This window comes from Salvia splendens, chromosome 4, assembly GCF_004379255.2.
Source record: "Salvia splendens isolate huo1 chromosome 4, SspV2, whole genome shotgun sequence".
In the NCBI taxonomy this organism is placed as follows: domain Eukaryota; kingdom Viridiplantae; phylum Streptophyta; class Magnoliopsida; order Lamiales; family Lamiaceae; genus Salvia; species Salvia splendens.
The window spans coordinates 34,731,513-34,849,545 of NC_056035.1; the positions used below are offsets into that span (position 1 = coordinate 34,731,513).

The window sequence follows — 118,033 nt, forward strand, 5'->3', positions numbered from 1 at the left end:
GTGGTGGTCATGATTTCATGGTTGTGGGTTGACGTGGAAATGCATACACCTTTAATTTTTTTTCGGTTGATGCTTTATTTTTGGCAAAGCATCTGGAAATGCGGTGCAACTACCCCAGTTAGAGCTCATCATTAGGATTTAAGTAGGACGGATGCACGCCAGTGTGCCTCTTTCATCTTTATATCAACCTAGGCTTTTTTGGTATATTTGTTATATGAATTTAAGCTAATTCTTTTGTAGACGAAAGATGTGAATTCTGCAATGGAAGCTGGCAAGAAATCGCAGGATGCGTTTGCAGCTGCCCATGTTGAACTCAAAAAGTCTCAGAACAGAGACGCGATTGATTCGATCAAGAGAGTTATTGACTTTAGTTTTCAAGATGTAGAGGAACTCGTACGTTTGGTATGGCTCGCGTTTAACTCCATCAACCACCAAGGTCTTCGTGGCGATAGAGACTAGTCGAGAATCACACACTCTTCTATCCCTGGAGCTACAGAGTTATCGGGTACTAAAAGAAAACATAACGGCTAATTGTATTTCTGTACAAAGTGGGATCCATTCTTGTAAAAGCATTTTTGACTGCTTCTTCTTCTTTTCTTCACGAGATTAGGGCTCGAAACCCCAATGTAATGTCGGCCGGGAACGGGTTTTGTGAACGTTAAAGCCACGAGATTCGGAGCCCGAATGAGAGTACAGTTTAGATATTGTAGGTTATATAGATCATAGGTTAGTATAGAGTGGTAGTATAGATGAATATAACAATAGTGAAATTACAAGTCAATATAGCTAATTATCAGTCCTTTCCATTGACAAACTATTTATCAACATTTCATCACCGTTCAAATATTTTGCTGTATAATTTTGTATGAGTCACGTTCATACAAAATCTATAAAGATTCAGAAAAATTGTGAATCGTGTCTCAAATTTATAAACATTTTGAAGGTAGAATATTATGGAGTAGCAACTCTAGTAAGGGGGATGTATAATTTTACAAACACTAAACCAATAATACATACAAGAAGAAAAACTAGAAACATTTCGAGCCTAATAGATGTATAACATTATGGAGTATAGCTTAACTTTAAAAAAGGGAAAAACAGATGTGGGATACTCTTGATATTGCTAGGTGGTGGAATGTTTTGTTAAAGGAGATAATAAAAGCGTGTAGAAGAAGACTTATATAAAAAAAAAGGAATTGACAAAAATAGATTTAGGAATATTTTGCTTGTACGAATGGAAAATACGAGTGATTGTGTCGCCACGCGTGGTGAGGGGGATTGAGAGGGAGTTGGGTCTCAAATACTCCCTCCGTCCCAAGCTACTCGCACTTATTTCCTTTTTAGACGTCCCAAGTTACTTGCACTCTTTTCATTTTTAGTAAAAATTTTCACCTACAGCCGTCATTTTTGACTTTCCTATACACTCATTCCTTAATCTCCGTGCCGAAATGGAAATGAGCGAGTAGCCCGGGACGGAGGGAGTAGAAGGGAAGGGTTAGTCAATTTGCAAAGAATAATTGGGTGATAGTGATACATGTAAGGACACCAAACTGAGCCAACTTGTATTTGTCACATATAATAGACGTGCCGTGTCATATCTATCACCTCTTCTCAACTCATATTCTTAATCTCTACTCTCCTCTATTCTATGATTTATAAGTTGAATTTCAATTTATTTTGACTATAAATAGTAACAGTGTCTTAGGCTTTTTAATTAACTCATTTCACTCACATTTCATTTAAAACTAATAGCATTATATATAATTGAGACTCATATTCCACTAACTCTTTTCAATCCATTTTTCTTAATATTTCTTCAAATCCGTGCCGCCAAATAAATAAAACTCCTAATAGCGAAAGGAGGGAGTATTCATTTCCAGCATGTTTTACTTTCATCTTCAATGTTACTACTAGCATTTTAGATACTTAAACTAGATACTAATAGTAATAAAAAAATTGCCTAGATATCTTTGTATTTTAATTTTTGTAATCATTTTATTACTTTTTTTATTTTTCCATTTTTTCTTTATTTGTGTTTTGTTGAGTTAAAACAAAACTTTCGTTCTTCCGGCAAGTCTATTATGAAATTTGGATCAATTTATATTAGACATACTAAACATATGTGCAATGTTGGGACTAGACAAATGCACATAAATAGCTTAATCATATTAGGCATATCAAACCCATGTACATAATACCTTTTGGTAAACCTAATAAGGGTGTCCATGGTAGGAAGACCATGCCCAAGCTCAAGCCATAAAAACTTGGCCAAGGCCAAGAAAATTTGTCAAGGCCACAAAAAAACTTGTCCACCTTAATAGTGGACAAGCTCAGGCCACAAATCTAATTATTTTTTTCATTCTTGGTATATTTTAATTTAACTAGAATAAAAATTATCAGAATTTAATAAAAAAAAATGCATCCTTTAATATAAAAAATTAAAACCAAATATTCGTTGTATTATAGAAAGGGGGAAATTATACAACGAAAATTTTGAGACTACAAAAATATAGAGTGTGATGTGAAATTAGGGTGTAAAATGTGTGTGATGTGAAAATTAGGGTGTAAAATGTGTGTGATGTGAAAATGTGTAGAATGAAGTATTTATAGAAAATTTTTGAAAATATTAAAATAATAATAATAATAATAATAATAAATAATAAAAATAAAACTTGGGTGTGCGCCGCGGCTCTCGGTCACTGCAATAGGGCGTCGCGACCGACGCCCAAGCGTCGAGACCGCGCCAACTCCGCGCCGCGCCCAGAAAAATACTCCCAACGGTCCCCGACCCCACGGTCTCTGGAATTCTCCTCTTTTTTACCAAACAATCTCTATTTACCACTCATTTTCGTTTTATGTAGATTAAATTACGTCAAAAAGGGAAATATGAGAAATTTCTCACACTTGTAGATCAAGATTTGACACCACCCCTCAGGTTTGGAAGATGTTACATTGTTATGTGCCATCACATTTTTAAATAATCAAAAGAAAAGTTGAATCTAGGTACTATTAGGATGCCAACAAAGAAGCAACAAAAATACCACGCAACAAATCAATCAATACAACATGACACCACACCCCCGGCAATACAACAACCTCGCCTCAATCTCAATCTCAATCTCAACAACACCTCCTTCCACAGCCAAAAGGCAAAAAACACAAGCACACGGTAAAGCAAACACAACAGAGCAAAACACTAAGCAAAAAAGAACAAAACTGTTAAGGATGAACTCCTTAACCTCGATTAGATTCCCCCGTGAGGTCGCGGGAACGCTTGCCCGTCGATCGCACACGACAAGAACTAGGGTTTGTATGTTGAAGAAGAAGAGAAAGCAACGTAAATTATCTAATATAATCTTAACCAATTAAGCAAAATATACTGTAAAGATATTAATTACTAATATATGAGAGATATGGAAGATATATCTCGTATCAAAAACACATACCAAAGTGCTGAATCAAATCTCAGGTCATCCATAACGGGTGCTCTGGGTGCTCTAGGTGACGTGACAAGCCTCACACCTACACGCGAAGGTTAATGTGACGGCTCGCAATTTTTTTCCATTTTTCTTTTATTTTATAGTTTGTGTAAAATAATTGTGGTACTCCTAGTGTATACACCACGTTGTTTTAGTTCAAGATCACTTTTGAATTTAACACATCAATTTAATTTTTAACTAAGGTATAAGTAGAAAATACAATGATATGACACTCGTCCCACTAAAAAATTTCAAAGATCATGCCCATAATACAACAACCACTAGTACCAAAGATCACTAATTTTTGCCAAATTTTTGTTGTTTAGAATTATTGAAAAAGTATTACTAGTACAAGTTACTACAATGCATACCCCATCTATAAATAGAGGCTTGATCTCCTCATCAACCACCTTCAAAATAACATCAACATTTAACTTATAAACACACAGCAATGGCTCCAGCTCCACTCTCAGCCATCAATCTTGGCCACATAGATGATGTTCAAGAGCTCAGAAATTGCAAATCCTCACACATCCCTCCAAGATTCATCCGCGACACGACCGAGAGGCCAGCCTTGGACAAGCCCACCTTCTGCTCTGACACCATCCCTCTCATTGATCTCTCCAAACTTGCCAAAGGAACCACTGCTGAACTACACAAGCTCATGAAAGCTTGCCAAGAATGGGGCTTTTTTCAGGTTCATGTCTAAATTTTTTTGCATCCTTGAAAAATAAGTGTATTGTTTTTCTAATTACTATGTTTTTTTTATTGCAGATTGTGAATCATGGGATTGATGGGAGTTAGGTGAGAGGATAGAGAAAGTGGCTATGGATTTCTTCATGCTGCCTTTGGAGGAGAAGCAGAAGTACCCCATGTCCCATGACTCCTGGAACTGTACAAGGCTATGGTCAGGCCTTCATCTTCTCTGAAGATCAGAAATTGGATTGGTGCAACATGTTTGCACTTGGTGTCATACCAAACTACATTAGGAATCCCAAACTCTGGCCATCTAATCCTTCAGATTTCAGGTGAAGTTTCTTCACCACTATCTTGATTGTTGAGTTTCATTCATATTTCATAGTCAGTGCTTATTTAAACTTTTTTCAACAGTGAGACTGTGGAAACATACTCAGCACAAGTAAGGCAACTATGCAAGAATCTGCTGAAACACATAGCCACAACACTTGCACTAAAAGAGGATGTTTTTGAGGAGATGTTTGGTGTGGCTGTGCAAGCAGTGAGGATGAACTCCTACCCGGCTTGTCCGAGGCCTGACCTCGTCTTAGGGTTAAGCCCGCATTCCGATGGAAGTGCCCTCACAGTTCTGCAACAGGGGAAGGGAAGCTCAGTTGGCCTCCAAATACTAAAAGATGGTAAATGGATATCAGTTCAGCCCATTCCCAATGCACTAGTCATCAACATTGGAGACACAATTGAGGTACTTTTCTTATTAGTATAAAAACCTAATCACTTTACTTATTTGTGGTTTATGATTTTTTTTTTGTGAAGGTTTTGACTAATGGGAGATACAAGAGTGTGGAGCACAAAGCAGTGACACACAAGGAGAAGGATAGGCTGTCTATAGTGACATTTTATGCTCCGAGCTACGATATCGAGCTCGGTCCAATGCAGGAGTTTGTAGATGAGAATAACCCTTGCAAGTATAGGACATACAATCATGGAGAGTATAGCAAGCACTATGTTACCAACAAGCTGCAGGGGAAGAAGAGGTTGGAATTTGCAAAGATTGTGAACTAACTTCTCTTTTAGGTGTTGAAGTTGTCAAGACTGTTTTAGGACTTGTGAATAGAAGGTTGTTGATGTAACAGATATCTCCAGTTCTATTATGTTCTCATATTCAAATCAAGTGTTTATCTTTTTTGGAATTTGCCTAAGCATGTGGGCTGATATAATAACTAGTTTTTCTTTGGGTTATTTACTATTCAGTACTCAACTTTTGAGGTCTTTTACAATTTAGACCCACTTTGACCTATTAGAGCTCTCAAATTTGTTGCATGAGACTGACGTAGAATGTTAAAATTGGGGCACTAATTATTTCTAAATTTTAAAGGTGGCTTAAATTGCCAATGGCCTAAAAATTTGTGAGTGCTTTATTGCAATGAAGGGCTAATATGCAAGATTCCAACAGAAGAGAATCACTTTTCACTGTTTGTCCTAACAAGATTCCATTGTTTGAAAAAGTTGAACGTAATAATGAGATCAAATCTTGGTGCATCACCATTCACAAACACCATGTTTTATTTTTCACTAGAAAAAAAAAAGAAAAAGAAAATAAATGTTTTCAGAGTTCCATTGATTGATTGGAGAGCTTTTGCGAGTGGAGGAGGAAGAAGAGGAGAGCCCACAATCATGTTTGTCTGCATCAAGTTGGTGGTGTAATTGGCACTAACTTCAATCTGAGCAACTTGGCTTGGATTTTTCTTGTTATGCTTGGATCTCGTGATTTGTTACATTTGTACATGAGTACATCGTCAATTGCTAGACCATATCATATCATGCAAATTAGTAGTACAAAACATACTTGAATTCACTATAACATTTAAAATACATAAATAAAAATTCAGCTCATAATTTTATACGAGCAACAAATATTTAAGAGAAACTCTTCAAATATATATTGAAATTGAAAATAAATTTGAGAAGAAAAGAATTTAGGTGTAAATGAAGTGGAATATTTATAGGGGAAAATTAAAATTATTTAGAAAATAGTAGGAGTAGTAGTATATCATTAGTATTCGTTGGGAAATATGGTTTAAAAACCATTTTTTAGATTAAACAAATGAAAATACCACATGCATGGTCTACTAATTGGACCATACAACTCGTGCTCAAGCACGAGCAGGCATTCAAATGCCGGGTGTGCTTCGCGTTGCAACGCCGTGCACTAATATGTACGGGTGTAGTGACATGTGTGTGTGTCCATGTGAATTATTGAGACAAAATACTTCTTTTTAACTACGGAGTGAAAGTAGTGGGTTTGAAGAGTTGGAAGTTTCCACCATCATCACTAGAAGGGCTACAGTCCTTAAATAATTTCTAGTCATGCTGACTATATTCCAATTCCTCCTCTTACAATAAAATATAAAAAGGGACCATCAAACAATCATCACACATCAAAAATATATTACTCCATTTCAAATATTATACTCTCGCAGTTTCATAAAATAGACATTTTTTCAATTTTGGTTATCTTATAAAAATAATTCACTTTTAATTTTTGAAAACTTTTTTCTCTTTTATGAAATGAACTCATTCTCTCCTAACAATACTTCAATCACTTGTTCCTTCCATCTCTCCTACTTTGCTTAACGTGCATCAGAACTCGTGTCATCCTGAAAGATGAAAGTGTCTATATTTATAGAACAGTTATAGTAGTAGATTTACTAAGATTTTATTCTATTCTAACACATAAAATGTACTCATATAATGGAGTACTACTTATTTAGTAGTAGTATAAAAAAAGTACTACTAAGTGATATACCAAATTAATATACTTTTATGTTTTCAAGCTAAACTTAAAGTTTTAAATATAGTCTAGCTCATGAATAATTCGACACAATTACAATCCTAATCATATTCATATATGAAACCAAGGTTTCTTAAGCAAGTTTAGAAAGGAATCAAATGTTAGAATATGGAAAGGGAATAATTTGTAATTAGGGAACAAATCATGGGATTGATATGTGTAATTGATAGGATCATAATTAGGGGATCTCCTACCATATGTAAATTAGGGCAACTCTCTATATTAAGAGAGTTGCTCCTGTCGATCAATAACACACAGAAATTCATCCCATCCATGGCTATTGCTTCTTCCCTCTCGGTTATCAAATTCAATATGGTATCAGAGCGGGTCGTCGACTGTGGGTCATATTTAACTGACCCAGCAGTATATCTGGGCTGAAACCGAAAAAAAATGTCTGACCCAGCAGTATAACTGGGCTAAAAATTTGGGCCAGTGGTCCAACCGATCGAAAAAAAATTGGGCCGATTGTCCAATCGATCATAAAAAAAGTCCAACCCCTCCAAGATTCACCTTGAAGGGTTTGGGAGAGGGTGTTGGCAATTGAAACATAAAAATGAATATAATAATATCCCACATCGGTGTACACAAATAGCTTAATCCACTATATAAGTCTCATGGGTCTCTCCTCTTATCACCAATTGGTTTTAAGATGGAACCCAATTGATTTGACGGGCTCTACTGGAGTGTCAGAGACGTGCTCGGCGGTAATGCTAACCTCCTCTGTTGGGTCCTCTTCCCGATCAGGACTTGGCTCATGACTAGGATTTGGACTCAGGCTATGGTTTATAATAGGAATGGGAATGGGAAGTGTTAGAAGATACCGAAGATTTGGGCAGAAGATTGGGAGAATAATTTGCTATGATTTGATTGTAATTTGTTACCTAAGGTAGATGGGATCCCTATAATCAAGGATTACCATATAGGAATATATTCTATGCCTACAAATATTGTATGAAACGTTGTAATTATCATTCAATAAATAAACCAAAAATCTTCTCCCTATTATTTCTGCATGGCATCAGAGCAGAGTAAAATCTGGCTCAGAAAAGCTTCATCATAGCCAAAAACATACCAATCTCGCCAGAAAGGCTGAATTCGATCCATAGCCAACCAAAAGCAATACCAATCCATAGCAATTCCCTACACACAAAAATGTCAGATTCGGACTCAGAGGGAGACAACAAACCCAAAGTCAAGACATCACGGATGAAAACAAGCAAACATGTTACTGTTCCATTCAAATTGAATGGAAAGAACTATCCTTTGTGGGCTCGACTAATGAAAGTCGCGATAGGAAGCCGAGGAGGATATTCTCATATCAGAGATCTGCCCCCAGGACCGGAGGATCCCGGGTATGCCGAGTGGGAGGAAACGGATCTTGTCGTGTTCTCGTGGATCATCGACAACGTCGAAACCGACATAATAGCCGACTTCGCTCACCACCAAACAGCGAAGGCGATATGGGACAATCTCGCCGTGACGTTCGAAGGCAAGAAGGACCCGTATCTCATATACGATCTGGAGGACAAAGCTGTTGCGCTCCGCCAAGGAAATCTGGATCTCGAGACCTACTACCGACGAATCCACGGATTGTGGATCAATGTGGATCGATGTCGAAAACAGCCGGTCGATTGCTGCGACAAGAGGGTCAAGCAATTCCGGGAATTCTCGAACACCACCAGATTATTCAAATTCCTCACCGGGCTCAATCCGGAATATGACACGATTCGCAGGGACATCCTAAAAGAGGAGCCCTATCCCTCAGTCGAAGAGGCCTACGGGAGAGTCCAGAGGGAGGCGGCTCGATTGAAAATCATGCCACCGGCGTCCTCCAAAGCCTCTGAAGACCACGGCGTTGGTAGCGCTGATGCATCATCGGGAGAAATCGGGTGTTGGTTCGGAGCACAGAAAGACCGTCCAACCAACCGAGGCCCACCGAGACCGCCACCTACCGGTTCCAGTCACCAAGCCAGAGGAAGGATCGACAAATCCAAACTTTGGTGTTCTCATTGCGGGAAGAACAAGCACACAAGGGATACGTGCTTTCTCAGGGTGGGATTCCCAGAGTGGTGGGACGAGAAGCAGAAAGCCCGAGCCCAGATGAAGCTCGCCGCCTTCGGAGTTAGTGAGATGGGGCTGAGATAGGGGAACCCGCAAAATCAGCCCAGAGAAGGACCGACAGAAGGCCCAAATCAAGGAACCCAGCGAGAATACGCCGGCGACAATGGCGGTGGCGGCGGAAACAGCGGGGTTCGGGTCCGAAACTTTGTAGAGAGGACGGGAGCACAAAAATGGAATGGGGGCGCCGCTTCAGGAGGTATCGGGTTTGGTCTTAGACCAAACCCTAGATTTTCTGATTTATTGCAATTGAGTTCCCCAGAAATAGATAACATACAATTAAGTCCTACCCATATTCATAATCCCAAATGCGAACCCCCAGATTTAGAGAATTGCAGAATAACCCCCAGAAGTCTTAAAAATCCGAATTTTACTCCTCTAGCATGCATATTCCCACGCATAATAAGTTTTCACCATTAATGCATATTTCCGCTGCTCTCTCTGTACGAAATGCCAATAATGTTGATAGGAAGGGATGGATTTTTTATTGTGGTGCCACAGACACTATGACTCCAGAGAGATCTGATTTTAGCAATTTTGAGGAGGTTACTAAAACCTACATTAGGACAGCCAATGGGGAATTAATTACAGTAGCGGGGCGGGAACCATAAAAATTTCCCCTACTCTTCGATTGTCAAATTGTTTATTTGTTCCTAGCCTGTCTCAACGACTCATGTCAGTAAGCCATGTAACAAGGGAACTGAATTGTACCTTACTAATGCATCCAAATTTCTGCATTCTACAGGATATTCGGACGAGGAGGATCATTGGGCGTGGCACTGAGAATCAAGGACTCTACTACGTGGATGGGGTAGCTCAACATGGCAGTGCGATGCTGGCTCACGGATCCACGAGAAATGATGCTTGGCTATGGCACAGAAGACTAGGACATCCGTCTCATGGTTACTTTAAACTTTTGTTCCCACATTTTTCTTTACCTAAGGATTTTTCTTGTGAAACTTGCGTTTTGGCCAAGAGCCACAGACAGTCTTTTAAACCTACAGATACTCGTATGAAATTTATGTTTGATTTAGTGCATGCTGATGTGTGGGGACCTGCACCTGTGATTGGGGGTAGTGGATTTAGGTATTTTGTGACTTTCATTGATGACTGCACGAGAATGACCTGGATCTATTTTTTAAAACATAAATCCGAAGTGGTTGACAAATTCATCCTATTTTTCCATGTGATACACACCCAATTCCACACAACCATTAAAATCCTTCGTTCAGATAATGGGAGGGAGTTCGTTAATAACAATATGTCTGAATTCTTAACAAAAAGGGGTCTCCTTCACCAAACCTCCTATGCCTATACACCCGAACAAAATGGGGTCGCTGAAAGAAAAAACCGAACCATCCTTGAAATGACCCGTGCCCTTATGATCGAATCCCATATCCCAAAAAATGGCTCGAAGCTGTTGCAACCTCCGTCTACCTAATGAACAGACTACCCACTAAGATCCTAAACACCAAAACACCCCTCGATGTCCTTTCCCAACAAGCCCAAATACCATAATCTCTCAGCATGCCACCAAAGGTCTTTGGATGTACTGTTTACGTTCACATTCCCAAACATGAGAGAACGAAATTTTCCCCATGCGCAACTAAATGTATCTTCGTGGGGTACGGGGTTAATCAAAAAGGGTACCGATGCTATGATCCAAACACTAGGAAGATCATCACTACCATCAATTGTGACTTCCTAGAAACCGAATTCTTTTACGCACACCACCTTAGCAGTCAGGGGGAGAGAACTGACAGTGACCCTAAAAGTACTCATGAGGACTGTCTAAGATGGTCTGTACCACTTCCAAGCCTCTCAATTGAGGATCCACCCGAGACAGTTGTCACTTCCGCCGAGCAGGCCTCTCCAGAGTCTCCTCAACCGCGCTCATCCGATCTTCCTCAACCGATATCCGAGGTATGTCCGGAACCAATCTCAGAGGAAAATACTGCAGTTGATACTAACAATGCAGACACAGAGGAGAATGCCATAGACGGTGATACGGGTAGATATATTCTTCCTCCACGGAGTAATCGAGGTGTTCCTCCAAAGAGATACTCTCCGGAGAAGATCGGCAAGAAAAGCAAATATGGAGTGGCAAACTTTGTTCAAGGCAACTTAAGTAAGATGGCCCGAGCATTTGAGGCAACTTTGTATGAAGACGAAGAGATCCCACAAAGTGCCGAAGAAGCAATGAAAAGCAAACATTGGAGAGAAGCTATGCACACTGAAATGAGAGCATTGATGAGAAATGAGACTTGGGTGAAAGGAAAGCTACCCGAAGGAGTAAAGGTTGTGGGGTGTAGATGGGTGTTCACGATCAAACGAAGGCCAGATGGATCGATCGATCGATATAAAGCTCGACTAGTGGCTAAGGGATATACCCAAACCTATGGAGTCGATTATGCCGAGAATTTCTCCCCAGTAGCAAAAATTAATACCGTACGAGTGTTATTCTCAATTGCGGCCAACAGAGACTGGCCCCTCCACCAGTTTGATGTCACAAATGCTTTCCTACACGGTGAGCTGCCAAAACCAGTGTTTATGGTCCCTCTTCCAGGGTTCACTGAAGAGTTTCGAAATGGAGAAGTATGCCAGTTGAAAAGAACGTTGTATGGACTAAAGAAGTCCCCGAGGGCGTGGTTCGGCAGATTTACAGAGGTGATGAAAAAATATGGGTACAAGCAGAGCAACTCGGATCATACACTGTTTCTCAAGAAGAAGGATGGAAGAATTACGTGTCTCATCATTTATGTCGACGACATGATTATTACAGGGGATGAGGAGGAGGAGATAGGCGAATTGAGGAAGAACTTGTTCACAGAGTTCGAGATGAAGGACCTAGGTCTCCTCAAGTACTTCTTGGGCATTGAAGTCCTAAGGTCGAACCGGGGAATCTTCATAAACCAGAAAAAGTACGTGCTCGATTTACTTGCGGAAGTTGGAATGATAGACTGCAAGCCATTCGACACCCCAATGGTGCAGAATCATGGATTGCAAATCCGTGAGGGAGGGAAACTCACCGACAGGGGGAGATATCAGCGTTTGGTAGGTAAACTGATCTATCTTTCACACACTCGTCCAGACATAGCATATGCTGTGGGTGTGGTCAGCCAGTTTATGCACTCACCGCATGAGGATCATTGGGAAGCAGCCATAAGAATTGTCAGGTACTTGAAAGGAACGACAGACCATGGAGTGCTATTAGAGAAGCACGGTCACTTGGAGGTACATGGGTTTACTGATGCAGATTGGGCAGGGAACCCGAATGATAGAAAATCAACTGCCGGGTACTTCATCTTTGTAGGGGGGAATCTTGTCAGTTGGCGAAGCAAGAAACAGAAGGTGGTCGCTTTATCAAGTGCAGAAGTGGAGTTTCGTGGCATAAAAAGTCGTCTCACTGAAGTATTGTGGTTAAAGAGACTCATGACAGAACTTGGTCTCTACTCATCACAGCCTTGCAGGTTGTTTTGTGACAACAAAGCTGCAATCAGTATTTCAGAAAACCCAGTTCAGCATGATAGAACTAAGCATGTGGAAGTAGACCGACACTTTATAAAAGATAGCATCGAAGCCAAAATTGTCGAACTGCCATTTGTCAAGTCCGAGGACCAGTTGGCTGACATATTGACAAAGGCCGTGAATGCAAAGATATTCAGAGAAGTATTAGGCAAGTTAAGTGTTGGAAATCCCCTCACTTAACTTGAGGGGGAGTGTTAGAAGATACCGAAGATTTGGGCAGAAGATTGGGAGAATAATTTGCTATGATTTGATTGTAATTTGTTACCTAAGGTAGATGGGATCCCTATAATCAAGGATTACCATATAGGAATATATTCTATGCCTACAAATATTATATGAAACGTTGTAATTATCATTCAGTAAATAAACCAAAAAACCTATCCCTATTATTTCTTCAGGAAGCAAACTTAGTGGGTCAATTTCTGGTTCTGGTTCTCTCTCCCCCTAACCGCTAAGTTGGTGGTAAAAGTATTCATTTTCAACGAAGTCACAGTTCATCGTGACAAACATTCGTTTGGATTTTGGCAACGGTACCCCTTTTGGTGCATTCCGTATCCCACAAACACTCCTTTTATCGCACATGGGGAGAACTTGATTCGTTCAATTTTGGGAATGTGGATGAAGACAGAGCATCCAAAAAATTTTGGTTCAAGTGTGAGTGGTAGGGGCAGTTCTGTATGGGCTGATAAGACTTGAATGGGTGTTTTTCTGTCAAGGCCTTTTGTTGGAAGACGATTCAAAGTGTAGACTGAGGTGGCTAGGGCTTCCGGCCAAAAGGATTTTGGGACCTTGGAATCAATTAGGAGAGCTCTAGTCATTTCGAGTAGTTTCCTATTTTTTCTTTCGGCTACCCCGTTTTGTTCAGGTGTGTGAGGACATGTGGTTTGGTGTATAAGACCCTTTTTGGCAAAGAACTGTTGCATCTGGCTATTGACATATCCCCCCTCCCCCGTTATCGGACCTAAGTATTTGGATATTTTTCTTGTATTGAGTTTGGACAAAGGGGTAAAACAAGACAAATTTTTCAAAGACTTCAGATTTGGACTTTAAAAAATAGACCCGTATCATACGCGAGCAATCATCAATAAAGAGCAAAAAATACTTAAAACCTCCTCCATGGCTATTGCTTCTTCCCTCTCTATTATCAAATTCAATATCAAAATCCTCATAGCGTTTATAAGGTTTGAATTTTTGTAAAGTAGCACATGTAAACAGTGAAAAAATTGACAGGCGCTAAGAACAATCTCACTCACAATATCACATAGTATCAACACCATTGACGTTTGCAACTCAATTTATTAAAGTACTTTATGTTTAGATTTCCATCAAATCATAAAGCACCCATCTCACAACATATACGTATTAATTAATTGTCTCTTTTATTTATATTCCAATTCATCTCTCTATAGATTCTTTCACACTATTTGCCCCCTGCATTTTAAAAAAAATTACTTGCCACTCCTCTAAGAAGCATGCCACCTTACACTTATTATACTCCATATTTTTATATTTATTTATTTGTATGTTAGTAATATTTTTGGCCCTCTGTCTATAATTTTCTATATAGCTCTGTCTTGGCAATAAGAGCTCAGCAGGCATCGGCATCACTACCGTTAGGAGCAATAAAGAGAATGAAGAAATGATCGGGCTACAAAGAGTGAAAAGGCGATAGAATTGATTATCTTATGGATTAAGAAGTGAAATTGATGAAGGCGAGATCATGAAGGTGAAATTGATTATATTATTCCTCATGTTTCTTAGGACTATTTACATATCCAGTCTTCATCAAGTAGCAAACATGTTCCATGGAAAATGTTACTACATGATAAAAAAAAAGACATTTATAGATACCAAAAAACATACTCCACTACTGAAAAGCACATGAAGCGTATATTGGGCACACAATGTGGTAATATTAGAATTCAATGATAATAGCAAATAATTGCATCCACATCAAAGTCACCAACACAAATTGCAAAAAAGATTAACATCCAAGGTTAAGCTTGTTTTGAAACCATGAACATAACGGTCTACTGTTGTCGGGCCTCGACTTTCTTCTTCTGCCAGAGGCGATCCAAAGCACTGTCAGCGTCACCCTGAAGTGAGAGATCAGGAACAGGTTAAGTTCCAAAAGCATTGAAATTTTGATGTGGGGGCAGCATAACAAAACTAATCAATAGAGTGAGTGCATCAGGTACTTTGTTAGCTGAATGCATAGTAGAAAAATAGTTGTTGAAACTGAGTTCATGATCCAATTGGCAATATTAGTATAAAAGCAGTTCAGTCTACATATTGAACTCTCGATAAAAGGAGTAGGTTGATGCAAACAAACCAAGTCCACAGACCATTAAACGAGCAAATGTATACAGTCTACTACTAAATAAAACAGGAACTATACGATAACCGTTGAAAGGGGGCTTAAATAAGATTTAAACACATTTTATTCAAATTGTAGAAGCAATGGACATGTTAGTCTACAAATAAATGCATTTAACATCACATGATTCAGCTAACAAAGTACCTGAGCACGGATGAAACCACAGAGGGCAAAAGTAGAGAATTGGCCAGTGTAAATGCCCCTCTCGTCGACATGTCCGATGTTAAGCTGCACGGAAGCATGATCCTTGGAGGTGATCAGACGGTTGGTGGCGGAGCTACAAACATAATACACAAATATTAGTTTCACGTCTTAATACAAACAATATTGGCACTCCAAAATTGTTGTGACACTCCAAAATGAAGAATTCAGAATGTAACATAAAAACTTCAATGTCCTTCGTGAAAACATGTATAATACCATTTCCGCGGGATGTAAAGATCCATGTTTTGTCCTTCTTCATTCTGCATTTTGACAGGTCTCTTCGAACACTACTTCGACTGTACAAATGAGAATATATTCGAATATAAATACATGTTGATAATTGGAAATATTGCAGACTATGAGAGATTCCAAACAAAGTCGTTCCAATTTATGAAGATATCTATCATAATTTATTGCAGGAGAATTCAACTTAAATTATACGCAATAAAATCGACATAAAATCAATTGGCTTATTTTTTAAATCCATTTGAACACGATACAAGGCCAGTAAAAATTGGGGAAAAAATTTGGGGGAAAAATTTCCATGAAAAACTTCATCAACAATACATTCAATAATGATTGCATCTAGCTTGCTAAAATTCGAGGTCGTAAGCTTACCTGATTAATGACTCAGCTGGCGAAGAAGAGCAGTCAATACGCAGCAGAAGATGAACGACGAGTAAAACCCTAATCTATTGATTCCAGCAATTTATAAGCCCGAATATGCGCACTTGTATTGGGCCGAGAGTAGGCCCGGATCTATACATTTTAAAATTCAGCCCATAATGTATACTAGTATAGTAGTAACAATTTTAAAAATTATAAATCTAGTCCATCTTTCACTTTAGAATTAGATTTTGGGTCCGTTAATTTTCCAACAATGTTTTTAACTTTTCATTTTTTCAATTAGACTATCTTCAACCATACACTAAATCTAAAATTTTTCCAATCATTTATACGGAATACCATTTTTTAGTATATGTCTCACAAAATTTTTGTAGTATACTCATATTTGGGTTGTTCCCAAAAATAAATCAATTACATGCAATGGGACTGAGAGAGTATGTTGAATTCAAACCATAATCTTTCGGCTAGGAGAAACTCCAATCCATTTTTAAACCTTGCTAGTGAAGTGTAAAAAACTCACAAAATAAAGTACTATTATAATAAGACAAATGATATTTATTGAATTAAGTAGGAGAGATGATAAAGACATAGTAAAGTATGAGATAAAGTAAAATAATAGAGATTAGATCTTCTGCTAAAAATGGAATTAAAAACTTGTAGTGAGATAACAAGAAAAAAGGAAAATCAATCACTTACTATTTTCACGAGCAGCCATTGCACGAAACTGAAATGATGGAATTTCTTGCAAACATGTCATGGCATAATTTTACGTAAATGATTACGTTTACATAATTTTTTCTGCAAGTAACAATACTATAATTTTGGTAAGCATCATTTTTACTAAACGAAAGCTCATTTTAATGAACTTTAAATGAAGCACAAAGCTGACCAAATTTGCATAATTGCAAACAATCTCCGATTAGAAAACACAGTTGAATATCAATCACAAGATTGTGCTCCTAGTGATTCTTGTATAGTGCCTCCTCAAAGATAGCACTATGCAACACTCAAAAATATGTTTAACTATCTCCTCAAGATTTTGGTTCTTCTTTAATCTTCGCTGCAGCTGAAGGCGATGGAGAGCCTTCCTGACCCATCTCAGTTCTAAGATCGTTGATGCTCTGCTCCAACTCATCAATCCGGTTACCCATTTCGTCAAGTGCAGCTTTGTTAAGGAACTCAGTCCAAAAGTACCAATTGAACATGAATGGAAAGACAAAGATGCAGTGTTCAATTACCAATTTGAGGGCTCGTCACTGATGCCATGTGTACCAAACGAGTAGCATTGTTCAATGTAGTGAATGTTTGTCAAACATGCTTGAGATATCACGAGTACTACAGATTCCATGATTACCCATTTCCAAGCTCAATCAATTATTTACTCTTATGTTCATAAATAAAAAAAGGTAGCATTCACAGAAATGAAGAAGCAACTATGTATATTGTATAGTACAGAAGGATATTTTTAGAGATGATAGATTCTGACATTGTGTGAAATCTTGATTGCTGCACAAGAAGAAGGTAAATAAAATAGGAAGCATCAGAAAGCCAAAATACATAAATTGAAACTTAGCTTTATAATTATAGTCACTGACCATTTGCTGAAGAAGATTTTGCACCTAAAAAATCAAAAGTAGGAATATTAGCACAAGTACTTTTGGCAAGTGGACAATATTCTAATCACAAACATGTGAGGTGGAATGAACAAATACTCAATCTTCTACAGCATAAAAGAAAGGGCAAAAAAAGAAAATATTCAAAGAACACAATGAGACATTGAGACTCATCATACAGGCAATAAAACAGAAACTACTAACGGAATACTAAACTAGATTAATTAATATCTTGAATGAATGAAAATTACAAACATATTAATCACAAATTTTAGCATGTGTGATAGAGCTTACAAATGCAGTCATGTCAGTGGTGCTTTGTTTAGCATCATCTTGACCGTCCTGCAATTTAAGTATATTATTATAAGGAATACCACAATGTCTAGTAAGTAAAGTAAAAGTTAATGTGGCAGAACAGTTAAAAACAAGCATTTATTGTGAAGACAAATGTTTTGAAAAATAAACTATCAACTGGATATTGAATATCAAAAATCCACTAGAGTGCCCTGTGAGTAAAAAGATCTTATAAAACTGTAAAAATGAAATACTGTATATAAAAGACACGAGCACTGTATCTAAGTAAGTTAGTATTCATATCATTAATAAGAGAAAGAAACATTGTAACCCTTTATCAGAACACGAGAAGTTAAGTATGAAACAATTCCATCAACATCACATAATATGAGTTATGGCTTTCATAATTCCTAACTCACTGAAGAAGAGGAAATTCAGACGTGATATCGCAGAGATGCGTTGTATGGTACGCAACAAAAAAATTCTAATCATACAAATTATTATACGAACCATTAGATGTAAAATAATAATATCAACAAATTTTGTGATGCACCCTTATTCTCCAACAACATTAGTTACTTCTGCATTACACCAATCATCTGCAGTATAGGTAGATCCACAATCACAAAAAAAGTCATAAACAATCGATTATTCAATTTACAGTTAGCACAATTATATTGCCTCCATGCAACCTCGACATTTTCAATATGAAATGAAAACAAATGGCACATTATCAAATCTAAGAACCAAATTCGGAAAAGTTTAATGACATGACAATTTGATCATTTATGCAATCGAGCAATTCCAAATAAATCACATCCAAAACAACCGGTGTAATCCAAAATGTATAAGCTAAACCGGTAAAAAAGCAAACGAAACGAGAATCCAGATGCATGATCAACGACTATAGATGAAAATCCAAAAGAGAATGCTTGGATTTGGGGGAGTAATTTACCATTATTGGGAACAAAAGCTTTGCTGGAAATGCCCTAGAGAGAGAAATTGAGATAAACGTTTGTTAGATTTTGAATTGTGAGATTTCAATTTGTGACTGAGCTTTAATTTAAAAGATGATGGAGCTACATGTTTTGGGCCGGCTTTCCAGTAATTAGGCCTTCATATTCGTGAGGGGCTCATATTTTTAAGTAATTAGGCCTTCATTTTTTTGTATGCTTATGTTAGTGAGATGGATCTAATAAACATTGCGTAGACTATGTTTCTAGCTATCTCTCTTCTATTTAATTTTGCAGTAAATTAATGTCAGCCCCTACCAAAAACCAAAACTATCAATATTGATAGTAATAATGGGGTAATTGTTTAAGATATGATCTATTACTGCCCAAACTTGTCATCTCAATTACTGCTTTGGATCATATCACTCTACCAATCATTCTGTATATTGAACACTTTCTTCATAAATTATCGCATAAATATGAAACAAACTACTATAAGGGCATCCACAATGCGTGCCTTTACGGTGCCGCGTTCCGTGTCTGCAGAACGAAATCGCGGAGACAGGTGTTGTGGATGCCCGTGTCGTCCCCATCCCTTGCCCATGCCGTGCCGTGAGTCGTCGCAGCGAGACGCGGCACGACACGCCTCGCCACGCGCTAAGGCAACGTGGCGAGCTCCCAGCGCATGCGTGACGCCCACTCGCTGCTCCCGCGAGTGGGTTTCGTCACGGTGACGCAATAATTCATTTTTTTAAAATCGAATTTAATTTAAAAAATAAATTTTTGCAACGGTAATGTTACCGTTTTTTTATCCGTTTTTTAAAAAAAAAATTATTTTTTTAAATTTCTTTACTCTATAAATACTCATATTTCATACTCATTTCACTCACAAACACACATCTATTCCTCTCAAATCCTCTCTATTTCCACCTCAATTTTCATCTCAAATCAACTCTGTTTTTCTTCTTCCAAATTTAATCAAATTAATGGATCCTTTTGAACAAATGCGTCAAATAATGGAACAATCACTTGAAGAAGATCGACGACGGGAGGCGGAAGAAGCCGCGCCGCCCCAACGACGCTCCCGTACGTACATCCATCGTAACCGGTAGGAAGCCGCCGCAAGGTTAGTAAGCGACTACTTCTGCGATAACCCGATTTGGGAGATACCTACTTTCGTCGTCGTTTCTGCATGGGGAAACCGCTATTTCTCCACATCGCGAATACTTTGGCAGCCCGAGAAGAGTTCTTCCAGGAATGGTTCGACGCGATCGGTCGTCCCAGCCACACGACGCTGCAGAAATGTACTGCAGCAATCCGTCAGCTTGCGACTGGACAAACGACCAACATGTTCGACGAATACCTCCACATCGGAGACACCACTGGGTGAATGTGCTTGCTCAAATTCTGCAAAGGCGTCCTGGCAGCCTTCACCGATTAATTTCTCCGGAGGCCAAGCACGACCGATTGTCAGTTCCTGCTCAACCCTCACGAAACAGTGCACGGATTCCCCGGGATGCTCGGCAACGTCGATTGCATGCACTGGCAATGGAAGAATTGCCCGGTGGCGTGGAGGGGGTCCTACACGAGCGGCCACAAAGGCACCCACCCAACCGTTATACTCGAGGCCGTTGCCGACTACCGGCTTTGGATCTGGCACGCGTACTTCGGGGTCCTCGGGTCGAACAACGACGTAAACGTGCTCCACCAATCCGACCTCTTAACTGAAGTTTTGGATGGTAAAGCGCCGGCCATCAACTTCGTCGCCAACAACCGGCTTTATAAAATGGGGTACTATCTCGCCGACGGCATCTACCCGAAGTGGCCTACCTTCGTGAAGACGTGCAGCAGGCCTGCGAACCCAAAGCAGACTCTTTTTGCGCAGAAGCAGGAGGCTGCTCGCAAGGATGTGGAGAGGACGTTCGGGGTTCTCCAAGCGCGCTTCAACATCATCAAAGCCCTGGCTCGTACGTGGTTCATGGAGAGCATGGTCGACATCATGTATACGTGCATAATCTTGCACAACATGATTGTCCAAGACGAAGGACCCGAGGCGGGAAATTGGTTCGACCCTGAATCCCCCGGAAGCTCAACCGCAAGTAGTCCGCCTCGAAGTGGAGCGCATCCGTCTCTACAAGAACGGTTATCTATTCGTGCAAGGACATGCGACTCTAGCGCCCACACCCAACTCCAAGAGGATCTAATTGAGCACATTTGGGCAAACTTTGGAGGATGAAAGTATTAAATTGTGTACTTTTATTTTTTAGGAAATTATTAAATTATGTTTTTTTTACGAATTTTATGTTGTAAGTTTATTTTATGTAATGAAGTGTGTTTGTTTTAATTGAATTGGGTTGGAAATAAAAAAAAAATTAAATTGAATGAATAGTAATTTAAGGAACGGATAAGAAACGGAGGGTTGCAGGTTCCGTTCCTTATTTAAGGAATGAAGTAAAAAAGTACAGGGATGCCCACAAATAGTAATTTAAGGAATGATTAAGGAACGGTATAGGAACAACGTTGTGGATTACCTAAATATTAGTGTTCAGCTATAAAATAAAGAGTGAAAACAAATATTACTGTTAGCTACCAAATCATCAGCTGTAAAGAGTGAAAACAATAGAGTACTAGTATTTCGTTTTATTTTTAAAATAAAATTATTTACATCACAAAATCTTTTGTAAATGTCGAGGGTGTGCTTTCATAGTCAACCAAACGAGGTGCAACCAATCAATAACCAACACGTCACCGATTGCATTGCGGCCTGCAGCAGCGGATCACGGGACCCCTGATCATCGGCACCTCAAACAAAAACCAGTGCAGCAAAAAGCCATTGCGCACTAAAACCTCCTCTCCTACTCTCTTAGTGAAAACCCTAACTGTTTCTCTTTTTGGACGCGGATACATTCCTTGCTTCCTTTTTCTGATTTTAATTCTTTTTTTAGGCAGAATCAGCTGAATTATTCTTGCTCAAATGGACAACAATAAGCTTGGGGAACAGGACTTTTTGGTGGCCTCAATCTCGCAGCTCTCGATTTCCGGAAGCGCCTCGCCGCCGGTGGTGGCGCGGTTCCGTTCCGACTCGCTTGTATTCACCTACGAGTCCGATTCCGACGACGTGGTTCAGTTCGATCGCAGCAACTGCCAGGTTCGAAGGTGTTCGTTTTTTTCTGTATTGAATTTTGTAGGCGGATACTAAGCCTGCTGACACGAAGAATGTAGTGAGTGTGTAGTTATGTTATGTTATGTTAAGTTATCTGAATTGCATTGTGTGTTTCATCCAGGATTATGGTGAATATTTTTTCGTTTTCTTTTTTAACCTCCATTTGGACGATTTTTATTGACATGTTAGAATTTCGATATTTTTTAAGTCTGTATAACGTAGGAAAAAAAGAACTTTTTGTTGTTTTCCTTGTCTACGTTGTGTTTAGTGCATAAGCTCGTGGAAGATAAATGATACTAGTACTTACTATTTAACCAAAAAAGTACTGTGTTAAGTATGCGAATGGAACGGAATCATGAACTTGTTTGGTATTTACTTATTTGATAAATATAGCATGGAATTGACTTGTACAGTTCTTGAAAATGTTGGCAATATAAAAAGGTGAGTGGACTTAACTATTGACCCTTTCCTTTTGTGTTTTTATATAGTGGAAAACTTTTCTTTGATAACATATGAAAAGTATTGCGGACTCCGTACGTATTGAATTCACAATTAGTTCAGCTTATATGAAGTTATCGAGCTATGCCTATTTCTTCATTTTTATGTGTTGTGACTTTTAATTTATTATGTTTTGATTTTTATTCCAGCTTTACAAGCTTGGTCCGGCGCAGTCATTATGTATGACTGAAGCTTCCGATACAAGTAAAGAGGTATGAGATACATCGTTGCCTGTGTATCATGTATAGTAATAGTCTCTAGCTCATACAGAAATGGAGGCGGGACTAGTTCTTTTCTCTCGAGGGTCAAAACAAATGCATGATTTGAACATACAGTTTTTTTTTATCAATGTAAAGAATTATGAAGTATGTTCCCAGATGATGAGTGAGGGCATGGAGCTTGCTCTAATATTATTTGCCTCAAAGTGAATAGCCATATAGTATGTGATATATCGCTGTATATTTGCTTGTACTCGCTAAACTATGAGAACTTTTTCTCCCCATTTCTGCATCATGTATAAATGAGGTATTTTTCTGTTGCCTTTTGTCTTGTGAATCAGAAAAGCTATTCCAGGGGCATCACCATAGAGTTTAGAAATGAGGAGGAAAGCAGGGCCTTCCATTGTGCATTTGAGCAATGGAAGAAGGAAGTGGCTATTCAAGGTTGGTATACAATATCTTTGTTGGTTTGCCTTGGTAGATGTGACCTCATCATTTATTTTCTAAGTATTTGTTAGCTTGTTTGCTCGGTACGTACTGGTTTAGTGATTTATTTTATTCATGTAAAGATGTGATCGATGCTATTTCCTTGTAAGATTTCAAACATGGGTCATCTCATCTTGCGTGTCTTTAGTATAATCAGCGTTGTTAAAAGCGTGCCCCAGGTGCTTTTGGGGCGCGGGGCGCCAACTGAATTGCCCCAAGGTGGCTTGGACAAGCCATATTCTCGGAGCGAGGCAGCTTGGCGCGGCTGGGGCGACTAAATTATTAAATTAAAAAACTCTAAAGTCTTCAAATCTTGTCAAATAACTCAATCATAATTAATGTTAAAATCGCTTCATTTAAATCTGAGCCTGATCCCTTCAAATCACCAAAAATAATAAATTTTCCATTTCTCTAAAAGAAACCGTTCCAGCTCTCCTCTTCTAAAGACATTAACTATTCCTTATTATCCTCTTCTCAATTATTTCTTCCTTCTACTCAAATTCTTTTTAGTATAGCAAGAAAAGAAGAATTCTAATATGTTAGTGCGCCCCAATTCATAGGGTGCGCGCCCCGGATTTTTACATAATCGCCCCATTACGCCCTGCACCCCTAACAACACTGAGTATAATATAGTAAGACTTTCTATGATAACTTGCGCTGTACATAAAATTGTTGTAAGCCCCAAGTATGGTTAAATGACAGGAAGTTCAGTCAAATAACTTGATTTCCTAGATAATTCTAAATTCTAAATGTACGATAAAAATGGAGTAAATATTTGGGCAGATGAAGTAGGAAGACTCTCTGACTCATGTATCAATTCCTCTGTTCCAGGGTCATGTTTGCCAAATGAAATGGCATCATCATCTGCAAGCAAGTTTGATGACAAAATAGAGGAATCTTCTGCCAAAATGTACTTCCATTACTATGGACAGCTTCTTCATCAACAAAATATGATGCAAGACTATGTGAGGACAGGTTACTCTCTCCTTCGAGCTGTTCTGCAATAACTTTTTGGTTTGTCATTTACATCCAAGATTTGAAACCTGTGGCCTTTTCATTTCTTTTCAAGAAATTTTGCATATAAGTGCTTGTTTGCATTTTCTTGTAGTTGTAGTATTGTTGGAATGACATGGTTGAAATTTCTATTCCAGGAACTTATTATGCTGCAGTTCTTGAAAACCGCACTGATTTCACTGATCGTGTAGTAGTTGATGTTGGGGCTGGTAGTGGCATCTTGTCTTTATTTGCTGCTCAGGTTCAGTGATAAACCTGATGCTTTTGAATACCTTGCATCATGAATATCAGAACTTTATGATTTATAATTCTAATATGCTTTTCTCAGGCTGGTGCAAAGCATGTTTATGCTGTAGAAGCATCAGATATGGCAGATTATGCTCGCAAACTCATATCTGGAAATCCTTCACTCAGTGAAAGAATAACAGTAAGTGTTGCCCTGTCATACTTTTACCTGCTTGTTAGATTAACCATTTTCCTCTCATCTTATCAATTTTTTGTTTCATATTTTTGCTTATAGGTAATTAAGGGCAAAGTTGAAGAGGTTGAACTACCCGAGAAAGCAGATATTTTGATATCTGAACCCATGGGTATGCTTAATTATTGTTCTTCTGTCATCCATCTTATGATTAGGCCCTTGATGATTGGAGATGTAGCTAACTAGCTAAGATAAAGAAGAAACACTAGTGGAACGTTTTCTTTATTCATAATGTGCACGTTTACTGATAACTGACTTTGTTCTGCAGGCACGTTGCTAATAAATGAGAGGATGCTAGAATCATACATAATTGCAAGAGATAGGTTCCTTGTTCCAAAAGGGAAAATGTTTCCAACAATTGGAAGGTAGGGGTTGCGCAAGATCCCTCCTTGTGTTAATTGCTACTGTTACGGGTTTTGTCAATTGGAGGATGTTAGAGTCATACATAACTGCCATTGCTACCGTTTCCTCGTAAGAACGAGATTTTGTACTGCAAAAGTTTCCCATCTCCTTCCTCATAGATGGTCCTCCAAGCCTGCATTTTCATCTTTTATGCAACTTAGTCAAGTGTTTGCAATACTAAAAGATCAATTTTGATTTTAAATATGAAACCTCCATATATCTGCATAGATAATCTATAATCCCTGAATATATTTTCCTTACCCTCTTGTGCTGATATTTGTTATTATTTGCTATTGTAGAATACATATGGCACCATTTAGTGATGAGTACTTATACATAGAAATTGCAAATAAGGTAAAGCATCTCTTACTGCCATGGTTGTCTATAATTCTCTGCCAATGATCAACAAGAGATATCTTGAATAAATTTATTATATGTGAATGAATATGTTATAGAAGCTAAATTATTTATTATTTCTGTATCTCTATTGTTTTTACTATTTGGATAAGATACAAATATATTGTTTCTTTTCTCAATCCAGGCGTTGTTCTGGCAACAACAAAATTATTATAGTGTTAATTTGACGCCTTTACATGGAACTGCCTTTCAAGGATACTTCTCACAGGTTTATTCTCATTCCATTTGTCTGCTTCTTTTCTGTGCATCTACTTTAGTGATGTAGGCTTCTAATGTCTGTTCAACCAGTCTTTTTAGTTTTTTACACATACGGAAACTATCGCTCATTTGCTCGGCATCACCAAGATCCATTTACTGTGATGAAGAGCTTGCTGGTCATTTTGTGCTCTCTATAGACTCTGATGTTTCAAGTATGAACTATAGATGCACTTTTTATTAGTACTAATACTATACTGCAAGTGGAAAGTGTAATTATAGTATAGTTAATGTTTAGCATGGATATCATATCCACAGAGACTACAATGTACACTCTAAGTACCGTACTACTGCAATTAAACTTTATATTACTCCCTCCGTCCCACCATAAGTGACTCATATTCCTTTTTAGGATGTCCCACCTAAAGTGAGCCATTTCCTTTTTTGGCAAAATATAACACAATTATTCTCTCACTCTCACTTTATTCTCTCTCCGCTTAACTATTTTAAACAGCATTTTCTTAAATCCTGTGCCCAAAAGATATATGCCTCGCTTATGGCGAGATAGAGGGAGTGCTATTTAGATTACAAGAAATAGTTTCGTCTTGATCTTCCTTGAATTCCTTGATCCTTCTTGCTTGATTGATCTCAGAGCTCCAAGGTGAATTATGGATGTGTTTTGAGTGTTGTATTAACTTATGGGATGCTCCCTGATATGTAAAAACCGAGCTTTGGGTCTTCTTTTAATGTTGGGAAGAGATTTGACTTGAAAAGGCAACAATTTAGGTCAAAGTATATTATTTATTATAATTACGTTGCTGTTCTTCTCTACCATTCATCCTACACTCTTTCACCTATTTGGATTCGGAATAGTTAGGGATAATCTGTCCGTATAATATATCTGATCATATTCCACTTTGACTCCTCTGAGAATTGCAGCCAGTTGTGGACGCTTTTGATCCTAGGTTATTGGTGGCTCCTGCAATCTCACATGTGATAGATTTCACCTCTGCTAAGGTAAATGCCACTGGCTCCTCTACCTGCTTGTATATATCATATTTGCATACATGATCCTACATTTCCAAGATCTTCTATAGATACAACTCCGCAAACAAAAGAAAAAGTACTTCTGTGGCCAAGCAAAATTCTAAGCTGATGGTTGAAATGTCACAATGACAGGAGGAAGATTTGTATGAATTTGACATTCCATTGAGGTTTGTATCTTCAACCGGCACCAGAGTGCATGGATTGGCCTGTTGGTTTGACGTATTATTTGGCGGGAGGTAATATAGTTCACTGCAACATTATCAGTACGTTGAGTCTGGCTCGTATTCTTACTTCGTCACTTTACCGCATTGGCAGCACTGTACAAAGGTGGCTAACCACTGCTCCAGGCGCCCCTGTAACGCACTGGTACCAGCTTCGTTGTGTTCTGGCCCAACCTATATATGTGATGCCTGGCCAAGAGATAACAGGCCGACTCCATATGGTAGCCCATAAAGCTCAGAGCTATACCCTTAACCTAACATTGTCTGGTGGGGTTCTAAAACTTCATTCTCAGCATTACCACATTTTCTTTTACTTGTTTAGTTTCCTTCACTAACTATCTATTTTTTTTTTGTTTCAATAGCTAAAATGTGGGGGCCTGGTGCTGAACAAGGAGGAATACTCCAGACATCATCCGGAAAACTTGATCTTAAAGAGCCTTATTATCGGATGTCTCAACCTCAGGCGTACCCAATGTCCCAAGACCAACAACCAAATCAATTACTACAAACGCAGGTACTTATGATATATGGCGTTTTACTTACTGAATATACTTTTTACTCACATGCTGAATAAAATTTGTCGATTCATTTGTACTTTTTGAGATTAGCTTGCATATGCTATCAAAATCTATTTCAGTTGTTTAATAACTGACATGAATGTGTCAGGTACGAAAGAAATGCAACACCCAGAGTTTTTATCTCTAATAAACAACGGGTTTTTTCTTTTTTTGTTCTAGAATAGAACTTAGATTTCGTGTTTGTACTGAACTTTTTTTTGTTCCGGGTTTGGGAGAGACGCATGACCCTCATGCGTCTCCTTTTAATGAAACGCATGACGGAGATGCGTCTTTTATAGAGACGCATGAGGGACATGCGTCGTTAAATTTTTATTTTTTTTCTTTATTTTTTTTGAAAGACGCATAAGCGTCATGCGTCACAGGCAAAGACGCATAAGCGTCATGTGTCTTTCATTTTTTTATTTATTTTATTTTTTTATTTATTTATGAAAAAATGAAAGACGCATGACGCTTATGCGTCTTTGCCTCCTGTGACGCATGACGCTTATGCGTCTTTCAAAAAAAAATAAAGAAAAAAAAAATTTTAACGATGCATGTCCCTCATGTGTCTCTATAAAAGACGCATCTCCGTCATGCGTTTCATTAAAAGGAGACGCATGAGGGTCATGCGTCTCTCCCAAAGGCGGAATAAAAAAAAAGTCTAGTACACTCGAGGAATGTTATTTGTGATCTAGAACAAAAAAAGAAAAAACCCAATAAACAACATGATGTCAAATCTATAACTCCACAAATGCTTTTCTTACCAGATTTGCATACATAACATCAACTGTAACCTAGTTTGAGGAAAGCATGTTTTCCTCACAGTTTCACATTCCACCGTATATTGCACTAATCTTATTGTGGCCAAAACTTGCCTCTGCTAACCAACTCGTAGTATTTAAAGTATGGCAACTCTTCTTTGCTTATTGCAGGATTTACAAATACAATCGCATGATGAAGAGGGCTCGGATCTATTGCAACAACCTGTGTGATCTTACGTATTATTGTAAACCCGTATAGCCTTAGCATGTATGAGATCCCAATAACTTATCTTGTAATTGTTCGAGCTTGCTTTCTCTATCAGTAGTTCACATGGATTTACTAATTTGTATCCCATCCCATCGCCTTTAGAAATAATGGCTTGTATCAAGTTGGCAAATTTTGAGCATCTATAATTTTTGTAGCACTTGGTATGTTTATCGGATTTAACGTGCGTTCGTTAGAAATTATAAGATTTTTCTTTTTAATTGGCGAGGTGTATACATTATTAAACCCGTCAAGATGAATAACATTCTGCAAATAGATAATTTATGTGCTGTATTTCCTGTGAATATCATGTTTTCACTTCTCAAATGAGAAAAATTCAAAACGTAGAGCATCGAGAGAGGCAAAATTAAGCTTCAAATATGTGCAGATGGATGAATCTGTTTCAGAAAAAAAATGTGTACTGTTCCACGGACTTATTATACCTCCACCACCTTCCCCTGAAACTCTCAGCCACAACCCGAAGGCCTGCCACGACATTGGAAAATGTCTAATTAGCTGCAGCAAGAGCAGGAATTGGGTGGCTGACAACACTGTGACACCGGCTACACAGCGATGGGTGGTCGTCATAACTACCAACTTGAGGTGAGAAATTCCAACATCTCTCACATTTTGACCCATCTGCACGAGACACACCGATCCACACCTTGCTTGTGTCATCAATAAGGTACTCTCCGGTGCAAGCTATATCATCCTCTTTCACATCGTCTAAGGTGCGAAGAATCTCAACCTGCATATTCAGCAAATTGAAAATTTCTTATCAGAGTAGGACAGAATACAGATAATTACAGAGGATGCAGTTATAGTCTTGCTCATTCAACTACGGCAACATATTGTGTACCTGAGACGTCAAGAAGATCCGATGCAACGTGTCAGCCTCATTATCGGACGAGCACAAGCTAACCAGTCTGGAAACCAGATCGTCATCAGATGCATAGAGGTAGGCCTTTGCCTCTAAACTAGAGCCGATCAATTTCTGTGTACGAGCTACCTCGAGCACTTTGTTGACCTCATTTCTCAGCTGGGAAAGTCAGCTTGAATTAGATTATGTGACATATAAGTTTCTTGTCAAAATATATGCTAAAAATCCACCTCAAGAATCTTCCCCCAAAAGATGACGTCGTCTTCAGGGAACGCAAGATGTCTTTCGTTCGACACGGGCCATCCTGCCTCGAAGACAAAATTTGCAACATGGCCTTCAGCTGTAGTGAATGGGAAAGGAAGATTCTGCCATACGTCCTCAGCTAAATGTGGTAAGATAGGAGAAAGCACCCTTGACACGGAAAGCAGCTGTGCAGCAAGGACTGTTTGACAACTCCTCCTTGTAGAGCTCGTGGTTCCCCTGAAAGTGTAGACAAAATGAGGATTGGAAAGAAATTACTATTAAGTGATGAATTTCTTCCTAGGAAACAACGGTGGTGGGGAGTAAAATGAAATAAATGCTCACCCGACATAAAGTCGATCTTTGGCGACATCCAAGTAGAAACTTGAGAGATCAACAACAACAAACCGCTGAATGATCTGTTATGGTTGAAAATAAAATCTGAGGATTACATAATTCAAATTTGAATATCTGTAATATATATTTTCTAGAGAAGTACTTTTACAACATTGGCTTGAACAGAATTAATAGCAGTGACAGATTATACCTGAAAAATCTTGAAGAACTGGTAATTGTCATAGCTCTCTTTGATGTTCTTCACGACATTTTCAAGTTGAAACAGCGCGTATTGATCTATCATCGGGAGCTCACTATACGGAACAGCATAATCAGCCTGCAGAAACCAAATAAAATTAACAAGGGCAATCATAAAGGGTCGATGAAAAACTACATATCTATTGCAAAATCTACAACCTAAGACGACAGTAGCTAGGCGTTTAAAATAAAAAAATACATAAGCTTAAAGAGATGGCATACTTTCCAATCATGCAAGTTGCCCAGGAGAAATCGCAAGGTTCCTCTTAGTTTCCTGTATATGTCCGACATTTGACGAAGGACTGTATTTCCAATCATGACATCACCAGAATAATCTACACTGGAGACCCATAACCTAAGTACATCTGCACCGAAGCTCTCCTATTGAAGGCAATCAAGGTAAAATTCAGCGGTTCGTAAAATATTAATTCTTGAGCAGCATATGGTCATTCCTACCTTCTGGCCTTTTCCTCCTTCAATCACAGTTCTTGGGTCGACAACATTGCCTACAGATTTACTCATCTTGAAACCCCTCTCGTCAAGTACAAATCCATGGGTTATGACACCGCGATATGGAGCCTTTCCTGCAATTTTAGAAGTAACATTTCTTAGGAATATAAGCCTCTAACAAAAGAAAGACTAAATAAGACATGCCATGGACAACAAACAAAATCCAGTATCATTGCCACAAAAATCACTTCAATCAACAGCTTAACCTTAAGTACATGCCTTCTTACTGCGGGTCGTGATTGTTCATAAAACAGTCAACTTACATAATCAGAACTTCATAAGACTAAACAAAACACGGCATACTAAGGATTGTATCCAGTGGCGATAGTCAACTAGAAATGTACTAAATTGTCAGACTAGATACATTGTTGAAGATAAATGTACACTTCTTACCGTTTGCAGCAATACTTGTCAGCAATGAACTTTGGAACCAGCCACGGTGCTGATCTGTACCCTCGAGGTACAAATCTGCAGGGTAACTAAGACCACTTCTCTTACCCAGTACTGCAGCCCATGAAGAACCTACAATAAACCAATGTAGTTAGTATTCAATCTTCAAAGAATGGTGAGCACTCTTTACTCTGATCAAAAATCATGTGCAAAAGGGAAAACCTCTACATTTTTAGCTGATTTAATAATATTGTGTGCACAAATATCCATAATTGGACGCACTCAATAAATAAAATATAGCAAGAAAAAATATATGGGAATATGTCTAGTGGGCAGTATGCACATCAGAAATGTAATAGGCATTACTTAATAGTCAAAGCCTTGTAAATATATAAATAAAAATATACTAATCACAAGAATGGTTGTATACCCGAGTCAAACCAAACATCCATTGTATCTGTTCCTTTTACATAGCTTGATGCTTGGTCGTGATACTTTTCTGGAAGCAATTCCTCTACCTTCATGTACCACCATGCATCACTCCCCTTTTGAGATATTATAGCTGCCAAATAAATGAGTGTTAGATAAGTATGCAACCAACAAAGTATGTTTTACAGTGTATTGATGAAGAGAGCAGAGCCAGGAATATTTTATACATTGCATGTATAGGTAAAATTCCAAGAAAAATACATCATGGTCAATAACCAAGTTAAACACATAAATGAGAAAAACTGAACAGCTGATAGCCCTTACATTTGATATGATCTATAGTTTCTTCGTTCATCAATGGTTCCTTCGATTCCACGTGATAAAACACTGGAATTGGAACACCCCAAGTTCTTTGCCGCGAGATGCACCAATCAGAACGGCTTGAAGTCATGGCCGAAATTCGATTTTCTGCCTACCAATTCAATATGAGCTAAGTGACAGGGAAGCCCGATAAGATTAAAAAATTTATCCAACCCAGACTTATCATCGCACCTAGTCTTTACAAGGTAGAGACAAATAGAAAGTAACACATGCGAAGGCTGGCTAATTACCTGCGAAGGAATCCAGGTTACTTGGCTAATCGAATCCATTGCAGTCTTACGGAATCCTTCTACTGAAGCAAACCATTGTTCAGTTGCCCTGAAAATCGTAGGCTTCTTTGTTCGCCAATCATATGGGTACTTGTGATCTGCATTTGTTGTTTAGTGTCAGGAGAAGAAGATCATACAACTACAACTTTAATTATTGTGATACGAGCAGAGAAGAAAAGAATGAATAGGCAGATCACGAAGGCAAGAATGAACTTACTATATGGCTCAACCATAATCATTGATAAGTTTTCGTCCAAGCACTCAATAACAGCAATATTGCCGTTTCCAAGTACGTCAAGACCATTAAATTGTCCAGCTTCTTCAGTAAATTTCCCTTCATCATCTACTGGGGAGACAACCGGCAAACCATATTTAAGGCCAGTCGCATAATCTTCCTGTCCATGGCCAGGAGCAGTATGAACTAGCCCTGTTCCTGACTCAGTCGTGATGTAATCCCCACCAATGATGACTGGGCATTCTCTACTCTCTACGGGGTGAACATACCTGCAATTCTCTAGCTCTGCACCTGTAACTGTTTCCTTCACAGTAAGCTTCACACCCCATTTTGCTTCTAGAGTTGGCACAAGGTCTAATCCAACAATTAAGTGCAGGTTTTCATTTTCCTTCAAGATTCTTCCGATTTGTTTCTCTTTATTGGCTGAAGATCCAACAGTTTCCACAGAATTGGAATGAACTTCAACAACAGCGTATTGAAGCTTTGAATTCACAGCAACAGCTGAAGGACGAAAAAACATCATTTATATAGCAGCTTTTGAAATGTACACAAAGAGAAACAAGTAAGAAGAATATATCATAAACAAGCTTTGTATGTATTGCAAAATGATACATGGACTTTTCATTTTGATGATGATGCTAACAAATAACAGCAGCAGGAATGAATTTCTTACCAGCATTGGCAGGAATAGTCCATGGAGTTGTAGTCCATATGGCCAAGCCCAAATTGGGCAAGAAATCCTCTAACAGTTTACACGAAGTTGTGCCAGAGACTAATTTGAAAACGGCATACATGCTCTTCGAAACATGCCCCTCAGGATACTGAAGATCATAAATAGTCAAGATTCTGCTTAAAAGCAAAAGTTTTGCACAATTCTAAACTTTTTCTCTGACTCCTTAGTCAGTGTTAGATACCAAAATGATGAAGATGAGTGAAGAGAAGATTTAGTACCTCCAATTCAGCCTCTGCAAGAGCAGTTCGAGACGAAGGACTCCAGTGTACTGGTTTCCTTCCTCTATAGATATACCCTTGCAACGCCATTTTCCCAAACACTTCAATCTAGCATAGTTTGTGTAGACCAAAAGGAAAAGATGATAAGAACACTCTGGAAACAATAGGAATATGAATTAAAGATTACAGAGAAGCTTAAACTATATTGTTAAGATATAGATACATTCATACTAGTCATAACTCATCAAAATCCATGAATGAGACACTTCATATAGGGACATAAAATACCTGAGCAGCTTCATACTCTGGATCCAGAGTGAGATATGGATTCTCCCAGTCTGCCCATATGCCATACCGCTGTAACCAATGTAATAACATTTGTTATCCCACTGAAGATAAATCCATACGGGGGAGGGGGAGGGGGTTCACATTTTTTTCCAAAATTACCCAACACATAACAAAAGTACATTTAGTGATTTAGACCAAAACATTTTGACTTAGATGGAAACCAATAGCTTAGCAGCCATGGTTAGCCATGTAATTCTATCTAAGAACTCTATATATCGAGATGCATGAATGAAATTCAACCAACTGTATATAGTGAAGCTTTGATGGACAAATACTCAAATAGTATGATTTCCTGCTAAGAAGCACAGTATTGAAGCAGAAACTTTTCTTTTCATTCTGTTGATTTAGCATAACCTTAAATGCTGCCAGCTGATTCTTGACAGTTGATTTAGCAAATTTTGCTGCCTTTGCTCTCAATTTTAGTGGTGTGAGCTCCTTTCTAGCATCCTGATCCAGAGACTGCAAAACTGAAACAAATCAACAAGCTTTGTCATCCCACCACACTACCTATTGTTAGCAAACAAACCTAAAACAGACCGCATGAACAAACCATGTTGGTAATTAGAGAATAGATTCAGCTCCCATATGCATCTACCTAATGCCGTCAGTTTCATGCATATCAAAAATTACCAAAATTCCTACTAAGCCTTGCAATCTTAGATCAGCCCCTAAACTTTGTCTAGATATAAACACAAAGAATTTATGCTTACAGTTCTACACTCTAAGTTTAAAAAGCGAGCTATTTTGGCTATATTTCTACAAACCTGCGGATTAGAGAGTTTCCAAGTTACACAAGTTTAGTAGAATCACCCAGGAAAATTTTCCAAAGGTTTCACAAAGTAAGACTGGTGACACTTGCCTTTCAGTTCAATTGGCAACCCATGGCAATCCCAACCAGGCACATAACTGACTTGGAAATTCTGAAGAAGCTGGGAAAAACATACATTTGTCAGGCACATAAAATTTTCAAGAACAAGCGACGGTACACACTACACAGTCACATAAATTCCTACAAGCATTCACGAAAGGAAAATACACAAAGTTCAATAATATCCCAAAAATTCTGTCTTGTTCATGTGTATCAACATTAAAACAAAAATAGCAGTCCAAATATACCTTATAGCGGTTGATAATATCCTTCAAAATCTTGTTCAAGGCATGTCCCATATGTAAATCCCCATTTGCATAAGGAGGCCCATCATGGAGCACAAAGCTTCCCTGTTGAGTTAATCAGTATCAACCGGTGTATACTTACTACAGATGCAGATCATCCATTACAGAAGAGTTAGATGCGAAAAGAAAGATGAAGAGGAAGTTACCCCAGTATTCCTGCTGGTAACCCTCTCAAACACCTGATTTTCATCCCATAATTTTTGTATTTCAGGCTCCCTTACAACAGAATTTGCTCTTAAGCCAAATGCAGTTTTAGGAAGGTCGACTGTGTGCTTGTATTTGCCATCTCCCTGTTTTTCCCCTGGAGAGAAACAACTATGATTTCAATACAATACGTTAGCCCAAAAATCATAATATATACATATACTCGTGACAACCTTCAGATTTTTTTGCTGCCATGACAGGTCCACGTGATCTTCTCTTTGATGACGAGCCATATTCTTGACCAGAGCAAGTAGAATAGCGGGTCACATTTAAGAGGGATAAGACTCTCGATGAAGAGCTTCCTCGTAAATGCAATAGGCTGGTAGCATTTGTATTCCTAAAATATGAGTAATTTTGTAGCAACGGAGCCTAACCAAATTAGAGAATCCATATTAGATGCTCCAATTATAGAGACAACGTTGACAGTAAATATTTGATACAGTATTTCACAGTGAACGACAAGCTGTTTCTGTACATGTAAAATCAACACTGCATTCAGACTAAAACTTATAACAAGCATTTGATCAATCGTTAGACATGCGATAAACTCCGAAGAGAATGAACTAATGAGTTAATAGATATCCACTTAAAACTATATTCACCTGCAAAGGAAATTCAGCATCAACTAGCTAATAGATATCCACTTAAAACTATAACCACTCCTCCATTCCCATTACAGTCCCATAAACTACACTATGAAATTAATCCCTTTTTTCTGCACAGTCCATTTCTACAATCCAAACTACACCAAGAATAGAGAGATAGCAAATGGGATTAAAGAGCACATATATTTATGATTGGAATATCCAAATATTCCTACCCTGTAAGAAAATTTCTGCGCAGCCATATTGGAGAGGGAATAAAAAGTTGTGGGTTTAGTGAACAGGGTGGAATCCATTTCTACTCGCCCTCATTTCTGCAGTTACATCCATTACTCTTCCATTCAGCAAAAAACACAGACGAACCCGAATATATAGATTAGACTGAATTGGTTTCTTGTAAAGTTGGGTTTTTTAAAACCTTGAGAGGATAAAATGCAGTATTAGTGATTGACGTTCCAATTTGGACCCTCAGTTGGATTGGGCGCACAGCAGTGCACAAAACGGCGCCGTCCAATTCCAATTATCCCTTCCATTTTCCCCCACTTTCCATCACATTTCTTTCCTTTATTTTTCTGAGCAAATATTTCCAGTAAATTGATATTTGCTCAATACAATGTACAACTGTATTGTATTTTTAATAAATTATACTCTAATTTCAATACTTCTTCGTGTGGAAAATATAAAATTTAAAATGAATATCTAAAGTGATTAGTGATTAGTTAGGCTTAGCAATTTTCTTCATAATTATACACTTTATAATTTTATTTTCCAACATAAAGAAGTTCCTATAGTATTTTCTTTTACAAGCAAATAAAAACATAGTAATAAAATGGATTTTAATCAACCTTGCCAAACATAGAGAGGGTATTAAAAATTGAATAGTGTCAAAAGAATCTCCTACAATAATTGTGTGAAATCTAATTTAAATAATAAACTTTATTTAAATCATAAATTATCATAACCATGTAGAGTATAGGGGAGTGTTATATTGCTAACTCAATATTTAATTACTAATTACAATTAAATAATAGCCCTTAGATATTCAAATCAATGGCCTAGATCGTCAGCCCCGAAATGTCAATACGATCAACAAAAAACGTCAATTATCTTCAGTTGTGTTGAAATTTTTAAAACACTATATTGACATTTTCATCCAAAACCCTAATTTGGTAGTTTTTTTTATCAATTTCAATTTAATTAATAAAAACAAAAATTACACGTGGCAAATTTTAGACCACTAGATTTCTAAAATCCTATGGTCTTAAATTAGTTGTAGTTAGCAACTAGAGAGTGAGTTAGCAATTGATCGCTCCCCGTAGAGTATATATGACAAATAAATTTAGGATATATTATGTGGAAATATAACTAACGGAAGAAATGTTAAAAGAAAAAGAAAATATAAGAAAGGTAATGGAATCGGTGGGTTTTAATTAAGGAAGATGGACTTTTATTGAACTAATAAGGGAAAATTGGAATTGGACGGCGCCGTTTTATGCACCTTTTCATAAACTGTTGTAGTATCTAATTTAATTTCATCTGAAATAAGTATATGATTCAACAAAATTAATAGACGTTGACCGTTATGGTTTTTTTCTACTATAGTCTATAAATATATGCATTTGGTGGCTATAAATCCATCCATTCACCATATTATTTTAGATTGCATTCTGCACTAAATTTTAGAGTTGATTAGATCCTGAAAGAAAGGGAATTGTTAATGGATAAGAAGTGTGACTAGAGCTGGTTTTATCTTGAACTATCTTTTGATTAAAATTTTAAATATATTATTTGTTCTGTTATATAAGTATTTATTTTTTTAAATTTAGACATATACTACAAAAATAAATTAAGGGTCTGCATGAGCTTAAAAAGTTGTGGATATTGATTAGGGGAGCATTATTCTCCTATTCATGCCTAAGATCCTTTTTTTCTTCTTAATATTAGGCGTTAGATCTTATGCATCAACGGACCAGATTGATGCTACAACTCTAGTTACGCGTTGCATTATATAGCATGTCCTTATGCATTATAGGGGTAATATAGTCAATCGGATAAAATTGAACTGCCATATTTTTGGAAAGATCGAATTTCAAGCGATTTGAAACCATCCGTCTCTTCAACCTCTCTCATTCATTTCTCTCTCATCCGAATCCACTATCTCCACTCTCTAAAACCCTAATACTCTCCGCCATTCTGCGAGATTGAAGAATTGACAGCAGTCGTCCAAGAGTTCAGCGATAACACCCCACCGGTGTTAACATCTACCCCAAATCGACGACCCGGTTCGTGTTATATTCAACCATTCGACTAGGTATGTTTGAAAAGGGATTTCGGTACTTATTTGTCCTGATTTTGTAGACCCGAAAAGTAAAAATTGGAACTTTGAATATGCCGCGGCTGATAAAATTCAGAAATAACTAGTTGTTTGTTTAGGGTTTTCTCTGTATCTGAAGGGTAGAAATTGTGTTGGGTTAAAAAGGCATGGATTCCGGTATCTTATATTTTTGTTTTCTGCCAGATCCAAAATACCGAAGAGAGGTCGTCCGCGCTCTCAAGCATCACAGGCTGCAGGTATATTTGCGTCGCTACTTGTGCAATTCAATATCGTATTTGTTGATTGTGTGGAATGGTATTTACATGTCTGTTTATTGCTCATTATCCATTTTAAAAAGGGAATAACTGTACCATGTTCTTTAATTTTGTTGATAAAAAGAGCTTCGTTAAAAATCTGTATGTGTTTATATTTTTTGTGGAAGGATAATTGCATGTGTGATTAATGCATTATGTATATATGTAAGTGTCATTGTATGCAGTAAATGATGCATTATGTAGGGTGTTGTGTTTTTTACTAACTAGACTCTGGCAAAATTATATTTGTGCATTATTTATGTTGGACTATGCATTATGTAACATGATTTTTGCATTATGTTGGCTATATTATGCATTAATACGGGTATTGACTACGGGGGTTAAGCAACTCCGGCAAAGTATTAATATGATTATTGTTTGGTGTGGGAAGTGCATTATGAATCTGTAATTATGCATTTGTTGGAGTTTATGGTTCGGCCTGAGTTGTATTCTTGATATTGGTTACTAGTCTTTGGGTGTAATACATGTGCGTTTTTGTGTTTAGACAATGCATTATGTCCTATTTTTTACTTAATAAACTCAGGCATAATTGTATATTTGCATTATTTATTTTGGACTGTGCATTATGTATCATGTATTTTGCATTATGCTATCTATATTAGGCATAAATACGGGTATTGTCTATGATGTTTAAGCAACTCAGTCTAGATTGAATATGGTTAATACTTGGTTTGGGAATTGGAGTATGAATCTGTAATTATGCATATGTTGTAGTTTATGGTTCATTATGAGTTGTATTCTTGATATTGGTTAATAGTCTTTGGGTGTAATACATGTGCATTTTTGGGTTTTATGTCCTATGAAATTTACATTATGTGAAGTATATTATGCATTATAACAGGGTATTATTAGTATCTGTCATGCCATTGTGCAGCCGGTTTAGGTAACTATTAGGAGTATAGTAAGCACATCAGAGGTGTTGATTGTATTTGTTAATTGCCTCAGATTAGAAACTAAGTTTCAGGTTGTTGATTAAATTGACAAATATGTTATTTGATGGTAATAAGTGCATTATTTTCTTTGTCAAAAGCATTATGGGTACTGTTTTATGCATTATGTGTTCTAACTAAAGCAATATTTGTTGTGATTAATACATGTGCATTATTTGCTTTGTCTACCGCATTATTTGCTTTGTCAAACGCATGATTGATTATGTTTTATGCATTAAGTTTCAGGTTGTTGATTAACTTAATGCACTTCCCACAACAAACTTACACAGCTCATATCATGCTGTCTTTTGAGTTGGTGATAATTTTCTGATGTGTTGTGTTGTTTGGTAATATCAGAGAAGCAACTTAGAGACGAGAAAGACAACGCAGTGGACGACATTATACCAGTTGCATTGGCAAAAAAATTCAGAGAGAGATTGGCTGATGTAGGAGCAAGTACGTCTAGAAGTGAGGGTGAGCCGAATCAACCTAGAGGTCGAAAAGGTGATCGACTTTACTGTCGGCGAACGTCGTCGGAATTCCTTAACTGATCGACTCTATTGGAGAGAGAGACCTCCCAAGTTCAACTTTGAACAGTGGGTCGAGAATTATGGTCTGGCATGAGTCTTGGTTCGGCTATAGGGTGAACTTGGTTAATGGGTTAACTGATATTCAAACAGATGTTTCAATTTAACACTGTACTTTTTCACAACTTAATAAGTGCGTTCGGATATTAGCTACTGATTTTGAGACTATGCATAAATTGTCGTTATTCAGCATTAAAGATTATGCATTGTGGTTTACAATCTGTGCATTAATCCTTTATCGACTGTCATTATTCGCAATATAGTGTTCATTAGGATAATAATTGTGTATATGCAAAGTCTGAGCATTATGTGTAATTATATTGTTATTATGTACAATTAATTATGCATTATAAGAAGTATTCATGTTATATTTAAAGTGTATATAAATTCAGCAGTACACAAATAATTGCATTATTTGATTAAGACGTTGCATTATGTACCGAGACATTATCATTATTTAAAATGGTGTATTGTAGACCACCTTTCAATGTGTTGTATTATTTACTCAAATAAGTGCATTATTTCTTTTAAACGTTACGCCAGAATTCAGGGGTGCATGGTATATTAAAACTGGATATACATTCAGCAATAGATAAATTAGTGCATTATTTGATTAAAACGTTGCATTTTTTACCAAGATATTATCATTATTTAAAATTTTGTATTGAATACGAACTATCAATGGGCTGCACTATTTACTCCAATAAGTGAATTATTTAAGTTAAACGTTTCGCCAGAATTCAGGGGTCCATGGAATAATAAAATCGGAAATAAATTCTGCTGTAGACATTTTAGTGCATTATTTAATTAAAACGTTGCATTATGACTTAGGAAAACAAAAAAAAATTGGAACAAACAAAATAATTCATCCGAACACAACTGATACATAGTTGACTTCATTAAATAAAAACCAAACGTTGCATTATGAGAGATATAGAGGCTTCAACTCCGACGGACATTCAAGTACAACCACCACTGTAAAAAAAAGCAAATAGTTCAGCGAATGCATACAAGTACAAACAAACGCTTTTTAAAAACATTGTTATTAACGTGTAGGTACTATACCCTAGCCCATAGTCTTATTAAACCCTTGGGGAATCAAGAAACATGTGCCAAACATCGTATCACGGTACATCTTATTCGTATGCATTGCAGTTCACATGTTTTGAATTATATAGTCAATAATATCCATTACTCGTTACAATTTGGTGCATTATTCAAATCGGTTTATAATTTGTTATTAATGTGTACGTACTATACCCTAGCCCCTAATCTTATTAAACCCTTGAGGGAAACAAGAAACGTGTGCCAACAGCGTAGCACGGTACATCTTGTTCCTAAACGAATCGATATGAATTTGAACAGTAATTGTGCAATTGCAAGTTCAAAGAAATGCAATTCATAATACATTACCAAACATATGAGATTCATAAAACTTGGTACACCAAAAATAAATCAAGTAGACAAATAAGAATAAATAATACTCATGAATCAAATTCAGATTAACAAAGCTAATTAAAAAAATATGAAATTTACACATTATCAAACAATTATGAATCAAACAAACGATGAATTTGCAGATTATCAAATAATCACTAATAAAAAAACACATGAAGTTTACAGATTATCGAAGGAGGAACAATGACTTGCAGCAAGGAATTCATGAATTTCAATTAGAGAATACATTACGACGGCTTGATGATTTTCTTACCCTCGGGGAATTGACTCATCTCCATGACAGGGGATCGTCAAACTCCATGAAATTCAGAGTTGATTAAGAAAGAATTGCAGTTCTAAATTCACCAATTGCAGAGGAGCAGAATCGTCAATCTCCGCACCAATTGAAGTTCGATCACGTCGTTGCAGCGATTGAAGGATCCTTCTAGAATTTATTCGAATTGCGGTTTTGGATTCGATTTGATCGTCGGACTTGAGAGAACGAATCATTCTATGGATTTCGAGAACAAATCACAGTAATTGAAGGATAGAATTCACTGGTGTTGACAACGATTTTGATGAATGAATTGATTGACACAACGATTTCGTGAATATCTTCCTTCCAGATTGAAGACGATTTTGAGATATTGAAAATAAGGAAACACGTGAATTAATGGTGGAGAGAAACTGATCCAAATTTGATTTCCATTTTTGCCCTTTTCGGGTTTTTTAATCATTAAACTCAATGTTTATACAAACAAATTTAGGCCATAAGATTTCGAAAATCAAGGGCTAAGAAATAAGAGGAAATATGAGAAAAGGAAATGAATACATCCCTATTGATTATACTTAGATATCAATCTTAAAAAATTATGCATACTGATTAGTGATAAGTACTACTACTAGTATCAATCAAAATGTGAGCTGGGCTACTTCTAGTAGATGCCAAAAGTCCAGGGTTAAATCAATAATAAAACAAGAAATATGGGCCAATTCACCGCAAAATCCAAAAAAATTCAATTGCTTTCTTCCACACTATGAAATGCCCCACTTCATAAAATCTGGAACCAATTCTGTGTCGCATGCATCCTCATTTTCCAAAATTATCCACTGAATTTGCATCAGCGCATTCAATTCGTCGTATGCATATGTTATGGAGCCTCCGCCACCTCAATTATTGCCTCGTATGCATATGTTATGGAGCCTCCGCCACCTCAATTATTGCCATCGCAGCCGCAGAATTTCTCCGTCAGGCGATACAACCACCCCGGCGAGGGCGGCGGGCCGGTGGAGATGACGAAGGAGCACTCCCACCCGGATAATAGCGAAAGCAGCAACGCGGCGGAGGCGAGATGCGCCGCCTCGCTTTGGATTGCAACCTGGCCTCGCTCTGCGATCACATCCAGTTGGAAGGGTTTAACAACGGCGTTTTCTCCGACGTCATTTTAAATGCCATGGGATCCACCTACCACCTCCATCGCCTCATACTCTCCCGGAGTTCCTACTTTCGGTACGTCTTCATTCCAGAATAGCGTAATCTGTTCAAACACGTCTTCGTTCTGCAGCTGCAATAACTATTTAATTGAGGTTGGAAATGAAGTTTCAATTACTCTATGTCTATTGTTTCCTGTTCTTTTGGAGTGAATTATGCCTCCTGCACTTGATCGCATACGGCATCTACCTAAACTGTTGTGTGCAGGAACATGCTCCAGGGACCTTGGAAAGAAGCCAACGCTCCACTTTTAACCCTGAATGTGGATGATAGCAATGTCAATGGTGAAGCGATGGATATAGCTTTGGCCTACCTCTATGGTCATTATCCCAAGCTTAAGCCTTAATGACAATAACACCTTTCGTGTTCTAGCAGCTGCTTCTTTTCTTGACCTTCAGGTAACTAATGGCAACCAAATGTGTAAATCTCATATTTGAATGATACCAAATGATCTTGTAGAATTTAGTCTGATAAAAATCTATAGTTGCCCCTGTGGATATCTAATTCGATTATTGAACTGAATATGCATAACCAAAAAGTGTTCTGGTCTTTAAGTAGGAGGGTAAAATTTGTGCTTAGTTCTCCAAGAATTGCATTTCATTCCTTTTGTTTAGAAGTGTGGTAGTTCCATTAGCTGTCAGAACTTTATCCATTAAGCATCATACCTTTAGATCAGGCAGATAGGAATGCACAGCATCTACTTGCTCACTGAAAGTCTTGAGCACACCATATTTTTTTTAACACCATACTTTTTTCAACCAAGTTTTTTTTTAGATTTACACACACCCTAGATTACTCGGACCCCTGACTTATTGGTTGGAGGGGAGCGTCTCACCAACTGTGTTGCACTTCATCGTCAACCAACTTTCTTTTTGATTGTGTGACTAAATTTTGTGGGTGTCAATATATTCGTAATTTATGTGGTGAGGCTGATGTGGGTCCAATAGCTGAACTTGAAGCTGTTTTCATTGCCAATAGCTCTGTGATTGATCTTCCTTCTCATTGCTGGAAAATGCTGGTTATCTTTGAACTATCTGCTCTGCAAGCATCGTTTAAGCTTGTTTCTTAGACCTGTATTGACAATTGATTGTAGTCTTTGTGCACTGCCTTTACCTACACTATTTATGTGCTATTGCACAGACTTCATTATTGCTGAATTGTGGTCTACCAACTTCTTAACTTATCAGGTCTTCATCCTTTTGGATATAATAGCAATTACAGCATTTAGTCACTTGGATCTAAGCATTTATAATTTAATCTTTGATATGCAGGTCTTTGCGGAGAGCGAAGATTATGGCTCACATGGGGAACGTGTTAGAAATGCTTGTTGGGGCTACCTTTGTCAAAGTGGGGCCCAGGAATTGAAAGAGGTAAATGTGCCAATCTCCTGATTCTGTAAATTTGCAATGCTGTTAGCTTTAGAAATTTATTTTCATTTACCTTCTGAATGGTGGCAGAATATAGTGGTTTACCTTCACTTTTCTTAGACTCTCCTATCTGTGTCAGGTCCTCCCAAAACTTTCCTCTCAAACATTGCTTGCTTGACTCACCTCAGACGAGTTATGGGTGCCCAATGAAGAGAAACGGTGAGGAGAACTGCAGCAGTTATTTAAAAGTTATTAGGAGGCTGAATATCTTCTAATTTTCAATTTCTTTCTTTTTTTTGTTTCCCCCCCAAAATTCTGGAAGATTTGAACTGGCACTATACACTCTTCTTGCAAAAGGTACACTTAGCAAAGAACATCATGAGCAGGACAGTGTAGGTTGCAAGGTCATAGACGGTGCTGATTCTTCAAGAGTAAGCACAAAATATGTTGGTGATGAAAGCACTATTGGTTTGCTGGAAACTGAAAAAGAGCACAGAAAATCAAAAGATGAAGCTGAAGGTCAGTACGCTCCTCGTAAAATTTTGGTGGAGCTTGCTGACTCCATAGTGGATTCCCATTCTAATGTTGACAACTTTGGTGAAGCCCAAACATTATATGGTGAATCTAATTTGGAGTCAACTTATGATTGTAGCCGTCAACGCCCCTCATCAAGCAATACACTTTATGCACATGACATTAGTGCTTCATGTTCTTATTCAACTGTTGGACAGAGTGAATTGGCAAGCAGTGGTTTGGCGTTAGAAAGGCCTCCAGATGGAGATCCATGCTGCCAATTGAACAGGAGCTGGGCACCAGGAAATCAAATACACTGCATGTCAATGAACTCTTCCTGTAATATGCTGATTCCTAATGAATGGGAAAGATGTAATATGTCATCTTTGACATGGGGTGGTAGGACTGTGGGCAGAAGAGAGGTAAAACGTTGTCTAGAACCGCACTGTGGGATGAGCAGAGAAGACTATGATTCTTTTGTCAACATTTTTTTAAGGTGGCTCTCTTTTATACTGTAATATGTCCTTTGAGGCCCTTATAAATGCCAGAAAACATCTTGAAGAAATGGGATTCCCTTGCAAAGCAGTGAATGATGGTTTATGGCTGCAGGTATATCACTGGTTTCTTGTATATACTCTCGTCTGATAAAGTCAATACTCGGTTGACAATGTGAACTGTCCATACATATGGCGCACTTGCTTCTCTTACTATCTAAGCTGACTTCAGCTCATTGTGTTTAGTTATTTAAGCCATTTAACGTTCAGTCCATTTATTTCACTTTTTGCATCCTTGGAACTTGTATTTGCTAAGACACCCACTTTTGATAATTTATTTATATTTCCTATGTGCTGATCTTTTTAAATTATTCTTAGACAAGGTTTCATTTATTCGGAAACTTCTCATCATTGTCTGCATTTCATAGATGCTCTTAAGCCAAAGAGTGCAAGAAGTTGGTGCTGACACATGTAGAAATTGCTGCCGCGTTAGTATTGCATGTATGTGCAGACAGTCATTTGGATACTCAACTGGAGTTACTGCACCTGGGTACTACATGCAAGATCATGAGCACAATAATCTATCCCCAAATGAAATTGGACATGTCTATATCAATAGTTCTTCTCAAGGGGAAAGAAACGGCCTCTTTAGGCCAGTTCGTGTACATGACAGAGGCCCTATTGATGGACTGGCAGGCATTGGCCATGGAAATACATTTGTACCGGTAGCTACGTGGCCGCCAACTCATAATGTCTTCTCTCGTGTTCCATTTGGTATTGGCAACCGAAACGGTCAGCAAGCTCCTGCCAATGATGGACCGGATAATAGACTGACAGCAATGCGGACCTTGCTGGGGATGGGTTAACTGTTTTGGTATTGGCAACCGAAACGGTCAGCAAGCTCCTGCCAATGATGGACCGGATAATAGACTGACAGCAATGCGGACCTTGCTGGGGATGGGTTAACTGTTTTGGTTGGTCTCAGTATGGGATCAAATGATGCCACTAATGTGCATGAGGTGCATCTAGGAAGAGAATTTGAGACAGGTCAGCAGAGCAGGCAGGTGGGATCTTTAACCCCTGGATCAACTGGGTTAACTACCAGTGGCATTCCCATGCAACTGATAGACTCACCAGAGCATGCTATGGAGGTTGAGTGGGAGAATGCAAATAATTCTATACCATTGGACCTGAAAACACCTTTGAATCACTTCCCACCACTTCGTTTTGCGTAAGTTGTACCTTGTTCTGGCATATCCATTCTATATTTCTCTTCGGTTTTATTCTGGAGTGTAGATGAACCTATGCATTACAGTAGAATAAATTTATTCTATGTTTGATTTATTTTATATATATATATATATAGGGGAGCGTTATTCTCCTTTTCACATCTTAGATCATTTTTCCTTCTTAATATTACGCGTTAGATCTAAGGCATCAACGGATCAGATTGATTCTATAAAACTGGTTCCGTGTTGCATTATAGAAGGTGGTTGTATGCATTACAGGGTTATTATTGACATTTGACGGAAAAGTAACTGCCACATTTTTGTATCTGCGAATAATGCACCACATGGTCACGAGTAATGCATATAATTGACTATATAATGCACAATATGTGAACTGCAATGCATACGAATAAGATGTACCATGTTATGATGTTTGGACACACGTTTCTTGTTTCCCCTAAGGGTTTAATAAGCTTAGGGGCTAGGGTATAGTACGTAGACACGTATGTAATCTTCACATGGTAACGAGTAATGGATATAATTGACTATATAATGCACAATTTGTGAACTGCAATGCATACGAACAAGATGTGCTGTGTTATGATGTTTGACACACGTTTCTTGTTTCCCCTAAGGGTTTAATAAGCTTAGGGGCTAGGGTATAGTACGTACGCATTAATAACAAATTATAAAACGATACGAATAATTCACCAAATTGTCACGAGTAATGTATGTTATTAACTATATAATGCACAATATGTGAACTGCAATGCATACGAATAAGATGTACCATGTTATGATGTTTGACACACATTTCTTGTTTCCCCTAAGGGTTTAATAAGCTTAGGGGCTAGGGTATAGTACGTAGACATTACTAACAAATTGTTGTTATTGGAATATACGTATGTGCATTATTTGGTTTAGGTAGTGCATTATGTAGCTGTTAATTGTCATTATCTCAGTATATTATGCATTATTAGAGGTATTGTGTATATGGGTTAATCAACGGATTGAAGATTACATACGTGCATTTAGTAATGTCTACGTACTATACCCTAGCCCCTAAGCTTATTAAACCCTTAGGGGAAACAAGAAACGTGTGTCAAACATCATAACATATTAGATCTTATTCGTATGCATTACAGTTCACATATTGTGCATTATATAGTTAATAACATCCATTACTCGTGACAATTTGGTGAATTATTCGTATCGTTTTATAATTTGTTATTAATGCGTACGTACTATACCCTAGCCCCTAAGCTTATTAAAGCCTTAGGGGAAACAAGAAACGTGTGTCAAACATCATAACACAACACATCTTATTCGTATACATTGCAGTTCACAAATTGTGCATTATATAGTTAATTATATCCATTACTCGTTACCATGTGAAGATTACATACATGTCTACGTACTATACCCTAGCCCCTAAGCTTATTAAACCCTTAGGGGAAACAAGAAACGTGTGTCAAACATCATAACACAGCACATCTTGTTCGTATGCATTGCAGTTCACATATTGTGCATTATATAGACAATTATATGCATTACTCGTGACCATGTGGTGCATTATTCGTAGCGGTTTCCAGCCATTATTAGATTACTATTGTACCCTCATAATGCACAAAATAGGACAAATAATGCAACACGGGATTAATTACTCAATGTTGATCTTGACTGTCCATTTCTCTAATCTAATGGCTGATATTAAGAAGGAAAAAGGAGGAAATATAGGAAAAGGAAATGAATACATCCCTATATATATATATATAACTTTTGAAATATCTAAATGTATGATATTTCGTAGTTGATCAGATAAGAGTAATTGTATGCTTTCTGATCATCGGCTGCTGCCTTTTCAGGGTCGAATTCCAGGATGTGCATAGACTCTGTGATGGCCAAGTCAAGCACTCACCTGAAGCATTTTATGCAGGTTACCTGTGGAAGGTTTGACAAATACGTTTTCTCATTCAAATCTATAAAAATTGCCATGTAATTATTCATCAATCAGTAATGTTTGCTTTTGTATAAAGTACTTTATTTAATTTTTTTTATCATTTTTTATATCAAAGGTAAGTGTCCAGGCTTTTAGTGATGAAGATCCACAGGGACGCCGTACACTTGGTATTATGTTTGAACCTTTTGTAATAAACAAAGTTATACCTTTCAAGAAATGCCTTGTTCCAATGCTGATCTCTCCTTATTGTATGTTACTCAGGCTTGTTTCTTCACCGGCGCAAGGCAGAAATCAATGATCCAGTGAGAAAGGTACTCAAAAGTCATGTTTGTATGATACATTTTGGGTTGCAGACACAATCCTAAAACACATTTGGTGCTCTGTTACCGGGAACTGATCATTTTATTGGCTGAAATGTGACTTTAACATTCTTGGAGAACCTTGGTCTGTAAGATCTTAGACAGCATGATCTCTAAAACGAAACCCCCTTAAATTTTCTGATACTGCTGATAACAAACATTACCAATGATGCTTGTGGATAGTGGCGTCTTATTGTTTAGAGCTTTTCACACCCTCCCTTATGTGCTGTTTAGAAAGATTGAATAAACACCATATCTTACTTATTTCATGAATAAGTAAATTTATTGTCACTGCGATCACAATAATGATTGACAGAATCTTATGATAAGGTCAAACACAGGATAATTTATTGTGTGAAAATTGTTGGATAATGTTGAGACTTGAGCCCTTAGGGCATCCGCAGTGGTGTGGATGTCCCGGCAGAATTCTCCGCGGAATTCTCAAAACACCTCCTCCACGTCATAAGTACTTCCTACTGCACTGCCACGTCATACGGACTTTCCACTGCACAGTGGTGGAATTCTCCTGCGGAATACCCGACGGAATTCCCATATTAAAAAAAATTACAAATTCACAAATTAAACAATTTCCGGAAGTAAACAATTTACGTAATTAAAATTTTGACGAAAATAAGGAAAAAATTCCATTAAAATAAGAAAAGTACATTTCACCAAATAAAAAAAAATACATTTCAATAATTAAAAACTACATCAACGACGACCTCTACGCTGCCACACTTCTTCAATAATATCGTTGTGGAGTCGAACGTGGGCTTGTTTTTGGCGCATGTCGGCAAATGCACGGACTCGATCGACGTGGTCATGGGGAATCCCCATGCGTACATTGCTAGTGGTCACGCCGTGGCTTGGACCCGCAGCATCAGCATCATCATCATCATTGGCCCAATCGGTCAGTGCTGGACCTTCATCTTCGACGATCATGTTGTGCATGATAATACATGCGTACATGATGTCGGCGACGCTGTCAACGTACCACAGCCGTGATGGACCCTTCACTGCCGCCCATCGAGCCTGGAGCACACCAAATGCCCGCTCCACATCCTTGCGCGCTGCCTACTGACGTTGCGCAAAGTATACCTTCTTCGCATCCGTTGGGCATCTGATCGTCTTCACAAAGACGGGCCACATCGGGTATATCCCATCCGCCAAATAATTGTCCATGTTGTGCTGGTTGCCGTTGGCGACGAAGTTGACGGCCGGACCGACGCCCATGCACCGGTCGTTGAAAAGGGGCGACGCCCATTCAACGAGCGGTATATATAGACATTACAAAAAAAAAACGAAATAAAGCTGAATTCCGCGGGAGTCGACGCAACGGCGGACGTCCGCGCGGAGTTCCGCTTAACGCCGCGGGCCTGCGACGTCCTCAGCCCAATTCCGTATCCGTGGCGGGCACGCCTAGTGGTGGACGTCCGCGACGGAATTCCGGGACGTCCGTGGGAATTCCGCGCGGAAGTCCGCCATTGCGGATGCTCTTATATCATTGGTCTTGCATATTTGTATTTTATTTCCTTTCTCTTCTCTAAGTAATGTAAAATGATCATATGTAATTAAAACGTAATCCATACTATATCTTCTGTCTTGTGATCTCAGGTCCATATGTATGTTGATTCTAGGGAAAAGGTTACTGCTAGATATCAGGTGAAGTAACAAGCCTGTTTCAAGGATATTGTACCATCAATTAACTGGCTCGTGTTGTTCACTAGTTGCTTCTTCTTCTTCTTTTTTTTTTAATCTTTTGAGCTTTCAGTTGATATGCCCGTCGAAGAGAGAGGTTATGGTTTTTGGGAGCTATAAACAAACGGGCACACTTCTGCCAAAAGCTCCAAAAGGATGGGGCTGGCGTACAGCATTGTTATTCGATGAGCTCAGCGATCTACTCCAAAATGGAACCCTGCGAGTTGCGGCTGTAGTGCAGATTATCTGATTCTTTTAAAGGTTATTACTAGCTGCTCAAGTCATGGTATTCGTTGAACTTTTTTCATTCACCACATTAAGGATGTCTCTAGTTTTAGGTGGAGTAGTAGAGTGAGTTCAGTTTTGTTTTTGTCCAGAGTCGCCATCAATAGCTGAGCAGTGAGCACATACAATACATACTCTTATTTTTCTTACCGTTTGTGCAGTTACATTGTGTATATATGATCATTCAATGAAAAAATAAGGCTGTTGCCTTGGTGCATCAAAACAGGAACACATCGTTCAAAATCCGCGGCGCGCTCTTCATTTCCTCAGCAATAGGGAGCCGCGGCCCAGCCAACCCCGTGCCGGGAGCTGCGGCTTCCCTATTGTGGACGCTCTTACTAACAAAATGTATTTTGCACCCACCAAAGTTTTGTGGATGCGTGCGCGACTGACAGTCTCTCCAAAATGTCAAAATTTCAAGACTTACAATGAAGTGCCTTAAAGATGCGATTGACACGGTATAATGATTAATGGCCTCTAATAAATGTCAAAAATTCAAGACTACAATAACAAGATTAGAAGAATTTGAGAGAGAATGAGAGTGAGAAACAGTGGGAGATCAACAGCGACCACAGCTCGGCACGTCATGAAATGGAAGAAGAGTTGTCGTCGCCCCTGTCGGAAGAGAAAGAGTAGAGACAAGAGAGGGAAACCACGAAATAAAAATGGGTAAGCCCTAATTGCTGTTTGAACTTAGTTGAATTTGACTTGGTCAAAATCGGATAATAGTTGATACCCGATCAATTTACAGAAATCTCACTATTTTAACATGAACCCATTATCTGATTTTTTGGGTATCAGGTGCCCAATACCCGATAATTTTTGGGTCGGATGGGGTGTACCCGAGACTAGATAACCGAACGGACAGTCCTAATTGGTGAGACAATGTATCATGATACATTGCAACGATTATTTGGATCATTCGACATATACATAGAATGTTTTATATTTCGATGGATGAGGGCAACTTGAGCCAAGATTTAGATCATCCCATGCATTTAATTAAAGATGATGCAAATTATTTATTTTCCTATTTCACAGATACGGATAATGAGAGATAAGTTAATACGGAGTAGTATTTTGCTAGGAAGTGATATTGAGAGACAAGTTAATGTTTTGCTAGGAAGTGATATTTAGTTACTTAGAATGTTAGTGGAACAAAAGCCAACTATGGAAATGTATGTGGAAATCAATATGCCTTCGAACTCAAAGTAAATTTGAGAGGCGGACGCTCAAGACTAGAGCACGATGTGATGTGGATATTGAATAATTATGAAGACGAGGAGAATAGGATATGCATAGATATACTTCCTCTGTCTACAAAATAATGTCTCAATTTACTATTTTGGGACGTCTACAATTTAAATTCTCATCTGGTTCCATTTTAGGTAGTGAACTTCAGACTCCACATTCTACTTATAAAATCAAACTAACACTATATAAAAATGGGACCTCATTCTATGAACTTTTTCATCACCTTCATTTACATTTTTTAAAACTCGTGCATGCATGTCAAAATGAGACTATAAAATCGTGGACGGAGGGAGTAATTTGATATCATGCCTTAAGAGTTATGTGGTTTCATTAGAGAGGTGCCATAAAAGGTTGGGTTGTTGGGGGTGTGAGCAGATCGGGAATCATCGTTCAAGAATCATGATACGGGTAGCACTAGCCTACCCCCTATCGATGAAGAGTCTGATACTACGGAGACGGACATGGTGATGGGAAGAACATGCGCAGATGAAGAAGAGGGAATAAAGGAGTTCGAGACAGTGGAGCTAGAGGAGCTTGCACCGATGGTGGTGACGACCAATTCACGCCCACGGTCGTCCGGAGAAATATGGAGATTGTGTCTCACATTAGAATTGGTTATTAGTTATTATTATGATTTTTCTTTTTTGAATTGCTTCCTTTTTAATTTATTTTGTTAAAATATTATGTCGAGCATATTTATAAGCTCTTTTCTCAATTTCCTTTGTTGATTTTTTTCTCGGAGAGCATAAGAGACTTGAATTGATGGGACCCGACTTGGGGTCCCATCATTGAGAATTGAGCACATGTTTTGTGAATGTGGAACTATTAAAGATAAACCTAGTGGCAAGCTAGGGTGAAGAAAGCTAGGGTTTACGAGAAAATAATTATAGTTTTTATTCCTCGACTATTTTTTACTCTCTAATGAACTCTTTATATAGTGTTCGGACCCTGGTTGATTCAACTCTACGATTCGAGTAAGAATCAAGAAGAAAATCTAAAAAGATTTAATAAATCTAAACTAAGTAATTATTCGAGAAGTAATGAGATATATGAAATTCTTGAACTTGGCATGCCTGGATGCGTTCCTCTTCGATCGTTCATTCCTTGTCTGCGATGGGGTCATCCGCTTTCTATCTCGTCCTCTTTTTGGTTCGTCTTCCTTGCATGGCGTGGGTTCTGCCTTGTGCGTCTGCATGGCTGTCTCGATTGGATCCCTATCATGAACTAATCAACCCTAGGGTTCTTAGACTATAAATGGACTTCTTGTTATTGCTTAATTAACCCTAAAGAAATAATAGAATTTCTATAATGAAGTTTAAGTATTCAGGAATTGCGGGTAATACTTAATTTCTTACTACATTAGTATTCATTTTTAAATATTAGTACGAAGTAATTTATTCTCGATTTTAATTGTGATTTTAATCTGCCTGCCAAACAAATAAACTCTATCAACTGAAAAGGCGATGAATTTACTTCATCTGTATGCAATATCAATATTTATGTTTTACAATTCATTCTCAGAGAAATTAACACTCACGTTTGTAATTGGGAAAATCGGGTTTATGGGGCACTTTACACTAAAGATTACGTAAATGTACCCATTTTGTTATCTATTCCAAAAATGGGAAAAACGCCAACCACATTGGCGTTTCTATTAGTAAAAATGCCAACCTCATTGGCGTTTATCTTCGCGTCGTATTGGAGGTGTATTTTCGCCAAATACAGCGGCGGGAAAAAACGCCAATGAAGTTGGCGTGTTTTAAGGTAAAACGCCAATGTAGTTGGCGTGTTTAATTAATAAAAACGCCACTGAGGTTGGCGTGTTATGCTTAAAAACGCCAATTTGAGCGGCGTGTTTCTGTTGAACCATATCCTTATCAGATCTCCCCCAACATCGCGACCCTAAACACTTTCCCTCCCCAAAACGCGAAAACCCTTCCCAAACGCATAAAAACCTTTCGCTCGGGTCGACCCGGTGGTGGATTTAAGCGTGGATATTTTGAATTTGGCTAATTCTTTCAACCATTAGTCCTTCTAATCGGTTAGTATATCAAATTTTAGACTCATTCTTCTAAACATTAGTCTTCCAATATTTGATTGATTGTTGTGATAATATATATTGTAGTGTAATTAATATAATAGTTTGACCAATTATTATGGGTACACTAATATTTTGATGGATTATTATGATAGTATATATTTTAATGGAAATATTTTGACCAATTGTTATGCTATTATATGTTATAGTATATTTTATGGATTGTTATGATAATACATATTGTAGTGTATTTAATAGAATTATTTTGTCAATTTTTTGGCTGACTCTACATAATGATGAATGTAAAAATAATACATATTTATTTGTGTTTTACATTATTGCAGATAGTATGACGTGGTGTGTCAATTTATATTGGGGTGGAAAGATAATTCCCGGAGCAGTTATTTCGTATGATCCTCCTTTTGCTAAAGGATTCATTATGTTGGATGAAACAATTTCGTACGATGACCTTGTGGAAAAAATTTGTGAAAGGATGGGGATAAGCATATATGAAAACAATATTCAAATAATATGGAAACGTACTATATGCTTTGGATCCGGAGTCACGTTTATAGGTGTTCAACTAGAAGAAGTATGCATGCAACTAATGTTTAGTGAGAGTATGGTTATTGGAGGTGTAATTGAATTATATGTTGAGTATTCGGCAATTACTCAACATCATAGTCATCATGTCATAAGTTATGATGCTGGTACGTCAACGAGAGCCCAAGAACCATATTTTGCTGCAACACAAGATTTTGATGTTGGTACGTCTACGAGAGCCGAAGAACCATATTTAGCTGCAACACAAGATTTTGAAGCTGGAGGCGTGCATTTAGGGGATCGTGACAATTGTGATGTGGTGGAGGACATAATAGGTCCTGATAAAGCCGACTTTCTTGATCCACAATCACCTTATAATTCTGAAGATTCCGACACGGTTAGTACAGACTCAGATGGTGATCCGTCGGATGATGAACAATTTGTTGCTTCAAGACCATCCATTCCACTTGGAGAAACAGCAGTTGGAGAAACATCAGTTGGTGGAAGGGCAGTTGGAGGAAGAGTAGTTCCACAGTTCCCACAGCCTGGAATCAACTACTTTCGCACCTTACCAGGTCCATATGATAGTTTTGATCCCAAAAACTTTGAGCGTGATGATCCCAGTGTGCATTATTGGAGTGAAAAGGATCCTACCAATGTCGGTTTGCATACTAAATTTAGAACGAAGTTGGAATTGAAGGCAGCTGTGACTCATTGGCATTTGGAAAAAATCCGACAATATACAGTTGTTGAAAGTAAAGGAAAGAGATGGCATGCAGTTTGTAAGTGGCCACAGGGAAATCCGAAAGATAAGTCCTTACCGCCATGTTTGTGGGAGTGCCGAGCAACACTGAGGAAGCATGATGAACACTGGCAAATTAGAGTGTTCAGCACTGCTCATACTTGCATGGGGGATCGTAACTATAATGGCCACGCTAATCTTTCGTCGGGTATGATAGCGTTGAGTGTTCGCCATCAGATAGAAAACGATCCTTGCTACAAGGTAAAAGCAATTGTGGCGGATATTGAAAATAGATTTCATGTCAAAGTTAGTTACAAGAAAGCATGGTATGCTCGGAGGACAGCGATTGAGCTTGTATACGGTGGATGGGAGTGGTCGTTCAAAGTTTTACCAGCTTATTTGAATGAAGTGCAAAGACAAAATCCTGGCACAATTGTGGAATGGATGCACGATGACATATTAAGCAATGGTATGAACAAGGTATTCAAGTACGTATTCTGGGCTTTTGGACCAGCTGTGGAGGCTTTTCAACTATGCAAACCAGTTTTAACGGTTGATGGAACTCATCTACGTGGACGATGTCGAGGTAAAATTCTTATTGCCGTTGGATTTGATGCTAATAAGAAATGTTTGCCTGTTGCATATGCCATTGTTGATGAGGAAACCAAAGAAAGTTGGAATTGGTTTATGGAACGCATTAGACTTCATGTAGCAAAGCATGAAATATGTGTCATATCTGATAGGCATGTGGGAATCATAGATGCAATGAATTCTCCCATATGGAAAGAAGAACCCAATGTGGGTCATCACAGATTTTGCTTGGTACATGTTAGAAAGAATGTTTTGCAGAATCACAAAGGTATCATGGTCAAAAGACTTGTTTGGAAAATTGGTATTGCTACCAAGAAGCGCAAGTTTAAGATCAGACGTCGTTTACTTCGAAACGTCAACAACGAGGCTTTGCAGTACCTTGATGCCGTGGAGTTAGAAAAATGGAATCTGGCGTATGACAAACACAAAAGATGGGGTGAGGTTTCCACTAATATGGTGGAATCTTACAACAATGTGTTGAGAGGCGCAAGACAACTCCCAATTAAAGCTTGCATTGATATGATATTCTGGAGGACAATAGAATGGTTCAATGACCGGTCAATTGCATCAACACAGTGTGCCACACCACTTACCCCGTGGGCGCATGAAAAGGTGTGCAAAAATGATGCAAAAGGTCAATTGCATAATGTGAGAGCACCCAACACAATTGCAGGGCATTATGTGGTTCGAACAAAGCGTCGAATTGGTGGAAAGGGCGCTAATAAGTGGAAGGTAAAGTACTTGGACTCGCACTGCAAATGTCAAAAGTGGCAGATGTAATGCCCCAAAACCCACCTTAGACGGAAAAGTGAATTTCCGGTGCTGTAAATCGCCGAAATTAGGGTTTTCGGCGAATAAATTGAAATAAATAACAAAATAAATTCTGATAATTCAATAAATCATGGGATACCGAAATATAAGTCATAATAAGTGTTAGAAAGGATACGTGAGCAAAGAATTGAGTTTTAATGAGTTTTAGTACGTTTTTTTAGAAAAGTCACCGATTAGGGTTTTTCGGCGAATTTGCCGAGAAATATTAGGAATTTCCATTGGAAGATAATTTATATGGAATCTAGAGATCAAAATAAGTATAATGTGAGTAAGATTGAGCAAGAAATTAGAATTAAATCGGTGCTCGTATAGAAAACGCGACAGGAGGGCAAAATGGTCATATCATATAAAAAATACACCAAATCTTGTAAAAAGTAAAATGATTAATTATTTCAGATATGTAATTGGTATTACACGTCCATCAAGTGGAGGAAATATGAAGAAAATTCTAGACTTGGTTAATTAATTAGAATGGTGCCACTTGTACACCTTATCTTCCATAAAATTTAATAATGAATTTTAGACTTATATAAACTACAAATAATATTATTCATCTTCCTTCTACTTGAAAACTCTCGGCTCTCTCCCTCTTTGAAATACAAGAAAATTTTCTCTTCCATTCTTGATCATGTCTTGAAAAGAATTAAAGGAAAATCAAGTGTAAATGATAAAGTTAAGGTAAACCTTGTATTTTATGCTATTTCTACAACTTAAAGATGCAAGAAATATTGAGTTTAAATATTATATGATTTACGAAAATTTTGGGAATAACCATGCATGAAATTAATGTTTGTCATATTGATTTATATGTGATATTAGGATGATAGATATGCATGTTTTAAGGGGGTTTTAATTATATCTTGAGATGACCGAAAATTATTTATTATTGAATCTTGAGCATTTGATGTTATATAGAGTAAATGATTGTTGATTTATGGTTAATGGGATGATTAAACATAAATGGAAATAGAATTTGATACAAAAGTATGAGTCAGATTAACTCCTCTGTTTTTCAGCCCCATATTCTGAATTGTTTTGAATATTTAGGACTGTGAAAAGTTTGATTTATCAATTTTGAAAATAACTATAATGAGTCTAGAGGTTCTCTGAATTGTTTTGTAAATTTCGGAGTTCACTTACTATAAGTATAAATTTTTATAACAATACAGCTACAAACTGTCAAAATTCTGGTACACTGGCATATTTTGGTATGTGTTATCCGAAATATTCAGGGAATTTAAGGTGGATGGAAACTTGATTGCATAATTTCTAAATTAACTATAAGGTGTTTAGTTATTCTCTGAATTTTGTGATTAATTAGAAAATACAAATACTATTTATAAAAATTGTGTAGAAACTATTGCCATAAACTGCTCGATTTTGGTAGTCTGTGGTGAAAGGAGAATATCTCTCGACCCATTAGGAATCTTATTGCTTTGTAAACTAGACTTCCAAGGGTATTTGGAAATACTAAGTTACGCCTCTAAAGCCTTTTAAATGATTACATAACATTAACGAGAAAACAGTCTAATGTAGTGGATATATTAAAAGTAAATTGCTAGATCATGGAATTACTTTCATCTAGGATATTAGATGAGGATAAAAGGGGAGAGTTTAGCTTATAGTAATATTATTTCTCGATAAATTAATTTGTGTTATAATTCTATGAGGTAGCTACACCCAAATGTTAGCAAATGAAAGGAAAAAGGATCGGCGAAAGAAGAAATGTCGAATGGAAAGGTTTGGAAACAACGTCATCCAGGTAGCATGCTCAACACTTAAATGGCCTAATTCTCTTGCGTATTTTTCCGTGATTAGTACGTGACTTATTGTCTACATAATTTATGATTAATTATGTGATTAAATATTCATGAAGTAAAATATAAGAATATGATGGATTGTTGATTGATTTGATAATGAAATATGTGAAAAGAGTATACGTTGAGGAGAAGGAAATAAATGTGATTAAATGTGATGATGTCTGATCTATCTATCTGTGATGAGGTCTGATTTGTCGGTTTGTGTTGATGTATTATTATTTTAGTAGATTATGAGTAATTATGTGATAAAAGACTTATGAAGTAAAACATGAGAATATGGTGAATTATTGAATGATTTGATAATGAAGTATGAAAATGGAAGAATATGATTGTGACTGTAAAGATGGTGAGATGTATACAAATAAGATTTACATTTGAAATATGTCTGATCGATCTGTGATGACGTCTGATCTGTCTGTATGGATTTGTTATGTTGGAAATCGTTGATGATAAAGTATACTTGTAAGTGCTTATGCCATGTGCTTGAGTGTGTTCTGTGGGTACAATTGGCATGCCATAGGACAGCAGCGCTGCATTATCCGTGATCTCTCGTCTTCTGGATAACCGAAGCGAGGATCGTCTGTTATCTGATCTGTCTGATCTACACCCTATGGGTGGTCTGTTCCCGGGATTATCTGTCTGCATCCGAAATGAATGGTCTGATTATCTGTCTGCACCCTAATTGGGTGGTCAGTGCGGAGTCCTCTCGAGGACAAAATCCTCGTCTGTATCTGATTCTGATTCTGATTCTGATCTGGTCCGCGTACCCTAGTATGTCACTAAGCACATTAAGGGGCCATGTGTGAAATTATGTGATAATGTCGATCGAAATATTCGTGATGATATATGTGACAATGTGTATGGCAACATATGAGTTATAATATGAGATTATGTGAAACATCTGTTAAAATTTGATATGATAATATCTTATATGTGAAAATGGATTCTGTTACATGGTTCTGTTGAGTTTTGTCATAAATATTGAAAATCTGACTTGCAGATGTAGTTTATGACATATGTGAAGTTTTGTATTATTATACCCCTCTGATGACATAGTTTGGAAATTTGAAGTCGTGGACGGAGATTTGACTACTGGTACGGGTATGTTGATACGTATGATGACGTCTGTGATTTGTCTATGTTAATGTATGGATATCATTTGGAATATTAGATGCTTCATATGAATGCTGATGACTGTTGATAAATTCTGGGTTTGATATTGCCTATTGTTGGGTTCTGGGTATGTGTTGGTCATAGAGGAGATGCTGCCCAATATATGTTAGAAATTAATAAGACAATAATAATATGATATAAGCGGTAATGGTTGATAAATAAAATAATAAGAATTTAAAAAATTTAAGTTGTATGATTATTGTTGTTAGAGTATTGTGGCTAAAGTGTTGAGTGTGCTACAGGTTAATTGGATCAGGGATTTCTTTGGATATTTCTTTCGTTTCTTTGCCAGCACTGCATCCACGGTGGGTCACTAATCACTGCTTGCGGCGTTTGTGTCCATTTATGTTAGATGTGGCATGTATAGTATTTGAACATTTGCAATAGCTTCCGCTGTGTTTGTAAATAGTGTTGGAACTTTTGCTGATAGGTTAATGAATTAAGTTTGGTTTTTAATTGACCATAATTTATGGCACCGTAATTGTGACATTTCCTATTCGACCGTTCGCCGATCGGGTAGGGGGTGTTACAAGTTGGTATCAGAGCCTAGGTTTAGGTGTTCCTAGGCTCTTGGTGGGTTTGAAGTGTGTTTAGTAACATGCCACATAGGGTGTCGAGTCGTATTCGATATCAGTGACCTGATGCAGTGGCTACAGTATGCCAATATAGAAGTTTGTCAAACGATTATTTGATAAAGTATAAAGTCTAAAGTTTATCAAAGTACGGGACAAGAATTCCCGTGTGACCGAGAAATTTGGTTATATGGGACTGGCCACCCCACATAACTCGAATCTCGATAGTGTCATTGTCGGACAAAAAAACAAACTAAAAATAAATAAATAAATATGATGTCAGCTAAAAGAGTGTAAAGTATAAAATGATTAGTAAGTAAATTATTTGCTAATTATGATTTGAGATCTGATTTTGATATATGTGAACATGACAGTGATGTGGATAATAAATTAATATGGTCATATAAGTGTTGTGCCCTTGTTTATGCGTTAACATCGGGTATAGAAATTATTTATGATATATGATACATAGTGTCATTCTCTACAATATATGGTGTGATGGGAGGAAATAATATGATGTGACGATTGGTGTGATGGGAGGATTTGATTGACCCCATGCGGGTGCATTTTTTCTTTGTACGTATACCCGTGTTTATCGTTAAGCACACTTAGGCAAATAAGTGAAAATATGTGATAATGTGTATTAGCCTACGGATAACATATGTGTTCTGTGATCTGTAAATGTGTTGGTTATGGATAAGAATGGGATATATCCTTCGTATTTGATTTTAATAAATCGTATGGATATATGATGTTAAGTTTTATACGACGAAAGCGGGCTATCTGAATGTGAACATGTGAATTGATCGATACCTGATATGGATAAATATGTGTGCTCTAAATGAGCTATGCGTACGTGAAAATGAAGTGTATGAATATGTGACGTGAATGGAAGTATGAAATCTATATGGATTATATGAGTACTCGGAATCGGGCAATATGAAATATGATGTGATGTGATAGAGATATAAGCTAAGTAACTGTACATGATATAAGATATGTGATACAAAATGTGGTAAGATTAGAATGTTAACTCCGTAAGAACTGTGTGCACTCGAAGACGAGCTAAGTGATTATGGAAATTTAAATGAAGATTTAGATATGAAATGGAAAATTAAAATGGGTGCTCTAAGTGAGCTATAATATATATGAAATGATATGTCTAAAAATGTGAGTTGTAAATGAAATAAATATATGAGTTTGAAATTGAACTATATGAGGAAAAATGGTACTATGCTTGAAATTATGGAATCCAGGGAATCATATGCGTGTTTAAAAGAATGTGAAATGTATTGATGACCAATATATGATGGAATTCGAAAATGAATGTGATATTTGACATTATTGCGAATTGTGTTGATTATTTGGGAGATATTACAATGTTGCTGTGGATGATTAATTTATTTGGATGCTTTGCCTTTGAATTTGAATATTGTTGGTTTTTGGGCATGCTCCATTTTTAGGGGAAAGGTTGCCCAATTTTTGTTAGAAACTAATGGAATAAATTAACTACGGAATTATAATAACAAGAGATGATGACTGTAATAGAAACAATATCCAATATGTGATGAATCAAGGTGGAAGTATGTAGTATGATAAAAGGGTATGTAAATTGATATGATATAAGAGGACAACATGAATAAGTTAAAAATGAACTAGAATGGTGTAGGGGATAAATGAGTAATAAAAATGGTAGCATTGTCACGTGAATGCGAATGGGGAATCTGAATGTGAAAATGTTGATTATGTGATTTTATATGCTATTTGATGAATGATTATTGAAATATGAGCTATGGATTTCACATTGGAACTTATGCTGAAATCTGTCAGATAATAAAATGTAAAGAAGTATGCGATATAATTTGATAAGTATGCTTATGTATATTTTTGAATCTGTGACATGATGGAACTAATAATCTTAATATGATATATTAGGGTGAAATATGAACTTATGTGACATTATATGTGAAAGGTGGATTATGTGATTTGAAGTATGATTTTGTGGCTTGATGCGGAAAATGAGGATACGCTACAAATAGGAAATGACGTAATGCCATGAAATGACATAAGAGAAACCATGGCGCTTCAGGAGTAAGAAAATCTGATGGAATTTCGAGGACGAAATTCTATTTAGGGGGGATGAGTTGTAATGCCCCAAAACCCACCTTAGACGGAAAAGTGAATTTCCGGTGCTGTAAATCGCCGAAATTAGGGTTTTCGGCGAATAAATTGAAATAAATAACAAAATAAATTCTGATAATTCAATAAATCATGGGATACCGAAATATAAGTCATAATAAGTGTTAGAAAGGATACGTGAGCAAAGAATTGAGTTTTAATGAGTTTTAGTACGTTTTTTTTAGAAAAGTCACCGATTAGGGTTTTTCGGCGAATTTGCCGAGAAATATTAGGAATTTCCATTGGAAGATAATTTATATGGAATCTAGAGATCAAAATAAGTATAATGTGAGTAAGATTGAGCAAGAAATTAGAATTAAATCGGTGCTCGTATAGAAAACGCGACAGGAGGGCAAAATGGTCATATCATATAAAAAATACACCAAATCTTGTAAAAAGTAAAATGATTAATTATTTCAGATATGTAATTGGTATTACACGTCCATCAAGTGGAGGAAATATGAAGAAAATTCTAGACTTGGTTAATTAATTAGAATGGTGCCACTTGTACACCTTATCTTCCATAAAATTTAATAATGAATTTTAGACTTATATAAACTACAAATAATATTATTCATCTTCCTTCTACTTGAAAACTCTCGGCTCTCTCCCTCTTTGAAATACAAGAAAATTTTCTCTTCCATTCTTGATCATGTCTTGAAAAGAATTAAAGGAAAATCAAGTGTAAATGATAAAGTTAAGGTAAACCTTGTATTTTATGCTATTTCTACAACTTAAAGATGCAAGAAATATTGAGTTTAAATATTATATGATTTACGAAAATTTTGGGAATAACCATGCATGAAATTAATGTTTGTCATATTGATTTATATGTGATATTAGGATGATAGATATGCATGTTTTAAGGGGGTTTTAATTATATCTTGAGATGACCGAAAATTATTTATTATTGAATCTTGAGCATTTGATGTTATATAGAGTAAATGATTGTTGATTTATGGTTAATGGGATGATTAAACATAAATGGAAATAGAATTTGATACAAAAGTATGAGTCAGATTAACTCCTCTGTTTTTCAGCCCCATATTCTGAATTGTTTTGAATATTTAGGACTGTGAAAAGTTTGATTTATCAATTTTGAAAATAACTATAATGAGTCTAGAGGTTCTCTGAATTGTTTTGTAAATTTCGGAGTTCACTTACTATAAGTATAAATTTTTATAACAATACAGCTACAAACTGTCAAAATTCTGGTACACTGGCATATTTTGGTATGTGTTATCCGAAATATTCAGGGAATTTAAGGTGGATGGAAACTTGATTGCATAATTTCTAAATTAACTATAAGGTGTTTAGTTATTCTCTGAATTTTGTGATTAATTAGAAAATACAAATACTATTTATAAAAATTGTGTAGAAACTATTGCCATAAACTGCTCGATTTTGGTAGTCTGTGGTGAAAGGAGAATATCTCTCGACCCATTAGGAATCTTATTGCTTTGTAAACTAGACTTCCAAGGGTATTTGGAAATACTAAGTTACGCCTCTAAAGCCTTTTAAATGATTACATAACATTAACGAGAAAACAGTCTAATGTAGTGGATATATTAAAAGTAAATTGCTAGATCATGGAATTACTTTCATCTAGGATATTAGATGAGGATAAAAGGGGAGAGTTTAGCTTATAGTAATATTATTTCTCGATAAATTAATTTGTGTTATAATTCTATGAGGTAGCTACACCCAAATGTTAGCAAATGAAAGGAAAAAGGATCGGCGAAAGAAGAAATGTCGAATGGAAAGGTTTGGAAACAACGTCATCCAGGTAGCATGCTCAACACTTAAATGGCCTAATTCTCTTGCGTATTTTTCCGTGATTAGTACGTGACTTATTGTCTAAATAATTTATGATTAATTATGTGATAAAATATTCAAGAAGTGAAATATAAGAATATGATGGATTGTTGATTGATTTGATAATGAAATATGTGAAAAGAGTATACGTTGAGGAGAAGGAAATAAATGTGATTAAATGTGATGATGTCTGATCTATCTATCTGTGATGAGGTCTGATTTGTCGGTTTGTGTTGATGTATTATTATTTTAGTAGATTATGAGTAATTATGTGATAAAAGACTTATGAAGTAAAACATGAGAATATGGTGAATTATTGAATGATTTGATAATGAAGTATGAAAATGGAAGAATATGATTGTGACTGTAAAGATGGTGAGATGTATACAAATAAGATTTACATTTGAAATATGTCTGATCGATCTGTGATGACGTCTGATCTGTCTGTATGGATTTGTTATGTTGGAAATCGTTGATGATAAAGTATACTTGTAAGTGCTTATGCCATGTGCTTGAGTGTGTTCTGTGGGTACAATTGGCATGCCATAGGACAGCAGCGCTGCATTATCCGTGATCTCTCGTCTTCTGGATAACCGAAGCGAGGATCGTCTGTTATCTGATCTGTCTGATCTACACCCTATGGGTGGTCTGTTCCCGGGATTATCTGTCTGCATCCGAAATGAATGGTCTGATTATCTGTCTGCACCCTAATTGGGTGGTCAGTGCGGAGTCCTCTCGAGGACAAAATCCTCGTCTGTATCTGATTCTGATTCTGATTCTGATCTGGTCCGCGTACCCTAGTATGTCACTAAGCACATTAAGGGGCCATGTGTGAAATTATGTGATAATGTCGATCGAAATATTCGTGATGATATATGTGACAATGTGTATGGCAACATATGAGTTATAATATGAGATTATGTGAAACATCTGTTAAAATTTGATATGATAATATCTTATATGTGAAAATGGATTCTGTTACATGGTTCTGTTGAGTTTTGTCATAAATATTGAAAATCTGACTTGCAGATGTAGTTTATGACATATGTGAAGTTTTGTATTATTATACCCCTCTGATGACATAGTTTGGAAATTTGAAGTCGTGGACGGAGATTTGACTACTGGTACGGGTTAGATCTAAGGCATCAACGGATCAGATTGATTCTATAAAACTGGTTCCGTGTTGCATTATAGAAGGTGGTTGTATGCATTACAGGGTTATTATTGACATTTGACGGAAAAGTAACTGCCACATTTTTGTATCTGCGAATAATGCACCACATGGTCACGAGTAATGCATATAATTGACTATATAATGCACAATATGTGAACTGCAATGCATACGAATAAGATGTACCATGTTATGATGTTTGGACACACGTTTCTTGTTTCCCCTAAGGGTTTAATAAGCTTAGGGGCTAGGGTATAGTACGTAGACACGTATGTAATCTTCACATGGTAACGAGTAATGGATATAATTGACTATATAATGCACAATTTGTGAACTGCAATGCATACGAACAAGATGTGCTGTGTTATGATGTTTGACACACGTTTCTTGTTTCCCCTAAGGGTTTAATAAGCTTAGGGGCTAGGGTATAGTACGTACGCATTAATAACAAATTATAAAACGATACGAATAATTCACCAAATTGTCACGAGTAATGTATGTTATTAACTATATAATGCACAATATGTGAACTGCAATGCATACGAATAAGATGTACCATGTTATGATGTTTGACACACATTTCTTGTTTCCCCTAAGGGTTTAATAAGCTTAGGGGCTAGGGTATAGTACGTAGACATTACTAACAAATTGTTGTTATTGGAATATACGTATGTGCATTATTTGGTTTAGGTAGTGCATTATGTAGCTGTTAATTGTCATTATCTCAGTATATTATGCATTATTAGAGGTATTGTGTATATGGGTTAATCAACGGATTGAAGATTACATACGTGCATTTAGTAATGTCTACGTACTATACCCTAGCCCCTAAGCTTATTAAACCCTTAGGGGAAACAAGAAACGTGTGTCAAACATCATAACATATTAGATCTTATTCGTATGCATTACAGTTCACATATTGTGCATTATATAGTTAATAACATCCATTACTCGTGACAATTTGGTGAATTATTCGTATCGTTTTATAATTTGTTATTAATGCGTACGTACTATACCCTAGCCCCTAAGCTTATTAAAGCCTTAGGGGAAACAAGAAACGTGTGTCAAACATCATAACACAACACATCTTATTCGTATACATTGCAGTTCACAAATTGTGCATTATATAGTTAATTATATCCATTACTCGTTACCATGTGAAGATTACATACATGTCTACGTACTATACCCTAGCCCCTAAGCTTATTAAACCCTTAGGGGAAACAAGAAACGTGTGTCAAACATCATAACACAGCACATCTTGTTCGTATGCATTGCAGTTCACATATTGTGCATTATATAGACAATTATATGCATTACTCGTGACCATGTGGTGCATTATTCGTAGCGGTTTCCAGCCATTATTAGATTACTATTGTACCCTCATAATGCACAAAATAGGACAAATAATGCAACACGGGATTAATTACTCAATGTTGATCTTGACTGTCCATTTCTCTAATCTAATGGCTGATATTAAGAAGGAAAAAGGAGGAAATATAGGAAAAGGAAATGAATACATCCCTATATATATATATATAACTTTTGAAATATCTAAATGTATGATATTTCGTAGTTGATCAGATAAGAGTAATTGTATGCTTTCTGATCATCGGCTGCTGCCTTTTCAGGGTCGAATTCCAGGATGTGCATAGACTCTGTGATGGCCAAGTCAAGCACTCACCTGAAGCATTTTATGCAGGTTACCTGTGGAAGGTTTGACAAATACGTTTTCTCATTCAAATCTATAAAAATTGCCATGTAATTATTCATCAATCAGTAATGTTTGCTTTTGTATAAAGTACTTTATTTAATTTTTTTTATCATTTTTTATATCAAAGGTAAGTGTCCAGGCTTTTAGTGATGAAGATCCACAGGGACGCCGTACACTTGGTATTATGTTTGAACCTTTTGTAATAAACAAAGTTATACCTTTCAAGAAATGCCTTGTTCCAATGCTGATCTCTCCTTATTGTATGTTACTCAGGCTTGTTTCTTCACCGGCGCAAGGCAGAAATCAATGATCCAGTGAGAAAGGTACTCAAAAGTCATGTTTGTATGATACATTTTGGGTTGCAGACACAATCCTAAAACACATTTGGTGCTCTGTTACCGGGAACTGATCATTTTATTGGCTGAAATGTGACTTTAACATTCTTGGAGAACCTTGGTCTGTAAGATCTTAGACAGCATGATCTCTAAAACGAAACCCCCTTAAATTTTCTGATACTGCTGATAACAAACATTACCAATGATGCTTGTGGATAGTGGCGTCTTATTGTTTAGAGCTTTTCACACCCTCCCTTATGTGCTGTTTAGAAAGATTGAATAAACACCATATCTTACTTATTTCATGAATAAGTAAATTTATTGTCACTGCGATCACAATAATGATTGACAGAATCTTATGATAAGGTCAAACACAGGATAATTTATTGTGTGAAAATTGTTGGATAATGTTGAGACTTGAGCCCTTAGGGCATCCGCAGTGGTGTGGATGTCCCGGCAGAATTCTCCGCGGAATTCTCAAAACACCTCCTCCACGTCATAAGTACTTCCTACTGCACTGCCACGTCATACGGACTTTCCACTGCACAGTGGTGGAATTCTCCTGCGGAATACCCGACGGAATTCCCATATTAAAAAAAATTACAAATTCACAAATTAAACAATTTCCGGAAGTAAACAATTTACGTAATTAAAATTTTGACGAAAATAAGGAAAAAATTCCATTAAAATAAGAAAAGTACATTTCACCAAATAAAAAAAAATACATTTCAATAATTAAAAACTACATCAACGACGACCTCTACGCTGCCACACTTCTTCAATAATATCGTTGTGGAGTCGAACGTGGGCTTGTTTTTGGCGCATGTCGGCAAATGCACGGACTCGATCGACGTGGTCATGGGGAATCCCCATGCGTACATTGCTAGTGGTCACGCCGTGGCTTGGACCCGCAGCATCAGCATCATCATCATCATTGGCCCAATCGGTCAGTGCTGGACCTTCATCTTCGACGATCATGTTGTGCATGATAATACATGCGTACATGATGTCGGCGACGCTGTCAACGTACCACAGCCGTGATGGACCCTTCACTGCCGCCCATCGAGCCTGGAGCACACCAAATGCCCGCTCCACATCCTTGCGCGCTGCCTACTGACGTTGCGCAAAGTATACCTTCTTCGCATCCGTTGGGCATCTGATCGTCTTCACAAAGACGGGCCACATCGGGTATATCCCATCCGCCAAATAATTGTCCATGTTGTGCTGGTTGCCGTTGGCGACGAAGTTGACGGCCGGACCGACGCCCATGCACCGGTCGTTGAAAAGGGGCGACGCCCATTCAACGAGCGGTATATATAGACATTACAAAAAAAAACGAAATAAAGCTGAATTCCGCGGGAGTCGACGCAACGGCGGACGTCCGCGCGGAGTTCCGCTTAACGCCGCGGGCCTGCGACGTCCTCAGCCCAATTCCGTATCCGTGGCGGGCACGCCTAGTGGTGGACGTCCGCGACGGAATTCCGGGACGTCCGTGGGAATTCCGCGCGGAAGTCCGCCATTGCGGATGCTCTTATATCATTGGTCTTGCATATTTGTATTTTATTTCCTTTCTCTTCTCTAAGTAATGTAAAATGATCATATGTAATTAAAACGTAATCCATACTATATCTTCTGTCTTGTGATCTCAGGTCCATATGTATGTTGATTCTAGGGAAAAGGTTACTGCTAGATATCAGGTGAAGTAACAAGCCTGTTTCAAGGATATTGTACCATCAATTAACTGGCTCGTGTTGTTCACTAGTTGCTTCTTCTTCTTCTTTTTTTTTTAATCTTTTGAGCTTTCAGTTGATATGCCCGTCGAAGAGAGAGGTTATGGTTTTTGGGAGCTATAAACAAACGGGCACACTTCTGCCAAAAGCTCCAAAAGGATGGGGCTGGCGTACAGCATTGTTATTCGATGAGCTCAGCGATCTACTCCAAAATGGAACCCTGCGAGTTGCGGCTGTAGTGCAGATTATCTGATTCTTTTAAAGGTTATTACTAGCTGCTCAAGTCATGGTATTCGTTGAACTTTTTTCATTCACCACATTAAGGATGTCTCTAGTTTTAGGTGGAGTAGTAGAGTGAGTTCAGTTTTGTTTTTGTCCAGAGTCGCCATCAATAGCTGAGCAGTGAGCACATACAATACATACTCTTATTTTTCTTACCGTTTGTGCAGTTACATTGTGTATATATGATCATTCAATGAAAAAATAAGGCTGTTGCCTTGGTGCATCAAAACAGGAACACATCGTTCAAAATCCGCGGCGCGCTCTTCATTTCCTCAGCAATAGGGAGCCGCGGCCCAGCCAACCCCGTGCCGGGAGCTGCGGCTTCCCTATTGTGGACGCTCTTACTAACAAAATGTATTTTGCACCCACCAAAGTTTTGTGGATGCGTGCGCGACTGACAGTCTCTCCAAAATGTCAAAATTTCAAGACTTACAATGAAGTGCCTTAAAGATGCGATTGACACGGTATAATGATTAATGGCCTCTAATAAATGTCAAAAATTCAAGACTACAATAACAAGATTAGAAGAATTTGAGAGAGAATGAGAGTGAGAAACAGTGGGAGATCAACAGCGACCACAGCTCGGCACGTCATGAAATGGAAGAAGAGTTGTCGTCGCCCCTGTCGGAAGAGAAAGAGTAGAGACAAGAGAGGGAAACCACGAAATAAAAATGGGTAAGCCCTAATTGCTGTTTGAACTTAGTTGAATTTGACTTGGTCAAAATCGGATAATAGTTGATACCCGATCAATTTACAGAAATCTCACTATTTTAACATGAACCCATTATCTGATTTTTTGGGTATCAGGTGCCCAATACCCGATAATTTTTGGGTCGGATGGGGTGTACCCGAGACTAGATAACCGAACGGACAGTCCTAATTGGTGAGACAATGTATCATGATACATTGCAACGATTATTTGGATCATTCGACATATACATAGAATGTTTTATATTTCGATGGATGAGGGCAACTTGAGCCAAGATTTAGATCATCCCATGCATTAATTAAAGATGATGCAAATTATTTATTTTCCTATTTCACAGATACGGATAATGAGAGATAAGTTAATACGGAGTAGTATTTTGCTAGGAAGTGATATTGAGAGACAAGTTAATGTTTTGCTAGGAAGTGATATTTAGTTACTTAGAATGTTAGTGGAACAAAAGCCAACTATGGAAATGTATGTGGAAATCAATATGCCTTCGAACTCAAAGTAAATTTGAGAGGCGGACGCTCAAGACTAGAGCACGATGTGATGTGGGATATTGAATAATTATGAAGACGAGGAGAATAGGATATGCATAGATATACTTCCTCTGTCTACAAAATAATGTCTCAATTTACTATTTTGGGACGTCTACAATTTAAATTCTCATCTGGTTCCATTTTAGGTAGTGAACTTCAGACTCCACATTCTACTTATAAAATCAAACTAACACTATATAAAAATGGGACCTCATTCTATGAACTTTTTCATCACCTTCATTTACATTTTTTAAAACTCGTGCATGCATGTCAAAATGAGACTATAAAATCGTGGACGGAGGGAGTAATTTGATATCATGCCTTAAGAGTTATGTGGTTTCATTAGAGAGGTGCCATAAAAGGTTGGGTTGTTGGGGGTGTGAGCAGATCGGGAATCATCGTTCAAGAATCATGATACGGGTAGCACTAGCCTACCCCCTATCGATGAAGAGTCTGATACTACGGAGACGGACATGGTGATGGGAAGAACATGCGCAGATGAAGAAGAGGGAATAAAGGAGTTCGAGACAGTGGAGCTAGAGGAGCTTGCACCGATGGTGGTGACGACCAATTCACGCCCACGGTCGTCCGGAGAAATATGGAGATTGTGTCTCACATTAGAATTGGTTATTAGTTTATTATTATGATTTTTCTTTTTTGAATTGCTTCCTTTTAATTTATTTTGTTAAAATATTATGTCGAGCATATTTATAAGCTCTTTTCTCAATTTCCTTTGTTGATTTTTTCTCGGAGAGCATAAGAGACTTGAATTGATGGGACCCGACTTGGGGTCCCATCATTGAGAATTGAGCACATGTTTTGTGAATGTGGAACTATTAAAGATAAACCTAGTGGCAAGCTAGGGTGAAGAAAGCTAGGGTTTACGAGAAAATAATTATAGTTTTTATTCCTCGACTATTTTTTACTCTCTAATGAACTCTTTATATAGTGTTCGGACCCTGGTTGATTCAACTCTACGATTCGAGTAAGAATCAAGAAGAAAATCTAAAAAGATTTAATAAATCTAAACTAAGTAATTATTCGAGAAGTAATGAGATATATGAAATTCTTGAACTTGGCATGCCTGGATGCGTTCCTCTTCGATCGTTCATTCCTTGTCTGCGATGGGGTCATCCGCTTTCTATCTCGTCCTCTTTTTGGTTCGTCTTCCTTGCATGGCGTGGGTTCTGCCTTGTGCGTCTGCATGGCTGTCTCGATTGGATCCCTATCATGAACTAATCAACCCTAGGGTTCTTAGACTATAAATGGACTTCTTGTTATTGCTTAATTAACCCTAAAGAAATAATAGAATTTCTATAATGAAGTTTAAGTATTCAGGAATTGCGGGTAATACTTAATTTCTTACTACATTAGTATTCATTTTTAAATATTAGTACGAAGTAATTTATTCTCGATTTTAATTGTGATTTTAATCTGCCTGCCAAACAAATAAACTCTATCAACTGAAAAGGCGATGAATTTACTTCATCTGTATGCAATATCAATATTTATGTTTTACAATTCATTCTCAGAGAAATTAACACTCACGTTTGTAATTGGGAAAATCGGGTTTATGGGGCACTTTACACTAAAGATTACGTAAATGTACCCATTTTGTTATCTATTCCAAAAATGGGAAAAACGCCAACCACATTGGCGTTTCTATTAGTAAAAATGCCAACCTCATTGGCGTTTATCTTCGCGTCGTATTGGAGGTGTATTTTCGCCAAATACAGCGGCGGGAAAAAACGCCAATGAAGTTGGCGTGTTTTAAGGTAAAACGCCAATGTAGTTGGCGTGTTTAATTAATAAAAACGCCACTGAGGTTGGCGTGTTATGCTTAAAAACGCCAATTTGAGCGGCGTGTTTCTGTTGAACCATATCCTTATCAGATCTCCCCCAACATCGCGACCCTAAACACTTTCCCTCCCCAAAACGCGAAAACCCTTCCCAAACGCATAAAAACCTTTCGCTCGGGTCGACCCGGTGGTGGATTTAAGCGTGGATATTTTGAATTTGGCTAATTCTTTCAACCATTAGTCCTTCTAATCGGTTAGTATATCAAATTTTAGACTCATTCTTCTAAACATTAGTCTTCCAATATTTGATTGATTGTTGTGATAATATATATTGTAGTGTAATTAATATAATAGTTTGACCAATTATTATGGGTACACTAATATTTTGATGGATTATTATGATAGTATATATTTTAATGGAAATATTTTGACCAATTGTTATGCTATTATATGTTATAGTATATTTTATGGATTGTTATGATAATACATATTGTAGTGTATTTAATAGAATTATTTTGTCAATTTTTTGGCTGACTCTACATAATGATGAATGTAAAAATAATACATATTTATTTGTGTTTTACATTATTGCAGATAGTATGACGTGGTGTGTCAATTTATATTGGGGTGGAAAGATAATTCCCGGAGCAGTTATTTCGTATGATCCTCCTTTTGCTAAAGGATTCATTATGTTGGATGAAACAATTTCGTACGATGACCTTGTGGAAAAAATTTGTGAAAGGATGGGGATAAGCATATATGAAAACAATATTCAAATAATATGGAAACGTACTATATGCTTTGGATCCGGAGTCACGTTTATAGGTGTTCAACTAGAAGAAGTATGCATGCAACTAATGTTTAGTGAGAGTATGGTTATTGGAGGTGTAATTGATTATATGTTGAGTATTCGGCAATTACTCAACATCATAGTCATCATGTCATAAGTTATGATGCTGGTACGTCAACGAGAGCCCAAGAACCATATTTTGCTGCAACACAAGATTTTGATGTTGGTACGTCTACGAGAGCCGAAGAACCATATTTAGCTGCAACACAAGATTTTGAAGCTGGAGGCGTGCATTTAGGGGATCGTGACAATTGTGATGTGGTGGAGGACATAATAGGTCCTGATAAAGCCGACTTTCTTGATCCACAATCACCTTATAATTCTGAAGATTCCGACACGGTTAGTACAGACTCAGATGGTGATCCGTCGGATGATGAACAATTTGTTGCTTCAAGACCATCCATTCCACTTGGAGAAACAGCAGTTGGAGAAACATCAGTTGGTGGAAGGGCAGTTGGAGGAAGAGTAGTTCCACAGTTCCCACAGCCTGGAATCAACTACTTTCGCACCTTACCAGGTCCATATGATAGTTTTGATCCCAAAAACTTTGAGCGTGATGATCCCAGTGTGCATTATTGGAGTGAAAAGGATCCTACCAATGTCGGTTTGCATACTAAATTTAGAACGAAGTTGGAATTGAAGGCAGCTGTGACTCATTGGCATTTGGAAAAAATCCGACAATATACAGTTGTTGAAAGTAAAGGAAAGAGATGGCATGCAGTTTGTAAGTGGCCACAGGGAAATCCGAAAGATAAGTCCTTACCGCCATGTTTGTGGGAGTGCCGAGCAACACTGAGGAAGCATGATGAACACTGGCAAATTAGAGTGTTCAGCACTGCTCATACTTGCATGGGGGATCGTAACTATAATGGCCACGCTAATCTTTCGTCGGGTATGATAGCGTTGAGTGTTCGCCATCAGATAGAAAACGATCCTTGCTACAAGGTAAAAGCAATTGTGGCGGATATTGAAAATAGATTTCATGTCAAAGTTAGTTACAAGAAAGCATGGTATGCTCGGAGGACAGCGATTGAGCTTGTATACGGTGGATGGGAGTGGTCGTTCAAAGTTTTACCAGCTTATTTGAATGAAGTGCAAAGACAAAATCCTGGCACAATTGTGGAATGGATGCACGATGACATATTAAGCAATGGTATGAACAAGGTATTCAAGTACGTATTCTGGGCTTTTGGACCAGCTGTGGAGGCTTTTCAACTATGCAAACCAGTTTTAACGGTTGATGGAACTCATCTACGTGGACGATGTCGAGGTAAAATTCTTATTGCCGTTGGATTTGATGCTAATAAGAAATGTTTGCCTGTTGCATATGCCATTGTTGATGAGGAAACCAAAGAAAGTTGGAATTGGTTTATGGAACGCATTAGACTTCATGTAGCAAAGCATGAAATATGTGTCATATCTGATAGGCATGTGGGAATCATAGATGCAATGAATTCTCCCATATGGAAAGAAGAACCCAATGTGGGTCATCACAGATTTTGCTTGGTACATGTTAGAAAGAATGTTTTGCAGAATCACAAAGGTATCATGGTCAAAAGACTTGTTTGGAAAATTGGTATTGCTACCAAGAAGCGCAAGTTTAAGATCAGACGTCGTTTACTTCGAAACGTCAACAACGAGGCTTTGCAGTACCTTGATGCCGTGGAGTTAGAAAAATGGAATCTGGCGTATGACAAACACAAAAGATGGGGTGAGGTTTCCACTAATATGGTGGAATCTTACAACAATGTGTTGAGAGGCGCAAGACAACTCCCAATTAAAGCTTGCATTGATATGATATTCTGGAGGACAATAGAATGGTTCAATGACCGGTCAATTGCATCAACACAGTGTGCCACACCACTTACCCCGTGGGCGCATGAAAAGGTGTGCAAAAATGATGCAAAAGGTCAATTGCATAATGTGAGAGCACCCAACACAATTGCAGGGCATTATGTGGTTCGAACAAAGCGTCGAATTGGTGGAAAGGGCGCTAATAAGTGGAAGGTAAAGTACTTGGACTCGCACTGCAAATGTCAAAAGTGGCAGATGTAATGCCCCAAAACCCACCTTAGACGGAAAAGTGAATTTCCGGTGCTGTAAATCGCCGAAATTAGGGTTTTCGGCGAATAAATTGAAATAAATAACAAAATAAATTCTGATAATTCAATAAATCATGGGATACCGAAATATAAGTCATAATAAGTGTTAGAAAGGATACGTGAGCAAAGAATTGAGTTTTAATGAGTTTTAGTACGTTTTTTTTAGAAAAGTCACCGATTAGGGTTTTTCGGCGAATTTGCCGAGAAATATTAGGAATTTCCATTGGAAGATAATTTATATGGAATCTAGAGATCAAAATAAGTATAATGTGAGTAAGATTGAGCAAGAAATTAGAATTAAATCGGTGCTCGTATAGAAAACGCGACAGGAGGGCAAAATGGTCATATCATATAAAAAATACACCAAATCTTGTAAAAAGTAAAATGATTAATTATTTCAGATATGTAATTGGTATTACACGTCCATCAAGTGGAGGAAATATGAAGAAAATTCTAGACTTGGTTAATTAATTAGAATGGTGCCACTTGTACACCTTATCTTCCATAAAATTTAATAATGAATTTTAGACTTATATAAACTACAAATAATATTATTCATCTTCCTTCTACTTGAAAACTCTCGGCTCTCTCCCTCTTTGAAATACAAGAAAATTTTCTCTTCCATTCTTGATCATGTCTTGAAAAGAATTAAAGGAAAATCAAGTGTAAATGATAAAGTTAAGGTAAACCTTGTATTTTATGCTATTTCTACAACTTAAAGATGCAAGAAATATTGAGTTTAAATATTATATGATTTACGAAAATTTTGGGAATAACCATGCATGAAATTAATGTTTGTCATATTGATTTATATGTGATATTAGGATGATAGATATGCATGTTTTAAGGGGGTTTTAATTATATCTTGAGATGACCGAAAATTATTTATTATTGAATCTTGAGCATTTGATGTTATATAGAGTAAATGATTGTTGATTTATGGTTAATGGGATGATTAAACATAAATGGAAATAGAATTTGATACAAAAGTATGAGTCAGATTAACTCCTCTGTTTTTCAGCCCCATATTCTGAATTGTTTTGAATATTTAGGACTGTGAAAAGTTTGATTTATCAATTTTGAAAATAACTATAATGAGTCTAGAGGTTCTCTGAATTGTTTTGTAAATTTCGGAGTTCACTTACTATAAGTATAAATTTTATAACAATACAGCTACAAACTGTCAAAATTCTGGTACACTGGCATATTTTGGTATGTGTTATCCGAAATATTCAGGGAATTTAAGGTGGATGGAAACTTGATTGCATAATTTCTAAATTAACTATAAGGTGTTTAGTTATTCTCTGAATTTTGTGATTAATTAGAAAATACAAATACTATTTATAAAAATTGTGTAGAAACTATTGCCATAAACTGCTCGATTTTGGTAGTCTGTGGTGAAAGGAGAATATCTCTCGACCCATTAGGAATCTTATTGCTTTGTAAACTAGACTTCCAAGGGTATTTGGAAATACTAAGTTACGCCTCTAAAGCCTTTTAAATGATTACATAACATTAACGAGAAAACAGTCTAATGTAGTGGATATATTAAAAGTAAATTGCTAGATCATGGAATTACTTTCATCTAGGATATTAGATGAGGATAAAAGGGGAGAGTTTAGCTTATAGTAATATTATTTCTCGATAAATTAATTTGTGTTATAATTCTATGAGGTAGCTACACCCAAATGTTAGCAAATGAAAGGAAAAAGGATCGGCGAAAGAAGAAATGTCGAATGGAAAGGTTTGGAAACAACGTCATCCAGGTAGCATGCTCAACACTTAAATGGCCTAATTCTCTTGCGTATTTTTCCGTGATTAGTACGTGACTTATTGTCTAAATAATTTATGATTAATTATGTGATAAAATATTCAAGAAGTGAAATATAAGAATATGATGGATTGTTGATTGATTTGATAATGAAATATGTGAAAAGAGTATACGTTGAGGAGAAGGAAATAAATGTGATTAAATGTGATGATGTCTGATCTATCTATCTGTGATGAGGTCTGATTTGTCGGTTTGTGTTGATGTATTATTATTTTAGTAGATTATGAGTAATTATGTGATAAAAGACTTATGAAGTAAAACATGAGAATATGGTGAATTATTGAATGATTTGATAATGAAGTATGAAAATGGAAGAATATGATTGTGACTGTAAAGATGGTGAGATGTATACAAATAAGATTTACATTTGAAATATGTCTGATCGATCTGTGATGACGTCTGATCTGTCTGTATGGATTTGTTATGTTGGAAATCGTTGATGATAAAGTATACTTGTAAGTGCTTATGCCATGTGCTTGAGTGTGTTCTGTGGGTACAATTGGCATGCCATAGGACAGCAGCGCTGCATTATCCGTGATCTCTCGTCTTCTGGATAACCGAAGCGAGGATCGTCTGTTATCTGATCTGTCTGATCTACACCCTATGGGTGGTCTGTTCCCGGGATTATCTGTCTGCATCCGAAATGAATGGTCTGATTATCTGTCTGCACCCTAATTGGGTGGTCAGTGCGGAGTCCTCTCGAGGACAAAATCCTCGTCTGTATCTGATTCTGATTCTGATTCTGATCTGGTCCGCGTACCCTAGTATGTCACTAAGCACATTAAGGGGCCATGTGTGAAATTATGTGATAATGTCGATCGAAATATTCGTGATGATATATGTGACAATGTGTATGGCAACATATGAGTTATAATATGAGATTATGTGAAACATCTGTTAAAATTTGATATGATAATATCTTATATGTGAAAATGGATTCTGTTACATGGTTCTGTTGAGTTTTGTCATAAATATTGAAAATCTGACTTGCAGATGTAGTTTATGACATATGTGAAGTTTTGTATTATTATACCCCTCTGATGACATAGTTTGGAAATTTGAAGTCGTGGACGGAGATTTGACTACTGGTACGGGTATGTTGATACGTATGATGACGTCTGTGATTTGTCTATGTTAATGTATGGATATCATTTGGAATATTAGATGCTTCATATGAATGCTGATGACTGTTGATAAATTCTGGGTTTGATATTGCCTATTGTTGGGTTCTGGGTATGTGTTGGTCATAGAGGAGATGCTGCCCAATATATGTTAGAAATTAATAAGACAATAATAATATGATATAAGCGGTAATGGTTGATAAATAAAATAATAAGAATTTAAAAAATTTAAGTTGTATGATTATTGTTGTTAGAGTATTGTGGCTAAAGTGTTGAGTGTGCTACAGGTTAATTGGATCAGGGATTTCTTTGGATATTTCTTTCGTTTCTTTGCCAGCACTGCATCCACGGTGGGTCACTAATCACTGCTTGCGGCGTTTGTGTCCATTTATGTTAGATGTGGCATGTATAGTATTTGAACATTTGCAATAGCTTCCGCTGTGTTTGTAAATAGTGTTGGAACTTTTGCTGATAGGTTAATGAATTAAGTTTGGTTTTTAATTGACCATAATTTATGGCACCGTAATTGTGACATTTCCTATTCGACCGTTCGCCGATCGGGTAGGGGGTGTTACAAGTTGGTATCAGAGCCTAGGTTTAGGTGTTCCTAGGCTCTTGGTGGGTTTGAAGTGTGTTTAGTAACATGCCACATAGGGTGTCGAGTCGTATTCGATATCAGTGACCTGATGCAGTGGCTACAGTATGCCAATATAGAAGTTTGTCAAACGATTATTTGATAAAGTATAAAGTCTAAAGTTTATCAAAGTACGGGACAAGAATTCCCGTGTGACCGAGAAATTTGGTTATATGGGACTGGCCACCCCACATAACTCGAATCTCGATAGTGTCATTGTCGGACAAAAAAACAAACTAAAAATAAATAAATAAATATGATGTCAGCTAAAAGAGTGTAAAGTATAAAATGATTAGTAAGTAAATTATTTGCTAATTATGATTTGAGATCTGATTTTGATATATGTGAACATGACAGTGATGTGGATAATAAATTAATATGGTCATATAAGTGTTGTGCCCTTGTTTATGCGTTAACATCGGGTATAGAAATTATTTATGATATATGATACATAGTGTCATTCTCTACAATATATGGTGTGATGGGAGGAAATAATATGATGTGACGATTGGTGTGATGGGAGGATTTGATTGACCCCATGCGGGTGCATTTTTTCTTTGTACGTATACCCGTGTTTATCGTTAAGCACACTTAGGCAAATAAGTGAAAATATGTGATAATGTGTATTAGCCTACGGATAACATATGTGTTCTGTGATCTGTAAATGTGTTGGTTATGGATAAGAATGGGATATATCCTTCGTATTTGATTTTAATAAATCGTATGGATATATGATGTTAAGTTTTATACGACGAAAGCGGGCTATCTGAATGTGAACATGTGAATTGATCGATACCTGATATGGATAAATATGTGTGCTCTAAATGAGCTATGCGTACGTGAAAATGAAGTGTATGAATATGTGACGTGAATGGAAGTATGAAATCTATATGGATTATATGAGTACTCGGAATCGGGCAATATGAAATATGATGTGATGTGATAGAGATATAAGCTAAGTAACTGTACATGATATAAGATATGTGATACAAAATGTGGTAAGATTAGAATGTTAACTCCGTAAGAACTGTGTGCACTCGAAGACGAGCTAAGTGATTATGGAAATTTAAATGAAGATTTAGATATGAAATGGAAAATTAAAATGGGTGCTCTAAGTGAGCTATAATATATATGAAATGATATGTCTAAAAATGTGAGTTGTAAATGAAATAAATATATGAGTTTGAAATTGAACTATATGAGGAAAAATGGTACTATGCTTGAAATTATGGAATCCAGGGAATCATATGCGTGTTTAAAAGAATGTGAAATGTATTGATGACCAATATATGATGGAATTCGAAAATGAATGTGATATTTGACATTATTGCGAATTGTGTTGATTATTTGGGAGATATTACAATGTTGCTGTGGATGATTAATTTATTTGGATGCTTTGCCTTTGAATTTGAATATTGTTGGTTTTTGGGCATGCTCCATTTTTAGGGGAAAGGTTGCCCAATTTTTGTTAGAAACTAATGGAATAAATTAACTACGGAATTATAATAACAAGAGATGATGACTGTAATAGAAACAATATCCAATATGTGATGAATCAAGGTGGAAGTATGTAGTATGATAAAAGGGTATGTAAATTGATATGATATAAGAGGACAACATGAATAAGTTAAAAATGAACTAGAATGGTGTAGGGGATAAATGAGTAATAAAAATGGTAGCATTGTCACGTGAATGCGAATGGGGAATCTGAATGTGAAAATGTTGATTATGTGATTTTATATGCTATTTGATGAATGATTATTGAAATATGAGCTATGGATTTCACATTGGAACTTATGCTGAAATCTGTCAGATAATAAAATGTAAAGAAGTATGCGATATAATTTGATAAGTATGCTTATGTATATTTTGAATCTGTGACATGATGGAACTAATAATCTTAATATGATATATTAGGGTGAAATATGAACTTATGTGACATTATATGTGAAAGGTGGATTATGTGATTTGAAGTATGATTTTGTGGCTTGATGCGGAAAATGAGGATACGCTACAAATAGGAAATGACGTAATGCCATGAAATGACATAAGAGAAACCATGGCGCTTCAGGAGTAAGAAAATCTGATGGAATTTCGAGGACGAAATTCTATTTAGGGGGGATGAGTTGTAATGCCCCAAAACCCACCTTAGACGGAAAAGTGAATTTCCGGTGCTGTAAATCGCCGAAATTAGGGTTTTCGGCGAATAAATTGAAATAAATAACAAAATAAATTCTGATAATTCAATAAATCATGGGATACCGAAATATAAGTCATAATAAGTGTTAGAAAGGATACGTGAGCAAAGAATTGAGTTTTAATGAGTTTTAGTACGTTTTTTTTAGAAAAGTCACCGATTAGGGTTTTTCGGCGAATTTGCCGAGAAATATTAGGAATTTCCATTGGAAGATAATTTATATGGAATCTAGAGATCAAAATAAGTATAATGTGAGTAAGATTGAGCAAGAAATTAGAATTAAATCGGTGCTCGTATAGAAAACGCGACAGGAGGGCAAAATGGTCATATCATATAAAAAATACACCAAATCTTGTAAAAAGTAAAATGATTAATTATTTCAGATATGTAATTGGTATTACACGTCCATCAAGTGGAGGAAATATGAAGAAAATTCTAGACTTGGTTAATTAATTAGAATGGTGCCACTTGTACACCTTATCTTCCATAAAATTTAATAATGAATTTTAGACTTATATAAACTACAAATAATATTATTCATCTTCCTTCTACTTGAAAACTCTCGGCTCTCTCCCTCTTTGAAATACAAGAAAATTTTCTCTTCCATTCTTGATCATGTCTTGAAAAGAATTAAAGGAAAATCAAGTGTAAATGATAAAGTTAAGGTAAACCTTGTATTTTATGCTATTTCTACAACTTAAAGATGCAAGAAATATTGAGTTTAAATATTATATGATTTACGAAAATTTTGGGAATAACCATGCATGAAATTAATGTTTGTCATATTGATTTATATGTGATATTAGGATGATAGATATGCATGTTTTAAGGGGGTTTTAATTATATCTTGAGATGACCGAAAATTATTTATTATTGAATCTTGAGCATTTGATGTTATATAGAGTAAATGATTGTTGATTTATGGTTAATGGGATGATTAAACATAAATGGAAATAGAATTTGATACAAAAGTATGAGTCAGATTAACTCCTCTGTTTTTCAGCCCCATATTCTGAATTGTTTTGAATATTTAGGACTGTGAAAAGTTTGATTTATCAATTTTGAAAATAACTATAATGAGTCTAGAGGTTCTCTGAATTGTTTTGTAAATTTCGGAGTTCACTTACTATAAGTATAAATTTTTATAACAATACAGCTACAAACTGTCAAAATTCTGGTACACTGGCATATTTTGGTATGTGTTATCCGAAATATTCAGGGAATTTAAGGTGGATGGAAACTTGATTGCATAATTTCTAAATTAACTATAAGGTGTTTAGTTATTCTCTGAATTTTGTGATTAATTAGAAAATACAAATACTATTTATAAAAATTGTGTAGAAACTATTGCCATAAACTGCTCGATTTTGGTAGTCTGTGGTGAAAGGAGAATATCTCTCGACCCATTAGGAATCTTATTGCTTTGTAAACTAGACTTCCAAGGGTATTTGGAAATACTAAGTTACGCCTCTAAAGCCTTTTAAATGATTACATAACATTAACGAGAAAACAGTCTAATGTAGTGGATATATTAAAAGTAAATTGCTAGATCATGGAATTACTTTCATCTAGGATATTAGATGAGGATAAAAGGGGAGAGTTTAGCTTATAGTAATATTATTTCTCGATAAATTAATTTGTGTTATAATTCTATGAGGTAGCTACACCCAAATGTTAGCAAATGAAAGGAAAAAGGATCGGCGAAAGAAGAAATGTCGAATGGAAAGGTTTGGAAACAACGTCATCCAGGTAGCATGCTCAACACTTAAATGGCCTAATTCTCTTGCGTATTTTTCCGTGATTAGTACGTGACTTATTGTCTAAATAATTTATGATTAATTATGTGATAAAATATTCAAGAAGTGAAATATAAGAATATGATGGATTGTTGATTGATTTGATAATGAAATATGTGAAAAGAGTATACGTTGAGGAGAAGGAAATAAATGTGATTAAATGTGATGATGTCTGATCTATCTATCTGTGATGAGGTCTGATTTGTCGGTTTGTGTTGATGTATTATTATTTTAGTAGATTATGAGTAATTATGTGATAAAAGACTTATGAAGTAAAACATGAGAATATGGTGAATTATTGAATGATTTGATAATGAAGTATGAAAATGGAAGAATATGATTGTGACTGTAAAGATGGTGAGATGTATACAAATAAGATTTACATTTGAAATATGTCTGATCGATCTGTGATGACGTCTGATCTGTCTGTATGGATTTGTTATGTTGGAAATCGTTGATGATAAAGTATACTTGTAAGTGCTTATGCCATGTGCTTGAGTGTGTTCTGTGGGTACAATTGGCATGCCATAGGACAGCAGCGCTGCATTATCCGTGATCTCTCGTCTTCTGGATAACCGAAGCGAGGATCGTCTGTTATCTGATCTGTCTGATCTACACCCTATGGGTGGTCTGTTCCCGGGATTATCTGTCTGCATCCGAAATGAATGGTCTGATTATCTGTCTGCACCCTAATTGGGTGGTCAGTGCGGAGTCCTCTCGAGGACAAAATCCTCGTCTGTATCTGATTCTGATTCTGATTCTGATCTGGTCCGCGTACCCTAGTATGTCACTAAGCACATTAAGGGGCCATGTGTGAAATTATGTGATAATGTCGATCGAAATATTCGTGATGATATATGTGACAATGTGTATGGCAACATATGAGTTATAATATGAGATTATGTGAAACATCTGTTAAAATTTGATATGATAATATCTTATATGTGAAAATGGATTCTGTTACATGGTTCTGTTGAGTTTTGTCATAAATATTGAAAATCTGACTTGCAGATGTAGTTTATGACATATGTGAAGTTTTGTATTATTATACCCCTCTGATGACATAGTTTGGAAATTTGAAGTCGTGGACGGAGATTTGACTACTGGTACGGGTATGTTGATACGTATGATGACGTCTGTGATTTGTCTATGTTAATGTATGGATATCATTTGGAATATTAGATGCTTCATATGAATGCTGATGACTGTTGATAAATTCTGGGTTTGATATTGCCTATTGTTGGGTTCTGGGTATGTGTTGGTCATAGAGGAGATGCTGCCCAATATATGTTAGAAATTAATAAGACAATAATAATATGATATAAGCGGTAATGGTTGATAAATAAAATAATAAGAATTTAAAAAATTTAAGTTGTATGATTATTGTTGTTAGAGTATTGTGGCTAAAGTGTTGAGTGTGCTACAGGTTAATTGGATCAGGGATTTCTTTGGATATTTCTTTCGTTTCTTTGCCAGCACTGCATCCACGGTGGGTCACTAATCACTGCTTGCGGCGTTTGTGTCCATTTATGTTAGATGTGGCATGTATAGTATTTGAACATTTGCAATAGCTTCCGCTGTGTTTGTAAATAGTGTTGGAACTTTTGCTGATAGGTTAATGAATTAAGTTTGGTTTTTAATTGACCATAATTTATGGCACCGTAATTGTGACATTTCCTATTCGACCGTTCGCCGATCGGGTAGGGGGTGTTACAGCAGATGTGGAGACTTCCATGTTCACATGCAGCGGCAGTTGCGCGTTTTAGAAACGACAACATGCTGTCGCTTGTTGATCCCGTATACCGCACAAGTGTTTGGGTACACCAATATTCTACGGTGTTCAATCCACCCAGACACCAAGATTATTGGGCCGTGCCTGAATGGACTTTGCAATGTTCACGAGCTCAGTTAATGCCTAAAAGTCGCGGTCGATACCGTACTACTAGGATTCCTAATCAGATGGATGTCCGTGAAGCTGACCAGCCACGAGCCCGACGCCGATGTAAACATTGCCGTCAACCAGGTCACGACAGGCGCAACTGCCCGAATGCTCATTCAAGGATGGATACTCAGTTGGTAGATGATGCCGCTGACGATTTTTTGCATCCACCTCCACCAAGGATGGATACTCAGTTGATAGATGATGCCGCTGACGATTCTTTGCCTCCACCTCCACCAAGATATGCAGTTCGAGGTCGTCATTCTGTCAGTCACACTGATGATGTCGATCACGATTTTATGCCTCCACCTCCACCAAGATCTGCAGTTCGAGGTCGTCACTCTGTCAGCCACACTGGTGGTACAGGCGAACACATCGGTCTCAGTGATGTCCCACATTCTCCACCTCGGTCTTCTGTGCGAGACGAATATTTTGGGGTTGATTTAGAGAATGTCGTTGTGCGAGAGACTCCTCCGTCTAGACTCTCAACCGCCAGAATCGGGAAGGGGATCCGTAGCTTTTTTACGCGGAAAAGGCGAGACAATTGAACGTATGCATTGTGTAATATTGGATTTCTGTATTTAGCAAGATTTGGACTAATGTATAGGGTAATATTTGTATGTACTTATATATTGAATAATGATGAAATGATTAAAAACTCTTAACTGTGGGAGCGTTTTTTTATAGGACACGCCGATGTGAGTGGCGTGTTTAAAGAGACGCCTACTTAATTGGCGTCTTTTCACTTTAAAACGCCAACGTGAATGGCGTGTTATTACTGAAACACGCCAACGGGACTGGCGTGTTTGTTCAGAATGTCCGCTTTCGGCGTAGAAAAAACGAGCAACGAAAAAACTAACTTAAAAACGCCAATGGCGTTGGCGTTTTTAAATAACACGCCAACGGGAATGGCGTCTTATTAAAAACGCCAACGGGAATGGCGTGTTTGTTCAGAATGTCCGCATTCGTCGTAGACAAAACGGGCAAAATATAAACTAACTTAAAAACGCCAATAGCGTTGGCGTTTTTAAATAACACGCCAACGGGAATGGCGTCTTATTAAAAACGCCAACGGGAATGGCGTGTTTGTTCAGAATGTCCGCATTCGTTGTAGAAAAAACGGGCAAAATATAAACTAACTTAAAAACGCCAATAGCATTGGCGTTTTTCACAAAGACTTACATTCACAAAAACGCCAATATCTCTTTATTTGCCTGTTTTCATTTTCATTTCTACTAGGAAATAATAATTCAGACATCCAAATACTTAATCATAAAGACTTAAAATCAATGAGTTCAAATCAAATGAAAAAACATCAATATCAAATTACAGTAATATCAAGAGTTCAAATTAGTTCAATCGTCACGACGTTTCCGCATAAACAGACGCCGTATCCCCTTCCCAATAGTAGATGTAGATCTAGGGATCCTTGAGGGAGGAGTATCTTGAACAACAGCGTTCTCAAGATCCTCCTGCACAGACGACCGCGGTGGAGAAGCGGGGACATCACTGAGGCCAATATCTTCTCCGGTACCACCGGTATGGCTAATAGAATGACGGCCTCGAAGTGCAGAGCTCGGTGGAGGTGGGTCCTCAAAATCGTCATCGGAGTCGTGTACGAACTGAGATGACGACTCTCCGCGGACGGTTTTCTGCTTGGTTCGTCGTTTTGCCTTTTGCCTTATGGGTACGTCCACGTCCATTGCAGAGCGCTGCGAAGGAGGGTAGTCCATCAGCTGAGGCTCCCCGGATATCTGCAGTCCTTCTTCAACCATCCTCGAAATGGTTTCCATATCCGGACAGAAATGTCCTGTCGCAGCTCGGCCACTTAGATAGTGACGTATTTTGTGAAGCGTCTCCACCTACAATTTTTCAAAGTTAAGTACATATCATAATATGAATTTGAATAAGTAATCAGGGTTTAGTTAAGTATAAATAATGTACCGTAAAGTTATGAGAAGATGCGGTTTCGTGGAATCCCTCTTCAGCATGCACGCCGGGTTTGGTTAAATACACCACAGTGATCTGGCGAAACCAATTCATATATTCTTCCGTTGCAACAGGCTCAGTACTGTCCTCCAGATCAGTCCATATCGTAAAGTGTCTGTTGTCCCACTCCTGTATATAATTGGCGTGCCATTGAACCCAATTCCGACCAGCTTTTCCACGGCGATCCTGTTTCAAAAAATCAGAACCGTGGAACCGGGGGAGATCCGGGATATACGGTTGGACAATCCCGAATTGGCGCAACACTCGGTGTGGCAGGTGTGGCTCAGCCAGATTCCAACAAATAAGCGTTGTGATCGACATCCATATAGGACGACCGGCATCACAACTTTCCGGCAACTCCCGGTGGAGATAAGGCCTCCAAATAAACTACATGTGATACAAATTTTTCAAAATAATTTCCATAAAAACAAAAAACAAAAAACCAAAAACATTTTATAAATATATGAAGTACCTGATTAGGATGCATCATGGAGAACTGATCTCGGAAATTTTCAACACAATGTCCGGGTGCTTTTACATATGACGCCGGGCCATTCCATCTAAAAAATTTAAATTATGAGCGAAGAACACGAAAATTGATGAACATTAAGTTTAAAAACGCAATTAATGAACAACTTACGCGCTTGCACATGGTAGATAGTCTGTATGCACGGGATCTAGCATCCTCGGTCTAATATTTGGGATTCTCTCCCAAGCCCAAAGTTGTAATAGAGTTAAGGCTCCCCCTACATCCGTCCTCTGACCAACGACCGCTTCACACAAATTGTGGTACAAGCAAGCAAGCGTCGCCCCACCCCAGCTATATGTAGAACACCGTTCTATATCCATGAAAAAGTGTAGGTAGAAGAACGGAATTTTATTTCCGGTGGCGTTGGGGATCATCAGACCACCAAGTAATAGCAGACAATAGATACGAGCCCGCTGAGCATATATGTAGTGTTCGTGGTCATTAGACAGCTCAATCCTCAATTGGCGCGATAAGCTCGTCTGCTTAAAAGCCATTTCCTTCAACTCGGATGCTTCCGGTATGAATCCTAGAAAATCCATACACCTGTCCGTCCAATATCCCGCGTCCGTCGGGGGGATGTAAGTTGTCAGAGCCTCTCCATCAATTTTCAGGCCCCATAAGACCTCCACGTCTTCCAGTGTCACAGTCGCTTCACCGACTGGAAAGTGAAACGTGTGAGTCTCTGGCCTCCAACGTTCAATCAGAGCTGTGATAAGATGGTGGTCAATTTCTTTTGGTTTACCACACCTTAACATACCCCCAAACCCCATCTGGTCCACTATTGTCAAGACATGTTGCTGGATGGGAACATCCCAAATTTTTCCTTCAAATCGTCGGCAGCGTACATCTTCGGATGGAACTCCTGCCCATATGTTCTTAGAGACGTGTTGTCTCTGAAAATATAATACAGATGGATCCGCAGGACCACATGCAAGCCGACGACGAGAGGTTGAAGATGATGCCATAATTTACCTACATAATTCAAATTCAACAATAACCAACCATAACATTTAATCCAATTTCATAAACCAAATTCAACAATAACCAACCATAAACCATTTCAATAATTAGATACAATTTAATCCAATATCACAAAATTGAACACCAACATCAAATAAGCAAGTTACACAACATTGCACATTCAAAATCATAAACCAATTCACCTACACAAAATTAACAATTTCAATTAACAATTCGCCCAACCTACCAATTTCAATTTTGCCTAACCTAAACAAATTTAACAATCTAAACTAATCAACCAAAACCCACATAAATCAAAACAATTTGCCCAATTTTTTAGCTATAAAAACCCTAGGGTTTAGGCTTATAATCAAATTTATACACAAATTAACTTAAACCCAACACAATCCAACATAATAATCAACAATAATATCATTCAACCAATCCAAAATGCATAATATTTCTACTCAATTCACAACCCATTACAAACCCTAGCTATCCACCAATTACTATAATTATGTAAAAGGTAAGCATACTAACCGAATAAAATAGATGAATTTGGGGGAGAATAGCACCGATTGATGAATGTAGGCCGAAATCACGGAGAGAAGGCGCGCAGCTGGAGAAATCGCGAAGGCTGTGTGTTGTGAGGTTTTCGCGATTTGGGGGAGGAACGCCTGGTATATCAGTCTGATTAAACACGCCACTCAGAATGGCGTTTTTCATGATTAAGTAAATACGCCACTCCGGTTGGCGTCTTTTACAAAACGTCAATATGTTCGGCGTTTCAACAAAGAAAACACGCCATTTACAAATGCGTTTTTTTATTTATACACGCCAACCAAGTTGGCGTGTTTAATCGTAATTACAATCCGAGAGCATACACCCAAAATACGGCACAAGTATAAAACGCCATCATCGTTGGCGTATTTACCTTAAAACACGCCAATGACGTTGGCGTATTTACTAATAAAAACGCCAATGTGGTTGGCGTTTTTCCCATTTGTGGAATAGATAACAAAATGGGTACATTTACGTAATATTTAGTGTAAACTCCCCCATAAACCCGATTTTCCCTTTGTAATTCCAAATCCCTTTTCGCAATCGCAGCTATTTCCATAAGCCTAATCCTTCGTCGATTGCTCTCAAATTCTTGAAATTAGTTGCTCGTCAACGACCTCTCCCTCAAAAAACCCTAATTCGCCTCAAATCCGCGACAATTTTCCGATCAATCTCATCTCGTGCATAACCTTTTTTCCAAATTCAAAAGCCCCACGCCGTTTTTACCGCAAAATACCGAACGTTTCGATGATTCAACGGTTGGGGTTTTCACCGGAGTAGTAGCTTGGATAATGGGGGCTCTAACCAGCAACAGGAAGCGAGGAGACGATTATTTCAAAAACCTTTTGTTTGACCAATCGCACGGCCACATCTCAAAAAAACCGAAGCTTTCAGCTTCTATGAGTCAAACTACGGTGGATACTAATCGTGCGGCGGCGGCGAACTCGGTTGCTGCCAGAATTGCGCAGTATCCGGATAGGAAATTGGGGTTTACGAGGAAAGTTCACGCCCCAGTTAACCATAGATTTGGAAGTTCTTTTAAGAATACTGTATCTGCTGCTGGTTCTAGGGAATCCCCATCTGATAAAATGGGGAAATTTAGTTTTCTCTCGCGGCTTTTAAACTTTGAAAAACTTAAGGATTCGGCATTGAGATCTACCAGGTATATCGCTCCAGTGAAACAGAAAGAGAAGGAGGTGATTGAGCTTGATAGCAGCGAAGACCAGGATTTTGATGTTGTCTCTAATGATTCTAGCATAGAAGAGGTGGAGATTGTGGATTCCCAGGAGAGAAGGTGGAAGGGGGGAGAATGGGTTGTGGAGAAAGAAGTGCGGTCTTTAGATTCTTCTGTGGTCACTGATGTTAGCAATGCGGCAAAGGTTGATGATTTGAAGAATTATGGATTGTCGTTGTTGGACCCAATGACTGATGATTCGGAGGTGCCACTGTATAAGAGATGGTATGATAGTATAAAGAAAAGCGATGCTAAGCTTGCCCACATAAGTTTTAATATAGATTTACAAGAAAAGAGGGCTCAAGGGTTGCAGTTATTGCGGCCTCCAAAGAAAGAAGAGCCTATTAAGGTGGTCTTTGGTTTTACTGTTCTATCCTTTGTGCAATTGAATTTTTAGTCATATGTTTTAATTAGGTTGTACTTTTTTGTAGGACGTGACTGAGGAGTGCTTCGTGCCTCTTACTCATGATGAAAAGGATGAGGTTTCTCTTGCCTTGTCTAATTCCTACAGGTTGTTATTCCTCTTCGATTGAACTGGATGTCTTTCATGTGCTTTTTACTAAATCTTATCTTTGTTCGGTATTTGCAGGAGAAAAGTTTTGGCCACTCATGCGAATTCAGGCATTGATATTTCTGGAGAAATACTACAGTGTTTGAGGCCCGGAGCATGGCTTAATGATGAAGTGATTTTCTGTATTTTTTTGCATGAATTTCATAAGATTAGGTGGAGATACGGAATCTTTCATGTGGAGGCTGAGGCTGTGGTTAAATATATTCTTGTATTGCAGGTCATTAATGTGTATCTTGGGCTGTTGAAAGAAAGGGAAAATAGGGCGCCAGAGAAGTTTCTCAAGTGCCATTTCTTTAATACCTTCTTCTACAAGAAGGTTTGCTCATCGCTCATGGATCCATTCTTTAGCACCATGTCGCATTTATTAAATTGTTAGCCTGACATACCTGATACACGTTATAGTTTCTCTTCATACGAGAAGATTACACTTACTGCCCCTAACATTTAGAAGTGCGCTTCTATTTCTAATTGTCTAAAGCGTTGTATTGTCACTTGGTGCTTTCTCAGCTTAGTAACGGGCGGGGTGGCTACAATTTTCAATCAGTTCGAAGATGGACTACACAGAGAAAGCTCGGATATAGTCTTTTAGAGTGTGACAAAGTATGTTTCTGGGAATTTTCATTTCATTAAAAGCTTTTATTTGTCAAAGTCTCTACTTATCCCTTTGAATTAATTCATTTGTGGTGCTGTTACTTAATTTTCTTAGATTTTCGTGCCTATCCACAAAGGAAACCATTGGTGTCTGGCAGTTATCAACAAAAAGGATGAAAAGTTTCAGTACCTTGATTCGCTCGGAGGTCGTGATTATCAAGTTCTGAATGCACTGGTACGCTTACTTCCTTGTTAAGCTGGCTGAACTTAGTTTCTGTATTTTAGTTTATAGCTGATTTTCGTTTATCTACAAGTTCAGCTGTCTGTAGTTCGTGTTAGATCTATTATCCATGCATATGTGGGATATTGTTTGCTCTCTTGTACTATATAATTAGCAAGCTTTGTTCTATCATTGTCTCTATATAGCTTTGATGTTTGTAAGTACTCCCTCCGTCCCACCCAAGATGACCACATTCTTGAGTGGCATGGAGTTTTAGGTGGAATAATTGTTTGTGATAAAGTAGTTTGAAAAAGTAATTGAATATTTTAATGAGGGGAGATGATAGAGAGATTTAATTCCAAATATAGAAAGTGGACATCTTGAATGGGACAAACTAAAAAGGAAAGGTGGTCATCTTGAATGGGACGAAGGGGGTAGCAGTTATGGGAAAATAAGGAAAGAAAGAAGTTGGAAGGAGAGAGAAAGGGGAAATGAATTAATTGATGCATTAAAGGTGGAAAATAAATGGGAGTTGTAAAATTGAACTCTGGTTGTTGCACCTATTGAATATGTATCATGGAAGCTATTGTGCATATCTGTATTTTCTCATTATTTATGTTTAACTTTTTAGCAAAATCGTTTCTATATAATTTTATTCACTGTATATATAATTAAGAAGTATTGCAATCTTAATTTCATTCATCACACTCCCACATTCCTTTACTTAGGTTAGGACTCATCTAATCTATTTTTCTTTTTTCTGTGGGGGAGAGGAGGAATTGTATGTGTAAGATCACAATATTGTAATTTATAAAGTAGCCCTTTTTAGAGTGGAGCAGTATCCATCCAATTTGCTGGAAAAATAATCTATTTATGTTACATCATCATTTTGGAGCTATAGTCTTCGGTTGCTCTCTGAGGATTGCATCCCATGTTACGTGGCATTTAAGCTACATAATGCATTGATTTGTTCATAATTTTTTCTGGTTTATCTAGTTTTTTTTTACTATGGCATGACCCTTTTTGAAGTTATAAATGTAGGCCAAGTATTTTGTGGATGAGGTGAAGGACAAGTCTGGAAAGGATATTGATCTTAACTCATGGGAGAAAGAATTCGTCACAGAACTTCCAGAGCAGTTAAATGGGTAACTTGTGAAACTTCCGAGTATTTTAGTTTTTGTGCTTGTGAATGTGAAAGCTTGAAAATATATTGGCATATAAGAGAACAAATTGATATAACTGAACTAACGTGAAATTGAACTAGCGATTCTTGAACTTATCTGTCAAAAGTAGTCCTCCCTTGTCCCTCATACCAATTAGTATACTCAGATATCTGTTATTCTGTTTTTCATCATCAATATTCTGCATGGTGTTATGCTATTGGTGAAGGTACGGTAGAAATAGGGTAAAAGCTTTGCTGTATAAACTTCCAAAACTTTGTGGCTCTGTCAACATATAATAAAACAAGATTAATTTTTACTAAGTTGATAAATAATGTAATATTTTTTCATTATTATGATAAATTGCTTGTGGACAGGTATGATTGTGGTGTGTTCATGATTAAATATGCCGACTTCTATAGCAGGGATATTGGACTTTGCTTTAGCCAGGTAAACACTTCAGTGTAGCTTGTAAAAGAAGCTCCATATTTGCCTGCTTTTCAACTTGTCTGTCTGACATCTGCCTAGTGGCATACATAGTACTGTATATTGGGCTTTCCTCGAGATACATTTTCAAGAAGTGAGCTAATTATTATTTACCCTTGTTTTGAAAAGTGTTTTCTCATCAGTCATATTAACAACATAAAATTCGTCACATTTCCTTCCTTTCCTTGGCCACTGTGTAGCAGTTCACTTCAATTTTTGTGTGGGTACTTAGTGTCCTCCAAAATTGAACTTTCCTCAAGGAATGAGTAGAGCGCTTGCAAGTCACCTTATTATGGCATATCTATATTTCAAATTTTAAGCGTAACTGAGGTTGATTTGATTGTTTTTTTTGGCAATAGGATCATATGCCATATTTTAGGCAGAGGACAGCGAAGGAGATTTTGAAATTGAGAGCAGACTGATGAACAGAGATCTGACTGTTCTGCCTACACTACACTTTTGATGGCTCCATGGCAGAAAATCATTGCTAGATGAGATCATAATGTAAGATGTGCTTTCTGTAAATTACAAAGATGGGGTTCACATACATTGCACATTCAGACCCTGCAGTTACTGAAGTTGCCAGCCTCTTTCATCACACTTGCTTGTAAGCTTCAGCGAAAGCACCGAAAACTGTACATGGATACAAGTGTTGAGCAACACAGCTTGATGGTCACCTGGTTGATTATAAAAAGTCCATCTGATTATAAGTTCATAACCATAGCCCATTCCCAAATTGGTCCGAGGAGATCTACTCATTCTTTTTTAAATTTTTTTCCAGTGATGATTCGACACGGTTTTTATATCATGTGATGTGTTCATAGTAATTTTGCAGTTTAGCTATAAGATTTTTTTTTTCTGGGGGTGTGGGGGAGTGGGTCTAAGTCTCTGAAATGTCTTAGTTTGAGTGTTTTTCTTTACTCGGGAAATGTAACTCCATGTTTGATAAAAATTGATGCGGATAATGGAGATTTTTCGTGTATATTTGCATGACTTGCCAGATTCTTGAATTTTATTTGTTGCTTACTATTTTTGTTGTGGATATATTTTAACATACAAAAATACGAGGAAACAAATGCAGCTAATTGGAATGTATTGAGTAGAGGCTTGTTGAAAATCCATCCATTGAAATAATGATGATTGGTGGTGACAATGGATAGAAATACCGAATGCAAAAATGTAAATTAGAAGGAAGATACATTTCCAAAAGAATTTCATTATAAAATATTGAATTAATAACATACCAGAACTCGAAGAAATGTACAAATTTGCTAGGCATTAGATGTGCGACACTAATTGCACACTGATGTGATGCAAATTGCCAAACTACCGTTAGTTTCACAATAGATTCCTTCAACAGTTCTTAGCATTTTATCTAAGTCGCTTTCTTCTGCTTCACAAATACAAACCTCATCTGGGCGATTCGTATGTATAGTTGACAGTAAAGGTAGGCTATAGTCGGTACAATAAACAAGAACAAACGTAAGTTCCCTGGGCCTCCGTAACTGTTGCTTCAGCGGGGTACCCTTTTTCGACTCAATATTTCCTGCTCCCTTAGCCTGTTCTGGAACCTGGCAAGGCGAGCTTGAAGGCTGACGAGGCTAGCTGCTTTGCGTGATAGCACAAAACTCAGTTGCGTCACATAGTTGTCGATATGGAAGCCTGGTTGATCCACTTCCGCTAATAGTTTCATTTCCTGCCACACAACAAACAAGTAGCTATCTTGATATCACTGCTTAAAAATGATAAAATATCAATACATTTAAAAAAAAGGATTCGGGTTGACATCAAATAAACAAGAGAGAACGATTATTACTTCACGAACTATCTCCATAGTATCTTCAATCTCCTTGCGGTGGGCTGTAATGAGGGCCGTTTCTTCCTGTATTCACAAAATAATTAGCAACATAATCAAAGATGAGTTTATAAATTTTTGATGCAAGAACCTCATCATGTATCGAGAGAGACTTTAGAGCCAACCTCGAGTATCTCATTAATACTTTCATCACGAGGCTGCTCAGGTTCAGGCTTAGCAAAAGGGTTATTTGCATTAGAGGTGTTCGTATTTTGTTGCTTATAACTGGTGGGTGACATTATATCCAAATTGTCAAAGTCCCTTCTTATTCCAAGCCCCTGCTTTTCGAGCCTATCCTCTCTGTAAGATTTTTGCCGAGGTGGAGATATTTTCTGCACCTTCTCGTCTACATCAGTCAAACTCTGAGTGTATCCAGCAGAAAATGTCTTCTGACTGGTAGAACCCCTCAAAGAAATTTTAACATCAAACCGTTCCTTTTCCATACCAACCACTCCGCTCTCATCACGGCCATTTATGTTAAAATTGGAAGAGAAACTGGAAGACATTTTTTCTTCCTCAGTAGAAGTTTCCTTCTCCGAAACTCTTCTACTTGAATCCATTAATTTAGATTCTTGATGTTGCTCATAAAAATCCTCTGCCTCAGCAGCAGCAGCAGCAGATGAAGCTGTAGCTGATGAAGGTTCCTTGACATTTGATGGCAATAAACTAGACTGATCTTTCCTTGGGTTCCCACTTTTCGAAAGACTTTTAACCCTGTCAGACGATGACAATTTGTTAGCTTACCATGTGAAAAGCACATCTGGGTCACACTGATAAGAGGATGAATGACAGCAGCGGCCCAGGGGGGACTCACCTATCAGCATATCTCAAAGTGTTGAGTGTATGCTCGCATGAACCAGCATTTGGAGAAATGCAAGATATCATAACAGTCCTTGAGTTGCCCACAAAGGAGTCACGAAGAACCTCAGTAAGCTTGCTTCCTCGGAATGGGATGTGAATCTGGTCATTGTCAAGAGCACGAATACATTCCTTGAGTGCCAGTAAACTTTTGTTGATTTCGGCCCCTTCAATCCTGTACAGGAACAAATACATAATCTGAATAAAAAACATCACTAAATCCTGTAATGGTATGATGATCTTAGAAAAGAAAATTTTGTACAAAACAAACATGTCAGTGAAAACGTAGGAGTATCAAATTAACTATACTTGCAACAAGTAAAAGACACTCATTAAAGGAACATAAGAAGTAATGTAAACTGAGAAATCTAACAGTAAAAGTGGAAAAAATACACTTGGGCAGCATAAACAAGTGCATGTAAAAAGCACTGAAGCACCTGCTGGTAACAGCAGAAATTAATACCGTGTTTGTCGATCGTTATCTGTAGTGTCAGCACCCCTCTCACTACCAGCAAGATCAATAAAAGAAATCTTGCCTACAACCTTCCCAACCCTGGATTCATTTCCGTCATTATTGTAATTATTCCTCCTAGATTCTTTCACCTCAGGATGCTTCTTCACAACCAGTTGCAAAATAGCATGGGATCTCGAAGACTCCTCATTAGCACCCGTACAACCGGTGCTTCTAGAGGAATTTCCCCTCTCAATGTATTCTTTTACAATAGCCACATCAGAGACTTCAAATTCCTGAAGTCCAACAATGCAGACTTGTTGTCTGCCATCTTCTCTCATGCATAGTTTTCTACATAAGAAGAATCCAAAATCAATCAACTTTTTTTATTTCAAGAAAGTTAAGTAATGAGGATATATTATGTATACTAGGTGATCATTTTTTTATTATTTTTTAGATATGGGGCTAAGCTAACTTCATCAAGGGTCATATTAATTTAGGAATGATTTCTCAGACAAAATTTAAAAGATTCACACTTCAATACAAGTAATACCAAGTAAGAGTATTAACTTCCTATCGCTCAGAAGATCATAAAGTTTTCCTCCATATATCTCAAAATAGCTTAGCCAAAGCTTGAATCTTTGATTACGATAAACTGGCTGGTGCAGCAATCTCACAAGGTGTTCTGCTGCTCTAAGAGGTAGTGGCTGCATGGTGTATGTCTTGCCACTTCCTGGAGACAAAGATTTGTTATCTATCGGTATTTATAGGATCTAAATTACAGAAACAGATAAACATTCAGCAAATCAGACAAATAGATTCAGAGAGTTCAGTGTTTCAAAAATTGGAAAGCTCATCTAAATTAATACTATGATTTTTAGAAAGAAATGTTCCAAAGTGCTAATCATATACTACTAGATTCAAATTCAAATATATAAAATTATTGCTTAAACCAATTATTACAAGTAGAAATAATGCATAGTTAATATACCACTCGTTATCATAACAGTAACACAAACATAGACTTTTACAAATAACTTTCTTAATGCCATAGAGTGTATAAAACTGCGACAAGAGCTAGGCGCAAAATGGACCATACTTGAATAAGACATCTTAGGATATATAATAGTCTAGAATTGGATCGTCCAAGCATATTTCTTATGATTTATGCACTAAAGCATTCTTCCTAACTCATAACCTTCTTGCCCCAAGCCCACTAAAATTGTGTTTCCTAATATTTTGTCCCAAAACAACAACAGTAACAGCTGGAGCTGTTGGACCTTGCCAGTTTAATGATTTTGAAACTTTTTGCAGCTTTGTTTACATGTAGTTGAAACAAAGACAATACTAAATGACCTTAAGCGAACCCCACAATACAATTGGAATCCTGCAGATACACCAATTATCCATGATCAATGAACTTTCATATGCATCAATAAAAATGCAATATTACGAAAAACACCTAGATATTATCTGCTTGAGGTGATAGAGTATGATTTGAGAAGGTCTTATTTACAGCAGTATAAGTATACAGTATGACTGACACAAAAAAGGTAATTAAGCTAGACTGCATCCAGATGAATGTCTAAACAGTGGGCCAATAGATAAAATGATGACTATACTAGTCAATCACACAAAGGTATCACCAACTTGTATGGATGCATTCCTAGGTCAGTGCGAATGGACACACCTGTCTGACCATATGCAAAACATGTTGCTTTCGTACGTTGAAAAATGGTAGGAATTATTGGCTCGACAGTCTTGCGGTATACCTGCGTAGACACGTAAGAAGAATCTTAGTGGATGTAACAAATTTTCATCCCAGGCTCCCAGCTTCCAGCAAGAGTTTTCATCCAAGAATGTATTATTACCTCATCATTTGACACTTGCTCATCCAGGACAGCATCAAAACAAAACTCGTGCTTCTCTATGTATGCAGTCAAATCAACCTTCATCATAACTTTCAAAAGTGAGTTTTCAATTTCAAAAAGTTAAAAATAAATACATAAACCATCAACCATAAACCTAGGATTCTAACTAACCAGCAGCACCAACACAACAAGTAAAGTAAAATGATGTCTCAAGATGCCAAAGCATTTCCAAACCTTTAACTTGGGTTCATGGACTGTTAAATAGGCATCATCATACACAGCCACAACATCATCCTCTTTGCGAGCAAGTTCCTTCTTGTTTAATGGCCTCTTACGAACCTTAAATCAGAAGAAAGAAACACATTTTATATTCGATAGTGAGTAAAGTTAAGTGTACCAAATAACACAATTGTAGGCAATCACAAATAACCAGAGAGACTCAACATACCACAACTTTAATCTTAGCCACATTATTTTCCCTTGTGCTCAATTCTTTTTCATTAAAAGACCCGACAGGGGCTTCTGCGTCCATCTGTCCCCTTTGCTGCCTGTTGGCTAGCCCAACGGCATCAGTTTCAAAGGCTTTGGTCACAGCAGGCATGAAAGGAGATGGGTCAAATGGCTCCGGGATAACATGCTGAAAATAAGTAAATGAAATTGTTCACGACTAAGTAGATATTTATAGTTACAACAATAAGAATAAATTTATTTTAGTCAACAGGAAGTGTAGCATACATCAGATAAGAGCTCTGTGTCATCCATAGAATGTAAGTCCAAAAGTCCAGCTCCAAAATCGCCCCTGAACTCGGGAGAGTAATAACCTTCTGTTAGAGTAAATGCACCTGAACTCTGGGCAGTTGGGGTTGTGGTATAAGGCTCCGAAACAGTTTCACCATTGAAATTGAGATTCCTCATTAATTTGAAGAGCCTCTGTTTCTCTTCTGCAGATTGAGGTCCATAGCCCTTCATACACCATCAGATCTCCCAATTAATTGTAAACACAAGCCCAATATACACAGAATGTCAATAAATTGATTAACACAATCCCAGGAGCATCCTTAACAGAATAAGGAGTCCTGGTGGTATCGTATGGTTTTAATCTACACTCAGTGGTGCACGCAAAATGAATTCAATCAGAATTCAATGATGCAACTTCAGCGCAGTGCCACTAATCCCAGACAAAAAGTTTCAACAACCAATGCCCAAGCTCCTGGTTTTCCACATCCACACACTTTCGGGAGGAAACCCATAGCTAAATCGAAAATGAGCAAACATTATTCCAAATAAATAATCTTCACCTGCATCAGGAGGTTAGGTAGCTGGCGGTGATCAACTGCATTGGACGACATTGGAGAGGCCAGATGCTGCAGTCCAGCAGATTGCAGCCACCGCGCCATCACCGCGTCCCCCGCATCTCCGCCGGACACCCCTGGTCCTGCATTATCATAGAGAGTGGTGGCCGCCGCCGCCGCGCTGCTCTGCTGCATCTGGCCAGCAACGTGGCGCATCGATCTCTTTTGCGGAGCCAATTTTCAAGATCTAGTTTTCCACACTTCAATCAAACAATTACAACAAAATTCCAGAAATCAATAACAATAGATGATCCAACCACAAAAACATCATCCAGAAAACGAATTTAACAACAAAGTGGCACAAAATGTAGAAATCATACGAAGAGTGGGAAATCGGAACCAAAAGCCAACACATCAACGCGCTCCGCACCAGGGGAAAAAAAACCACAGTCCAATCCCAATCCCCTTAATTTGCGTTATAAATTCCCCAATTCACAGCGTCTACAATGATATCCTACAAAGATCATAACCGAAACAAAAAAATTGCATTTCAATCAGAATTACACAAAATTCAAGCAATGCGATGGATAAAACAAAACAAATCAGCAGAATCCTACCTGAAACAAAATCAATAGAACATGGAATGCAGACGGATCTGAGAGTTCTATCAAGAAACATTAAAACAGATAATTTTGGGCGGAACTTCCTGCAGATTTCTGAGATTGCTTAAGAGTGGAACGGAGCGTCTATATATGATGATTATATATTTATTGTATATCTAATATCTACATTGCTTTGTATTTCCAAGTTTTCTTTTACTGTTGGCGGATAAATTATTCATCAGTGAAATTTTAGGATAATATATACACAGATACGTATATGGATTTGCATGTATTCTCACAAAATTGGGTGGCGATTTTTTTTGAAATAAATAATTAATACACGGTTCATTTTAGGAGTTTAATATTGGACATTTGACAGATTAATAATGGATAGTTCATTTCATAATATACTACCAATAAATAGGTGATTAAGCTTCATTAATCATCGCATTTATTTTGAGCTTATTTTAGAACACCCAAATTATCCCAACCTCTCCAAAATAAAAATGTATGGTGAGTATTTAAATCGTATTGCTCTATTCTCTTTAAAATAATACTACTAGAAATCATCATAATCGATTTGATCATTGCCAAAAAGATTATGAAAATGGAATTTTATTAACGCTCAAGCTAAGTGGTTGCTAAAACTTATTCGCCATATTATTTATTTTGTAGTATAAATTACTATATTGTTACTAACAAATGGGTATGTTGGAGTACTATTGTCAGGTAAATTATCATTGAGCAGCTATCAAGAATTGAAATAGACAGCTACTCGACCAGATCAAGAACTACTAAATGGCTATACCCATCCTACCTAAATGGAATATAATGTTTTCACCAAATAAATCATAACATGCATATTTATATAAGTATATTTGCTTAGAGCTTTAAAAATGCCAGTGAAGCATCACATGTCGACCTATTTATTACGGTAACATAATTTATATAGACTAAAGTTGTTACTTACATTTGACCAAAATAACTTTTTGGTCATTTACATTATGTTTGTGACCTTTTGATCCCAAACAATATATTTTGGTCCAAACTTAACTTTTTCCGTTAAAATTAACGGTCAAATGTGTTTGATCAAATTAATGACTTAATTATAATATAATTAATCTAATTAACTTAATTAATTTAATAGTATTAAAATTTATAAAATGAGTATTTTTTTACTTAAAATAAAAATTAATTAATTTTTTTTCACTTAAGAATAAAATTAAAAGATAAATTGCTTTCCACTATATTTCGTCTCCGTGCTCCCTCGCCAGCGGCTGACGGCTCTCTGGTCGGGCTGCTGCTCCACTCCAGCCTTCTCTCTTTGCACATCACCTCAATTCAGTCGCCCCCATCGCGCGGCCTGGTGGAGCTCTGCCGCTGCCGTCTCATCATCAAACTACCGCTGCCTCTGTTACTCGCCATCCTCTGGTCGCGTTACTCTTTTCTCTCTCGCATTGCAAGGCCGTTGTGGGTTGTTGCTGCCTGCACAGAGACACCTCCTTTATCGATCACCGCCGTCGCGGCCAAGGATCAGTTGATGTCATGCCCTCTGCTTGCTGTCTGCCTTTGCCTCTCCTCCGCGCAGCTGTCGCCGCTGCCGGGATCGCCACCGCTGTCTCACCCCCTTCACTCTCGGTCTCTATCTCTCACTCCCTCTTTCGATTTCTCACCAGACACTCTCTCGGCCATTCAAACAAACTATGAGGAGTTGGAGTTTTTTCCAATTTATGTTGGGGATATTGGAATGATATCCTTCTTACTGGAATTACAAGAGATAAACAATACCGGGCGTAATACAACCCAAGAAGGAAGAACTAAAACTGAAAATTACAACGAAACCGAAACTGTAACTGGAAATAAAACTTAGCCGAGTCGAGGAGGCCTCCTTCCGCAAGACGAGATACGCCCCGGCATTGCTCTCAGTTTGGTGTGTCGTCCCCAAAGATAAAACAGCTTTGTCTCTGGTGAAGCAGCACCGCAATCAACAGAGCTCCGGCGAACTGGAATAGGAGAGGGCAGAGCTTTCGGGAAGAAAAGACTATGCAGAGAGTATGATGCTTGTATGTATGTTCTGATTGTTGTTCTGTTATTTTCTAATGCAAGGAATGACTAGCCTATTTATAGGCTTGGTCCACTGCGGGGTTAACTCAGCCTTGATGGTTGTTATCATGGCTCATCATGGCGGGGCAGTAACCGCCAGCCGTTACGAGTTTGAAAGCTGGAGTGGTCGACGTTGAATCTAGACGCTGTACAAGCCCTAGTTCAACCGTCACACGTGGACTTCGTGAAGCGACTTGATCAAGATACTGATCAAGCCATCGCTCAAGGCGCAGCAGGCCGAGTTGATCAGGCTGTTGATCAAGGCGCATCATGTCCAGTTGATCAGGCTGCTGCCCAAAACTGAGGTGGTCCAAAACATTAAGTCTGGATCCAGGGACAAGCCTAAGAACCAAGCCCAAAGACCACCCAAGGACCAATTGCCAAGACCAAGACCAAGGGCAAGGGCATAGGCTCGGGCTCCGGCACGGCTCGGCTCGGCGCGCGTGTGCGCGCGTGTGGGCTCTTTCACCCATCTTAGTCCACGATAATTACTAAGTGTAACAAGTCACTTAATAAATACACATTTAAAGATGTGTCTCATCTTCTATGTGACATAATTAACATTAGTTAATTACTCCCTACACTTTCAACTCATAGTTTTATCAAAAGCTACAATGCGGCCAACTTTAATCCACTATTTCTCACTCACCGGGAATCGGATTTGAGAAAGTGAATATACTACGGTCATCTACGCGGAACGTAGATCGACGCTATATCATTTAATTTTTCCAAAATTAAATGTCTCGTCACATTTATTATTGGTCAAACTTCATTGACCGGACATCTTAAATTTAAGATTCCAACAATCCCCCACATGAGTGGAAATAGCCAAATGCATATGCGTGCAGACACAAGCTCAACCCTCACGAGGTATATAAGCATAAGGATATGTAGTTTTTGGCTTTGAACCCTCCATATTCAACACCATCGGATACACAGGCGGCTTATTAGCGCGATGCTTTGAACTAATCCCCACGGCGTGCACCGAGACAATGGTGTTAACGCTTAAACACCTCACCCTCATCCGTTCTCACGTTTTGTGTCCTTTGCGGCCTTGGACACCACTTTGGATTCATAAGTGTGTTATTTGAAGCGGCCTCACTTCACACTTATATAGGTGATTCCTAATCGAGTATCTTGCCCTACTCGGTCTCCTTGAGAACTCAATCTCCTCGAGATCCTTAGGAGTCATTAAAAGTCATAGACTTAGCCTCACCACTAGGCAAGTTTTCCAACACTCTATTACTCTCTAGGGAATAGATATAGTTGAGTGTTTCTCATGAACTCTCATAGCTTAGTTGTCCCTTTGAACCAAGTTCTTGGGATCTCCAGTCATCATGGTTGGGTTACCACTATGACAATTCTTTAGTTTGTAGATTTCAAATTCATTCCCTCTAGCAACTTATTCATTTGATCATGGTTTAACCCTTTAGCTAGCGGATCCACTAGATTATCTATTGACTTCACATAGTCAATTGTAATCACCCCTGTTGTGATCAAATGTCTCACGGTGTTATGTCGTCGACGTATATGTCGAGACTTACTGTTATAGAAGCCATTGTTTGCCCTTCCAATAGTCGCTTGGCTATCGCAGTGGATCAGCACTGGTGGCACTGGCTTAGACCAACATGGAATATCTTCAAGGAAGTTCTTAAGCCACTCGGCTTCCTCACCAGCCTTATCTAAGGCAATGAATTCCGATTCCATTGTTGATCGGGCTATACATGTCTGTTTTGTGGATTTCCACGATACAGCACCACCCCCAATAGTAAAGACGTATCCACTTGTTGAAAGTGAGTCTCTATTGTCGGATATCCAATTTGCATCACAGTACCCTTCAAGTACCGGAGGGTATCTCGAAAAGTGTAGCCCAAGATTTTGAGTATGTTTTAAATATCTCAAAACCCTTACAAGAGCTCTTCAATGCTCTTTGCTTGAATTGCTCATGTAACGACTCAACTTGTTCACGACACAAGTAATGTCAGGTCGAGTGCAATTAGTCAAGTACATAATGCACCCGATGACCCGTGCATACTCTTCTTGTGCAACGGGTTCGCCTTTGTTCTTGCTCAAGTGAACGTCGAGTTCAATTGGAGTCTTAACCGGCCCACCATCATAGGCTTTGAATTTATTCAATATCTTCTCAACATAATGTGATTGTGTTAAGATGATTCCATCAGACGTTCTTAGAATCTTCATTCCAAGAATTACATCGGCTAGACCCATGTCTTTCATGTCAAACTTTCTCTTTAACATGGTCTTTGTATCGTTAATTACTTGAGTGTTGCTACCCAAGATTAACATATCATCAACGTATAGACACACAATAACATGATCGTTATTAGTGCTCTTGATGTAGACACATTTGTCGCACTCATTGATTTTAAACCCATTTGATAACATCTCATTATCAAACTTCAAGTGCCATTGCAATGGCGCTTGTTTCAATCCATATAGAGACTTTACGAGCTTGCATACCGTTTTCTCTTGTCCAGGTACTACAAACCCTTCGGGTTGCTCCATATAGATTTCATCTTCTAGTTCATCATTTAGAAACACAGTTTTTACATCCATTTAATGAATCTCAAGATTGTGCAATGCAGCAATAGCGAGAAGCACTCGGATAGATGTAATCCTTGTTACAGGTGAATAGGTATCGAAGAAGTCATGTCCTTACTTTTGTTTAAAACCCTTTACTACTAGTCGGGCTTTATACTTATCCACTGTTCCATCGGCCTTAAATTTCCTTTTAAGTACCCATTTGCAACCTAGAGATTTTGCACCTTCAGGTAGATCTACCAGCACCCAAGTGTGGTTCAGCAAAATTGAATCAATTTCGCTTTGAACAGCTTCTCTCCAATGTAGCCCGTCTGGGCCATCGAAGGCTACTTTTATAGATGTCGGTTCTTCATCTAATATAAAAGCAATGTAGTCAGGACCAAATGTTTTTGGTGTTCTGACCCTACTACCACGTCTTAGTAGTGTATCCTTTGGATCGGGCCTTGCACGCTTGCGCGATTCAGGTTCCTCATCCGCTGATTTAGAACTAGTGGTTTCATCCTCAATTCTTGTCTCAGAATTGGATGCTACGTTTTCCTTCCTTTTGCAAGGAAACGTATTTTCAAGAAATACCGCGTTTCTTGACTCAATTGTTATTCCCACGATCACAGTCGGTATTTCAGAGTTGTGGACAATAAATCGATATGCACTACTATTAAGTGCATATCCAATGAAGATCCAATCAACCGTTTTAGGTTTGATTGTAACTTCTTTGGGCGGAGGAACCATCACCTTTGCCAAACACCCCCACACTTTGAGGTATTTGTAGGATGGCTTCCTTCCCTTCCACAACTCATAAGGAGTAACATCTTTTCCTTTGAGAGGGATTTTATTCAAGATATAGTTGGCTGTCAAAATAACTTCCCCCACATGTTATGTGGTAATCCTGAAGTCAGAAGCAGTGCATTCATCATCTCTTTTAGAGTTCGATTTTTGCGTTCTGCAACACCATTAAATTGTGGTGAATATGGTGCAGTCGTTTGATGGATTATACCACTTGCGTTGCATAATTCCTCAAACAGAGCTACATATTCGCCTCCTCTATCGCTTCGAATCGTTTTGATTTTACAACCAAGTTGATTCTCAACTTCGTTCTTATAATTTTTGAATGCTTCTATTGCTTCATCTTTACTTCTTAAAAGATAAATGTAGCAACACCTTGTGCAATCATCTATGAAAGTGATAAAGTACTTTTTACCACCTCTAGTTTGCACCATCTTTAAATCACATACGTCCGTGTGAATTAATTCAAGGGGTTTTGTGCTTCGTTCAACCGAGTGAAACGACAACTTAGTCATTTTTGCTTCAAGACAAATTTCACATTTATCTTGGTTATCCACTTCATTAGCCTTTAGTAAATCTAAATTCACTAATTTTTTAATGACTTTTGAATTTACATGTCCCAATCTACAATGCCACAAGTTTGAATACTCAATCAAGTAAGAGGAAGTAGACGCATTGTTATTGATAGCCAAAGGCTTGGGACCATGGCGTGTAACCACGCTAAGCTTGAAAAGCCCATTGGTTACATAACATTTTCTGAGGGATTTTCCAAACTTATACAAAACAAACCTATCGGATTCAAATACAAGTTTAAAACTCTTATTAACTAGTATAGATCCAGACACTAGGTTCTTGCGGATGTCCGGCACATGCAACGCATCCTTCAGCGTGATAGAGACGCTAGACGTCATTTTGAGGATCACATCTCCAGTTCCTTTGACTTCGGATGATGTTTGATTCCCCATGTTGATCTTCCTCCCATCAACAGGATTGTAAGTTGAGAACTTACTCCTATCGGCACAAACATGAGCAGTTGCTCCAGTGTCGATGTACCATCCTCCATTGTTTTCAATCAAGTTGGCCTCTTCAGTGACCACAGCAATGAGGTCATTCTCGTCCCAGTCTTTGAACTCTTTTTCGACGACGTGGGCAGCAGACTTCTTGCTCTTGCTTCGGCAATCCTTGGCGAAGTGACCAGGTTTGCCACATTTGTAGCAGTCGCCTTTCACAGGCTGCTTTGCCTTGCCTTTGTCCTTTGACATTGGACGATTTGGGCGAGGTCGTTTGTTGGAGGGACCGCCTCGCTCTAACAAGTTGGTCTTGCCTTCAAAGGGGCCATGTCCTCTAGCCTTTTGGTCGTTTTTGCGCACGTCAGATTCAATGCGCAATTTCACGATCATTTCTTCAAGGGTCATCTCCTTTCGCTTGTGGTTAAGGTAGCTCTTGAAGTCCTTCCAACTAGGTGGAAGCTTCTCAATAATCGTGCCAGAAGTAAAAGCTTCTGGCAAGTTCATCCACTCGGCGGCGAGTTCGTGGATGATAATTTGAAACTCTTGTACTTGGTCTATCACTGGTCTTGAATCGACCATTTTATAGTCCAAGTACTTAGCTATTACAAATTTCTTAGTACCGGCATCATTGCTACGGTACTTCTTCTCTAGGTTCTCCCACATTTGTTTAGATGTGGTTACATTAGAGTATACATTGTAGAGGCTATCATCTAGTGCACTTAAAATAAAGTTTTTACATAGACAATCCCCTTTGTGCCATGCGTCGTAGTCGGAGAAGACCTCCAATCTTGTCTCTTGATCGCTTGGCCTGGGTGGCTCGTCTTCCTTGAGGAAGTGCACGACCCCCAATGTTGTCAAGTAGAACAACATTTTCTGTTGCCACCTCTTGAATTCAGATCCTCCAAACTTGGAGGGCTTCTAAGCGGGCGGCATCATTCTCAGCATCAAAGGCACCGAGCTTGGTCCATGATATGAACCATTCAAGTTGACTATACTTGAGCCAGCAACGTGATTGGGCATATAGCCCCCACCATTCATGTTGGGCATAGAGCCCGCCATGGTCGTACCAGCCTCGAAGGAACTAGCACCCTCGTGAGACCCGAAGGCCCCAACATTCGCGTGAGACCCGAAGGCCCCAGCACTTGATCCATTAAAGGATCCGAAGGAACCACTAAAAGTGGAACCAACCGATCCACTCGAGGTGGATCCACCAGTGGGCCCAAGGGGGTTAACAAACTCTCAAGGGGTTGTTGATGAAGATGGATAGAGCCCGGGAGTGGGCATCATCGTCGGAATCGACGACATGTTGACCGGTGCAGTGGTCGACACGGTGGATGGAGTTGTTGCAGCAGCGGTGGTGGCAGCGACAGTGTTTGATTTAGTCGAGATCTCCAGCAAATGTGTTAAGTTTTGAAAGTTTTAAGTTCAGTTAAGGTCCGAATCCTTCAATGACAAGTATATCTCGTCTTGCGATTGTTGGGGATACTGGAATGATATCCTTCTTACTGGAGTTACAAGAGATAAACAATACTGGGCGTAATACAACCCAAGAAGGAAGAACTAAAACTGAAAATTACAACGAAATCGAAACTGTAAACTGGAAATAAAACTTAGCCGAGTCAAGGAGGCCTCTTTCCGCAAGATGAGATACGCCTCGGTAGTGCTCTCGGTTTGGCGTGTCGTCCCTAAAGATAAAACGACTACGTCTCTGGTGAAGCAGCACCGCAATCAACAGAGCTTCGGCGAACTGGAAGAGGAGATGGCAGAGCTTTCGGGAAGAAAAGACTATGCAGAGAGTATGATGCTTGTATGTATGTTCTGGTTGTTGTTCTGTTATTTTCTAATGCAAGGAATGACTAGTCTATTTATAGGCTTGGTCCACTGCGGGGGTCAACTCAGCCTTGATGGCTGTCATCATGGCTCATCATGGCGGGGCAGTAACTGCCAGCCGTTACGAGTTTGAAAGCTGGAGTGGTCGACGTTGAATCTAGACGATGTACACGCCCTAGTTCAACCATCACACGTGGACTTCTTGAAGCGACTTGATCAAGACACTGATCAAGCCATTGCTCAAGGCGCAGCAGGCTGAGTTGATCAGGCTGTTGATCAAGGCGCATCATGTCCAGTTGATCAGGCTGCTGCCCAAAACTGAGGTGGTCCAAAACATTAAGTCTGGATCCAGGGACAAGCCCAAGAACCAAGCCCAAAGACCACCCAAGGACCAATTGCCAAGACCAAGGGCAAGGGCATAGGCTCGGGCTCTGGCACGGCTCGGCTCGGCGCGCGTGTGCGCGCGTGTGGGCTCTTTCACCCATCTTAGTCCACGATAATTACTAAGTGTAATAAGTCACTTAATAAATACACATTTAAAGATGTGTCTCATCTTCTATGTGGGATAATTAACATTAGTTAATTACTCCCTACACTTTCAACTCATACTTTTATCAAAAGCTACAATGCGACCAACTTTAATCCATTATTTCTCACTCACTGGGAATCGGATTTGAGAAAGTGAATATACTACGGTCATCTACGCGGAACGTAGATCGACGCTATATCATTTAATTTTTCCAAAATTAAATGTCTCGTCACATTTATTATTGGTCAAACTTCATTGACCCGGACATCTTAAATTCAAGATTCCAACAATTTAATAGACATGGGCTGGACAATTTTTGTCGATTATGGTTTCTGCCTTATGATTTTATGAGTTTGATTGTATAACCTTAGGGAATTAGTGAGCGATTGGGAGAAGAAGGAGAAGGAAACCTTTGGGAAAATGATTTGGGGAAGAAGGAGGACGAGAGGAGAGGAGAGGAGAGGACAGAGAAAGTTTGATTTTGGAATTTTTTTAATTTAATTTTAATTATGCTTAATAATTTATTAATATCTAAATTGGTTAAAATATCACTAATTAGTTATTTAGATTATAATTAAGTAATTAATTTGGTCAAACATGTTTGACTGTTAATTTTAACGGAAAAGGTTAAATATGAACCAAAATATATTGTTAGGGATCAAAAGATCACAAACTTAATGTAAAGGATTAAAAAGTTTTTTTGCCAAATGCAAGGGATCAAAAATGGACTTTAGTCTAATTTATACTAGTATATTTAAAAATTATCCAGAAATGTGTTTTCACTAGTTCTCTGAATCCAGTTACTTTAAATCAAAAGATAGTTTCGATTGTGATATGTATATATACAGTAGTATATGTTTCAAAAATATGAGGTTTAATTTTGTAGGTATAAGACCATCTCCAACTATTTACACTAAACTCAAACTCATTTTTGAGTATACGTCATATCAAAAAGTAGTTTTATTCCAATCATTTACACCAAATTCAAAATTTACACAATTTCTGAGTTTTTGTCTCACAAAATTTTTGCAATAATACCATATTTGGTGTTGTTTCATTAAAAAATACCAAAAATGAGTTTGAATTTGGTGTATGGTTGGAGACGATTTGCACACCAAAACTTATTTTTGGAGTATGGTTGGAGATAGTCTAAATAGGCTTGTTCAAACACATATGTCACCAAACCTAGGATGTCACCAAATCTGGGATATGATTAATTACTAAATAATTAGCAATCCAAAATTAAGATCATTTTTTAACTATTAGATTATGAGATCTAGTGGCTGATATAATGTCAAATGGATTATATTTTAAGTTTAAATAATTATTAAATAAAATAAAAGAATACTAATATCAATGATCTCTTATAAAAATTAACCTAAAACTTTAAATTTACGTTAACTCTCTCGATTTAAATTATTTTTTGAAAATGTTTCAAATTAAAGGTAATTTTATAAGGATTCTAATGAGATTTCAATTGCATATGTTTCGATGACATTCGGATGATGAAATTTGATTATTTTTATTTCAGCTTTTGTATATAAAAAAATTCATATAATGTATGTAAAATCTCAATAAAAATGTGTTGATATTTTCTTTTACTTATGTTGAGATTCTCATGTCACTGTGTTGATATTTGTAATACACTACGTTGATATAAAAAAACACGAAAATTATGATATGATAACAGAATGACGATCTTACTCTTTTGTTAATATTTTGTCTACTATTTATTGAAATTCGTAAGATTTAATCTTATTCACTCATTTTAAAATATAAGGATGTAGATTTGGTCTTAATTTTGGATTATGATAAGCAATATAAGAAAACCCTCCCCAAACCGTTCTTATGGATAGCTTAATAGTATGATAGTGATAATAAATCATTATTATATACATTAACTTAGCATCGAATATGGACTTTTAGACCTGTAGATACCAATTGTAACTTTATGGTTTTAAATTGCTGGGTTGGATTAGGAGTACTAATCATATTGAAATAGATGGTGCTACTTGAATCAAACTAATTAGCATTTTTTTTTCATAATTGATACAACCAAACTTCACTTTCCCTTTGTAAATCTTCTGATTCTGGCAACTTTTTCGTCCTACTCAATTATTACCTCAAACAAATAATAATTTGAATTTAAAGGGTCTTCAACAATAGAAATTTGGTTGTATTTATAAACTTCATAAATCGATTTTAGAATAGTACTACATGGTAAATGAGGAATTATTTTCATCTATCTTTAAATAAAAAGGGAAAAAACATAAAAAGAACCATTAATTGCATCTTTAGACAAGTTATAAATTTTCAAAATAAAAGGACTTCATAGATAAAATACAGAAATTCAATTTACACACGGAGATTCTAAATTATTACTAGTACCTATGTATTGTTAGTAGAGAAATAATCTCGAAAAACATATTGTAGGAGTATTAGATATTAAATATTTACCCTATGGCCAAATTATCTATACATATTTAATGTTTGGTCCCCATATTTAATTATAATTTCCAGCACAGAATCGAAGAAATTGGAGTTGTGGGAGCAGACAATGCTGGCTTTTCCAATTGCGTGGGATAATTACTCTCACTTGCCCAACACATTATTACACTGGATTCGGGACACAATTCTTATGATTTTTATTGTTTGTTTTTCAACTAGCAATTTCTGGATGAATTTCTACAGCCAACCAAAATATTATATCGTTTGAACCCATGTTATGGATTTTAGTTCGTTTTTTTTCTACTCCTATACAATAGGGATATTAAGAGTTGTGACAATCTTGATATTTGATGAAAAATTTATTTTATTACACATTTAATTAAATGATATTCTTGTTAACGTCAATATAATGCATGCGTATGTAGGTATATAAATACTTTCAGTCGTCCTTTATTTGATATACTTGCTAATTGCTATATTAAGGGGCGGATGCAAAAAAAAATATGAATAGGGACTATAATTATTAAATGTTGTTCTAAAGTTATATTTTTGGGTATTTTAGATCATTTATAAGGGCTTTTATACAAAATTTATATTAAACTTGAATAAATTTTAAAAATTTATAAAAGAAAATAGTTAAAAAAATATTTTTATTAATGGCTTTAGCCCCACCCTATTTCTACATGGGTCCGCCCATGGCTATATTGCTATGTATATAGGTCACATTTGTATTTTTCTTGGACAGTTTAGGCATTAGGGTCAATAAGTTTTGTTTGATCAAGAATGAAGGTAAGAATTAAGAGCATGCACAACGGTGAGCAGGACGGCGTCCGTCCGTCCGTGCTAGCGGCACGGAGACGCTGTCCGCTACCGGCACGGCGCTGCTCGATGCATCGAGCACGTCCGTGCCAGCGAGCAGGTAACGTGGCAGGCGTTGCTGTTGGCAATTTTGATTTTTTTAATAAAAAATCGGGTTTTAATTAAAAAACCGATTAAAAAAAATATTTTCCCACTTCCCAAAAAAAATATATCCGTTTTCTACCCACTTTTAATTTTTTTTTCATTTTCCCCCCCAAAAATACACATTTTCATCTATAAATACCCTCACTTTCACACCCAAAAATTCACACCACACTACACAATTCTCATCTACATTCTCTCATCTCCATTCTCAATCTTTCTTCCACTCCTACAATATAACAATGTCCGGCCACGGCGATCACCCCCCGGCTCCCACGGTTGGAACCCCGATTGGTTCGGTTCACAACCGTTTCCTAGTCCGGAAACAGAATATTCGGCCCCTCCTCAAACCCAAAGTTCGGGAGTTCCGGGTGGCTACCGGCCTTACCCGATCGACGACCAAGATGCCCCCGAAGGGCAATACGGGTGGACACCCGAGCCTAGAGCGAGGTCGAGCGGCCCCTCCCAAACTCCGACTCCTCCTACTCGCGGTGTCCGCACACCGTACACTCCGACGGAGATGGAACAATTGTTCAAGGCGTTCATGTCAATCTCCGAAGATCCGGAGGTTGGCACGAACCAATCTGGCGATCATTATTGGTGGCACATCTGTTGCCGGTAGGGATGTCAATCGGGCCAGCCCACCGGGTTTCGGGCCAACCCTATTCGGGTTGCGGGTCAATCGGGTGCGGGCTAATCGGGTTGTTATTTTTTCGGGTTATAAAAGTTCAGCCCTAACCCTAAAAGCTCGGGTTTCGGGCTAGCCCATCGGGTTAATCGGGTTGCTACCAATAAAATTAACATGCGATCAATCCAATAAATAATGGCAAAAATTAGTTATATTTATAAAATGTAAAATATTTAATTATAATAAATTTGAGATATATGTGTAAACTCAAATATTAACATGATCAAATACTAATATTTGAGATTTATGCAACATAAAACATAAAACATCAAGAAATTTTAAAGCATGTTTAGAAATTTAAATATATTTTTTAGTGAATTTGAAGTTTCTAATTCATTTATCTATTATTATATTAATAAAAACTTAATATATAATTTATATATTTAATATATAAAATGGAAAGTTATTTTTTCAGTAATCTGTATTATAAAATAATCAATGAAGTGTCGAATTAGAGTCAAACAAATAGAACAATATAAATTTTATCGGGTTTCCGGGCCAGCCCATCGGGTTTTCGGGTCTGGCCCTAACGGGTTGTGGGTTAATCGGGTGCGGGCAAATCGGGCTGTAATTTTATCGGGCTGGAAATTTTCAGCCCTAACCCTATAAATTTGGCGGGCTATTCGGGTCAGCCCACGGGTTGCGGGCTAAATTGACATCCCTAGTTGCCGGTACAATAAAAACCGGCCGGCGGGAATAATCTAGCGCAACGAGAGTATGGTGCGCAACACCATATACAGAGCCAACGAAGAAATCCAAGAGTTCCAGGGGTATTACCTCCAGGAAGAGCGGTCGGCGGGGAGCGGCCGGAGCGAGGTCGACATCATCAGTTCCGCCTTGTCGACCTACCAATCCATGAAATACAAGCCGTTCAAGTACCTCAACATTTGGCAGAAGACATGGTCGCATCCGAAGTATAAGGGCGGTGTAAAATCCTCCTCTAGCAGCTCCTCCAAACAGTCAAGGTCGGTATCCCTATCCGACGCCGGCTCCGAAGACGTGGCTAGCCAACTTGCCGGAGCTAACTTGGGTAGCCACGACGCCGGCCAGAGCGGTTCCCAACGCCGACCGCAAGGAAGGAAGAAGGCGGCGGCCAACCGCCGTCGCGCCGCGATTCCATCCGGCGATGCTCCCGAACCCTCTCCCGTTCCCTGTGCGCCACCTCCACCTCCCACCAACTCGTTGTGGGCGATTTTGGCCCAACTCAATATGGCCGATAGGTCAACTATGGCCCCCGCGCAACTTCGATCGCATGAGGCCATGATATTGGGTCTCCAAAAACAATTGGGGGTAGTGCCGCAGGATGAATAGTCTTCCACTGGGGTATTTTTAGCCTTTAATTATGTAGTTTTTAATTTTTAGGAGTTTAATTATGTAATTTTTAATTTGTAGGAGTTTAAGTATGTAATTTTTAATTTTTAGGATTTTAATTATATAATTTTTATTTTTTAGGATTTTAATTATGTAATTTTTATTTTATTTGTAATTTGTAATATTATTTCATTTTTTTAATGAATTTTAATATTATGAAAATGTTTTTATTTAAATTGAATAATAGAATGATGAGACCCTTGTGCTCGTCCTTGCGGAAGAGCACGCTTGTGGGTGTTGTGCTCTTGCCTAAGAGCAGACAGAAAAAGTGGGGCCGAGCCCACAACCGTGCTCGTTGGCAAGAGCACGGTTGTGGATGCTCTAAGATATAGTAAGAGAAAACAAAAAATTCAAACGTTATTAAACTAATAATAAAAGATACTAACATTTTAACTGTAGATCAATAAAACTCGCTTTATCTGCACAAAATCTTCCTTTATATTTAATACGACTAGGGCTGGCAATTTTCGACACGACACGATAATCTGACACGAATCGGCACGAAATTATCGGGTTGGGTCAAGTCTTATTGGATCCGTGTCCTTATCGGGTTGGCCCATTAAGAACTCGATAATTTCGGGTTGGGTTCGGGTCGGATGCAGGTCGGATACGGGTAACCCATTAAGAAATAATATTATTATTTTTATTATTATTTAAAAATATATATATTACTTTAATTTTTTAATTTCTTATAAATTAGGTTTAAATAGTATAAAACGAATTTTAATTGTGTAAATTAGGTTAAAAATTAAGGTTTAATCGTGTAATATTAGGTTTTAATCGTGTAATATCAGGTTCGGGTTGTTATCGTGTCGTGTCGACCCATATTATATCGTGTCGATAACGGTTTCGTGTCGGGTGCGGGTCGTGTTTGGATTTGAAGATAGCAGGTCGGGTTCGTGTTCGGATTTACAGTTTCCTTAACAGGTCGGGTTCAGGTTAGGCCTTATTAGGTTGGGTCATTATCAGGTTGACCCGATAACGACCCAATCCGCACGATTTGCCAGCCCTAAATACGACATCTTGCATAATTAATTACGAGCTGAATATTTTTTGAGTTTATATAATATGGCTTGAGTGTTTAAGGGCCTAATTTCCTTAGTGAAAGCCCACCCAACCCAAACCCTGATGCCCCTATGGGTTGAGACCCGCACTCCGACCCAAAGATAAGCGCTTTAACCAACGGCTTTGGTGCTCTCAGTGTCTCACATCTTTCTCGAGGAGTCTCTAAGAGTATCTCAAGGGGGAAAGGTATATTAAGAATGTATATTTCTCATTTACCTTCTCAAAAAGGTTATTACACCTTCTTAAAAATAATGGACTCCAAGGAAAGAAAGTAAATTAAAAAGGTAAATAAAATAACTAACTTTTTATCTTTTCTATCAAGAAGAGGTAAAGATATCTTCTCAAAATGAAAGAAGGTATAATACCTTCTCAAATACCCTTTCTATTGGAACATGAAATTTTATGAAGAAGAGTTAAATATGATAGTTATTTTCTTTACCTCTCCATTTACCCTCTCACTTGGAGATGCTCTAACACTCCCTCTTAATTTGAGTGCGGCCTCATTCTCATTATCTTTTGAAATATGAGACCGAGACATGCGAATTTTTTAGAACAAGATATTTTTACCTTCTTTTTCTTTCCCTTTTTCTTTTCTCTTTTTTGATCAAATTACCCTCTCTAATTTAGACCTAAACTCAGAAAAATAATCACACAATTGAGACTCATATTCTGAAATATCTCCAGTTTGACTCAGTAGAGGATTCTCTGCTGATCCATACTAACTTTCTATTTTTGTCTGGCCTAGAGTAAATGTTACAAGGAAATCAAACAGTGGAAAATAAGTTCTATCAAGAAAGAAGTTCAACTTCGATATCTTCAACAATTTACAAATATTTTATAAAACATACCCCCTCTATTCTATAGTAGTGGAGATATTATTTTCCAGCACGGAAATTAAGTAAAAGGTGTATAATGTATTAAATAAAAAGATTAAGGATAAAGTAAGTGATCAGAAATGTGTTGACTTTTACTAAAAAGGGAAATGACTGCACTACTATGAAACGTACTCCCTCCGTCCCGGGCTACTCGCTCCTTTCCTTTTCGGCACGGAGATTAAGGAATGAGTGTATAGGAAAGTCAAAAATGACGGCTGTAGGTGGAAATTTTTACTAAAATTAGAAAGAGTGCAAGTAACTTGGGACGCCCAAAAAGGAAATAAGTGCGAGTAGCTTGGGACGGAGGGAGTATTAAAATAGCAAAATGACTTTACTATGGAATAGAGGGAGCAATACCTACTATAATTGTATGTACAAATTATATGTTGCGATAAATTTGTACATTCTGGTGCATTATACTCGTATAACTAGTAAGGACATGTACTGCAAATAATCACAAACGATCAGTATTTTTTTCTGACTTGTACAAATTAAAATCAACAATATTGAAGAAAACAAATCGGACCCCATTCCCCTTTGTTCCGAGCCCAACAAAATTTAAATCATTCGTGCAGTGGGTGTCTGTGTGTATATAAATATATATTTGACTAAGATCTTGACTAAAATCGAATTTAGAAATCATTTTCTCCTCGTGAAGGTTTAGCATGTGAATTTATCATTTTATTATGTGAATTCATGGTTTAATTATATAAACTCTTTTTTTTCTATGTTCTTCTCATTTTTATTTAAGTTAAGCTATTAACTTTCAAAATATAGAGAAAAAAATATTGATTTTGAATTATAGAAAAATTTAAGTTGATATGACCATGTCAGATGCATGCAGCCCAACCTCTCATGCCTTGCGGTAAACATCTTTTTTTATTTAAATAAAATATTGCTTTAACTTTAAGTATCTAGGTATTAAAAGTATAGTATTTTGAATATAAAATTAGTCCCTGGCATTGCATCACTTGATTTGTCCCTTGGAGTGCCCTTCGATATTAATTTACATTCTCGTCATCAATTTCATAGTATTTTGTTTTTGAAATCAATAGTATTTTTTATCACATTTTTATATGTAATTGATCTGAATTTAGTTTATTCGAGTACTTCATTACTTTAATATTTCAAGAAAATGTAGTTTTCTAACTGGACATTTAACTTTGATTGATATGGATAGACTTACAAATCTAACCAAAACCATGTGGATTTGTAATTAATAGGTCATTAGTGTTTAATTTAAGTTACTTGACTTATTATTTCACTTTCACATTTCTACGATTAGATTGATTGATTTGTATAGGATATGTTTTGAAATGATTAGATTTTAGTAGATGCTAAACTCAGTAATGTCATCCAATGTCGGCTTCCATCAAGAAATTTTGCATCTGTAAATGGGTATTTTGTATAAAAGGTTTACATAGTGATAGTTTTATTTTTATAAATTGTCTGTACATATGGGGAATGCTAACTTTATTTTTCTATATGAAGTATTTAATTTTAATTAACAATCAAGTGTTATAATTCCGAGACATATTTTCAGTTGATATTCAAATAATTGGGGACCAATTATGTATAATTATGTGTTAGTAGTACAATTTAGTGACAC

The 118,033-nt window shown here is 37.5% G+C and overlaps 8 protein-coding genes, 2 long non-coding RNA genes and 2 pseudogenes across 27 annotated transcripts in view; 8 read left to right on the top strand and 4 right to left on the bottom strand.

Annotated features, from left to right (window-relative positions):
• Positions 1-906, top strand: part of LOC121799625 (cysteine-tryptophan domain-containing zinc finger protein 3-like) — an 8,677-nt gene extending 7,771 nt beyond the window's left edge. For both annotated transcript variants that reach the window (XM_042199041.1, XM_042199042.1), the window contains one exon: positions 241-906. In XM_042199041.1, the coding sequence (XP_042054975.1) occupies positions 241-459 (219 nt within the window). In that variant the 3' untranslated portion in view covers positions 460-906. The remainder of the gene's footprint in view (positions 1-240) is intronic.
• Positions 907-3,753: 2,847 nt separating this feature from the next.
• On the top strand, positions 3,754-5,414 carry LOC121799141 (annotated as a pseudogene).
• Positions 5,415-14,520: 9,106 nt separating this feature from the next.
• On the bottom strand, positions 14,521-15,960 carry LOC121799627 (40S ribosomal protein S21-2). The gene is made up of 4 exons (XM_042199044.1): positions 15,872-15,960; positions 15,470-15,549; positions 15,194-15,326; positions 14,521-14,768 (listed from the first exon to the last, which is right to left on the bottom strand). The coding sequence occupies exons 2-4, from the start codon at positions 15,517-15,519 to the stop codon at positions 14,703-14,705; spliced, it is 249 nt and encodes an 82-aa protein (XP_042054978.1). The 5' UTR covers positions 15,520-15,549; positions 15,872-15,960; the 3' UTR covers positions 14,521-14,702.
• Positions 15,961-16,714: 754 nt separating this feature from the next.
• Positions 16,715-18,865, bottom strand: LOC121799628 (heat shock factor-binding protein-like). Of its 2 annotated transcripts, XM_042199046.1 has the most exons (6): positions 18,743-18,816; positions 18,298-18,386; positions 17,788-17,835; positions 17,476-17,499; positions 17,344-17,386; positions 16,715-17,039 (listed from the first exon to the last, which is right to left on the bottom strand). In XM_042199046.1, exons 2-6 carry the CDS (start codon positions 18,298-18,300, stop codon positions 16,912-16,914), a joined length of 246 nt encoding a protein of 81 aa, XP_042054980.1. In that variant the 5' UTR covers positions 18,301-18,386; positions 18,743-18,816; the 3' UTR covers positions 16,715-16,911. The 2 variants fall into 2 exon arrangements, with proteins under 2 accessions (XP_042054980.1, XP_042054979.1); XM_042199045.1 differs by lacking the exon at positions 18,298-18,386 and having other exon boundaries at positions 18,743-18,865.
• Positions 18,866-21,490: 2,625 nt separating this feature from the next.
• Positions 21,491-28,683, top strand: LOC121799630 (probable histone-arginine methyltransferase 1.3). The gene is made up of 15 exons (XM_042199049.1): positions 21,491-21,888; positions 22,551-22,613; positions 22,961-23,063; positions 23,937-24,080; positions 24,257-24,360; positions 24,448-24,546; positions 24,640-24,709; positions 24,866-24,962; positions 25,299-25,353; positions 25,541-25,624; positions 26,551-26,628; positions 26,791-26,894; positions 26,974-27,146; positions 27,242-27,393; positions 28,369-28,683. Exons 1-15 carry the CDS (start codon positions 21,715-21,717, stop codon positions 28,426-28,428), a joined length of 1,560 nt encoding a protein of 519 aa, XP_042054983.1. The 5' UTR covers positions 21,491-21,714; the 3' UTR covers positions 28,429-28,683.
• Positions 28,684-28,736: 53 nt separating this feature from the next.
• Positions 28,737-36,124, bottom strand: LOC121799629 (isoleucine--tRNA ligase, chloroplastic/mitochondrial-like). Its single transcript, XM_042199048.1, has 21 exons — positions 35,887-36,124; positions 35,240-35,435; positions 35,009-35,163; positions 34,806-34,907; positions 34,549-34,618; positions 34,044-34,156; positions 33,630-33,698; positions 33,342-33,449; positions 33,064-33,211; positions 32,373-32,891; positions 32,117-32,253; positions 31,830-31,977; positions 31,507-31,638; positions 31,080-31,208; positions 30,633-30,760; positions 30,399-30,557; positions 30,130-30,255; positions 29,928-30,001; positions 29,573-29,822; positions 29,322-29,501; positions 28,737-29,210 (listed from the first exon to the last, which is right to left on the bottom strand). Exons 1-21 carry the CDS (start codon positions 35,962-35,964, stop codon positions 28,971-28,973), a joined length of 3,261 nt encoding a protein of 1,086 aa, XP_042054982.1. The 5' UTR covers positions 35,965-36,124; the 3' UTR covers positions 28,737-28,970.
• Positions 36,125-42,299: 6,175 nt separating this feature from the next.
• Positions 42,300-50,884, top strand: LOC121801043 (annotated as a pseudogene).
• Positions 50,885-56,839: 5,955 nt separating this feature from the next.
• Positions 56,840-69,679, top strand: LOC121799631. 13 transcript variants are annotated; one of them, XR_006050340.1, is made up of 9 exons: positions 56,840-57,344; positions 58,341-58,428; positions 59,487-59,587; positions 59,902-63,111; positions 64,108-64,195; positions 65,254-65,348; positions 67,027-67,156; positions 67,237-67,288; positions 67,383-67,662. XR_006050340.1 is itself a non-coding variant. In XM_042199054.1 (8 exons), the coding sequence occupies exons 2-8, from the start codon at positions 64,159-64,161 to the stop codon at positions 69,425-69,427; spliced, it is 459 nt and encodes a 152-aa protein (XP_042054988.1). In that variant the 5' UTR covers positions 62,394-63,111; positions 64,104-64,158; the 3' UTR covers positions 69,428-69,675. The 13 variants fall into 13 exon arrangements, 9 of the variants coding, with proteins under 9 accessions (XP_042054988.1, XP_042054987.1, XP_042054985.1 ...); XR_006050341.1 differs by having other exon boundaries at positions 67,027-67,111; XR_006050342.1 differs by having other exon boundaries at positions 67,027-67,097.
• Positions 69,680-75,834: 6,155 nt separating this feature from the next.
• LOC121799633 lies at positions 75,835-78,908 on the top strand. Of its 2 annotated transcripts, none has more exons than XR_006050344.1 (4): positions 75,835-76,138; positions 77,134-77,221; positions 78,280-78,374; positions 78,695-78,908. It is a non-coding gene; the product is annotated as an uncharacterized LOC121799633 (long non-coding RNA). The 2 variants fall into 2 exon arrangements; XR_006050343.1 differs by having other exon boundaries at positions 75,847-76,138; positions 78,280-78,380.
• A 2,008-nt stretch (positions 78,909-80,916) lies between these two features.
• On the top strand, positions 80,917-84,674 carry LOC121799634. 2 transcript variants are annotated; one of them, XR_006050346.1, is made up of 4 exons: positions 80,917-81,903; positions 82,900-82,987; positions 84,046-84,140; positions 84,461-84,674. It is a non-coding gene; the product is annotated as an uncharacterized LOC121799634 (long non-coding RNA). The 2 variants fall into 2 exon arrangements; XR_006050345.1 differs by having other exon boundaries at positions 80,918-81,903; positions 84,046-84,146.
• A 4,858-nt stretch (positions 84,675-89,532) lies between these two features.
• Positions 89,533-94,284, top strand: LOC121799636 (ubiquitin-like-specific protease ESD4). 2 transcript variants are annotated; one of them, XM_042199061.1, is made up of 9 exons: positions 89,536-90,595; positions 90,678-90,757; positions 90,836-90,929; positions 91,035-91,133; positions 91,325-91,417; positions 91,524-91,643; positions 92,670-92,773; positions 93,166-93,238; positions 93,634-94,284. In XM_042199061.1, exons 1-9 carry the CDS (start codon positions 89,804-89,806, stop codon positions 93,694-93,696), a joined length of 1,518 nt encoding a protein of 505 aa, XP_042054995.1. In that variant the 5' UTR covers positions 89,536-89,803; the 3' UTR covers positions 93,697-94,284. The 2 variants fall into 2 exon arrangements, with proteins under 2 accessions (XP_042054996.1, XP_042054995.1); XM_042199062.1 differs by lacking the exons at positions 93,166-93,238; positions 93,634-94,284 and having other exon boundaries at positions 89,533-90,595; positions 92,658-92,773.
• Positions 94,285-94,470: 186 nt separating this feature from the next.
• On the bottom strand, positions 94,471-100,421 carry LOC121799638 (kinesin-like protein KIN-13A). Its single transcript, XM_042199063.1, has 14 exons — positions 100,219-100,421; positions 99,982-100,115; positions 99,608-99,861; positions 99,045-99,272; positions 98,758-98,946; positions 98,544-98,648; positions 98,310-98,387; positions 98,129-98,210; positions 97,009-97,171; positions 96,451-96,789; positions 95,944-96,162; positions 95,255-95,843; positions 95,091-95,156; positions 94,471-94,970 (listed from the first exon to the last, which is right to left on the bottom strand). Exons 3-14 carry the CDS (start codon positions 99,815-99,817, stop codon positions 94,788-94,790), a joined length of 2,451 nt encoding a protein of 816 aa, XP_042054997.1. The 5' UTR covers positions 99,818-99,861; positions 99,982-100,115; positions 100,219-100,421; the 3' UTR covers positions 94,471-94,787.
• Positions 100,422-118,033: the final 17,612 nt, after the last annotated feature.

What these genes read in the sequence shown, in the direction of transcription:
- LOC121799627 (XM_042199044.1), bottom strand. Translation starts at nt 15,519, where the DNA reads ATGCAGAATGAAGAAGGACAAAACATGGATCTTTACATCCCGCGGAAA. An exon ending in CTTTACATCCCGCGGAAATG is followed by an intron (nt 15,327 to 15,469) that starts GTATTATACATG and finishes TTATGTTTGTAG; the next exon opens with CTCCGCCACCAACCGTCTGA. An exon ending in GTGGTTTCATCCGTGCTCAG is followed by an intron (nt 14,769 to 15,193) that starts GTACTTTGTTAG and finishes CTCTCACTTCAG; the next exon opens with GGTGACGCTGACAGTGCTTT.
- LOC121799628 (XM_042199045.1), bottom strand. An exon ending in CCACTGACATGACTGCATTT is followed by an intron (nt 17,500 to 17,787) that starts GTAAGCTCTATC and finishes TTGATTTTTTAG; the next exon opens with GTGCAAAATCTTCTTCAGCA. An exon ending in AAAATCTTCTTCAGCAAATG is followed by an intron (nt 17,387 to 17,475) that starts GTCAGTGACTAT and finishes CTTCTTGTGCAG; the next exon opens with CAATCAAGATTTCACACAAT.
- LOC121799630 (XM_042199049.1), top strand. Translation starts at nt 21,715, where the DNA reads ATGGACAACAATAAGCTTGGGGAACAGGACTTTTTGGTGGCCTCAATC. An exon ending in GCAAGACTATGTGAGGACAG is followed by an intron (nt 24,081 to 24,256) that starts GTTACTCTCTCC and finishes TTTCTATTCCAG; the next exon opens with GAACTTATTATGCTGCAGTT. An exon ending in TGTCTTTATTTGCTGCTCAG is followed by an intron (nt 24,361 to 24,447) that starts GTTCAGTGATAA and finishes TGCTTTTCTCAG; the next exon opens with GCTGGTGCAAAGCATGTTTA.
- LOC121799629 (XM_042199048.1), bottom strand. Translation starts at nt 35,964, where the DNA reads ATGGATTCCACCCTGTTCACTAAACCCACAACTTTTTATTCCCTCTCC. An exon ending in ATCAGCTGGCAGCATTTAAG is followed by an intron (nt 33,699 to 34,043) that starts GTTATGCTAAAT and finishes CATTGGTTACAG; the next exon opens with CGGTATGGCATATGGGCAGA. An exon ending in GGATGTTTGGTTTGACTCGG is followed by an intron (nt 31,209 to 31,506) that starts GTATACAACCAT and finishes GGTTTATTGTAG; the next exon opens with GTTCTTCATGGGCTGCAGTA.
- LOC121799631 (XM_042199051.1), top strand. Translation starts at nt 64,128, where the DNA reads ATGAAAGGAAAAAGGATCGGCGAAAGAAGAAATGTCGAATGGAAAGGT. An exon ending in TTGGAAACAACGTCATCCAG is followed by an intron (nt 64,196 to 65,324) that starts GTAGCATGCTCA and finishes GGAAATTTGAAG; the next exon opens with TCGTGGACGGAGATTTGACT. An exon ending in ATGCAGGTTACCTGTGGAAG is followed by an intron (nt 67,112 to 67,236) that starts GTTTGACAAATA and finishes TTTATATCAAAG; the next exon opens with GTAAGTGTCCAGGCTTTTAG.
- LOC121799636 (XM_042199061.1), top strand. Translation starts at nt 89,804, where the DNA reads ATGGGGGCTCTAACCAGCAACAGGAAGCGAGGAGACGATTATTTCAAA. An exon ending in ATACCTTCTTCTACAAGAAG is followed by an intron (nt 91,134 to 91,324) that starts GTTTGCTCATCG and finishes GTGCTTTCTCAG; the next exon opens with CTTAGTAACGGGCGGGGTGG. An exon ending in TTGGACTTTGCTTTAGCCAG is followed by an intron (nt 93,239 to 93,633) that starts GTAAACACTTCA and finishes TTTTGGCAATAG; the next exon opens with GATCATATGCCATATTTTAG.
- LOC121799638 (XM_042199063.1), bottom strand. Translation starts at nt 99,817, where the DNA reads ATGCGCCACGTTGCTGGCCAGATGCAGCAGAGCAGCGCGGCGGCGGCG. An exon ending in AGCAAGTGTCAAATGATGAG is followed by an intron (nt 98,211 to 98,309) that starts GTAATAATACAT and finishes GTGTCTACGCAG; the next exon opens with GTATACCGCAAGACTGTCGA. An exon ending in GATCTTCTGAGCGATAGGAA is followed by an intron (nt 96,790 to 97,008) that starts GTTAATACTCTT and finishes CTTCTTATGTAG; the next exon opens with AAAACTATGCATGAGAGAAG.